Source organism: Phoenix dactylifera, chromosome 3 (genome assembly GCF_009389715.1).
Source record: "Phoenix dactylifera cultivar Barhee BC4 chromosome 3, palm_55x_up_171113_PBpolish2nd_filt_p, whole genome shotgun sequence".
Taxonomy (NCBI): domain Eukaryota; kingdom Viridiplantae; phylum Streptophyta; class Magnoliopsida; order Arecales; family Arecaceae; genus Phoenix; species Phoenix dactylifera.
The window spans coordinates 20536945-20657616 of record NC_052394.1 but is presented as its reverse complement, the minus strand read 5'-3'; the positions used below and the strand labels follow the sequence as shown (position 1 = coordinate 20657616).

Here is a 120672-nt window from a genome sequence, read left to right as displayed (position 1 = left end):
GAAAATCTAAGATAACTAGATCAAATGCGAAAATATCCGACCTGCTTCAACTGCATGTACCAGCATAGCTATGCATGTAGCTAATCACAGCCGCTGGTTTTCATCATGGCACGCCAAGATGCATGCCCGATGAATGAGGCCTCTGAAACCGGTTAGTTATTGGTTGTGTGCACGGCTACGTGGTGCCTTCAAATCCTCATGGTCTGTCCCTTGGCAGCTCCAATTTACTATTATTGCATGGGATCCACCACGCCCGCCCCATCAAAGGAGGCAAGTATCGTGCAAGCGCACATTAGAGCCACAAGGTCTTGTCCACGTACGATGATCCTTGCTCTCCAACAAAGAGTCAAAGATCCCCTCGGTGCATCAGTGTACTGCTTTATCTGGACATTGTGAGCCATCTTGGGTGAGGCGACCGTAGAAAGTGCAAGGACTGAGGAGTGCTTTCAAAGGAAATCTCTGGGATGTGCAAGTGAGTAGGCTTTGGATTTCGAATTCAGGGCCCTCCTCCCTCCCTTTGAGTTGGTTTAACGCCCATTCCCAAGCGCGGCCACTGAAAAGGGCTTCAAGAGCAGTTGGGACGAACCATCGAGGGGTCCAGGTCGCAACCGTCCGATGCTGATCGGAGATGCCTTTGTGGCCCCAGGCCCAGTGGTGGCCCGTGAGTCCATAATTTGGGTTGGGACATGGCATGACCGCAAAGGACAGCCCCACTTCCCTCTTCTCATTCAAGGGGGAAAAAGCCCAACTTGATCGATCTCCTTCTGCCGTCGGACCCCATCCTGCACAGCTCTCAAAGCACTTCCAACTTCTTCATTCATCCATCTGCATAGATCTTGAAGCGACCATGGCACGATCCAATGGTGGATCCGTGCGAAGAAAGAAGAATCTTTCTTTCTTTCGCATGAAAGATACAACCCTTGTCCATAGCTCAAGCTTTCGGCTAACGTCAAAATCATGGTGGGCTTCCGTTAGTACATTTAATTTCGACAAAACTTGAGTTCACTGTTCACACGGTTTTGGCGAGCGGCCGGGATTTCTTAAGACTTGTATTTTTATGCAAACAAGTCTTAATTTGATTCTTATTACTGAAGAAAAGTACGTCTTGTTTTGCTTATTGTAAGTGGGCCGAGATGCAGCTCACTTTATCTAAGTGACCTTTGTTCTCACCGGACCAAAGTCACTTCATGTGTTTGAAGCGAAAAAAAAAAAGATTTCATTTCCACCGTAAGATAATTATTCCAATTATATCTTAATTTCATAATTAAAATTTATTGTATTATTATGCAACTATATTAGTTTATGTATAATTTTAGATAGAAAATAACAATTTTTTTGATCGAAATGGAAGGGCGCTAAGGTTCCTTTGTTTCTTTTGTTTGACAGATCCTAATCTCCACTCGATTCCCTCCTAAGAAGGTGCTCAAGGTGACTTAAAATTCTAGAATTGACAAAAGAATAATATGATTCTGAATATGATATTTGTGATGTCCTATTGGATCACTTCCCGCTCTTCATTTATCTATCTATTTATTTATCTTTTATGAGCAAACTACAAAAATCATTTTTAAAATTAAAAATAAATTATATTAATATTTAATAATTTGAAAAAACTATATTTATCTCATAAAATTTATTTTTATTCAACACTGCAATCTATAACTTAATAAAATGTTTGTTAAATCATTAATTTTAAATAAAAACTAGATAGTATATTTAAGAAAATCAAAAGTAATTAAAATAATTTTAAATGATATAGTAATTATTAAAAATATAAAAAAATATGTGCATCTTGTATTCTTACTCAAAAATAATTTTAAACTTTATATGAGATAAATAATTTTACCGCGGCCGGCATGGGATGTAAATGGTTTTATAAGTTTCTGTAATTGAATGTAAGTATAAATTTTATAAGTTTTTGGATGTAAGTTTAATAAATATAAATTTCATCATGATTCCTATAATTTATTAAAAAAAAGTTGGCTCGATGACCAGCCAATGGAAACTCGCTGTCTGGCCAAACCTTTGATTGCTAGTTTGACACCTTGAATGATTGAAAACAAACGATTATGGTAGGGCCGGCTGCCTTTAAAATATAAAATATTAAAAGAAAGGAAAATAAGAAAAGTTTGGCTTAAAGCAATGGAGATTAATATTTCTCTTTCGAGTTTTATGAGGTCGGAAGGAATTATTTGGCAGCCGTAAGTGGGGTGCTTGCTTTGGGTTCGTTTGTCTCTTTCTGATAAAAAATAAAAAATAAAATATCATTGGGTACCCTAGCGAATGATACTATATAATAATAAATTATTTCATGCATCGTACGATGTCACCACCATTACCAATTCTTAGGGGGCTATCATTCTGATCTTAAAAGCATATTAAATTAGGATGGTGAAGGGTCTTGCCTATGCCATCAAAAAGATGCTTCAATCTTCTATTGTATTATTTAGGCTCCAAAAGAGCTTTGGGAGGACTAAAAAAATATTTTTTATCTCTCTAAAAATATTTTTTAATTTATTTATTAAAATATCATAATATGTTAAAAATGTAGTTACTAAACAACAAATAGCTTTCAGTTTTTTATAAAAACTCTCCTTCAGAAAACTCTACTTCCAAAAGCTCTACTGCCAATAGCTCCTCCAAACAAGATCTTAATCTCCCTCTCTCACACACACATGTACATACAAGTTTTCTGCGGCAAGCAATGCTAGAAGAAACACGGACGGGTTTTGTTGGCTAACAAATATATATATATATATATATAAAATTTGGTTAAAGTTAAGTCAAAACTAGTATACTTATAGAAATAAGTTTTTCATATTTTATAAAAACAAAAACTTAAAAAAAGCTACTTCTCATGAGAATTGAGATTTTTTTCAAAATTATTTTAAGCCATCAAATTTATGAATTATTTTTTTATTAAGAATATAATAAATATTTCACACAACTTTCTTAAAAAAGTAAATAGTCAACCAAACATAAGTAACTCTGCAATGTGCCACTTTTTTTATTGTCGACTAAATGTGCTAAAATCATTTTTCTTAGACATCATATTCTTAGGAATTAGCTTTCTAAAAAAAATTCTGATAAGAAAAAATTCTTTCCACGAGCCAAACGAGTCATATATGGTAAATCAAAATATCATATAAAAAAATATAGAAATAAAAAGATTTAGTTAAACTTGAAAACTTCCTTTACATCATGCGGGTAAATAATAAAAAATATTTTTATCAAAATTCTTAATTTTCTGAAACCTTTTTCAAGCAACTAAATATACCATAACTAACCCTTGTTAGTCCAAATAACAATCCTAAAAAAACAGGATCAGTTACCAAAATTTTTGCTTAGAGGGACCAAAACTCAAGCAACCTTAATCTTCATTTTTTTTTCAAGGTTATTCATCTGATTTCGTGTTGATTTTTAATGTTCTCATTCTTTTGGATGAAAATTTGGAATTAATTGTCTATCACTCATTAACAAATTAATTGGCATGCACTGGTTCAAAATAAAATGGTTTTGCGCTCTAAATGTTGAACCAGAGGTTTGAAAAATCTAACTTTGGTTTCGGTTTTGGCTAGTGCTGTAAAATTTCTATTCCGGTCGTTTCAGAAATTTCGAAGTCGTGCCTCAAGTTTCGGAGCTGTGAAAAAAATCTAAAAATTTGGAAAAAAAAGACAAAAAAAGCTAGAGAAGTTATTAAATAATATTTTTGGATTTTTGTTAATGTTGTATAGCCTCTTTTATTTATGTGGTTTCAACATATTAGACCCGTGCTAGTATTTCATGCAATACAAGTGAAAATATATTGCTACTTTTTATTGTGAACATATTATATATAAAATAACAATTTTTTCTTGAATTTAAGATGTTAACTAGAAAGTTCCTTTTATTTATCAATTTAAAAACTTCTTAGTACCACCAGCCCAGTGCATTCAAATATTTTCTTATTTTCTACTATAACACAAATACATTGATTTCTTATATTTTGAAGTTAAATGGCCATTTTTTGATTATTTATATGCAGATATTAAAAATATTAAATACCTTTAAATTGTCTTGTATTTTGTTTTTCAAATTAGTCTTTGAAATATGTTGTAATAGAATTTTCCCCTTTTTTTTTGGATTCCTCGTCCCATCAAGGTTACATCATTTTCTACCCCATCATTTAACTCAAAAAAGAGAAAATCATTAAAATCAATATTATGTAGACTATACATTTGGAAGAATAAAAATAACCTTTATATATTATAAATATCAAAATTATACTTAAAAAATATTTAAGTTGATTTGGGTAGTTTCGGCCGAAACCAGTAAAACTGGACTAAGATCAAATAGTTCGAGCTGAAACTAGCTGAAGTTGGCAGAAACCCTGTGACTGGGGTTTAGTTTTGGTTTGGCTAAAATATCCTCTATGGACCTTCAAGGCTTCAACAAACTAACAAATAGAGATACAAACAAAAGCAATAATCAATAATCTAATTAATGAAATATTAATCAAGCCATGTTTTAATTTCACATATTGGAGATAACGTTTTTGAGATTTCTTCATGCTAAAAGCCTATCAAGCAGGTTCTACTTTTGGATTGGATGTACATCTAGGGTCCACTTGTATTCTGAGGTTTTATATAAGGCTCGCACATCGTCGGTTATGTTCCATACCATGATTAATTTCAGTAAACTTAGAGCCGAGCCATTTCGCAGTCCACCATAACAGATAGGAAGGCAAACAAATATGGAAGATTAAAATAACCTTAGATGCTTGCTACTTCTAACAATAAAACCAAAATGCAAAGATTTTTTTTTTTTTAAATTTCTCAATCTTTTGTATGACACAAGAACATTGCATTAGAAATATTGATCATTTCTTTCTTTCATGCATTAAATGCAAAGTTTCAAATTTCACTTTAAGATACTAGTATTGGTCATTTTTACTGATTTTCTTTTGAAAATGGTGCTTTTGTTTTTTTTTTTTTAATTTAATGTTGATTAAGGGGGTTTTATATAAAAGTTTAGGATTTGGTCCAAGAGAATAACCATACTTGATATAAATTAGCTTGACTACTACAAATAGATCTAAACAGAATCCAAAAGCAAGATTTGTCGCATTAAAATTAAATTACATATAAAAACTCCAAAGACCATAACTTGTTTGTTCAAAATTTGAGCCATCTTATTTTTTTAATTGCTGGTAGCTTTTCAAGACCTACGATACTATATCAACTTTAAGTGGTTTGACCCGCATAGCGACCCAAGGCAAATTCCTTTAATTGGACCATAACATGGGTTAGTCAAAGTAAAAACTTTATTTTTCAAAAATAGCAGCTAGAGTTGAAGACAAAATTTGATATAGGGCTTGGGATATATCTCCTACAGGTTTTCTATTTTTTATCATTATTTTCATGATTTATATTTATTTTAGGAGAACTACAACTTTTGTTAAGCAGAAAAGAAGTTAAGTGCATGCCATGCATGTGGTCCATGAAGCAGACCAAATGATCCATGTCTCTATAATAAATTTGAATCTTCTGTACCAGTGAATGAATTATCTACAAACTTCACAGTGTACGCGTTCACATTGTAAAAAGAATTGCATGCAAACTTATACTTAGTAGATTTTTATGTACTGGCCGTTTCTTGGCTGTATATTAATTTGACTCCTTCCGGATTGATTTTTTGAGCCAATCGGTGCTCATTCGACCTTGGAGACTGCCAACGATTCGAATAGTTGAGATTGGAGAAAAAGTAGCAGCCTATATATTTCTTTCATGCAGCAAGTCAAAATACATGCGAGTGAAGGCCATTTTTTATGGCTTTGCACTCTTCATTTGGATGCCTAGATTAAGGTGAAAATGACGTCAAATATATTCCTACAAGGTTTTAGTAAAGAAATAAGAATTGCCATACCCTGACGAAATGAGTACTCTTTAATTGCTTTGAGCCCAATAAAAAATAGAAGAGCATTCGGTCGTAGTCAGGAAAATCAATCACGAAAAATTATAGCAGACAATTAAACATTGAAGAAATAGTTTTATATGGCACAAATATTCAATTGCTTAGGTATGGTTAGTTGGTTGCATCTCTTTTTATTTGAGAGTGATCCGGTTGATTCTAACCCCAGTGGGGGGCATTCACTCCTGTCAATTTTTTTGAAGAAGAGAAGCCAGCGCAAAAAGAACCTTATCAGAGAACAAGAATTTTTAAGTGGAGGTGAAGGAGTCTGATATGAGGACCGATGCTACTCAGAATCAAATCTCTAGCCTCTGATATGAGAGGATAATACTATCTAATATAAGTTAACGCTCCTTGGTGGTGGCACTTCTATTATATTTCTCAATAACTCCTCAAACATGCTACAAGTGAAAAGAAAAAAAAATAGAATAGTTTGACCAAAATGCATGGCTTGACATTGTTAATTAATTGATGGAATTAGCAAATTAGTTTTGGTTATTATTTACAAACTAGTATATAACCTGCGTGTGATATAGTTTTTTTCATCTTTTTTCTAATTGTTCCGAAATACATAATAATATAATAAATTATAATAAATAGAAGGTTTTTCAAATTTCTTTGGCATACTAAGCAATAAATTTTAATGTTGGTCAAATAAAAACTTCTATCATTAATTTTGGTGTAATTAATATTGGTATTGCAGATAGAGTACAACTTTTTTTTCTTTTTTTCCAACTATTCTTAAAATGCAATCTAATAATATAATAAATTATAATAAGTAGCATGTTTCAATAGCTAAATTTTTATTGCATGTTAAGTAAGAAACTTTAATGATGGCCGAATAGAAACTCTCATCAATAATACGAAGAACTTTGTACAAGGTCTTTCATGCAGAAATTTCCATCAATAATACCAATCTTGCGGATTGTATTTTTTCCCTTTTCCAATTATTTTTGGAATCCCATTTAACAATATAACAAATTATAATAAGTAGAATGCTTCAATTACTAAATTTCTATTGCATATTAGGTAATATGCTTTAATGATGCTCGAGCACATTAATGCCATTAATATTTGTTGCATATTAAGAAATAAATTTTAATGTTGATCAAGCATATTAATTCTAGTATTATTAATATAGGTACCTATATGGTGAATTAAGAGATTTGCACAAGTTGAGTCTCCATATATATAAAATAGATAATAGAGAAAAGAAAATAAATTAACTTCATCCATGCATGAATGCCATATTGTTGAATTTCATAATCCATGACGAACTCTGTTTCCATAATTCTATTTAAGGATTTATAGAAAAAAAAGGGGTTAAATTCAATAGAGTCATCTATGTCTTAACTAGAATATGCATCATTCACTAATTTTAAATATCAAAACCCAATTATATGACATTTAATTAAAAAACTGATATTCATATCAATGGTCCTTTGACATATTTCATAATCAAGAATTTTCTCTATATAAAATAAAAAAGCCTAACGCATAACGCACATTGAGGCATTCTATTTTTTTTTCAAATAAATGAATTCTATTTCTTTTCCATACTGTCTCTCTCTCTCTGTCTATTTAACTCTTACACATAAGGCACATGAAATCTTTGGATCGAAGCATGCGCTTGGTAGGAGTTCATGTTTGTGCAAGAGAGATATTTTAAGTTCAACTTAGGAAAAGGATAGCAGCACTCCTGCGGTCATACCATTGTTTTTTATATAGATAAGAAGGAAAAGCAACAAGGAAAGGCAATCTGAACTCTTTTGATGAGACCAGGCGTTTGAAACCTAGTGTGGGGATTTCGGACATGACCGAGAACCTGACGCTCGAGCTCTATGCCTCGTAGGTAGCGCATGAATGCAACTCCGGCCAGCCGACACCCATCCCAGATAAAGAAAAAGTTTTATCCGCCATTATCTTTTCGAGGTAGAACTTTATCCACTATTCATGTCAATAAGCGTCTACATTGCCATCAACCAAAAGAAAAATATTAATAAGAAAGAAGAGAGCAGTTTTTGAACTTATTCAAGTTGGAAAACATAGAGGGGGCTTCTACGAATTGCATGCATGCCCAAGATCTACATACCGTAGTTTCTCCGACGTATAATATTCCAGCAAATCTGTGCGAGTCCTGTTGCTCTCTCCTTGCACGTGCGAATGCTATTGTTTTCCTTGTCGATTTAGCTGCATGGAAAAGCGTTAAGGCGGCTAGAGAATACATATGCAGCCAGATTAATTAAAGCCGGTACTTGTCTTGTCTTTCTAATTCCAGCTTGATTAATTAAAAGTATCTTAAGCGGAAGTGCACATCTTTTCTTGACCAGCGATAATGAAAACAGCAAAAGAAAGGATAGTGCTTGGAGATTTGCTTTGACAAATGGGTGAAAGAAAGCGAACTACGGAAAGGAAAAGGCAAAGGTGATATCAGTAGATATCTCGTATTGACTGTGTAGAGGCAAATCGACAGCTTTGGATGCAGTGGTAGCTGCACATTCGCCCCATGCATGGGCGAAACACTGGCTAAAACTCGGGCGCGCGGTTCCCTAGATCATGAAAGAAAACTATTTACGCGAGCAGTTTAAAGTGCCATATTATTAACCAACATATTATCCGCTAACTTAAGTTGCATGTATTCACTGTTATATTACGTGCATGTGAATAATAATATTTTTGAAGATATCCAATTTAAATTAAAATCATTTGGCATGTGCATGCATGGCATATGTTAGGAACACAATGGAGGCACGTAGAAATTCATTGAAATGGATAGAGTTATAAAGCTTATTGATTGTTAAGTTGGTGAGATACAATATGATCTAAGTTTAAATTGGTAAAGATTTTCCCTATGCTATGATAACTAATATACTGCTTAAAAAGAAATCAACTACTTGACATTTCTGAGAATTTTATATTTCAATTTAAAATATAATTGTTATAATATTTGTGGAAATTTGTAATCTCAAGATGATTTGTTAGTATGTTTTTAACTTCCATAACTATGAATGATATTATATTGAACCATCCAACTTGAGGCACTTGTATTAGCTTGTCATTTAACTCGAAATACATGACTCCTCTGATAGACAAGGGTTTGTTTGAGTTTGAAGCAACGCAAACCTTGTTGACCAACACCATCATGGTTAAAACATTAATCAAATAAAGATGTGTCATATCGTGCAATTTATTGTTTTTTAGGTAGGCAAATTGCTTTCATTTCAATCTTTAAGAATATTTATTATAGACAGCATTTTTGAGTGTAATGATGCTATTGAAACAGAACCAACATGTAGCATTGGCTGTTGGCTTTTGTATTATAATTATACGCAACAAAAATTGTAATAGCAAAGGCATCTATCATATTGCAAAATAAAATACTTTGGTTACCAAACTTGGAGTATTGCATTGAATTTTGATTTTAGAGGAATCTTGATTTTCCTTGAGTGGTGCAGCAATGATGAATATGTAATGGACCAATTAGAGACATATTTACTAAACTTAAAATACTGGAGGCTTCAAATTTAATTTTGAAGACATATTTTTAAAAACTATTCTTTAGAATTGTTATAATGATATTTTAATTATGTGTATAAATATATATCATCTAACTTACATATTAGATTTAGATAGGGATATTGTAATGGCAAAGAGGAAAATAATTAATTGAAAAAAGCTTTTTATTAAATCAAAAGATATAGCTTAGCAATCGATCCATATAAATTATAGAGATGTTTAAGTTCAAGGTGATGCAGAGTTCATACAAGCAGTACATGAACAACAATTTTATGAATTTAGAAATAATTTATTGCTTAATAAAATATATTCTATCGATACAGCTGTAACCATGATATAGATCCTAGTACATAAGTTATATGCTAAAATGATAAAAAAAAAATCATAAATGTAGTCATTTTCATAATTGCCCTACCATATAATCCAAGGTATAGATTGGACCAAAATGAAAAGGACGTAAGGTTTATGATTTTGGATAAGCCAAAAATATAACTTATTTTAATTAGAAAAATGATTAAGACATTTGTGGCATCAGCATGGTTTATTTGGGATTCGGATCTTTGTGGTGTATATTTTGCACATCAAAAAATTGTACAATTTTAAATAGCCGCCACATTATTCGTCTTGAAGATGGACTGCTATCGTCCATACTTAGAACCAAATGCAGCATATTTATTGGCAAACATGGTGCACTGCATGTTGAATGATAGCCATCCATTCAAGATATATGCCATGATAGGGAAGTTGTTCAACTCTTGATAACAGTGCAAAACATATCAGGACCTCTCTAACTAATTCTATTTAGGCTCTTTCCAGCATTTATACCTCTTATTTAGGTTAGATACTCATGGATTTGAAGATTTGCTAAACCAACTTATCCGGGTTAATTAGGGTTCATTAAATCATCAGAGCATGAATATCAAATTCCAGCTGTATCACATTTAGACCCAGTGCATTTACTCTTGTTCCGCATCACAGTGCAGCACACCCGTAACCATCTATCCGAGTCACGTCGAAGACCGGGGGCCACCACGTGAACCCTCCTCCTCCCATTCACTCCCTCCGTCCCCCTCTACTCCGTCGCCCTCCTTGCTTACATTTCCCTTTTAACGTCCCATCCAAACCACCCTTCTTCCTTCTTCCATTCTCTCTTCAGCTCTCCTCTCTCTCTCTCTCTCTCTCTCTCTCTCTCTCCGCCCCCACACCCCTTCCTCCCTCCGCAGGGATCGAGGAAGAGAAGAAGTGCAAGCAAAGGAAACAAGCTCTGCGAAAAAAGGTAACAGAGAAGCCAAAGAAGAAGAAGAGTAGCTAGAAGAGGAGAAAGAAGTGCATGGAGTCGACCCCTGGCCACTCGGGTGCGGGGCAGGGCTCCTCCTCCTCCCCCCGGGGTGAGCCGACCCCGGGATCGGGTCACCCCCCTCCGGCCCCTGCCCCGGCCCCGGCCCCGGCGCCGCCGAGCAGGTACGAGTCACAGAAGCGACGGGACTGGAACACGTTCCTGCAGTACCTGCGCAACCACAAGCCGCCGCTGACGCTGGCGCGCTGCAGCGGCGCCCACGTGATCGAATTCCTGCGGTACCTGGACCAGTTCGGGAAGACCAAGGTCCACAACGCCGGGTGCACCTTCTTCGGCCAACCCAACCCGCCGGGCCCCTGCGCTTGCCCTTTAAAGCAGGCCTGGGGCTCCCTCGACGCTCTGATTGGCCGCCTGCGAGCGGCCTACGAGGAGAGCGGCGGCCGGCCCGAGGCGAACCCCTTCGCCGCCCGCGCCGTCCGCATCTACCTCCGCGAGGTCCGCGAAAGCCAGGCCAAGGCTCGCGGCGTCCCCTACGAGAAGAAGAAGCGGAAGCGCCAGCCCCCCGCCTCGGCCGCCGGGAGCGGACAGACTTCTGGAGCAGGAGAGTCTTCATCTTCTTCTTCCGCTGCTGCTGCTGCTGCCGCTGCCGCTGCCGCGGCGGGGAGTGGTTCGGTGGGCGGAGAGGGATCCGATGCTCCGCCGGGTGGCACTTCTTCTTCTTGAGTATAGATCCTCCTCACTCTCTTTTTCTTGCTCTTGTTTTTCGTTATTATTGAAGCAGGTTTAGTAAGATAGGAGTTTTATTGTTATTGCTATTGGCGATTCTCTCGATCGATACTTGCGAAGAGGCCGTGGGGAAGGATTTCCAGAAAAAGAAGAGAGTTAAAATCTCTCTCTTTTCTATCTCTCTATTTCTTTCTTTCAAGTGATGAATGGTGAGTTTAATTAATTGGCGATTTGTTTGATTGTCTTTTGCTTTGAGTTTTGATGTGTGGTTGATGTGGTTCAAGTAGAAGAGAACTTAACGATATGAATATATAATCGATAACGGCTTCTCCTTCCTGCTGATTTTGATGGGAAATTAATTGGATAGATGGTTTACCATGAGTTAAATTTTTGTAAGCTTTTCTTCACATACAGGATAAATATTTGTCATATAAATTTATCATTTGTGTACCATATAAGAGAAACCACCTTTGATCTCTCAGCTCAGCGTAACGGGATAAGTTGTGGTGCCTCTCTTTTATACAGTTTTATATTGCTCAAGTCATTTACTTCTTTCTAATATTCAAACATTGTTATTCCTCTCCTTCTTCTTTCCCTTCTTTTCAGCACACAGTTTAAGATGAACTGTTTTACGTTTCCAATTTTCTGCTTGTCACTATAGTCCCCATTAATATAATTGTGATCTCATCATCCTACTTTAATCAACATCTTATTCTTTTCCTTTGTTCCTTTTTTTTTATTTTCTTGAGAACACTTGAGACACCATCTTCAGGCTCCTCTTATCTGATCTCACGATGACACCTCAAGACATGCAATCACCTTCCCAGTAGTATACTTCCAAAGATTAGAGTGATATCAAATTTCCCCCTTCCAATGAAATGTAGCCCACGAGTTCCTCTTGTATTTGTTCCCACATTCCCTAAGAGCTAGGGGGTTCGAAGTGTGAGCTCAACTTTTTAAAACTTCTTCTAGAGCTCATATGGTCAAATCCTTCCCTCATTCCGGCTTTTCCTTTCCTTAACTACGCTGACGGCGGCGCACATTACAAACAAATCACTGGTCCCCTGACGGATCGGCTGCGAGCTTCCGGACCGCGAGGCCTTTCCCCACACGTGCGTCCCCCCACCCTTTGACTCACCCCTCGCCCACTCTTCTACTCTGAGCTCTCTCCCAGTCTGCCACCATGGCAGCATTAGTCCTTCTTGCTCTTTCCCTCCTCCTTTCACCTCTCTGCCCTTCTCTGCCGCTAGATCTCTCTCTCCCTCTCTCTCTCTCTCTAAAGCACTGGTCTTTTTTTTTTTTTTTTCCATACTTTAATTTATTTAGTAATATCTATGATTATGGCGACCCCAATGAAAGTGACTTGTAGCTGGTTTTTTTTTAAAAAAAACTTTATTACAAGGAAATAATTTTACGTCCTTTTCTCTCACCTATTTCCCCCCTTCTTTTATCCTGCTATTGTTGAACCGGACTTCTTTATTTCCGATCTCCAGCTCCTCTTTCCCACTTTCCCCACTGATTCCTGTGATGGCGAGCCCTGCAGGGTGTGGAATAGCCCGTATCACAAGAATAATAGTGAACACCCTCTCTCTCTCTCTCTCTCTCTCCCTCTTTCTGACGCAGTCAGGCCATGTAAGCTTCGGTCCACAGCGTCCCGCACTGAGGAGGGATGAATCAAGTTCTTTGTCTTGGCATGGCCCCTCCAAATCTCGTCAGCCAGGACTGTGCCGCGACTGGCAATTAAAAGGTGATAATTTTAATATTTAATATGATTTTCCATTCAAAGGGCTTCTGGTTTGTGGGGTAGGCGAAGTTTTGTGTTGGTATTCATAAATGTCGAGAGGAAGAAGAGGGGCACCACTGCACTGCACCGCACCGCACCGTCTAGTCATATCCAAACTCCCCTCCGGGAAAATTATTACGTGGATCTTCGTCTTGAAAGAAATATATACTTAAATATTACCGAGGAATTTGCGTCCACGTATGCGACGCCGCTGCCATTTAAAATACCCCAGCATCCTTCCTCGCCACCCTATCTCAAGCTCTTTCCACTGTTCCAGAACTTGAACCAACTCGCACATATTTACCCTAATCCAAAGATAAGTTATGCTGCATTGCTTAAGGTCTCCCTTGATGCCATATTTTTGTTAAAAGAGGCAATGACATTGAAGAATAACCCAGTACTTGATTAGTTTATTTTCAAGTCTTCACTTCTTATTATTAATGGTATGGTGATTCCTGTACAATTTGGTTCTGCCTTATTGCTTAGTTTAAGCAACGTAGAGAGCTAATATATATTAGTTTTTGGTGGACATTAATATATATTGATTAGTTAATGAGATTTAATAACGATAGGAATCCAACAGCACTTCATATTAATAATGAGCATTATTCTTTTCATTTGATTGGGTTGATAATATAGTGATTTTCTTTCTTATTCTATTAGTTTATTATAATCTAGGAAGGTACCCTGGCTCAAAAATATATGCTCAGAGGGTACTGCCTTGGTATTCTTCTTCAGTGGTTGCTATTAGTATTGGTTTGCTGACATTCCCTTCTTTATTCTAATCCATTCTTTAGCCAGGCCTGATTAGGGTGCAGTTCTTGTCTTGTGTAGCAGTGTAGGGCAAGACATCTTATTTTTGAGGCTAGATGACAAGATCTGCTGATCACCAAGGGACATTTTTGGAATATAAGCAGAAGGAGGATGTGCCATTGGCTTTGGTGGAACCATCTACAGGTAAGCTTAAATAGGGTAGCCATTTGGGAGTCTGATGATTGGGGTCAAACATCTTCACGGTAAGCTTTTGTGTTTGCCGTGGTCAACATCTTTAAGGTCCTCACGGCATATAGATATGGATTCTTTTGGATCTGAGATCTGAATCCAATTAATGGAAGAAGCCTCATTCTTGTTCCTTCTCAAAGTTCTAGAAAATTAATTTGACCCTGCTCCAATCATGATGCTTTTGTCTCAACTGATCAAATCTATCAACTTGATATGAAATATTAATTTTAGCTACCTGTTATGTTTAACATATTAAGTGGTTTGGATTTACTTGAAATTTTATTTAAATAGAGTTCTATGTCTTAAAGAATGGTAATTGTTGATGTTGTGTAGGGGATATCCAGCATTTCATTTCATTGTTAGCTTAGCTTATATAAAGAATTAGTTTGTCATGGCTTGACCTATGGCACATCTTCCAGAACTTATAAATGCATCAGCTACGGGCAGGTCTCCTTCACATGCTATATATATATATATATATATATATATATATATATATATATATCGGGTGATATATATTAATCAACAAGTACTCGTGCCATCAGTTAAAATCATTCAAAGCTAAATGAGGCTAAAACTTAATTGTAGTTGCTGAGTTTCTGGTCCTATAAAAAGATGGTCCCTGAACTCATTTACTTGCATGAGGAGATGAAGACTTCTAAAATGATCGGACGTTTAATAAGGATATTTTATTGGTGGTGTTTGTAGACTGTTCTTAATTATCTTTTTACAAGTGATACGTATGATGTGTGTACGTCCCCTTAAGAAATTAGTGCATGCATGAATATTGTTGAAAACTGGCCAGGGAGACATTCATGCAAATCCGTGGAGCTTTGAATTATTTTTGTTTGAAAGAACGTTGTTGAATTAGGTCTTTGATTAAGATTAATTGCAGATATACAAGACGGTGGGTGCATGGGTGAATTGTGGAACCGAAGGCATTAGTAGCTAGAGTGGCGTTAGTTCAATCCACTGACCACGTGTAATTCTCCAGCAAAACGAATACTCTTTGTGGGCAATTTGGTTCAGTATAATATTGTACTGAGCATGACTAAAGCTTAATTAAAAGGAAGTGAAGATGGATCGGTGCGCTTTTCTAGGTGTCCAGTGCACAAAAAATTAAGGAATAAATGGTGGGGTCATGCTATGAACTAGTTAACTTTCTTCAGGCGATGAGATGCCATGCTAAGGTATACGGATGCTTTGTCTGAACTCAAAGGAAGTCTATTAAAGTGTATGTTCTCTTCATTGTCGGAATTATAAATTTAACTTATCATGGAAGGTTACTGATCCCAAGCAGATGGCGGTTATATTAAACATGGAAGTCGAAGTCATTACATTACATTAGACAAGGTTGGAGCATCCGAAGTGAACACTAAATAATCTAATTTAAGATGCCCTTTTCTAGAATATTGTGTGCACAGAAACCTCTAGCTATTGCTAACGCAATTCGTGTTCCAAGGTCATGACTAGAGAAATTAGTTAATTGGAGGATCTATTAAGTGAACTAGATATTTGCTTAAAATGAGTATAACTGGCTTGGATCAGAAGAGAGATACAAACTAATAGATATTTGAGGTGATGATATGACGAAAGATATTATTGAAGTAGGTTCTAGCCAATTCAATGCTTAAAAAATAGCAACTACAATAGCTGAAGAGTAACATCTCCAATATCATCTCATCTCACTAGTTCATCATGTATATGTTGTTATAGGTCATGCTTTATTTCAGTTGCCTTGCAATCACTGCCGCAACCAACGCCTGTCTGGAGCTCATTATAGGTGCTAATTGGAGGTATAGATATGACTTTACTCAATAATAAAGCAAGAGAAAGGCAGACTTAAAGCTGAAATAATGATTGTGCATGATGTACGGATCGTTAATTTTAATGGAGTAGCTTCGTTTCTTTAAATTATTATTCAAAGAATTCACAACTTACTAGTGTGCACAATGTTACAAATGAATTAGTGGTGTTCCAGCCATTTTCCGGGTAAGTTTGGGTCAATTAATTAGCAGAAAATTAAATGTTTGAAGCCTAGCTAGGAAACCAGCACAGGACAGCTTCATCTTAATATTTTCTTGGTAAGAGCAGCTTTATCTTAATTAGCATGATCGTGTTTTCTCATGCATGGTGTATATTAGAATGGAGGCTTGGGAACAGAAAGACCCGGCAACGGGTTTACTTTCGGGGACTGATCACTTCTTAAGAATTAGCAAAGTCATAAGATAAGATGAAACATTCTTATCCAAAAAACAAGGAAGAATAATATTTTCATATCAAATTTAAAATTTTACTTTTTTCAAAAAATTACAATCTTGGATGTCTACTTTAACTTGCTCTCCCAGAAGAATGTCTCTATACCTAGGGACTTCAAATATGGGAGATGGACATTGTAGATGATACTAAGATCAAGGATTCAGCATGCACCACCAGAAAATTTTGACAGCAGATTAATTGCTATTGTATATATGGTCTAAATCATCAATTTGTTGCTTCTGATAAACTAATAACAGTAAAGAGTAGGACCATGCCTGAGTTATCTGAGTGGTGGAGAAAGAATGATAGCGTTATATCAGCATTAGGATTGTAAATAACAATAGAAGAGGTCATGCTTTTCAAATGGAGAATAGAAGGTGAGGAAAAACAAACACCAAGAGTATGATAGGAGAACAAGAAAGAGAGGTTTTAAAATATCTGCAGAAGAAGAAGAAAACAAAAGAAAAAGAGAAATAATTTATTTCTCTGTTCCATTATATTCAGTACATATTAGAGGTTATATATACTCTTGTATAGACTTCATATAAGAAAAAGAATATAGGTTGATATAGGATCACGCTAACAAAAAAAAAATATTATGGAGGGTACAGATTATTATGTGATTCCTAAAATGACTTTAATAAGATCATGCTAACAAAGAAAAATAATATATGTTGATATAGGATCACGTAAATAAAGAATAAATATTATGGATGATGTAGGTTGTTAGGTGATCCTTAAAATTATGCTAATACCTCCTCCCTCAAACTCGAGATGGTACTATAGGTGCTAATTTGAGTTTGAAAACTAGACCATGAAAATACCCATAAACTGATGTACTAGATCAAGAGCCGAAGTAGTAGTTCAAAAGCCGACATGATAGACTAAGAGCTGATATAGCAGTTTAGAAGCTGACATGGTGGTAGATCAAAAGCTGACGTGGTGCAAAGAGCATGATGTGGCAGAGCACGAGCTGTTATAGCAGCTTAGTAGCAGATTAGGAGTTAACATAACAACTCATAAGTCGATATGCCAAATCGATATGTTAAGCTGATGTGACAATACTGAATTTGATATGGTAGAACAAAAGCTGACATAGCATCTTAGAAACTAATGCAACATATTAGGAAGCTAACACAACAAACTGATGTGTTTTTGGCAATGTTGACGTAGCTAACTAACGTAGTGGACTAATGCGTCCACTGATATGACTGACTAATATAGCAAAGTGGTATATTTATCAATGTGTCTAATTGACATAATAGACTGATGTATCTGTCGATGTGGCTGATTGACTTATCTGATGATGTAACAATGAGAATACATATAAAAGACGATAGTTGCAGTAAAAATAGAACTTAGAGAAAAGGCAACCGAAGGTTGACGATCCTCGTAGACGGATGTACTATGAAAGAGGTGTAAGAGATCTTGAACTGGATAGTGAAGGAGCCCGAGGCAGCAAATAAAATAAGAGACGGATAGAAAGGAGCCGAGCGATGATGAGGAGAGACGACCGAAGATCTGAAACTATAAAGAAAAATAGTGGAGAAGAGCTGCGAATCCATTAGAAAATAAAGGATTTTCGGATATTAATTTATCGGAAATAGAAGATATGCAAATCTACTAGAAATGGGATCTTTGAATGTTGGTTTACTAGTAAATAGAGGATCTACAAGAAAACAGAAAATCTACGAATCCACCAAAAAACAAAAGATCTTCAGGGGTAGATTCACCAGAAAATAGAGATCGATAAATCGGCAATAGAAGTTTTCAAAGCTTCTAAACATGGTAACGATGACCATAGCAAAGATGGAAGAGATGGCAATAGCAAATTAAGTGATCGGTGACTTCTATACGATGTTGAAATACTTGCAAAATAAGAGAAAAACAAAAGAAAAAGAGAGAGAAAATTAATTTTATTTCTCTGCTCTATCACATTTGGTACATATCAGGGTTATATATACTTGTGTACAGACTTTATATAAGAAAAATAATATAGGCTGATATAAGATCATACTAACAAAAAAAAAATATTATGGGTGATATAGATTATTACTTGATTCCTAAAATCACTTTAATAAGATCATGCTAACAAAATAATAATAATATATGTCGATATAGGATCATTATAACAAAAAAAAATATTATGAGCAATGCAGGTTGTTACGTGATTGCTAAAATTATGCTCACAAAGATCAATCTGATGAACTTGATAATTAGTAAGAACCCAATGAACATGGCATTAGCATTGAAGAATTGGATAGAATGGCATGCTCAACTGAATATTAAGGCTGGTGAACATTTCTCACAGTTTTTGAAAGGACATTTCTCAAGACATTTTGAGAACCATGAACAACCAACTGCTGTAATGGAAACTTACAAGGAACTATCAAAAGCTTGGCATGCAAAAACTGCAAAAGTAATAAAGAAAACCTTTTTTTTTTTAATGAAGAAGAGGAAGAAGTCAAATGCAAAAGGATTTCACTGATAATATTCTATCAATGGAGTACAACATAACCTCCTTATGGAAGTATAGCATGTGTTGTGGCGTCAACCCCTCCCCTCAAAATTAGGAAGAGAGCAAGCATGAAATAGTAGTGCGGCAGTGCACTACAGCATGCTCTCCGCAAGCAAGGTTCTGAACTTTCACCCAAAAAAAAGAAAAAGTTTCTTAACGTACGCATTGTCGTGACACTTCTATGGGCGACAACACTTGGCCTAGTGGTTTTTTTTTACTTGCTACAAATGGACAGCTCACGAAACTGTTATGAATATGTTCAAAAAAAATCAAAATTCAACTCGAGGTACCCGAGGCAACTCCGCTTTACCGGTCAAAAAATACCACTCAAGTAATCTACCACGAAGAAAGCAACCATCTATTCTGCAGCTCCATATAAGACTGCAAATGGCTCGTATTGATCCGTGACCCAACCCGACCTACTTAATTAAATCCAACCTGACTTATTTTGAAGGACCCATAGGGCCAGATCGAATCTTAAAATTAGATCTTTTCTATTTTCTAGGTCAGGTCTGGATTTACTGAATTTAGATCCGATCCAACCCGACCCATTTGAAATTTGGGCAATTTTGGGTTAATTCGAAGTAGATCCAAATTTTTTGGATTGGGTCCGGGTTATACATGGACCTGACCCAACCTGAATGATCCGTTGGGTTCAAAATTGTCGTGGTGGATTCGACCTGATCTTCTATTGGGTTAGGTATGGGTCTAAAATTAGGATCCGAATAAGGAACCAGATTGGGTTGAGGTCACTCATAACCCGACCTGACCCATTTGCACCCCTACAACTCCATTCACCTTCCTATAGATATGCCTCGCCCCGAAGGTGATGGTATTGCCGGCCATACCTCCTATCTTTCTAGGGCACCTCGGGATCCAACCAACTATAGTGGCTGAGTCACTCTTTTGCATAATAACGTTGGCCCTTAACACATACCAAGTATGACTAACTTCAGTCCAGGCTGCACTCAACTCCACCAAGTGATCGAGATATCAAAAATTGCGCTTCCTAGCTGCCTCCACTCTTGAGTTCACCACTTTAGAGTACTTTGTTTTCTGAAAGAGTCTGACACATGTTAACTTGAACAATTATGTGATAGATATTGCAATATTTACACACATGCTATCAAAGTATTCTAATTATTTTCGTAAAACATTGTAAGACATTTGAAAGTTAACTCCCCTCGGCAATACATTAATTCCGAAAAAAGGAAAATCATGTGGTCCAACAGTTTTTTTTAAGGAATTATTCAAATTTCAGAGATATTTTAAAAATAGTACTTTCTCTTTCCTGGAACTTTCTTTTATCACCTTTTCTCTAAACAATAAAACAGAAAAGAAAAAAAAATCAAGGCGTAAGATAAAGTCTCAAGACTAAATGTGGCTAAGTATTGGTAGATTGGTGGAACTAAATTATATTGTATGTTGACAATTTTGGAGTTTCTAATTTTACCATATAAACATACAAATATAAGAGTGGAACTAAAAATATTTTGACAATTCAGTTGAATTAATTAGAAAATTTTGAGATTGGCCCGCTTAACATGAAAGAATAGTGGTACCAGCATAACTGATGATAAGCAAAACTGGTTAGGATTTTGAAGGAAGAAATTCTTAGCAAAAAAAAAAAGGAAAGAAAACACAAAATTAAGTTTATGGAAAAATGATAATTATAGGAGAAAATTCCTGCATACTTGGAAATGGATGAAGGTGATACGAAAATGATCCGGGAAAAAAAAAGGGGAGTTTTCACTTGAAAGTTTTGTAAATGAATTAGAAATCTTAATTTGTTACTGATAGAAGATGTTTAGTGTGGAATTGAAGATTGTCATTTTTAGAGGACAGCTTGATAGTAAATTGCGCCCGCGGAAGGGGCAAGACAGTTGTAAAGAAAAAGAATCATCTCATTTGTTTCGAAAGAGTTTGCAAGCGTAAAAGAAGGAACACAAGGGGGTAGCGATTGATGAACTAACCTTGTGAAGTGGTTGGAGAATTTTTTGTCTAAAGAACAAATTAAGTAATAGAATGAGAATTATGCAAGCAAGGTCACTAATTTGCTAGAGTCCTCACTAGAAATTCTACTTTGATAATAAAAAAATTTTATTGACCATTCTGAAACAAAATACTCATACAGGAGACTTATTTATTGGAAATGATCGTAGTATTGAGGATGGAGATTAACAAAACAACTATCAAGATGTATGTAGGTATGTGTTTAGTCCCACGTCTGCTATGCACTAGATAAATTTTGGATACTTATGCAAAACCAAAAAATTCAAATAACAATTTAGAGATGGGCACTGGGCCGGGCCGCTCACGGCCCGGCACGGCACGGCACGAAGCGGGCCGTGCCTGGCACGGCCCGCCAGCTACAGTGACGGGCCGTGCCTGGCACGGCCCCTTTGATAGGGCCGTGCTGGGCTAGCGAATCCTGGCCAGCGGGCCGTGCCAGGCACGGCCCGCTTCGGGCCTGGGCCGGCACGGCCCGGTCTAGGCACGCGGGCCAAGCACGGCACGGCCCGCGTGCCAGCACGGCACGGCCCATAAGGGCCTGGGCCGGGCTGGCACGCGGGCCTGGCACGGTCCGGGCCTGGGCCCGGCTCGGCCCGATAAAATTTTTTTAATACATTAATAAATTATGAACACTAAGAAATCTTGATTTATGAATATAAAGCCACCTTAATGGTGGGGAGTTTGGCATAGACCCCTACCAGTTTATTAATTTCAATCAAAATGGTACATGAAGGGAGGTTTGGACCTTGGTCTGACCTCTAGATTCTAGAATACAATAAGAAACTAAGAAAGGGCCGAGGTTTGGACCTTGGTCTGACCTCCAGAATACAATAAAAATGTACAATTATAAAAAATTAAGAAATCTTACTAATCATCAGTGATTCAGTGAATCAGTATTCACTCTTCAGTCTTCAGTCTTCAGTCTTCAGTCTTCAGTAGTGTTTGTATCATCATCATCAGAGGATGTTGTATTATGTCCACCTTTATCTTGAAGTCTTGCCTCAGCATCCAGCCAATCCTTGAAGCAGAGAAGCATCTCCACCGTTTCGCCCGTCATCCTACTTCTCTTTTCGTCAAGAACACGCCGACCTGCACTAAAAGCGGATTCCGATGCTACCGTGGACATCGGCACAGCTAAAATATCGCGTGCAATTGCAGACATAACAGGATATTGATTTCTAACACTCTTCCACCAAGATAATACATCTAGATTCTCTATTTGATTTTCATCATATGCAGACTGAAGATCATTTCGTAAATAAAATTCTAGTTCACTACTTAAAGATGAAGAAGATGAAGAGGAACTTGAAGCATGTGTGTGTCTTCTCTGTGCAATGAATGAAAAAATAGATGACGAACGAGAACTACTAGAAGGAGGAATAGAGGTTTGTATTTGTGTTCTAGATCCACGAATTTTTTCATCATATATAGCATAAATATCATAAAGAAGTTGTCTTACCTCATCTTTAGCAGATTCAGCATCTTGATTCATATTTTCAGCGTATGCATCAAGTAAAATTAGCACGCCATTTAATTTAACTCTAGGATCAAATACAGCAGTTAATGAATTAGCACGCCATTTAATTTTCTGACCAAATATCAGAAGTTAATGAAATTTTTACATTTAAAGTAGAAAGTGTTTCAATTAAATTTTGTTTCATTGCTAAAAAATTGGTCATAGCTACTCTTCTAAATGTACGTCTACTAGTTCTTTTGTAAGCAGGTTGTAGGTTTAATTGAACATATTCTTCAAAATTAAAAGATTCACATAAACTAAAAGGTAATTCATCCTTAACTATCCATTTTACAAGTGCTTTTCTTTGATTTTCATGATTATATGCAAAATTACCTACAAGTAATCCCCCTTGTATATTAAGGCTACTTTGAGTTTGAGCATGAGAATCATGCATCCTATGACTCTCTTGATGTCTTTTTAAATGCCCTGTTCCCCCACTACTACTACAACTATAAAGTTTGGCACATTTTTTACATTTAGCTTTCCAGACTCCCTCAACCATAACTCTATCAAATTCATTCCATACAGTACTAGTCCTCTTACGAGAAGAGGTTTGACCTTCACTCGGTTCACCAGTTCTAAAGGAACTAGGAACAGGGGGTTGGGGATTAGTTTCTTCCCCCTCAGAAACAGGAATGCCAAACTGACTTTCCTCAAAAGATGACATATCTATGATTAATTCAAAAAATAAAAACTAACCGCAAGGAGGAATTGAGTAGAGGGTCGGAGGGCAGAGGCAGCGCCGAGATTCCGAGCTTCCTCTTGTGCTCTCAACAGAAGCGACCTTCTCTTCTCAACAGGAACCTCCTCTTGTGTAGCACTTGAACAAACTAAAAATTAAATTGCTAGAAGAGCACTTTAGAAGAGAGAAATAATAGCAGTAGAGAAGGAGAGAATGAGAGGTTTGGTGTGGTGAGAATGAGGGAGGAATGGGCTATTTATAGAAGCCCAAAAAATTTTTTTTCCCAAAATACCCCTCAATTCAGCCGTTATAGGACTGTTGGGAGGGGCAAAACCGTCTTTTTCCCGAAAATAGCCGTTGGAAACGGCTATTTTCTTCCCCCCTCTCCAGACGGGCCGTGCCAGGCACGGCCCGTCTGGAGCCGTTACGGGCCGTGCCAGGCACGGCCCGTTTAGAGACGTTGCGGGCCGTGCCTGGCACGGCCCGTTACCGCCCGTGCCGTGCCGTGCCCGGCCCGGCCCACCAATAGAGGGGCCGGGGGCCGGGCCGGGCTTGCCTTCCGTGCCTCACGGGCCGTGCCAGGCACGGCCCGTTTAGAGTTTTGGCCCGGGGGGCCTGGGCCGGGCCGGCCCGGCACGGCCCGTTGCCCAACTCTATAACAATTTTTTGGTTAGTATTTTTAGACGAGGTTCTGGGTTGTTATAAATGGTATCAAAAACTAGGCTTATAGCCTATATAGACTAGAGGATATTGCTTCACGGGTCCATTAGGACTAACCATTGGTTGATTATGGTGTTTGTAATTAGTTTAATTAAATTTGAATCTTTAGCTTGGTAAGAATATCAAGGCTTAAATTACAAGAGTATGTGAAGGTCTGTGCACATGTAACTACAAAAAATCTAGTCTTTTCCTATGTTTTTTAGAGCCTCTATCGATGCTTATAAGCATCGTTAATTTTGGCGCTAACGCTTCTAAAAGCGTCGCAAAAGTGTTAAGTAGGTGGGGGTAAAAAAAATTTTTGCCAACGTTTTTGAAAAGCATCGGCAAAAAACGGAAGTCTGCCGAAGCTTACAGTGTGGATTAGAGATGAATATATTTTTTTTAACAAAATGGATAGGATTAGAGATGAATGCCACAAAAATACAAAAAATAGTAAAAAAATAAAAAAAACATATAAGTGGGCAAACGGCCTACTTCGGACAAGCTTCCGAGCTTCTTTCCGGCAAGGGGTTTGGCGATGGGGACTGCAACGATGCCCTCCGTTGTAGACAAGCTTACGGCGATGGGGAATGCAACGTCCCCCTAGTCCTCTTTGGGCTCGCCATCTCATCAGATTCTTCGATCGCTTTTCGAACCACGAGTGCCGATCTTTCGAATGTGGAACCGAAGAGAACAGAGATCTTGGAATTTCTTTGGGATCAGTTGGGAGGTAGAGCGTCGGCTGAAAAAATTACAGAGCTTTCTGAAAAGAATTCAGACATGCATGACATATAACATTAAAACCAGGACATATAACCCCAAAACCTCTGATACTAGAATCGATCAAACAAATAGAGAAAGATGACTCGAGAATCAAAAACCTAGGTTGGGAAAACATAGACACCAACACGGGAAGGGGATCCTGAGTGCAAGACAAATCTGGTAAAATTTTTGCCTGGACAAATCCAGAGCTTGGAGATGGCGGTATCTAGGGATTTTCTCTCCAAGATGGAAAGAAGAAGGGAGAGAGGGGTTGGGGAGCTTCCGGCTAGGGTTTCCAGGGTTCTAGGGTCGCGGCGTTTTATAAGAGGGGCGACTGGGATGGTGTCTGACGACACTTATAAGCGTTATCGGACACCACGGGCTTCACCCATCGTCTGGGCCTGGGTTGGCGTTCGACGACACTTTTAAGCATTATCTAGCCAGAGTTTTAAGAAAAAAATTAGTGTTAAGTGGGATGTTTAGCGAGTAGGATTCCGCCGATGTTTCTCTTTAGCGTTCGATTATGCTTAGAAGCATTGTCTTACAATTTACTTTTCACGATGCTATCTAAGGTCGTCTTAGTTTCATCTCCATCAACGCTACTAACAAGCGTCGACAAATTTTTACGCGCTCACAAAATTGCCGACGCTATTCTTGCGTCGGCAGAAAAGAGTCGGAAAAACTAATTTTTGCTGTAGCGGGCCTCTTTTGCAACTTCCCTCAGTACTTTAAACCCCCCTTGCCTCTCGGTCTTCCCCCCGACCCTCTCGGTATTGCTCGGATATGTGCATGCATCGTCCCTCGTTGCCTTCGGTTATCCTCCCCAGGGTGGGCTTTGCGCCGACGCCCCGACGGGGTGGTAGGGGGGTTGCAGCCGCGGCCGCCTCGTTTCGCCATTCGCGCGTGCGCCGCCGGATCCGAGTGGAGGGCCATCCAATATTACAGTGCAGAAAGTCAGAAAGGAAGGGCCATCCAATATTATAGTGCAGAGTAGTTTTTGGAGACGTAGTGCATGAACTCATGCTATATGCATTGAGTAGATTTTAGATATTTATACGCTGTCAAAGAAACCGAATAACACCTCCTTGGCTAGTTTTTCTAAGTGAAGTCCTTGATCATTATAGAAATGCATGATGAAAATTTTCTTTTCTTTATTAGATAAAATTATGTCATCCATCCAATCCTTTAAGCTAATTGGAATTATTTGGCTATTTAAGAAACATGGTGTTGTTTCTGCCAGGAAAAAAAACCTTTTAGTATGAAAAGAAATTTTAGTGATAAACGACTAAGAGGGCTGGATCGTTGGCTGCTTGGTGATCTCAATTGATGGCAACTAAGAGGTTGCTTTCTTTAGTGCAGGTGTCGGTGGAGACGGGAGAAAGCGGTATGCAACCAAAAAAAAAAAAAAAAAAAATCTGTTCAGACCTTTCTTTAAGTTCCTGAAGGATTGTGACCGAACATCTAAAGCAGGCTACTTTATTTGCAAAACAATGTTGCCTTAAAAGTTGAACATCTCCATTTGGCCGTCTTCCCTCGTAGCACATTTTGAAAAGAAGAGGCTGAAAGTACGAGTCATGTTGCTCTATATTTTCATGTAGGGCCAGGAGGAAACGAAATTTTAACAATACTTCAAATTCATCCAAAGAAATGTTTGAAAATTGGTAGCCTTGTTGTGGCTATATGAGAAGTAACTTTGACACCACATATTTTTTTTCAGGCATACTGAGATCCAATCAAACCATAACTAATTGTGCTAATTATTTGAAAATTTGATTGACTATTGATTTCGCAAGACATGTGCCGTCATCTAGTTGACAAGTTAAGCTGGGGATTTTAGAAGGCATTGATAAATTTCAAAACCGGTAATATATGGAAATCGGGCTAACATGGAAGCTCTCGGATTCATTTGTATTTTATTTTTTCTTATTTTTCTGAAATTTTCTCCAGGTAACTCTAACTCGACCAGAAATAGTAGGTGGTCGGTTGGAGAGGTCCCTGAAGGCCGGCCGGTCCGTACAGAAATAGGCGGCATCCTGCCTAACCGGCGGTTCACCGTGGCCCCTCGCACTTGGTTCGATGACAGCAACGTGCCGAGAGCCGACGTCCTTAGCGCGGCAGGAAGCGTAGATTTGGGAAAATCTGGGGGACCCTTTCAGCCATATGATCGTACGGCTGGCAGGGATCAACAGTGAAAAGGTTGGGGGAAATCGTAGGGCTGGGCGGGGAGTACGAGGGTGAGGTCAGGCGGGGCCCGATTCCCCTGACTCGGTGTCGACTCGGTCACCGACAAAGAGATCTATTTTGACATCTTCTCCCCCTTTGGAACGCGGACGCCCGCTTGTACTCGACAGCAACGCGGAGCACCAACTTCTCCCACCAACAAAAGTGCCCTCCCTGTGCCGTGGAGGGCTATGCCCTGAAGGTAATGCCTTGTTTCCCAAAAGGAAGTTTGGGACCCAACGGTTGCAAAAAAAAAACTTTTTTTTTGATAAATTAAATTTGTTAAATTAGTTTGAAATAAATATATTTATAAAAATCAGAAAATAAAATAATTAACAACTTAAAAAAATCATCTATACTGTAAGTCAACTATGATTGACTATATACGTCTCCAAGCTATAAAAAAAAAAAAGCCTATAAAGTTGTCCTCATTTTTGTAAAATTTTTAAAAATATAAAATAAATAATAAAAACCATCACGACATACTTAGTAGATATGAGTGCTCCACAATTAGAGCATCTAAATGTAATGATTTGTACCATTGTTGGATCTTATCAAAAAGAAATTGCAAAAAGAAAAAGAAATACTCGATTCCCCATTCAAATGTCGTCGGCATTTGGTGATTGGTTGATGCACACTTGCTCTCATCTACTATATCGAAATTTAGCTGCTGCGTGCCATCCAATAATTAGAAATGCGACTCATTTGCCTTTGTATATTGTAGCAATCCAAATTGTCATATAAAACATTAAATCGAGCAGAAATCTAACGTTACCTACTTATATCAGCACAAAAATTTCAGATAGCCATCTAAATGGCAAAATAGAATTGATACTTGTCTTACCCAAAAAAATTGATTCCCTTTATAATACAAACACAATTCTACCATAGCTCCTTGACATGCGGAGAAAAGAGAGCTGGTACTTTACCCCATATCATATATTGCAATTATAAGTCATAGTGCAACTTAAATTGCACCAACCCTTTTAGGGTTCCGATTGTATCTCTCGCACTAAAGCACTCACACTGATCTCAAAGCACTCCGAACTTCGTCTTCTATTAGATTGCATGGATCTTGAAGCGATAATTGTGTAATCCAAGAAAAGGAAGGTGAATCCTTCTTTCACATGAAAAGTACAAGCCCAGCCTACCTTTTTGGACTATGACAGTTGTGACGATGAAATACTTGACACCAACGTTGGCCCTCTAAAGTTATCCTACAACAAATATTCCATACTTGAGATGACACACACATATAGAGAAAGAGTGATAAGTTCTTTTTTTAAATGTGTTTGATACGATCGGAAGGATTTTGCAAAAAGGATATATTTACTTTGTTAATTATTGATTCAACATCGTTTCTCTATTTTTACATGTTCGGTACAACTTTTTGAGTCTGGGCAAAATCGTGCCTGCCAAATTTCATGCTAATTCACCAACCCACAAAGTCAGTCTAGGATATACGGTTCTAAATGAAATAAGCACAAAAGTAGGAATAATTAATTAAAAAAAGTCAGTATAATAGGACACTCGCATCGATTATGTGCCTGTCTGTTATCTTTATACTCTCCTCGTTTATTGTGCTCGAACAAATAGTACGCATAAAAATAAAAAGAAAGGGTGCATTTTGCTACTAGATTAAGAGTTTTGCATTACTGATAATCCTCTTTTTTTGGAGCAACTCTCTCAGTGGCACCAAGATGAGGAAAAAATAAAAATAAAAAAATCTAAATCTAGCGCAAAAGAAAATTGCTTAAATATTTTTGACAATAAAAAACTTAAAAAAAAAAATCCTACATTTCACTTGGAATGCAAACACCAGGACGATTTGTTAATTATAGGTATTCCCCACTTGATTTATTGGTAGCAGTTCCACACTTAAGAGCCTGTACTTCTAGATAAATGGATGATTCAAAGAGGACCATAAATGCAACGCATTCTACGCTAACATGTACAAATGTTGAAACTCTAGAGTCGTTGTACAAGCCTACCTTGATAGCGTAGGTACAAGCCCACCACCCACCCATAAAAAGCCACGGCATCAACTGCTCTTCTTGCCAGAATTGCCAAACATAGGATTAGTCCTTACGCCTTGTCATCTGCACGTGATTGGTACGTTACGCTGATTTCTTGCGTCGCCATAATCATAATTAATGATCCTCGGCACCAGGAATCCGATGCCGTTGTCTTTTGGATCACCCGTACATAGAGCTATGATGTCGAACTCAGGACTCCAAGACACACGGGATCCTTGATGGCCTTTTTTTTGTAAATTTCGTTTTAAAATTAACAAAACGATTTAAAAGAAGACATGGTATCCAAGATACACAGAAGCCATGACGGCTTTTTTATTATTATTATTATTATTAAATTTCATCAACCAAATAGTGGCTGGCTAGCCAACTCAACAGCATTAGGCCTCCCTTTATTTATTAATTTTTATTTTTAAAATAAAATAAAAATATACTTAATGATATTATTATTATTATTATAAAAACTATTATCTGTAATTTAGATAATAATAATAATAATACTACATTATTTTATTTTAATATTTTAAAAATAACTTTTTTTATTCACCACCAGCAACTATCTTTTCCACCATCGCCAAAATTATTGCCAGTAGCATTGCTAGACTACCTCACACTATTGGTGCTCTACCATCACCACCATCGTCATGCCACTGTCTCCCATACTCTTATTACTGTTGTCGCCATCTCTACCATACCACCGCCAATACTATTATTGCCTCTACTGCTTTTGCTGCTACTATCATTTTCTCCATCGCAATCGATACGTCTATTTTCAAAAATAATAAATCATACCAAAAATATTTATTCTTGAAGTCCAAAAAATAGAAACATTTTTTTTTCTTTCTAAAAAATAGAAAAAAATGAAGGTAATACCACACAGCACCTTAGTTAATCAAATCAGATCAGCTGGCAAACACATTGGTAACATAGCTCATCCAATATAGGGTAGACTTTTAATAGCATATAATATAGACAACCACCATACGTCAACTCAAATGGCAAACACATGGTAACATAGCTCATCCAATATAGGGTAGCCTTTTAATAGCATATAGTATAGACAACCACCACAGGTCAACTCAAATGATTTAGATGGATAAGCTAAATTCTTAATTTCAAATATAACCTTCCCTTGGCAGAACAATCTTAGAACTAAAATTCAAAGCACAAAGAAAAATACCATCCAAAAAAAATAAATGCACCAAGACAATAAGAGAATAAAATACTGAAACTCGTGTCTAACCTTGAAATTTGCAGATACAAGAGCCAACTATCAGTGGCATTGCATCCGAGCAAATACTTCACATTCAAAAAATAAGAAAAAAAAAATTAAGAACTCACTAGCCTATCTTTACAAAAAAAAATGGCTGATCAATCTTTGATAAATTGTTGTTGGCACACAAGAACAGCCATGGAGAATAAGAGTGACCAGAACTTCTGTTCCCATAAGACTCTGAAATTAACCATTCCGTAACCGACAAGCTTTCACATTTATTTCGAACCAGCGGACTTCATAGATGCAGCCTACTCGCAATGATATATGGCATCGGAGCCACTGCCTTTTCTATGATGAATTTCAACACCTCCTCCTCAGGAATGGTGGGTAAACTAGCGATAGAACAATAATCTTGTGAAATATGTCTTGCTTTGACCAAAACTTGATTAAGTGTAAGGCAACGCCTAAGATCATAACGTGGATTCTTTATTATCAGGACGCCAAAAATCCTTTTTACCAACAAGAAACTGCTGCTTGTAGAGGGTGGTCTCATAATGGAGTGATTGTAAAATGGGATGCATCTTCCTTATCATTTCTGTGGTGTCTTGGATCACAACCCATTTACCTGGTCTCAGTATTCGGTCCATTTCTGCCACCACTTCTATGATGTTACACCTGGAGGGAAGGGGGAGAAACATCTCACAGTGCAGAACTTCTAAGAATGAGCACAAAGTAGAAGATTCAGAATAAAAGCAATTTTACCTTTGTGTAAGATTCCCGAAAAGAAAACTGGAATGGAGTAGATCATACGTTCGAGGATATGTATTAAAAGCTTCACACCAGTCATGATATATGCCAATGAGCCCTCTATTAAAGATAATGGGTAAAGTATCAGGTCCATGGACAGGTACTACATTCATAACCCAGAGAGGCTGATTGATAAGTGCTGCTGCAAACCTGGTTAGATGATTAAAACCAATATCAAAATTCCAACAGTAATGAAGTGGTTGGTTGATGAGAATCAAACTCAAATACAGCTCAATCTGCATATCATGTTCTGTAACCAAAGTGACTGATCACACACACGAGTGTTCATAATCCTAAATTTTTAAGTTAATAAACAAACTTAATGAAATAATATCAACTTAAACATCAAAAATCACAATAAAAAATTTGGAGCTAGTAATGGGGGGAACATGTGCTTAAAAAGTGAACACGATACAAGTTATTCTAGGCAACTGACGTGAAAGCAATAGTATTATAAGCAGACTATATTTATTAGAATATGTATTCTCCCGCGTTTTCTTCCAAGGTAGTATCTCAATAAAATCGGATTCCCAACAATCAGAAAATATGCAAAAAGGTTTGACATAGATGCATAATGCATGTACTTGAAAATGATTGGTGATGTTTTCTCATTGCATTGTGTTTCCTTTGGTTAAATAATGCAAAGTTTCACATCATTCCCATTCCCATATTATGAAAATTAGTTGAGACCAATGCATTCTTAGGTTTCACAGATCAATTCCTCCAGTCATTTGAGCAACTGGCAACATGCAATCTAGACAACCTTTATGCTTGGTTAACACAGATACGAGTACATTAAGTTATCAGGAATTTGGTCTCTGCCATTTCCATTTAAACTCGAGGTTGATCTTCTACCTAGAGTTTCAAACAGGCGCTAAAATCATGAAACAGGTAAGACTTCATAAAACAAATACACAAGCTGCTTAACAAAAAAAATGTTGGGAAGTGATGAGAGATTCAAAAGGGTAATGATGGCTGATAAAGAGCTATTAATTTAATGGGTTCCGTAACTTCTTTCATTGAATAATTAGAGTTCTCTCCAAGTCAGTAAATGTAATGGTGGCAGATGAAATGGCACCAGTCTCCATAAGTTTCATTCACTAACAAAATGAATAATGACATGATCATGACATGTATTAGGCAAGATACAATTGTTTAGACAACTTGTCTATGAACTACCAGTACTAAATGAAATCCTAGAGTGCAAAATCATCATCACAATGTTCTTCATAAAGTTCTGTTGGATTCTCAAATGAACTAGAATTGAAGGCAGGAGTAATTAATTGAAGGTGAATTTCAGTACAATAACTATACTAGAGAGAAGGCAAACCCTTGAATTAAAAAAAATAGAACTGGTGCTTTAAAAAGTACAGGATCCATGGTCAAAAAGTCTCCATGGAGTTGGTGTTAAAAGCTGCAGAATAGAAGATCCTGAACCAGGTATAAGGACCCAGTTTGATTTTGTAGAGGGCATGATAACGATCGAAAGGATGTTGAAGACCTGTGTAGGCTTGCATACTGATCTCCTGAAAGGTCCTGTTGAACAACACTCTGTAATCATCAATTGGGGGCAGTCATAAACAATTAATTGTTTCACCATAGTCAAGGCCATGATCTAAAGTGCACAGCAACTATGCAAACCTTGTAACATTCAATGAAGCCATAAGGCTCACCTAGACTTTAACTATGGACAAGTGCATCTTTTCCATATTATTAGAGGGAAAAAAAGTAGGGGAAAGAAAATTTTAACAAGGAATTTGACATCAGTAGTGCTAAAGATCTATTATCATGAAAATATACTCTTGGAAAAAATTTATAAGATATATTATTACACTCAAACAATAAAAGTGACCCTGAATTTAGACACAAGTCTTTCTATTATAGAAGTCCACAACATGAACTTAAAATAGATATATTGTCTAAACAAAAGTGCCTTACCCTCCAAAACCAGCATTCATATCCATTACGTTACGAATACTAGACCAGCTGATCCCAAGATCATGCGAGTATGCTTCTGATACAAGTGTTTCCCAGTGCTTCATGTCATCATCATATTTTTCTTCAGCATATATCCTATTCAGTTCCTGAGGCACACTTGATATTCCAGTTCTAAGTCTCTCAGGCCAGGCAATAGGCCACTTGTATTCTTTGCCAGACCTATTTGGGAGTGGCGGAAGACAACTGTCAAGGGGAGCATACCTGCAACAGAAACAATTTGAATAATATGCCTATGAGAAATAACTAATTTTGGAATATTTGTAATGATATGAAATTAGAACTGATGGTTAATACCATGAAATGTTAGGTCCATCCTTCTGAACACACAAAGGTGGATTGTTTACTTTTCTCTGCTCATAGCAGAAATTTGAAACAGGCTTCTGATATATTACAACTCCAATTCCAGTAGCATCTATAGATTTCACCACCATCTTCCAGCAAATGGAGTCTGTCAAAAGTACCATAGCTGCAGAAAGAATCAAAATACAAAAAATCCAGTGAGATGGAAATGACTGTCAAGATACCGCTTTTAGTCAAATTCCTACTATTCATTCAAAGTGAATGCAGCACAAGAGAAGATATTTCAGTTCATAAGTAATAAAAATGTCATACACCTAAACTTATGCTGATAAATATATAAAATATATAGAAGGAAGCATGAAAAATGGAAAATATTTAGTGCTTTCTGTTTTTTGTTTTTGTACACGAAAAATGACATACATAAATCAATAGGAAATACATTTTATCTAAAATCCAAATAATTAGTACAACTATTTATGAAGATTAAAGGGAGATAATGAAATGAAAAGTATATTACCATGCAGAATTTTTTAAAGAAAAAGAAAAAAAAAACTATTCCCTTTGATGGAAAGGCCAAGCTAGCAATGTTTGACACAAGATCATCACCACAGAAGTGCAAAGTCTGCAGATAAATGTCTAAAGTACCACTTCATTAAACAACCAGAAGAAAGGATAACATGTTCAGATATGCCAAAGAATACACATATATGCATGCTTCACGGACACAAAACTCGCATGCACATGGGCGCATGCACGCATAGAGAGAGAGAGAGAGAGAGAGAGATGCTATGTTCACCCCAAAATGCACCCCAAAAGGGCACAAAGCCAGCTTTTGGTACAAATATACACGGGGTTAGGGTGTTAGTTCGAAGCCAAAGCACCAATGTTGCCATGGTGGTTCCCTGAAAAAAAAGCCATTTTGAAAGCCTTTGCCAACAAAATGAGCCATCCATGGACTTCTAATTTAATAGGCAGACCATAAGTAAAGGCAAGTTAACTATTTTGCCCTAAACATGGTAAGATTTATGGCCCGATATTAGCTGCCAATGACGACCACCTTTTCCACCATTCCTATCAGATTTCTACTCTAAAAACATCTAGCAGCTTCAGACATAACAAGATAGTTAGGCTGAAATTATCAACGAGATGTTCATATTATGAATTTCGACAAACTTAACCTCACCATTCCAGACGGTTTGATCTCTTGTATTATCCCGATAAACTGGTGTTGCAGACCATACAAAAAACCCTCCAGGTCTGAGAATCCTATTAAGCTCCAACAAAGGCTTTCCACCTACAATTGATGAAGGGAACATAAAGAACAATAATTGTGCTACAGTTGGCTAGATAAAGAGGAATGCATGAAAAGTAACCAAAAAAATCACAATTTGGCAATCTAACATACCATTTGCATCCCAGTGGACCCTGCACCTTGCACAGTGAATTAAATCAAATACATTATCAGGAAAAGTAAGCCTTTGGGTTCCAATTACAGAAAGGAAAGCTGGAATTCCACGCTCCAAGGCAAACTGTATTTGAGCTTCATGCTCATCCTTCGGGGCAAACGACATGGTAATGACATTTTTGTCCAGCAAGTATCCACCAAAGCTAGCAACACCACAACCAACATCCAGGATAACTCTTGTGCGCCTCCCCCATTCAATAATTGGCAGAATCTGGTTCCAAAACAGAAACAGGCCTAGTTGAGATAGACACTAATGCTGAATATGAAACTGACAGTATTGAATGATCCAGTTATTTAAACCACCAAAGACATACCAAAAGTTCCAGAAAGTTCCATATCCTTCTAAAGAATCCTCGTATACTTGCTATTAATAAACATTAATTGACACTCTCTTGGCAGGTACTTTGACGCAATAACAACAAGAAGGAAAGAAAAATACGATGAGAAGGATTTACTTTTTTTCATTAGGGCCTGTTTGGATGCTGGTAGATCTTATCAGACTGATGAGATCCTCCCAGCAGGGTATTTAGTATTAAAACTACAGCGTTAGGATGGATGTGGCAGTGGGTCAAAGAGACTGTGGAAGGCGTGGCAATAACTAATCCTTAATCTACATTGATAAGATAAAATCACCTCAATTAAGAGATTAATTATCTCTAAAAATTTAGCTTAGCAGTCCCTGATGCTATTAGATCTCTTTGAAACACCCCACTGTCACCGTACTTCTAAACTAAAGTCTCGGGCCAAAAGATCTTATCAGAGAGAGACAATCTTCAAGGTGTCCAAACAGGCCCTAAGAAACTTCTATCTAGCAATATAATTGATTTAAACCTATCTTACATTGGCTTGAGTGTAGGTATCAAATATCATGGTGTATCTAGGAGATTACAGTCGTCTGGTTCTCAAATCTTGAAATAAAAGGATTTGGCTAGAAAGTTATTAATGTTAGAGTATATATGTATGCATGTGCTGTTTGATATCCTTCTGGTGGTTTTCTCACCATGGTGGGGACAACATCCTCTTTTGCGTATGAGAGCTCTTCTCTTCTATGAAATCTATCATCGTATTAAAGCAAAGTTGCAAGAGTCATAGGTTTATAACCCTCTTCAAGTCAATTATTCATCTAGCTGACACATTTGTCATCTTAAAGTTGTTTCTTGTCTTGATCCATTCCCAGTTGTCACCTAGAGCCATTTTGTCTTGACATATTCCAGATTATCATCTTAGGTTGTTCCTTTCTTAGCTCCTTTATTCCTTCATGTGGTTAGCTCAGGTGAGACAAGACACAGGATGATAAGGATTAATAAGCATTATTGGCCCATTTCCTACTCATTTCTTAATTTGACTTATTTTCTGTAACATATTGTGAAACTAAATAAACAGATAAGGCTTGTCCATTGGTAATTAACATGGATACAAATTCACATAACTTCATGAATCAAGAAAAAACTAGGTGAAGATTAAATAAAGTAAAACAGCAGAAGCTAGCTAGGCACTGTCCATATATAGGTACCGTCGATATGCAAACAAAAGCAGTAGCTAAACCAGGAGACATGTATGCCAGAGTTTTCTTAAGTTAAGGATGTTCGTATCAAGAAAAAAAAAATAGATTACATGTCAACTAACAAGCCTAAGGATTTAATCAGGCAACCAAGCAGTAAGTGGTAAGAGACTGAGGATATCCAGAGATTATGTGCTTGATATGGAATGCTTTCCCTTTGATATTAAAAATATAACATTGATAATATAGAGTTTAGACATACCTGCTCGATGAAGTGAATGTAGCTTGTTACTCCCTGTTTAAATTGAGTTCCGCCTCCAGGGAAAACAAGATAGTCACCAGATCTTTGCACCCAATGTTGGTCCTTCTTATACTCAACCAATTTAGGGTGAGGGACATTGTTATACCAGATCTGTAAATGAAACAAGAAATCAGCTCAACCTAATTTTCTTGATCCATGTTGATCATCTATTTTTAAATTCATAAATCCAACTATGATTGGAAAAGTTTCGAACTAATACTTTTGACCATATAAATAAAGAACGAACATGTTTTACAAGGAATAAAAATTCTACCATCTGATTCAAAGCTAACAGGCATGGACTTTAGTTACCGGTATCAAAGATAGCTCTCTTAAAATTGAGCATTTTCAGAAACTTGAGAAACAAGAAAATATGCACTTCAATTGAGCATAATCAGCTACCAAGTTTTGCTTACAGCTCACTGACACCCTTTGATAAAATTTTTGGACTATATGATGTTGCTAGATGGAATTAGAAAAGAGTGCATATTAGCATGCAATGGAAGTCTAGATGATGAAGATTTACAAAGTTATCAAACCAAAACCAAGAACATCTAGTGCGATTTTTATGGGATTGAAACATGAATGTAGCAATAAGAATTTTTTTATAGAAAAAAGAAAACATTGTCCAAATTGGAATGTTACATGTGAATCTTTTGGATGTCTGGCTCGGCAAACTTGGATGAGATTCCAAGAGTAGTATATACTTGCACCCACCTAATTTCAGTCTCTTTTGAGTTCCGACCAAAACATATAAGAATTTTCACTAAAATGTACTTGTATAAATGTTTTGATTGCGAGTGGATAGCCCCACTTAGATTCTTTCCAAAATATCATATCATTTAGTATTATGCAGATTTTCTTGTTCGAAGAATAGGTATGCCTTTTTTTACATCATTATTACTCAAGGAAACACTGACCACCTTAAATTACAGTATTAATGTAACTATACCATCAAACACATGGCACACTTTATACTAAAATTGACAAAAAAATAATAATATTGTTTTATTAACTTTTCATATATGTCATGTTACTAATGGTTAGAATTATTTTTCTCTCATCTTATTCACTGAAAATGCTCATTAATTTGAAGATGGTAAAGAAATTTTGGGGGGGGGGGGGGGGGGGGGGGGAATCAGCACATGGCTGGGAGCACGAGAAATCTGAAACAAAAATCATAGGCCATTTTTCGAAATTGCAGATAATACAGTCCTAGTTCCTTTGTGGTATATTACCCTCTAATTGAAGTATAACGAGAGTAGTAACTACCACTGGACAGAATGATTCTAAGCCCGTCCCTGTAGTCCAAATTTTTAGCAGTGAAGACAAATCATGGGTATAAGATCATAATAGCAGAGATTGGTATATGAAGGTAGGTACAATGCAAATTAACCTACAGTTTCAACATCATCACAGAGTCAGAGTTAAAAGTGGAAAAAATTAGAAACAAATCAGAATCAAAATTCAAAAATTATTTACAGAGCATAGATCACATTTATTGAAAAAAGTATAGTAAATTCAAGAACTTCTTAACGGACCAAAATACATTTTGACAGAGGAAAGAAAGCAAATCACAAGAAAAAAAAAAAGGAGAATAAAGAAACCTAATCAGACAAGGAAATCGCAAAACAAAACAAGATCTTTAGCAAGAGACCATCATTGGCATCATGTTTCAATAATTCTTAAACTTCTAACTCAGGTCATATCAAACACATCAAGAATAAAGAATCCAGAAGACAAAGAATCTCAGGGACGAAACAAAAAAGGCAGGCTTACCAAAGTAACAATCTCACCATATCTCTGCTCTTGGGCCACGGCAACGGCACCTTGTAACCCGGGGGCAGGGGGACGAGGCATCTTGGGCTCGGCTTGGGGCAATGCCGCTCCCGGTGCTCCATGTGCCGCCTTGACTTGAGCTCCTTGATCGCCCTGATGTTATCAAGGCAAGGCATGAAATCCACCACATTGAACCCCTTCCCTCCTCGACAGATCTCCCATCGGAACTCAAACACCTCGTCGCTTCCATTGTCCTCGACGGATTCGATAGGATTAGGATTTGGATCGGGGAGGGGATCGGGGCTTGGGATGGGAGAGAAGTGGGGAGGAGGAGGTGGGAGGGGGCGAGAGGAGGCTTGGAGATCTTTAAGGGAGGGGAAGTAGGAGGAGAAGAGGCGGCTGGTGGGGTTGGAGAAGAGGAAGAGGAGAAGGATGGAGAGGAGAAAGACGGCGAGGGTCAGGAGGAAAGGGTATTTCCTCTCGGTCAGTAGGTTTCGCATCGACGGCATTTTCTGTTCTTTCTGTTGGAGAAGATGGCGATGGAGGTGGCTTGAGGGCAACTTAAGTGATACACGTGTCGAGAGTTTTTTTTTTTTTTTTTTGCTAGAAAAAGGGAGCGGGGGGAGGAAGGGACAAGCCCAACCCCGCGTAGCAGCCCCCACTGGGCCCCCTACCCCGCCAGGAGAATGTTCAATGCGGCAAACCGGGTCGTGTGTTGGGCACGCCGACCTATTTTATTTATACCCTCCCCACCAGTGAGCCGGCACGGTTACCCGATCCGACCCTCCGTGTGAGTACGTCACACCTGGCACCACCCAGGCTATCAGCCGACCAGTAGCACTTCCAGACCCCGTATCCAGGCGTGGAGCATTCGGTCCCCAAATTTAATCGACGCCCGCGCGTTTCGAACCTGGAACCACTTAGTTAGAAGTAAACGCCCCGTTCCAACTGAGCTACCACCTTGGTGGTTCGTGTCGAGAGTTTAACGGTTAAAAAGATGAGGGGATCGGGGATACGATGGAGGAAATACTATCGTAGGGGGGCTTGCACGAATCGCGAGGCGTGCACACGGTTGGCGTGGGGGAGCGCACGGTATGCTAGAAATCTATCCAAGTCCAACACGATCTCAAGGTGCGCTGATGCGGTGCTTTTGTGATTGATCCCCTCTCTTTTTTATTTTTATTTTTTTTACATAAATACCTTTATAAAAATTTAAATTTACATACATTCCTTTTTTAAATTTCATATTTATTTATGTATCCTCATAAAATACTATTTTTTTTACAAATGCTCCTAATATAAGGCTCTTCTAACACCATTAATAAAAACTATATATATTTTAATTAAAAATAAATAACTTTTTAAAATAACTTTTTTTTTTGTTCTCCATCGTCATCGTCTAATAAATGTTTCTTTTTAGACGTCCACCCATTAAGAATATTTTAGTCATTTTAATTTGAAACAATTAATTTTTTTAAGGCGTTAGATGGCGTGGGTATATATATAAAAACAAGAATTAAAAAAATAAAATAGCAAAATAAGTATTTTACGAGGGTATACATGCAAATATCAATTTTAAAAAGATATTCATGCAAAATTTGATATTTAGGAGGATATTTATGGAAAAAAATTCTTTTGTTATTGTTGTTGGTGCGCATGCCACATGGTCTTTCAAGAATTAGACCAATCCTTTCTCGCCACGTTAGATGATTAATTGATTGTTATTGGAGTATAATCCTATTGGCTGCAGTTGGTTCAGGTATAAAGCGGGCAAGAGACCTGAAATAATTTTTCTATCAAAAAGCACTTCAAAAGACGGCGTAACTAAGAACTATAGTCAAAATTGCCTACGATAGTCATAACTATTCCAAAAAAGTTGTCCTAAACTATTTCTTAGCATTAAAGCATCTTTTATACTTACTTTCTACTTTGATGGTAAAACTTATTAATCAAGAATTATTCAAAGAATAAGATTGAACAAAAAATTTCAAACTCATGATATAATGATTCACATAAGCATCATCATTATTATTTTCATTTATCTTAATCTTGAACCAAGCGTAAGTCTTTGAGCACTACCATACAAGTGCGTGGTCATTTAAATGTAGGGTTTAAAGTGCTGATGTGGTTATATACAACCACAAGAGAAGAGAACCAAATTTTTTGCTTGAATGCAGTGCAAAAAGGTAATGCCTCATAACTACAGGCACATACACCAAATGTAGAGTTTCTTGATCTTTATGGGAACTATTAATACAAGATTAACCTTACAAAACCAACTATGTCAAGCAGATTAATTTCCAGCAGTCGGTAGCCTTATATCATTGTCCTCTAGAAATTTGTCCTAGAAGGTCTTGCATATGAAAAGAGTATTTGCTCTCTTAGAAACATGAAACAAGCTCAGGCAGCAAACTTTAATCATTGAAGAGATCGAAATATAGACAAATCGAACTAAGGAAAAATTAAGAATATGAAAATATGCGCAGAGAATGCATCCAACACCCCCCCCCCCCCCCCCCCCCTCCTAAATCAACACACACACACACACACAAAGAAAAACAAAGAATGCATATAATGATGTAAGAGTAAAAACAAAATGGTTAAAAATGTAAAATGATAACCCTAGAAGGCAAACACATAACAGCATTTTTAAGAAGTAAACAAGGTTTTCAAACCAATAGCATAATCTAACAAAAGAAAAAGAAACCAATGCACATGCTCTTTGGAATTCTGCTGCATGAAGGTGGAAAGCCCTTTGTTTTATTTTTGAATGAACATGACACCAAGGTGCCCTAATAGCATTCGCTAGAAGGACACAAAGGTGGAAAGTAGTCGTTACATTTTTTTTCTCCCTCCTTTTAAATAAACATTTTGTAGTTGGTGGTTTAACCATACAGAACTGATACTTCCTATACAGAGAACATCTTTTATAAGAAAGAAGGAAAAAATAGTAATGATGTTTTTACCAATGACATGATTGTCGTGTCTGCAAGATGCTTGACTAGATACCTTGGCATGGCTTGCCAGTCCCTAGAAGACAAATAGCTCTTATTTATTAGATTCGTTTCTGCCACCAGAAGAAGACATGGTAGTGGAAGAACATGTCAATCAAATTCTAGATTAACAATTTTTTTTTCTTCATTTCATGCTTCTTTCTAGTTGCAGATGAGCCGGTCATATCATCAACATGGCACACCTGATCACCGTGGTTGGAGTTTGTCTCCTGGGAAATTGTAAGGGCTTGTCCTTCGCAAGCCTTTGGAGGCTGACCATCATAAGCTTGGCAGATGTATTTTTCAAAGTTCCCATAATTCTGAAATGCAAAGAGTGGAAATTCTTTGTTAGTCCGATAGAATGACTGACAATTCATGGCATACATAATCATCCTAAGCAACAGGAGAATCATTTCAAATAAAACTGACACCAGATACCTAATCCTCTTCACAAAAAAGGTATGCTTTCTCTCAGAATCAAATAGATATTTGAGAGTTTCTTTTAAAAAAATTATATATATATATATATATATATATATATATATATATATATACACTTAAAAATACTATGCTATATAGGAGTCAGTTGACTGACATACGCTGAGCAATAAGAAGGTTCTTATGGTATTGCAGCCAACCTAAAATTTAATTATTTCTTTAAAAAATACTCTGCTATTTAATTAAGCCCATCATTATTGGAGTGAGAAAATAAGAATCATTTTCTCAAGCAAAAGAGGAAAAGAAAAAAGAGATCAGAATCATTAAGAGTTCATCTTCCTGGATTTCGATCAAAGTAATGTAAGTTATGATGAAACTATATTAGTCATGTGCGTAGATTTATTCTGATAGGTTTGGTATAGATATACCAAAACCAGAAATGCTCTAGAAGATAATGAGAAACTGAGTGGGAGGAACGAGAATAAATCACAACTTGGGGATTGGAACACAAGGGTTTCAAATTACGAGGGTTCTGCTGCATATGTTATGGGAAAATCATTCAATATCAAGACCTTTAAGTTAAAACTACAATAGCATTAGCTGATTTCCATCTAAGAAACTCGTATGCAATCGAAGAATCTGTCATGCTTAAAGCAATGAACCAGTATGCCCAGCATTCTGAATTAGACTTGGAAAGAAAATATTTACTTGTAAATTATAATTGAAGCAGTGCTTTTGTACAAACTTCTAGTGGAAGACAAACTACTTTCGCTCTCCAGAGAGTTGAGGCATGGAAAGTTCTATGTGAACGTTCAACCAATCGAACGACAAGTACTGAAATCTCTAGAGGGAAATGACAACATAAACACAGCTCAAAGGCACTGAAAGGGGGGAAAACATATAGGTATTAAAATGTTAAGAGTATCAAGTTCTTCCAGAGAACTGACATCATAAAGTGGCTTCCCATCAACTACCACCCAAGGGACATATGTATGAGGGGGCTGAAGAGAATCTGTTTGTGCTGCATACTGTAGTTCAAGCTGCAAAAACATTCCACACAAACAATTAAGCATATAATTCATCATCTTCTAAAACAATTAAGAAGCATACCATTCATCATTTTCTAAAACAATTTAAGATAACAAAAATGTGAACTTCAGATATATTAGGTGTGCTGTAGAAACAAGTCGTCATGTTGGTCAATGTGTATATTTGTGAGACATACATTTGACTCAATCCACTTCATGTTTTAGAATGTAAAATAGAGATATAAGCACAGCATGTTGGGCAGTTAATGGAATTAAAGTGAAAATTTACAATTGTTATGATAGCCACAATTTTGTCAAAATATGGAGAAGTGAGATGAAACAGAAGAATAATATGGATGTAGCCAATAAAATGAAACGTAGATATGAGGAAATAGAGGAACTTGATATGCCAATCTAAATCCACATCACCTTAGATGGGTAGATTTAATCTATGAGGAGCCTTATTCCAGCCTTTTGCAGTCAGTACATTATAAGAACCAAAATGGATAAAATACAAGAAAATTGCAGGTTAGCTGCAAATAAGATAAGTTCATCACCTGGTAGAAACAGGCTTTTGGCATATTTTGGATACAAGAGCCCCTCATTCTCCCTCCCTTTTTCCTTTTTCTCCCTTCTCTTTTTTAAAGTTAAAAAGAACATAATGGGAGTGCCTATCAATCTTCATTCATTGAGAAATTGAAGAAGGGGAAGACAAGGGTTGTTAGACCATTTTTTATTCTATTTTGTTTAAGCCGAAACTCATATATTCTGTCAATTGAACTATATGGTCCAACAGAGGAATTCTGATAAGAGTTTCTTACGTGATTATCACCTCATGTTCAAAAGAGCTCCGGGAATGGCCGTTATATTGAAAAATCCTTCCCACAATTTAATAAATAAGAAAATGTCATGTTTCTTTATCAATTTTTATAGTTGTTTAACACTAAGTATGTAAATCAAAGTCATTTTTGATAGTTTGTTGACTGATATAAGATATACCTAGTCCGTATTGAATGATAAACTATCACAATTTTTACAACTCGTTAGTATGGAAAAATAAATGATCTAGTTAACTGTATGAAGTATGTAACCAACCTCTTCCCCATATCCACTATTGTAGCAGTCCAAGACAGATGTTGAATCCAAACCAGTTTGTTGGAAACAAGATTTCCACTCGTCGTATCTATGCTCCATGACAAGGTGCTCAATACAGTGAATGAAATCGAAATGTTCTTGCTGCATTATATACAGGAGAAATTCATACAAAATATTGATGTAACTAAAAGACAAATTTTCATTTTTTGCTAGCCAAATAACAAGCTTATAGATATATGAACCATATGTTAATAATATTCATGTTTGTCATAATTCACCACTGCAAAAGAAGATATTTTCGCAGCAGATCAAGATATATTACATGTTCAACAATTAGCACTCTAGAAAACATAGTTTCTGTAAAGTTATAATTAGAATATGACTAACAGATAAACTGCTACTCTGTTAGTTAAGTGACTAATGACACCTGAATAGTTGATGAAAGCACAGATTTGCAGCATGAATTGTTTAAATTCAATGGCTGCTCCATTGAAATGATTATGTTTGCTCAACATAGAAATGACTCTCTTCATGCATTGCCATCTTGGAAATATCCACAAATAATCATTCCTTTTCAAATATTGTGGATTATAGACAGAATGAATGAAAAAATAGCATCTGTGATAAAAAATAAAAGTAATCTGAAGTCAACATAGCAGATATAACATTTAGAGTTTACGTGGTCACATTCTGCACAATTTATATGCTTCTACTTTTATACAACACAAGAACACAATTAAATTTTTGGGATATATTCACAAATCCAAATCTAGAAGGCATCAAAGTGAAGACAGGTATATTTGCCTACCACATCAGGCCATGCACTGATAGCACATGCTTCAACAGTATTCAGTTGGCATTCGCTCGGGCCATGCTGCAAAGTTAAACAAGAAGGGCTAAGTATATACGAAAAGAACAAAAAATGCACGAAACAACATCATTCTCTTGATCAGTGGCAATCATTTAGATTTTCAGCCATCATCAACTAAAGGTAGGCTATATACAAATTGTTGGCAAGCAATCCTGTTTGAAGACATCCAAGCATTGGGTAGTCATTTCGGTTGCAACCATTTTCACACTGGATGGAGATATAAATGCCCTTATGACAATAATTATCTACACACTGTTAAATTTGTATATACTCCCCTATCTTTTGATAGTAGTCAGTGTTCATATGGGAGATGGACAGCATTCACAAGAAGACTTGTCAGGTAATTTAACAACAACGATCTGTAGTCCATTATATCAATAACATCTCAAAACGCATTATATTTTAAGGATTTATATATCTTAAGCCAATGAGCGAAAAAGAAGAGGAAAATGGAGGCAACCTGGCACGTAATGGAGTTGTTGGATCCAACCCCGGCATTGCCGTAGGGGACGAGATCGAGATCGACGATGGATATCAGCCCGTTGTCGAAGATCTTCGAGAGGTTGTTGGTGATGAAATCGGAGCAGTAAGGGCACATTGTCTCGTAATAGAGTGCCAGCGAGACCTTTCGAGACGAAACAGGGGAGAAAAAGAAGCAGAGAAAGGAGAGAAGGAAGAAGAAGACAACCACAACACGACCTGAAGCCATGGAAACAAGAGAGAGAGAGAGAGAGAGAGAGTACCTTTGATATTTTTAGGGGTTTCTGGTTCCAATATTGCCTCCTCTTCACGCCATTGGTGCTCTCGCCACAGTTGGAGTGCAAGATGGGGAGAGAAGGCGGAGTCCTGCTCCTCGAGACTGGGAAAAGTATCTTTCTTTGGTACGTTAAGCCACGGAACAGAATATCAAACGGCCGCGTTTCACAAATCGGATCTAGACCGTTGAAAGAAAATATGGAAGAGGTTGAAGGACGGGCCAGATTCATTTTATGCTACCTTGGTGGGCGGCTACTGTCAGATTAAAAAGTAGCTGCGGAGAAGCGTATGGCTTTGTGTTGCTTTTTTTTTTTCTCTTTCTTACCCCTTCCCTTCCCCGCTTCTTTCCACTTTTTCTAGGCATTTCACTTTGGGTTCAAAGGGCAGCAGCGGCTTTGCCGTTGTCTCTTAGGGCTCGTTTGGTTCGCGGAAAGTATTTTTTCTCATAGGAATATAATTCCTGGAAATCAGATTCCTAAGAAGAGGATACCTAGGAAAGTATTTTTGGTATGTTTGGTTAACCATGGAAAAGTGACAAATTTCCAAAGTGCTTATGTTTGGTTGACCATCCACTTTCCTAGGAAAATTATGTATAATTCCTATTATGCCCTTAATAAAAATTAGTTCTTTAATGCATCTTTAATGCTTTTTTAATGTTGAAGGGTCTTTTTGGGAAAAAATAAAAAAGGAGTGATTCCCACCTCATTAACTTTCCCATGTTTCTCATGGGAAAGACTTTTCCATGAAATGTGGGAATCATATTCCCATGGGAATACAACTTTTCCATCTCTCTCCTTTGAAAACTCCAACCAAACAAGAGGCATTTTATTACTTTCCCGTTGACCACACTTTCCCCCCTCCTTTTCCTGCGAACCAAACGAGCCCTTAAGGTGAAAACGGTGGTGGGGCTGGACCTCCTTTTCTGGCCTAAAAAGACTTACGTGTGATTTTACTTTTTTTAAAATAACCATCTAGAATCATGTCTTCAGCTATACATCTGCATGGATTCTTTATGACCTTCAGTATAGCTAATGATCAAATCATTGATCAGACCGTAATTAAGATCGTCCTTACCTATTGCACAATGTCAACCAATGATATGGCATGGTCAAGATGAATTAGTTAGTTAATCTTAGCATATTAATTTAGTTCACTTTGTTGATGATTGAGATCGTTTGGTCTATGGCTTACCCTCGCCGGACACTTAGGGAGCGAGCTCACGGAGATAATGGATGGTGATGAGTTCTTGCTAAAACATATTTACGTTAGGTTTTTATGCAACAAGAAAGAATATAAGAAATTTAACATTGTAGATAAAATTTAGTTTGCAAATGCTACATGGGACAAGCATTTGATGTGAATGTCAAAATGTATTATATTGGCAACATTATATTGGTAATGCTAACTCACAAATTATCCAATTGAAATCTAATGTCTTCTTGCATCTTGTATGCTAAAACTAATGTTGTCTTTTTTATGCTTGTCTAAATGCATGACCTTAATGGCATATGACATATTTGAAATCATCTTATGATTATGGAGTTGCTTGTTCATTGTGTGGTTTATTGTTCCCAAAAAGAATTCATGGTTGCCATGCTCCTGACATGACCATCATTATAGAAGCACATAGTTTCTAAATAAAGGTATTGGTTGGTAACTATGTTAGAGTTTGTGGTCGGTCGAGGTAAAAACCCTTAACACAATTATCTACATGGTTATAAGTGATTTTGTACATGCATATATTATATACTAATAATTAAGATAAATAATTTGATCTCTGTGTAATATCATCTATATGACCATGGATATTTTATATATATTGACATATGTATCATGTGCCGATAATTTGATGTTGCTTGAATTGTGATGTTACTTATTCTAGTTGGAATATATCAATTTATTCTTAATTTTAGTAATCATAGAAAGTTAATTCAAAGATAATGAACTATACTTAATCATAGTTGTGGCATAATTACATTGGATTTTGTATAACTATAAGAGTGGAAAAAATGAGGGCATCTGGATTGGTCGGCCATGTATGAAATGTGGTATATGTGGTGTGTCAACCATAGACTGAGATATGATATTGTTGGTATTGTTTTTATTTTTTTTTTGCTATATATATACACACATACATTAGATCCATTTAATAGTTATTCAATCAATTACCAAATTGTTGATATACAAGCTTATTATTTTTCCAGCATTATAATGTGTGTGCATGGAGAATTTTTACTAGGTTGCAAAGCTTACACCGCTCCTTCACTTTTTTTTTCTCAAAGTTATAGGATGCTTAGTGCTTGGCTACAGTTTGGGATCCTGGTTAGAGGATGAATAGAAGAAGTCAAATAACTGAAATATATAACTAGAGAACTCTTATTACTTATAAATGATGGATTATTTTATCTTCTTATGAAATGAGGTTGATGTTGTCTACTAATAGCAAGGTTATGATAAATTTATAGACCTTGCATATTCTTTTGGATCTCGCTTTAGAAGACGTGTGGCTATATTATATGGCCGATCCAAATGCTGGGTTCAGAGCGTAACATGCTATTTGTTACACAAACATGTAGCTTTCGTTCCTAATTAGGATTATCTAGGTATTAAGATAGTTCCATGTGACTCATCAAATTTTATATGGTTACATCATCAAAACTCTAAGTTAATTGTCAAGATTTGTCCAGAACACTCACTTTGGGAACATGCAAAGTCACTGTTATTTTTGTCAACCTTTCAAATTCTTTTATATATTTTTTCAATGAAAATATATAGAGATTAGATTGGTGTATCCTTGATGAAGAAAAGGGCAACTATATATAATATCTTTATTTAGTTATTTATTTATTTTGGATCCTCTGATTTTATGGTGCCTCACACTCGACAATTATTATAATTTACAATAATTGTAAATTAAACAACCCAACATATGAATATCAAATTATAAGAAAGAATGACATTAAAATGTTCTAGCATGAATTCTAATAGAAGGAATTTTAATTGAAAAGGCACCGGAAATTCATGCAATGACAGAAAGTGGTATCCTTTATGCATGTTCTTAAAAGTTTTTTAACATGAATTTGATGTTTTAACCTATCATATTTAAAGAATAAAATCAAACAAATATTGTTATATGAAAATCTAATGCATGCAAGAGCAGGTGTTTAGGAATTAGGAAGTATAAAAGAGCCAAAAATAAATAAAAATTCAAAAGAAATGGAATTAAATGGCACTTCAAATTTAAAGATAGTATCAAAATAGGTGACATGTATATATTTTTATTTCTTATTTTTTGGTGGAGGGTGGGCTTGTTATTTATTGTGAGCATATATGCAAAAGATGTAACTATTCGAGAAAAATGCTCAACACCATTGAACCATCATCGACAAGATTATAAAAACATCCTCATTTATTTGTGTACATTTCAGGATGTGTAACAAATATTATGCTACTAAAATTATAGTGAGTTATGCGATCAATATCCCTCCAGAGCAAGTGTACATGTCATTGATATTGTGATATTATCTTAAAATATGCATGATACATCACACACACTCAAATGGATCTCTATTCAGATCCAATCAGTTCTATATTGAACAATGAAATTTTCATATTGACAATCTGAATCATTAGATGTAATCTACTATATCCAAATATATCAAAAATTATATAATTTGGATATCCTAGACTATGCATTAAGTAGTCAAAAAATAGACAATCTAAATAAAATTAATCCAAACATATTTTTTTATCACTTAATCCATAGGAAAGGAATCTCCAAAACAAAATTTTTTAGTAAGTAGTTAAAAAATAATAGATCACATAAAAAAGTTAGGACCATTGGACCTTTTATATCTAATGTAGAATTGACTGTATTTAATTGGAGATCCATACAAATATATCCTAGTCCAGCTCTCTCTATCTCCCCATATATACATATAGTTAATAATGCTTTTTTTTTTTGACAATAATTAGTAAGTGCAGTATATTTTTCTTTTCATATTCTCCCTTAAGAGAAGGATGAAATCTATTCATATTATCATTATTTAGATCCAAATACTTGCAGTTGCAACAATCAAACTCCCAACTCAAGATTTTTTTTAATTTGGCTAGACATATGTATGGTTACTTGGACAAGCCCTATTTCTTTTTTTTCTTTTTTTTTGGTACAGACAAGCCCTATTTCATAATATGATTTCTATTATTACATCGATTTAAAGGAAAACAATTCCATTGCTATCTGCCGACCAAGGAGAGGGCCATCGATCCAACGGCTGAGATGCCGAAACGGCGTACCGTGTCCATGAGGTGGAAATAAGGAGCACCAAATAACGGACTCGACGCCGATACTCTTTTTTCGGTACGATACGCCGATACTCTTTAAACCTTTCCTCATCTTTCTCCTGCTTCGCTCCGTTGTCCCGTCCTATCCATTGTATGCCCATCTCCTTCGAATGCCCTCCTCCCTCCCCGGTCTCCGTTGCCCCGCGCCTCCAAAGAAACCCTAGCCTCTTCCATCCATGGCGTCCATCAACCTCGGCTGGCTTGGCGACTGGTTCCCCCAACCCCCAAAACCCTCGAAACCCTCCAACTTCGCCTTCATCGGCGGCCGAAACCTCTTCTTGCGGAAGCCCAAGAACCCCCAAAACTCTAGCTCCTCAGTCTCCTCCTCCGATGCCTCCGAGGAGCCTCCGGGAAAGTACACCCGGATGCTGGCGCAGTTCTTCTGGGAGTGCGAGCACCGCCCCGACTACCGCCACACGCCCGAGGTCGAGCGGATTCTCGCCGATGACCCCTTCTTCGAGAAGAAGGAAAACCCAACGCCCGAGGAGATCGAGGAGAACGAGAGATGGTGGGACGAGTTCAACAAGAATCCCGTGGTCCAGTTCCTGAGGCGCGCCGAGCTCGTCGCCGACAAGATTAATGAGATGGAGCTCAAGGAGAACGAGCACCCCTACCGGCGGGAGGACCGCGAGCTCTGGAAAAAGCTCCCCCATGTGCCGGGGCTTGATGGCCGGCCAATGCCGAGGAAGTCGATCAAGACGAGGAGGGAGTCTGACAACAAGTTCTGGGACTTTGCGAGGCAGTTCTTTTTTGGGCTTTGGGGGTTCAGGCAGCGGCCTTACCCTCCCGGCCGGCCGATTGATGTGGCCCAGGCAATTGGGTATAAGAGGCTGGAGAAGCGTTATTATGACTGTAAGTCAAAATTTACTGCTTTGAATACCATAGCAATCACAATGGTGTTTTTTTTTTTTTTATTACAGTTTGAATTTTAATTCCTTTCTTTGATTAATGAGTACAGATGTAGTTTAAAAACTCTTGCACTTGACGATTAACTAAAAGAAGTGAAAGTTATTATATTAGTTACTGCAGTCTGCTAGCAGTGCTCTGAGTAGTAGTTATTTTTGGGAATGTCGAATTCAGTGGGGTGTGTCTGGAGGGAGTGAGAGTATAAATGACTGCTGAAAGTTGTTTGTTTCAGAGTTTGATACTGTTGGTTTAAAAGTTAGACAATATTTGGTTGGCTTTGAACTCTATTTGAATTAAATTGTCCTATCTGGAAATGGGAAATGTTAGACATCTGTTCCCTGCTATTTTTCCTTGTGTTCATTTGATGTAATTGTGGTGAAAGTGGATCAGAAGATCCCATCAGGATGGCTGGCTTCATGTGTGCTAAGTGTGTAATGCAAGTTTTAACATAAATTCTTTATCTTCATTATATTAATGATTGTTTGATTAACCTTTTCCTAGATTTCTGCAGTGCTGGATTTTGGTTGCAGTGGAGATTGTTATCAACTTGAGTATAAGAGTGGCACATATCATTATAGTTTTTATTATGTTTTTTGAGGATAGTATGTTTTTTTTTACATTTATTTTATTCTCAATTCAGTTTTGAAATTTCTTTAGCAAAGTATATTTGAAAATAGCTAACTTAAACTGGTTTTGGGAGTTGGATTTTGCAAGTTATTGGCAATGCTGCGCAGGCACAGACGTGAGAATTAAGTCAAACACATCTCTAACTGTCTGACTTGTCAAGAGGGGGAAAAAAAGGAGACATATGGCATAGAAAAAATAATTTTAACTAAAATTATGTATGTAAATATTGCATAAAAGAAAATATTTGAAATATATTATTTGTTAAGGCCTTTCAATATGCATGTTTCTCACCCCAAACTTTCTAGTATGCACAAAGTTTAGAAAAACAATATTTTATAAATTTTTTTAGAATATCTACATTTTTGACCAATCTACAAAGCTAATAGAAGCTCACTTTTGATACTGTCGTAGTGGATGAACTTGGAGGAGTTCAAATCTCAGCTAACTTTATATGCTGCAATTACAAAAATGATAAGTATCCAAGTGTCCAATGCGTATCCAACTTAGACACATATTTGACACAAATTCTAGAAGCTGGACATGAATGTCTAGATACCACAAGTTATCAATCACCAGTGGTTTTAAAATACAATGGAAATTGGGAAGCAATGCTTGTTCTAGGCCATAGTTATTAATTCGAAAAGCTTGCACTATGTGCAAACGTCATTTTGTTATGCAAAATATTTATTACTTTCCATTAGTTAATGACTCAAAGCTAGAAGTTGTTCATGTAGATAACTACCCCATTGATCTCAATCTTTGACTATGATTTGGTGGACAAGCTTTTCCATGCTATGGTGTTCAAGACATTTGTGATGTATGCATTGTGATGAATATTTTGGACTTTTTATGATGGGTAGGTAATTTTATCTGAAAGGAAACATGCTATCATTAAAATGCAGCAGTTTAATAGTCATGCTTGTGGTTTGAAGTGATATTAGCAAATAAGCTGGTACAAATTTTCTTTTAGGATGATCATGCTGACAGTTTTTGTTAAACAATTAATTATACAGTTATAAACTTCCATTTTGCTTGATCATTATTCCCAAGCATGATATGAAGAAATGGTTCGAACTTCATAATTACTTCATATTTCAACTACAACTAGAACAACATCCATGATAATAGATAAATATACTAGATGTGCATGTATATTGATATGTATACTGATGTAGGATACCCTAATGGGTTGACTATATGCTGTCCTAGTGTGAAGCTAGCGCAAACAAGAATAAAAACAAGTTTCAAATTTGAAATCCTGCACTAATTACTGTAAAGGAAGTGAGATCATGGGAATTGGTTGATTGTAATGTGAGATGCATTCTAAAATAATGAACAAGAAAGGGATGGTGCATGAGGTTCCATTTTGTCTCTTAAACCAACCCTGACATGCAACAAGTGTGCCATAAGCTGGAACTAGTTAGAAGGTTAAACTAACGACTTCATCTGTAAGCTGTGCAGGTTCTAAGTAAATGCACAGTAGTTCCAAGAAGTTTACCTATCAGGGAGATACCCACTTCTTTTGAGGCTCTTCCAGGCTCTTTGAACATTCATGTCATTCCTCTAGTGTTGCGTAATTTCATGCAAAAAGCTTAGCAACAAGCTCTATGCTGATGTTCCTCTTGCAGTGGAAATGCAAGTCACACGGAAGGGTCTGGGTGGGTGTTATATGTGTTTGCAGCACAACAATGTACAGCAATATAAACTGCAATAAGGTGTCTATTTGATTTTTGCTGTGGGAGTAATAACAAAGCAAAAGAGTAATAACAAAGCAAGATCTGCTTTTAGCAGTGACTGGGCTTTGCAATTTGAGAGATAGAAGGATTAACAAGTTTAGCTATACTCTATGATTGCTTGTTGCTGCTGTTAGGGACAGAGAAGAGGAGTAAAATCAAAAAGTGGTTAACTTGGCTCAGGGAAAGGTTAGTGGGACCTGATGTGACAGCAGGCTGGACTGGCTGGCTATATATGGTAAACACACAGGAGGCAAAATATCAGAGCCTTTATGTCAGGGAAGTTGTAGCTGGCTAAAAGGTTGGGGGGTCTTAATCATTTAAAATAGTAAAAGAAAAATGAATGGTCACTGAATTGTAAACTATTGAAGTTTGCGGGATTTGGTAGCTGATGTTTTTCTTGTTGTAGTAGTTGCATCTACTGCTTAACAGAACCTATGATTAAAAGCATACACTTGGAAATTACTTCGCCTTTTTTAAAATTCGTATGTTAACAGTTCATCTATGGAATTAGTTTGTGCATGTTCTTTTATCGTAAACCTCTTTTCCCTTGTTCATTTCTGAATTTTACTATTTGAATCGGTGGACTATCCTGTTGGCTAAGAACTGATGGCTGTTTGTTTTTCCATTGTTATCCAATATCACATTTGCTAGTGTGGGCTATATATTTTTTGATTCTCTATAATGGGTAGACAGACTCCTAACAAGAGTCCCCGTATTAAGTTTCTTAATTATGCCTTAATTACTATTCTATGAGCATGGCCTATTATAGTTGTTTCTCTTTTAAAAAATGCTGCATAATTAGGACATATATGCTTCTCTTTGAATTCCGTTACATTCATTTTTCTTCTAACAATCACACCTGAAATGAATTGTTTAGTTATCATGAGAAGTGGACCAAGTGGTGGCTGGTACTACAAGGATCGTCTAGGACGTACAAGAGGACCATGTCAGCTAATAACTCTTAAAACTGCCTGGGCTGGTGGGATAATTGATACACATACATTCATTTGGGGTGATGACATGGATGAGTGGGCACCCATTGGAATGATTTATGGCATGGAGAAAGCAATTGCCACTTGGGAAGGTTTGTTATGATTAAGAATTGTATTATTTGCCTTATATTTTACAGTAAGCATTAAGTGCTCACAAACAGGCTCTGCATCTGTTTAACAGTCAATATATTTTGCTGTAACAAGATGTTATGAGCACATATATAGCCTCACATGAAGAGATTGTTTTAAAATGTATTCAAACTTTAAATTCCTATAACAATAAACAGAGATGTTGACCTGGAGATAATATTCTCCCTTGTTATTTATTTATTTATGTGCTTTAATTTGTTGTTCAGTCAGACTAGGAGCTGCTGCAACAGCTTTTCTACACAAACTTCAGAAAGGCATTCCTCCGTGGACTCCTCTCAAGGGATTTGAGAAGAAGACCTATAAGCAATTACAAGAAGAAGCTATTGAGAGCAAGAGACGCGACATGGCTGTACTTGAAGCCAATGGTGGCATATGGCCTGGTGCGAGAATTCCTAGTCATGCTCTATTTCTTTGGGCAAGTGGCTCTGAACTCACTACAATTTTAGAAAGAGATCACATGCCAAACAAATACATCCCCAAAGAGCTAAGGTCTCACCTGCCACTTTTTTTTCTTTGTTTTGTTCCAGTTACTTAAGATGCCAAACTAGTTCTTGGTATATTAATGTACTAAGGAAATGGAGTCTTGTTGATCAAATAGGTATTGCATATAGCCGTGCATCATGCTCTTTTATATATTTTTCTTATTTTTTTCTTTTATGTGTTGTGCTAGGTTTGAGAAACAAGTTTTGCGGTTTCTCTTAACATGTTATAAAAATTGATGCTTATAGACTGGTACTTTTTTTCTTTTATAAACATGACAGTCCCAAAAGAAACATTATCTTTGTTTCCATCCTCTTACTTATACAGGTAAGGTCTTTTACCTGCCACTGCGTTGTTCTTTTGTTTCAGTTTCTTCACATGCCACATTAATTATTTGTCATTATACTACTGTATCATGGGAATGAAGTCTTGTTAATCAAATAGGTACTACACTTCAGCTAATCATCATGCTTTTCAAAGTTATGTTTTTGAACTTTTCTTTTTACATATGTTGTGTTATATTTAAGCCTATCCAGGGATAAGTATCTCTCTCTCTCTCTCTCAGTGTGCTTTTACTGGGAAATTGATGCTTGGAGGCTGTTTGGTGTTTGTGGACATATTTTATTGAAATTGATGGATAAGTCACAAAGAAAAAAATTGAGAGCTTAAACAAAAGACACTAATTCCATCCTTATTTTATTTTCATTTTTTTCAGTTCAAATTTTGTAAGAGTATTTTGACCTATCAATTTAGTTTGCAGGGTGGTAGGTTCATAGTGCTTATTTGGAATCATGGATAACAAATTGATACTATTACCAGAAACATTGAAGAAACAGTTTGGGAAAAGTAAAGGGATTTATATGGGCTCTGCTGTGTGGTTCCCCAGAAGCCATTTGGCTCCATATTAACATATTAATAGGATAAAGAAATGGAAAGAAGGTTTATCCATATAGAGGAGAGTAATAAGAGACAAACTAGTCAACCCTCTTTCTTATATGGTAGATTGGGGAAGAGCTGAGAAATGAAGAAGAGAGAAGGGAAGCAGAGAGAAGAGAAGAGAGGGATAATCAATATTTTACCAAACAATAAATTCTCCAACCACCAAAGTTTAGAGCTCTACAGAAATCTATATTCAAGTAAAAAACTCTTAACATCTATAAAAGAGTAAGATCTGTGACATAAATATTTATTTAGACTGGAATTAGTGACTAGGTTTAAACTACTCGTGGATGATCATTGACAGCATCAATTGATTTGGCTGGCTAGTTATTGTTCACTTTTGCTACCTTACTGAGATGATCATGGATCAAGGATCTCTATTTTGTGATCCAGCAGGCTAGTTGTTGTTCACTCTCTATCTCAATGAGGATCCTATGAATTCAGCTTTTCTGCTGTATTCTTGTGCTTAATGATTTTGGTGCCTTCTCTAGGAATTTTTGGTTGCACTGTATCATGGCCTTGACCATGATGAGTACCATTTATAGCTGGTTTCGCCTGTACTTGTTTGCCTCTAGGTAAGTTTTGGTTGCATTGTGAACCTCCTGCTCTCTTAAACTATTGGAAAAAGTGGAAGCTCTAAGCTCTATGCGAACTACTTTAGTAAGATTCAGGATGCTTCCTGCTTAAATCTTAAAATTCGGTTATTTCTTTTTTCACTGTATGCATTCTTCATTACCTCTAAGAGTAACTTCAGTGGTTGGTCTTGCATGATTTTGAACTATATCAATATATTTCCTATATGGCATTGACTTCATATCTTTTCCTTTGATACAGATTAATGCTTTTGCTGAAATTAACATAAAAAGTTTTTCATGTGATGTGAATTTACAGCCTGCCATGCTGAACTAATGTCTTGATGGAAATTGGTATTGCTTTTGTTAAGCATACATTTTGTTGTTTACTAAAATCTTCTGTTTGGGAAGAAGGATGAACTGTGAATATGGATGACTTAGATGTAATTGTAGGACGTGTATTCTTTGGGTTCCATGTGTATAATTAATGTTCAACAATTTGCATAATTTTGAGACAGTGTCATATTTCATGAGATTATGATGACACAAGATTGCATTTATGTCATTTAAGATAACTGCAAAATCCGTTCTGTTGGCAGGTACCGTCTTGCAGAAATTATCCCTGGTTTAAGGCCATGGGAGGTTCTAAGCATAGAACAAGCCATGGATCAAATAACATATGATGGGGAATGGTACCGTGAACCTCTTGGTTCTTATACAACAGGTCCTCCATATATCAGGCATTGGAACAATGATGTCAAGGTACCTTCATGATTTCTAGAAGTTATCTGGATACTTTGCCTTTTGTATGCTAGTCAACTAACTTTCTTGTTGACTCTGTTCTGTTCTGTAATTCGCACCTAGTCCTTTTAATCTCTCCTACCATGAAGCACAAGCCTAGATCAGATCAGTATAATTTTATTTTCACAAAACTAGAGTAGCATGTGATTTTAGAACCGAGACAACGAGAATCATGAGAAGGTAATCCGATAAGGGAAATATGCAGGAAATCAAGATCCTCAGGGCCTTCATTTCAAAAGAACACTACATTTTTGTCATATCTTATGAACAGATAGTATTTGTACAAACTTGGCAGCTTGGCAAAGTAATATAGGCTATGAGCCCTGAAGATGTTAGAACTGAGATATGAGAATCATATAGGTAAATTTTAAGGGCAGCGTGCAGGAAATCCAGTTCCATAAGGCTCTGACTTCAAAAGAACGGTTTGTTGTATCATATTTATACTACAAGCAGTAATTTATATGAACTTTAAAAAGTTATGGCTTCTTGACTCAAATGATCCATTCCACAAGCCTTGGATTTACAAACTGCAAACCTTTCCTTGCTTGCTGGCATTTCTTAAATTGCTGTCTGCCAGCAGGCGTGAATCTTCCTGGAAAGAATTTGTCTTCATGCTTTTTAATGGTGAAATCTGTTATGATTATATATTTCTTTCGTATGCAGAGGATGTTTAGAATCTTTTACAAGCTGAGCTACAGAGTGTACAACAAGTTACAGCAGACCATTCCTGGATTTGATAAAGTGATGGAGAAAGTGCATGCTGATTCAGATGCAAGGGATGCACGGCGCAGGGAAAACCGGGCTGCACAGCTAAGGGCTGAGGCTGAGGCTGCCATCTATGGCCAGCGTGCGTCATCTGATCCACAGTAAAGTGGTACATGTGCTGTATTACTCTCTCCTATCAATTCCTCCGTACAGTCCTGGGTAATTGGTTATAACTGAAGACTTGTCTGAAGTTTTAGTGATTACATTCTAATCCTAGCATCAACATTATACAGGAATTCACAGGCAAATTTTGTGCATCAGATATGGATTTATTTATCTTGTTCATATTGAAAAATAATATATTTTCTGTGAACTTTTGAAATTTCGTTAGGCATGCTGTAGTGGGATATGTATTTAGCTGAACAACATTTTCTATACTCCAAAACTTGTTCTATTAGCGGCAATCTCTTGTGGTTGTTTTCTTAGGGGGGCTATTGTTATACATTGTCTTTAAATCCCTCCTAGTCAATTTGAGGCTTTTTTAATCATCTTTTCTGATGCTTCTGAGTCCAAGATTTCATTGTTTGGGCATTTTGGTTGCATAATGTGGCAGATGAGTAGATCTGATTCACAGTGCCTAGATTCTTGGCTCCCCTGAATCTTCATTACCCCCAGACTTATGCTGGTGATTGCAGAGGGTGTCTTCATATTAATAAATATGGTCCATGGAAGCTGAGAAGAGAGAGGAGAGAAATGAAAAGCATTCAAGCACTAGCTTGCTGTGACTTCACTAAATGAAATTGATAATAGATTAAGTTTGAAGTGTGCACATGGCAAAGAAACAAATGTTGTTTCTTCCCAAAAAGATCATTTTGCCACTTGGAGTGTAAATCAATTCATCACTGTGTGCTTGGTAGCTAACTTTAGGCAGCTACCTTCGTGAGGATTTGAAATGTCAAATTCATATTTAACATTGGTGCAGTATGCTGGGAGAGATACAGACTACAGGTACAAGTAATTAGATTTGAATTGAGATCATCAAGATTTTGACTCTGTTCTTATATGGATGTAATCATAGTTGGGAACACCATTTGGCAAAGGTATTAATAAAAACCCTTGCTTGGTGGAATAAGATTGTCCGCATGCATGCTATGATGGGGGAGCCCCCATCAACTGGTGCTATGCTGCTTTTCCTGTTGCGTTTATTTTAGATTCTGTTATGTTTCAAGGAACGATATGTTAGAATGTAGTAGTCCATGTGTTGTAGTATTTCAGTTTCTCACCATAGCAGTGACCACATTCCTTATATGTTTATATTTTATCTTGAGCCACATGGTGATGAATATTGCACATTCCCCATACTTTCTCTTGTTCCTCTTAACTTGAATCAATCATGCTATAACAGAGCCATATTTCTTGGGTGCGCAATCATCTTCAACATTGGCATTGCCGTCCTTGTACTTCACTCCCAATTAAGTAGTGCCTTTGGGATTTGTTGTTGCTCTCCTTTGGTTGCCATTACCAAGGTTCATCTTCATCTTGTCTTGCCTATGTTGGTGCTTATTCACTGTTTTGAGGCCTGGTCTACTTGATCAGACTTCATCCTCTATATGCTACAAATCACCGTCAGTATTGATCACTTTGTAAAAACTCATAGGTACTTTGCTGTTTAAAACTGTCCCTGTAAGAAAATACAACTACTACCCTTCTAGAAAAGAATTGTATCATTTGCTCCACAAATATGGATGGTCCAAGAACAAAGTAGATACTGAAGCCAAACTCAGATTGATGAATTAATGAAAAATAATTATAGTAGTGAATTTGGTGCCTGAGGATCTCGGATGGGGCTTATGATGGTGGGCAAAGCACGGAGCAAGGCACCAGTGGTGCCTTGGACTGCAGCAAGGATGGAGGTGTAGCCGTGGCAATCCGTCTGGAAGAGGTGGAGCCACAGCGAGGCTTCATGGAGGCCTTGCAAGTGCTTGGTCTCACCCTTATCATCTCAACGTCAGAAGAAATGTGGTGTATGAGAGATAAGAGAGGGAGTACAGTAATGAGATCGCTGACAGTAGCACGAATGGGGTGTAGCCTCGTTCAAGGAGGAAGTGGATCGCCCATGATCCAGTAAACCCACTGCCATCTGCGACACGAAAGCTCCCTTCGTTCAACAACTCCAGTTTCTCTTGTTCTTCCTCCCTGCTTCATCTTTCCTTGCTTGTGGATCGGAACCAAAGTTATTAGTGTCAAATCACTCAACTCCCTGGAGTTCAGCAGTCACAGGATCGGAGAATTGTGAGCAGCATGTGACGCTCCCTGTGATATTCTGCTCATGGAGGGAGACTGATTCGTTTCGTCTCGAGAATTCAAATGCTGCACGGGATTACTTTATATCCCATTTATAGGCCTGGAGTATCGGAATTGGGAAGTAGAGTAACACTGGAGCCATAAATAAGACCCATACACACAAGCAATATTGAACAAAGAAACCAGTATCCCAAGGAAAGAACAGGATAAAATTTAAACACATCAAAGTTGGTACGAGCATTAGCGTTGCTCGTTCAGCTAAAGCTAGCAACATATTCTGCATGAACTGGTGCACACAGCATATCCTCTTCACTAAGAAAATGTACAGCGGTAGAGATTACAGTCATGTGCCATGAGTCCCATAATTCTGCCACAAGGGACGGTGTTCAAGTCTTGTGTACTCATGGTATCAGACATCCTGCATGGTTTACACGAGATATAGAGGTACAAATGCAGCAATAGTTCAGGAGATGAAATCCTTGCTCTCAAGACTCTCCACTGCGTCCTTGATAATTTGCTCCATGGAGTGGAATTCCATACCCAATTCAATCAGCTTTTTCGATGGATATTGGGCTCTCAGTAGCCCTGGTTGGGTATCCTTTGGAAATCTAGAAGACAGAAACAAAAAAAGAAGTGCATCAGAAAAGTTAATATGCCATAATTCTCGATGCTTAAAAGTTGAACAAAGAATCGTTTAGCTCTGGCCAAGTTACCTAGTTTTGCCTATTAAAGCTTTTCCTTTCTAAGAGAATCAGGCTCATACCTGGGCACTTTGTATTCTGGGTAAAGTTCTGCAACTTTGGATGCAAAGTCGCTCCAATGTGCGATGGACTCAACACATAAGTGCCTTCCAGATGCTGATGTATTTTCATAAACCAGGATATGAGCCAGTGCAACATCTTTGACATGGACCGATCCCATGTAAAAATTTGCATACTCTTCAGAGCAGCCTGCTACCACACCAGCAATCAGTGTCAAGTCTCATCGTATTAATGTTCTTAAAAGGATTGATAGGGTAATTATTGTTTCATAATCTTCAGGTGTTTAAAGATACTATAGCATAACCAGTTGGCCAACATTTTACCTGAACTAGACTAGCCCTACAAGTTTAGAATTCAGGAAATGTAAAGAATAGCTAGGAGCAGGACTTGAAGTTAAAACAGAAAGCAATAAACTTTGAACATTATTCACGTATCTAAAACAATGGGATTGAGTCAAAACGCATCTGATTTCACATATTTTTCATGCTAATAGAAAATTATCATATCTTTTGGTATGAGTAGTCAGCATGCCAACTACACTTGTGTGGAACCATCGCAATTATCCATACAAGTATATGATCAAGCAACCTAACTGAATGCAGAGTTCTGCAGAAATCATACATTTGAAATAGCTAATCTCCTCAATATTCATATTTTGAGGACTTGCACTAAGGATAAATTGATGTTGCTATATGCCAAACCATCCCTAATAAGACAAGTGGAGCTATCTTTAAGAACTCGGATGAAGTTCGAGCCAAATATATGACCAACAAAAAGGGCCCAAATATCTGCACAGCACTATGGTGGGCGGTGTTCACCAACAAAAAGGGCCCAAATATCTGCTCAGCAATATGGTGGGAAGTGGGCACAGAGGAGTTTAAACTTTCTATGAATCTAAAAGAGGTGGGGATGCAACACTGTAGGGCAGATCTATGACATGAAAGCATGTAGTCTCAGTGAACAGAGAACTTCAAACAAAGTCAAGTGAAGATTGGAGAAAGTTTAACTTGTACTGATGCAATGAGGGTTAATTGCACTAACCTCTTTCATATTACCATATGCCTTTGCATTTGATGTCTTGAACAAAAATTGATCCAGTCCAGGCTAGAATCTATAGAATCCTAATGCACATTATTCAAAGCAAGAATATAGGAAGAACAATGAGTGAATCGAACAGTTACAGCCAAAACAAAGGTGTTTTTTATTTTAGTGTTACAATCTCTAAACAGTACTCTGATGAAAATTATTAGTTAGATAATGGCTAAGATCCTCAGAGCAATTAATGAGAACTTTGATGGAAAAAGGAGCTGCTAAAAATGTTGAAAAGGATTGTGAACATATTAGACAATGTAAAGATCGATAGGGAAAGAAAACAAGAAAGGTGTGGTTAGAAAAACCTCTAAACGATTATTGAAAAGCAGGTGGTACATAATGGAAAGTGATGGAAGAGCGTTACTCTTCCCTCTGCTAAACAAGTCTGAGACAACAACGGCCGATGCAGTAATAGATTACTGTTCGGGTGCTTACAAAATCTATGAAAATGTTGATTGTGATGACTCTCATAAAGGAACACAAGCTTTCTTCGCCACTCATTCATCAACAGTGGCTTCAGTATAATTGAATGAAACAACAAGGTATACCACAAACGAGAAGTTGTGGGTTTTGAATTTGAGTGGCATTGCCCTCAGTATTTTCAGCCCCTTATTTACTCCAGATAAAAACTCCTGGTTTTGCAAGCACAGACTCAATCTGCCTGGGTTGCCCATGTTTCGAATGGAAAGGCCGCTTTTTGTCACTTTATTTTTACCGATTAGCGAAAATGGGTTCTTTTCCCGCCCCCCGACCAAAAACACTTTTTGATCATTCTGCTCAACCAAAGTCTTTGGAATAGACAGGATCGAGGCTCTATAGATTACCATGGCCGAAAGTTTGGATTTCATGAGGGCTATGCCAGCCAAGGTCAGCCATTGATTTGCCCATCCATTCTTCCGGATCCAAAGTAATTTAGGTGGGGTGGGCGTGGGCGAGGTGACAGGGGCCTCCCCTATCTCTGCCCCCTCATTCCCCACCAAAATAAATAAATAAACAAATAATAAAGAAAAGAAAAGTATACCACAAACAATAAAACATAGAACTGAATGAGGAGAGGAAGGTAGATCTTTAAAGGTAGATCTAAGTAGACTGACGGCTGCTAAGGTTGATAATGATAGTTATAACAAGCTGATGTGGAGGTCAAACATAGTCAATCATAATAGTTCATTTTAGGACTGAGATGCACTTGAAAATAAGCTGATTTATCTGAGCTCTTTGAACAATCTTTTTTTTTTGGGAGATCGGGAGGGTTCTACCGTATACCCACCCCACCTTTGGAGGCTGGCACCAACTAGAATCGAACTCTTGCACATTTGCTCACGTAGCAAGGGGTGACACTATTTGAGAAAGTGCTTAGTAGCTCAAACAATCAAGATTTGAAATCAATGCTTAATTAGTAGAAAGGCGGGATAAAAGAATCATGGTATGGTATCACACTTGACAAGTTTATACCCCTAGGACCACATAACAAAGGCAACTACTTTGTTCAAAGTATCTTTTTTAAATCTTTGGTTATTAATTGGATCTTACCATTTAGAAACTATCAAACATGAAAATTTACTTAAATGCTTTACAATGTTATAAATTGTGAGAATTTTCAAGTACCAGAGTAGATTTTGGGTTCTCTCTCCAGGTCTATATGAGCTCAAATGAGCAAATTTACCCAATGTAGCATACTAGGGTTGTTTCAAAGCACCATTTGAAGCATATATATATATATATATATATATATATATGAGCTAATAACTGTCTGAGATAATGTTAACACTAATTTGAGTTGAGTATGAGTGCTTCTATGTCGTCAATATCTCTCAAACCAAATGGCAAATGAATCAAGTGTACAACCTATTCTACCTGATGGCACAACTTATGTCAGTAAAAAGAGTCAGCTTGGATGTTGCTGACGATGTATGAAATCTCCTTTCGAACTCTTAAAACTTTACCCTTGAACAGAACATGGAAGTTACGCATGATCTGGTAAATCCAAGAATTGAATGCAGATATTCTGAAACATGAAGGCTTTGTTTACTCATGCAAGAAAAAAGGGCAAGGAATAAATACTTGATGTTAAGAAATGAATGGAGAAAAGATAATAGAAACAAGAATTTTCACTTGGTTGATATTTGAGATAGTGTATGAGGTATCCAGATCAACATATTATTTACCCTCACAATCACAACCTAAATTGGTCGCTTGTTTTTCTGCCTCTAGATTTTCCTTTTCATTGCCAAACATTGGGAAAAGTAGATTCTCCATAAACAATTTTTTTCTCTCTCACTTTCTCTGCGGCCAAACAGAACCTTAAACTTTCAGAAATCCACTAGGATCTTTTGCTAAAAATCACCTCAGACAAAACAAAACAGTCTATATACGCAGTTCGGCAGCACATAAGTAATGATAGAACAACAAGTCAGTAATTCGATAACATTATATACCATCATCATCAGTTTAGCAAGAAATAATTGCAAGTACCTTCAAGAAGTCGGAACAGCATGGCCATACTGGCATTGATGCTCGGTGGAATGACTGGACCCATCACCGTGCCGGGATTGACCACCACTACATCCAATCCATTCTCCTTGGCGAATTCCCATGCCGCCTTCTCTGCCAAAGTCTTCGAAGCAGGATACCAAATCTGAAACACCAAATCGTCAGAAAAAAAAAAAAATCTAATGATCCCAATTAATGGGATTCTTTTAATCGAGGACTCACCTCGTTCTGCTTGCAATAGTCGACATCGGTCCAGCAATTCTCGTCCTTGACCACGTCAGCGGGCCAGCTAGGGCTGGGGACGATGGCCGAGATCGATGACGTCACCACCACCCGCTTCACTCCGCTCTCCTTTGCCGCGCGGAGCACGTTCAGAGTCCCTTTCACCGCCGGGTCCAGTAACTCTCTCTGCTCCACCCCGCCAAAATTAAAGAAGGAAAAGAAAAATCGTCAGGCGAGTTTGAAATCGGCGACCGGCAACGGCCGACCGTGGGATCTGGCGAGGAGGTCGACCTCGGGATCGTGAACGCGGTCAACGATGCAGGGAGAGGCGAGGTGGAAGACGCCGACGGCGCCTCGGATCGCGGCGTGGATGGAGGCCGGGTCGAGGAGGTCGATCTGGAAGAGACGGAGCCGCGACGCCTCCGCGCCCTCCATCGCTCGCAGGTGCTTCGTCTCGCCTTCATCCTCTGCCCACAGAACAGCTCGATCACCAAACTCCCTCTCAAGCTCCAGCAAAATAAGTATCCAATTACTCGCTTATATATATATATATATTCTCGAGGACATTATGAACAAGTTAGATCTTGGTCGGACAACTAAGAATGGGGTTTTAAATCGGAACAAGAGAAAGGAGGAGTACCGAGATTTTTGACGGTGGCGTGGACTGTGTAGCCGCGGCCGAGGAGGAGGCGTACGAGCCAGGATCCGATGAACCCGCTGCCGCCGGTGACACAGACGCTCTCTTTCTCCGACATCTCTCCGGCCGCCGTCTCCGCCCCTCTATCCTCCTCCGGCTGCACGACCACTCACGTTTTTATGTTCCGGGGATGCGTCCGGGACGGCGGAAACGAGACGGGGACCTGAACCGTGGTTGGACACTGAAAAAGGTATGTCGCGTGGAAGTGCCGGAAAACCAGCACATCTACGGAGAGCCACTTTTGCCTTATCCATTTACGGTTTTCTTTTATAAAACCCTATATTTAAAAAAAAAATATACCCACAAGTTAGGAATGACTTATAGTGTTGCTTTATGGGCCTGCTTGGGCTTAAGATATTTTAATTTTTTTTTGTAATAAAAGAGCTAACATGCTTAGATAATTGCTTTCTAAGCTTTATAATAGGGGGCTTAAGCTTAACCATTTTTACATTCTAAGATAAAGAGTTAAATGAGCATAAGCACTTTATGGGCCGATAATAATGGGTTGAACTTACCTCTAACTAGATAGGGGCATCATAGAACTATTAAGCTTTTCTCTTCTTACCTTCCTTTCTTTTTTGCCCTTTTTCTTTTGTTTTTCTGGGAGAGGGGGACATGGGGGTTAAAAAGAAGAGAGAGCTCCCAATTGTTTACAATTTTTCTTTCCCTTTCATATCTAGAAAGCACAGGCTAGCTCCAGAACTAGGATAATTAATGGAGGCTTAACTCGAGCTAGAATTTGGTATTTGTATTTTGCATGTGGGAGAGGAAATATTAAACAACATGATCTAGTTAAAGATAATACCGGTGGTTCAACATCGGCCCATCATTCTTTAGCATGAAAGAACTTTTATAAACTACAACATTTTTCACATAGGAAGCTTGAGACGTGTTTTATTTTTGTGGCTGAAAATTTAAAATTTCTAGAAAACAATAGACCTTGGCCAAATTAAATTATATAACTGGCATTTCTTTTCTCCTCTTTTTTTTAATATTAATCTGGCCTAACTAATTTCTTTTTTGCAATAGAGATTCTTCCTCATTTCCAACTAACCTTTTGTTTTCCTCGGCGCATATATGTAGGAATAGGATAGATCCTAGTAATGATTATTTATTCCAAGAATTATGATTTTGTTGGGACCAGAGAAATGATGTAGCACACAAGTAGGGCTGGAAATAGGCTCGGGCTAGGCCAATTTTGGGTCGGGCTATGGGCAAGGCCTGCAAATATTTAGAGCGGATTTAGGCTTAAATATAGAGCCTATTGATTTTTTACATCAGGCTAGGATATATCATTAGCCTGCCTGGCCTGGGCCTGGGCCGAACCCAAGGCTGAACAAAGTCCGAAACAAAGCTCGAATTTAGGCCCAGACTCGGGCCGGTTTAATTCCAAAATGGGTTCATCCTCCTTAGCGGCTCAGTCTGACCTATTAGGCCATTTGGTTGAAATCATGGCCAACCCAATTCCCAAGTCAAAATCATCGGTCATTTGCTAGGGTTCTCAACTTCTTGTCTCTTCGCCTCCACCACCACTCCAGTCCCTCATTGTCGGTCGCCAGTCGTATGTTCAAGCAAAGCGAAGGTGAGCCCCCTATCATCGGTCGACCATGGTTTCATTGAGGTACCATGATCTCATCTCTCTTTCCACTCTCTTTCCACTCTCTTTCATCTTCATTCTACGTAGGTCCTCTCGCCATTTTTCTATTGCTCCATCACCATGATGTCTAATGGCCGACTACAGTTCCATCACTGTGATTGGCCCAGCCTGGCTATCTTCCCATTAAGCCATCAGCTGATGGGGCTAAACCCCACCTCCATTGCCAGCCCTGCTGCTGCCACCGTCTTTTTGAGCAACATTGGTGGCTATAAACTTCAACATCGTCTTGCTCGTACCATCATCGGACTTCCTAGTTGCCACTGCTCCGTCTTCATTCCAGTGCCGCTCTGATGTTCGAGCCGGAGCCAGGCCAGCCAATTCTCAAAAGTGGGACTGATGGTGGCGGATGTCAGAGGTTTGGCCGGGGCAAAGAAGGAGAAGTGCTCGGGCTTGGAGTCAAACTTAAGCATGACCATTCAAAGTTTCCTTCGTTCAGCATGCTTATTGATTATTCGTACACAAAAGCCAAATTTGTTTTAGAATATCACATGGAAGCCCTCCATAGTCCGTATGAACAATTTTGATCAAATTCTTCTGTTATTTGGTTGTTTTCCTAAGTTACTGCATTTTGTTTCCAGGTGCGTTGCTCCACTGTATTTACATCCTATTATTAACTTGACGCACTATTTTCTATGTCTATAGTAAAATTCGAACAACTATTCATTGATTTGCAATGCCATGAGAGAGCAGGAACAAAGACTCCAACCTTCTGCGTGATCCTTTCAATTCTGCAGTACAAAATATGTTTCGCGATATGACTTGCATCTCAGCTCCAGATGGTGAAGTTCAGATTCACCAAGATGACACATATAATTCTTATTGTAAATGTCTACTGCATGTGAAGGCAGGCTTGACCATCCATATGTTGTGAAATTGGAGGGATTGATTACTTCTCAGACGGATGGCTCCATAGTAAGGATTGGCAAGCTTATTTTAATTGAGGACAACCGAAATGTCTAAGTTTAAAGCACCTTGGGTGACAATTATCTATAACCCTTTCTTGAAGAATAATAAAGTAACATCATTTATAGAGAAAATTATGAGTAATGCTAACGAACTCTTGTTATATGCATATAAACAATTCGCTCACTATGTGATGGAAGGGGATTGATGCAACTTATAACTCATTGGATTTATTTTCGAGCACGAGATTGATTGATTATAGAATTGTCAAATCAGAAATGGTGGATCCAATGATTTTTTTTGTGTATGCATAGCGGGTACCTTGAAGCATTTTCTAAAAGTTATAAATCCAATTATTACAAGATAAAGAGTAATTAAGACAATATTACCAATTTACTATTTCACACTTCAAGAAAATGAAGTTCATGTGGCCTTCTTTATATTATCCATTTGTATACCAGAAGCAAATAATAGCCTGGCGAAGTTGCCGTGAGGCAAGAAACATACTATAAGCTTTGCCTTCTCCAATGACACACCCTTTTTTAAATTCAGTTTCTTCTTACCAAATCTTTCTGCAGGTTCTGATCCTTGCAATTATATGCATTGCGCACGGTGAGAAAAACTTTATTTCTTGATGTAATTTAAGCCATCCTTCAAAAAATTCTTCTATTTACATATCACATTTGATAGCCAATATCAGATATTTGTTCTATTTCAATCAATCAATACATGACAAATAATTTGCTTAAATCCAATGGCAAAAATTACCTAAACCGTCAGTCGCATTTTTTTTTTCTTTGGAGCGTTTTACGTGCTATAGATATGCTTAATGCAAGTTTAAATAGTATGCTTTAACAATTATTCAGAAATATAAAATAAAAAAGAAATTATTCTCAATTTGTTTGTGCCAAGAGTCCTTGGGATTAGGGTTTTTTTTACTCCTAATTATATATTCTGATCATCCAAAATCCTACTGCTGTCCTGGGAAAAGCTGTGGCCATAATTTGGAGATGGAAAACTATTTTCAAGATGTTCTTAGAGTATTTGATTTAGTTTTTTCTGCTGGTTCTCAAGATTTGCAATATCATAGCAAGTCTTTCCGTGGTTTCAAGCTGTTTACCATTTTGACATTAGATGACAATCCTCGTTGCATTCTATGATTCATCCTTTAAAATTGTAACATGCAAAATAACTGTGGTAAAACCTAGGAATGATAAATATTTCAGCATATGGCTTTCAATCCTTGCAGATCTTAGAACTTTCAGCCAATTCTCATTGCCCTACACAGGAAGAAAAAAAAGAGAGGGAGAGAGAAAAGGAAATTATGTTGGAGAGCATAAACATCCAGTGCCAGCCCACAGATTAACAGATCACATCATCATTTTAGCTAGGGGCATGTTTCAACTCAGTTTTATTAAATTTAGAACTTCCCACAAACGTTCCAGTCCAGCATAACATTTAAACATAAGTCCACAGCTTGTGGATTTAACACCCGAAAAGAAATTCCTTGCTGAAAAGTATGATTGATTGCGAATAATATTGTTGGGAAGACTACATAAAGATCTTATTAGACAGCAAACATAGCATCTATGCATCGACAGCAAACATAGAGCCTATAACCTCAAATGTTAATGCAGGGAAAGCCCCCCACCATTACATCAGGCTAGACCTAATAAATAAAACACACTTCATTTCTTGCACCTCATGCAGCAGCATCTTCTTCATGGAGAAGCATCTGATCAAAATGCCAAACGCCTGGCACAAAAGAAAAAAAGAAAGAAGAAAACATACATGTAAGAACCACAAGAAGAATTATAAATCTAGATCTGAAAGCGGAGCAAAGAAATTCATTAATTTTGTGTTACCATGTCCTTTGCCAACCCTTCTCAACTGAGCGACATATTCAGAGATCTTCTTGATGGCTTCTACCTGGATAAAGATGTGAACAAGGAAATTTTGATCATTTACGAGCTCAATGCAATGTAATCAACAAAAACAGATGCAATAAGCAGTTTGTTCTTAATTAGTAAAATCACAAAAAGTTGGATAAGGCACCATCGACATAGATTTCATACATAGAGGACCATGCAATGAGTCCATGAGCTGAGTCAATACCATCCAGAAGTGGATATATGTAGTCTGCTACCAACAACCTATAAGCCATCTACTTTTTAAATGGTCAGGACCATTCAACTAGAGAAGGGCTGTACTGCAGCTATGATAGATTGGCCTTTAAGAATTTCTTCCCCCTTCTTTTGAGAGGAGATTGGCAATAGAGATGGGTAAGAGTGATGGCAGTATTAGAGGAAACTAATTCCACATTGCACTAAACTACCGCATGATTCCAGAATGAGTCGCATTAAGCTAAAAGATAAACAGAAATTAGGGAAGGTAGGCTCCACCTGCTCTCCAAGAAATTCACTCTCAATGTATTCCATCATCTGAGGATCGTTGCATCTTTCTGCCACCTGTTCATCCAATATCATATTTAATTAAAACAAACCAGAATCCATGCTTGTCTTAAATTTTAACTGATGTGATAAAATTGGCAGGAAGAATTAGGGTCACTTACACTATGCACGTTGAGAAGCTTCTCGTTCGTCAGCTTCTCAAGAGACAAAGCCAACTCCATTGCTAAAACAACCCATTAGTGCATTAGAACAGCGTAAAGGACAAAGGTTGATGCAACATGAAAAAGAAAGAAAGCACAAAAGCAAAAATACATAAGCACAATTTGTTGAGTAGTTTTATCCAGAGAAAGGATCAACTACCTAAACCTAATATAACTCTGAGAGATGTCCAATAGCTTGGTTTAGCACTTCCACAAGACTCAAAGATGAAGGAATTAAACGTCATCAACGAGATGTTTAGATCCACCTTACAAGTACAGATATGTGTTTACAAAAAATTACACTTCAATGATAGTTTCAAAAGACATAATCGAACAAAAGCTTTAAAAGCATATCTAATTTATTTAACCATTAAAAAAAAGCCCTGTCCCCCACTATGTGATCTGAGTGGGTTTTAAATATCTTTCTCCGTCATTGATTTCTATCAAAAGCTACATCTTCTAACACTGCCAACTAATTAGGAAAAGAAAACTTTCCCAAACCATCACAACTTTCACACAGGTAATCCTAGGCCTTCCTCTCCTTTATCTCACCACACAAAAATGCTATTGGTACTATTATAATAATGATGATTAAATCCTAACAAATTTTTAGCATCCCTAAATGCTCAGCACACGCAATGATAAATTATTTTATCAGGGACATCAAAAAATGACAACTTTTATTATTGATTCACGCCGTAGATTGATGTCATTTGGAGGTAATAAACACATAAACTGATAAAACCAACAGAGGAAAACTTACCATACAAAGCATCCCCTTTCTCAGGGTGATCAAACTCAGTTAAGGGCATGATAATGGATTGAAGCTTCACTCTTCCTCCACGTTTGTTCTAATTACACCACCATCAGTATTAGCCATCAGAAACACAAAACAAAGCACAGGAACACGCTAGCAATTGTTTAAAAAAGAAGAAAACATCCATAAGACAAACAAATACTTGGTAAATCATCAGTTTCTCTGCATGCTCCCGTTCCTCTTCACTTGATTCTTTGAAAAACCTAATACAAGAAGCACTATTATATATCTTAACATAAAGTAAAGAACAAGATGGGATGTTTGTTGAATTTATCTAGGACTTACTTAGTGAAGCCTTTTAGCGCGACATTATCCCGATCAAAGTAAGCGAATAAGGCATGATAGACATAGGAAACATTGTACTCCACACTGAAATTAAAACGGAAAAATGATTAGAGATAATTTTATAGGTCTTGGACGCTTGCGATCAGAATTACTCATGCTAAACAGCAAAGGTAGATGAGTAAGAGATGTAAAACCATTACTGAACTGAAAATTAATAAAATCACAGAGACAGTTTGCAAGGGAATGTAGCACCGCAAAATAATAAACAAGGCGAGGAATTTTTTAACAAAAACCTCTGTTTCTTCTGAAAAGATCGGAGTAATCCGAGTAAATAACTAGATATGCAGAAGAAAACAGGGGAAAACAAAGCATTCCAACAGACCTTACACCCAAAAGCTCTATACTTTGAAAAGAATCACGGTTACCCAAAAGAAGGGGGTAAAACCCTGAAAACCAAAATAAAAAAGAGTAGTTGGGTACATAATGATAACACCTCAAAACCACAAGGCGTGGATATGTTCAAAAAAAAGAAATCTTGTAAACAAGACTTAAATAATTTCTATTAATCCTAGAAATCTAAAGAAAAAGCCGAGCATCTGCAAAACAACCATAGATGACATCCAAAATCCACATCTTTTCGTAAAGAACCGCCACAAACAAAAGATATTGGAAAAGAAACTGCAAAACAATAAAGATCTCACACTACTTGAAAAAAAGAAAGCAAAAAACGGTGTTTTGAACCCAGATTAATCGAGAACAAGAGGGTAAAAATAGACGAACTGACATAAAAACGTGAGAAAAAAAAAAAGTGAACCCACTTGATCTGCTCGTTGATGGCAGCCTCACACTCATCAGAATACTTCTGGCGACCAATGGACTGGTCAGGAAGGAGAGGCACGAGGAAATGCTCGTGCTTCAGCTCCTCAAAGGGCTCGAATATGACGCCGGTGACGGCCTGGCTGTCGGCCACGGCCACGACGGACCCATCCCTCGCCATCCTCCGAGGAAACCTCAAAACGGAGCTCGGAGGGGCAAAGGATCCGCTGAAGCCGGCCGGAAAAGCATTAGAGACCCCCAAGGAGGGCAAGAGAAGAGAGAGAGCAGAAGAAGAGGCCTTTACAAGCATGGCTTCGGCTTCGGTAAGAGAATAAGAAGAAGAAAACAGAGCAGAGATGGAGATGAGCAAGGGGTGCGGGGAGGAAGAGGGGAGGGGGAGGGTAGATATAGAGAGAAGGAAAGGCCGAAAGAGGCGGCCGAGGGATTGTTGGAGGTCTGGATGGGTGACACGTGGACGGCGTGGATTGATGGGGTTGGATATGCGTGTGGAAGGCTCGTGGTCTCCGCACGGCAGTATCTTTCAGTTGATTAGGTCTTGGCTGAAACGTGGACGGTGTGGATTGATGGGGTTGGATAAGCGTGTGGAGGGCTCGTGGTCTCCTCACGAGTCACGGCTGTATCTTTCAGTTGATTCGGGGGTCTTGGAAAATATGCGCCCTGCCAGCTCCGGTCATCTTTTGAGTTTCCAAAGGCCTTTTCTTAATTCAGCTGATATCGTAGCTGTTTACTTGCACATCGGGCAAGTATTTTGCATTTAGTTTTTTCTGTTGCTATACATAGCTAATATCTGTTTTACATATAATTATTGGTAGATGTGTATAGAAATTGGTATTGAATATAAAATTAAAAAATAATCATGCCAAAAAGTCCTAACTATTTGGAGATTTTTATTTTTTTTCTTAACTTTAATTTAGTGCAATTAGGTCATCGAGCTTTTAAACTCGTTCAATTCAGACCTGTTCATGAATTTCGTCTGGCTATCATGACGGAATTGTCACATGATGTCGTATGAGACATTATCTTCTTTTGCTGTATAAGCTGGTCATGTGACACCATATGATAATTCTGTCTGGGTAGTCGGAAGGAATTGAACGAATTTAAAAATTCGATGATCTGATTGTAGTAAATTAAAGTTCAGAAATAAATTGAAAACGCCAAATAGTTCCGAATCTTTTGCGTGATTTTTTCGAGAGTAATCATAAAATGAATTGAGGAGGAAAAATTGATGCCAAAATAGTGAAAAGGATAAGTTGAATGGTATGGATAAGAAGGGATTACCATGTCGACGGATGAATCTGGTTTGGGTTGTACATGTTTTGTCTCTCAGTGAAAATATTAGACGTAAATGGTTTAGATTGTGAATAGTTGCTCGCACCAATGATCTGATGATTCTCACTAATAGGGATTCTTTTGGTTGTCGTATGCAGCTAGAGGCCTTGATTTGCGCAAAACACATTTGATGTTGTTCATATGACACGTTGCAAGTTTTGTGTGTTGTTGAAACCATAGCTAATTTGTAATGTCTAAGTGATTAAGAGTAATTTATCATCTAGTCTCAATCATGCTAACTACTTGATGACAGGGCGAGAAAATCTTGTGTGAAAATATGTTAAAACTAGTCAACCAGATCATCATTCAATGTGCTTTTTTCTTTTCTCTTAAATAAAATGAATATTATCTTCATATTGAACTATTATATGCAAGAGACCATTGGGCACATTATACTTATCTCTTTGGAATATCCAACTTGACGTGACCAAAACGAAATTCTGTGATGGTTAAGACTTTGAGACCTACCAAACTCTAAAAGATAGGAGAGGAGAGAATTAGCCAAGTGATACGGGGAAAAAGCATGCATATACTCACAGAATCTACCATTAAAGGAAGAAGCTAATATATATCCACCCTATTATATAATATAAAATTTTGTTAAATGTTTATCAAACACTTAATTTGGATACTCAACTATAATATCATGGAATGCATGATACTTTTGATTTCTTTCAGTCCCTTAAAATTACACTTTCTTTTTTTTTAAAAATAATGCAGCCTCTGTCTACGCACTTTCCTTTTTTTTTTTTTTTTTTTTGATAAAACAGGTGGGTATATCTCCCTTGTATAAATATGTACATTCCTAGGCGTCCGAATATAAAATTTTCCCAAGCTAGAATGGAGTCAAAAACCAATTCGCTTACTGCACATGATTCACCGAAGGCACTATTTTTCTCTCTGAATACATGAGCCATTTCGAAACCTGCAAGATTTGAGCCATTCTCTATACATCCATCCAAAGTGGATGGATGCCTGTAGAGCAATTATGATTTCTCATCTAATTCACAACCCTACTAGAATGCCCCTTTAGAATAATGTAATTGGCCCAAAGGATTATAGTAGCATATTTAATTCCTCACCATGCCCTTCTCAATTCAGTAACAGGGACTGTGATATCGTATAGATGACACCCCCTCCCCGGCCACTATGAAGGATGAGATCGGGCCTTTTATCATGAATTCAACTCCACCAATTCCATCAATGATAACTAAAGAAATACATATATTAAAATATATAGTATATTACTCAATTTAATCGTAATCTATCTTGTTTGATGGAACCATATCCCTCAAGAAAATGCTCCTTACTAAATAAATCATATGCACAAATATGCGAGCATCTACATGCAAAAGTTAAAGTTTCTGGGAGAGTGAGGATTTTGGTATTTGGAATCAAAATACGAGCTCCAAAAATAGACTCGCTTGAGTTGTGGGTTAGATTCTATTAGATAAGCTGCGGTGTATCACTTCTCTTGCATGTAAGAGGCTGTGCAAGACCACTGAACCTTGACATGCACAATGCATACGATAGCAAGCATGGATAGTGGTGAATCAATTTATGGTTATGCCTTGTTGGAAATTTTGAAGTCACAGGAGATGAAGAACAAGCACATAATTAGACTTTAATCAGATCTAAATTATTGCTTTGGTGCAAGTATTTTCACATCTACATTAACCCAGTTTCTCTTTCAGAGAAGAGAGTGCTGAAGGGATAGCCAAGTTTGCCTTACACAACGATAATATAAATATAGATAACCAAGAGACTTCTGTGACCATCATATAAGAGAAATACGAAACATAATAATATAACTATCCGTTTAAACAATTTGCGCTTATTTCAATACTCGTTTCCTCTCCTGGAAAAAGTTCACAGCGAGCTCTGGAAGGTACAATATTAGTTTCATTAGTGTAAACTACCCTACAACTTAAAAAAGTTGATCACTTCCTTGGATGAGATAATCTTGGCCAAACGGAGGGATCCAGAAAATTTTATTATGACAGCTGTACTACACGGCAAAGTCCGAGTATTTTCCGGCCGGTCCTCCATCGTCATGGGATTCCTCATGGAAACAAAGAAAGAGACGAGAGGTTGGAAGTCCACCTGGGCGGCCGGGATAGCCCCTCGCAGGATGCGCGTGGAGGGCTCGCGCACGCTGTGGACGAGATTTCTCCCGGCCGAAAAGATGGATATCCCGTCGCCGTCAGCCCGCCAAGCACGTCTCCTACCTTCGCCCGCCACCAGTATTCACTCGTTCCACCTACTCTTTCTGGAATCTTATCTTTTTCGTTTTGGCTTATTGTGCGGGAAAGCTGGGTGGACGAATACAAAGTGAAGGCAAAACGGGGAGGCATCGAGAAAAGAAACAAAGTGAGGTGACTTACGGAAAGTGATGTTGCTGGTCAGGCACTTCATTGGACTTACTGTTTCCTTCCAGGAAAGTATCTACTTCATGTTCACACGAAGCCACCAAGGAACCGGAACGGTGGTGTTTTATCGTCCACAGAAGGAGCTGGTGGGGATAAAGCCATTATAAGATTGACGAGAATTGATAACTAGGTATTTTTATTGAGTGATGGCATGGAGCATTTTAAAAAACACCTTCCTCATCTTGTGAGGAGATTGATGGAGGTCGTGGATGCCATGGATTTGATATAATGAACAAGATCAACTGGTCTTCGGCACCATGGGACTCTGACATGTGTCGTGCAGAGACTGGTTTGCATGCTGCATCGATGTTTCCTCATAAACCAATAAGGCAACAGCCTGATCTAGGTAGTAAAACCATATGAAATAATAATGTACGGACATGCTCAAATTCATCTCCCGAAGCTATTAGAAATTGAATCAATTGATCCGATTCCGATAAGTATGAAATTTTTGTGCATCAACGGCAGTATTCTATTATGGTTCAGAAAGAGCTAATTGATTCTAAAGAGAGCGTATCACAGAAGATCCCGACTCTATGCGACGCACACTATGTTGGCACGGAGGGTAATTGAGTATGAAATTGCCAGCCAAGAATTAATGCATCCAAGAATTAATATATACTATTGTGTATTATTAAAAAATATATCATATTATTATATAACAATATTATATTATATTACGATACATTATGATAAAATAAAATCAAACATTATTTATTATTATAAATATTATAACTATTATAATAATATTATAATAATCTGATAACAATAATATTATATTCCCATAAAGCCGTGACCATGGAGATGGAAAGAAAATAAATAAAAAGAAAACAAAAAAAATGGTGGAGAATTTTAAAATTATTCCGAGTCGCTTTCTCAACGCAAACTTCGGATTTCTAATATTTTTCTATCACTATCATATAAATTTTAGCAGATCCATTAATTTTTAATGCATTTTCCCTTCTTATAGCCAGCAACATGCAAAAGAAAACCTCTTTCACTGTACAATTTTTCCTTAAAGAAACATGAGGGATTGCTTGTTGGTCTCATGTGATTTTTCTCAAAAAAATATATAAGGAAATAGATAAAAGGAAAAATTAATGAAGTCAAGGGAACAGAATGATTATAAGGTCATTGATTTCTTCATTTTCCTTCTTTATTTCGTAGATATTTTTATTACATCAAGCGTGGAAATAAGATATTAAGAAATTGATTATGTCTTTTTTATAACTAAAATTTTGGAACTTAATATAAAATAATTTTTCATGCATGTCTTACTTCTTGGCGCACATAATTATATCTTCATTTTATAATTTTTTTATCATGCATTATTGATAAATATTTAACTAATATATCTAAAATAATATTCTAAAATAGAATGGAAAATAATATTTTACCCCTTTAAGTTCGTCTCCAACATAATCAATACAAAATTAGATATCAAAAATTTCATCTTCAAACTAGGGGTGCTAACAGATCGGGTGGGATCCAGACTAAACCCAGACATACTCATTGAGATCTTGGGTCTAATTTTTGTTCCACACCATGAAAGATCAGGTTGGCTATGGGCATCCATCGAGAAACAAATATTACATCCGAAGAGTTAATCAACCTAAACAACCAAATACCAATGCTTTGATAGATTTACAGCATCCGATACATGCTACAAAAAATAAATCATGAATAATAAACACTTGACAGTTAACTATATAATAACAATAGATTTAACATTGAAAATGTATACTTTATTTAAGTCAAGCATAAATTTCCAAACAAGTTCTAACAGGTTATTATTTTTTATTTTCAATGGAAAGAATAAATTCAATCCAGCAACAATCTTTTTTAGAGATAAAACGAACATTTTCTGAGCCCCTCAAAGCAAAATCTACTAAGCCAATTTGAGCAAATCTAAACACCCATATTTGGATGCAAAAATTAAATAATAAAATAAAAGGCTTGAAGAAAGAAGGTCATATAACATAAGTCACTAAATTCATCCATCGTCAATGCAGCTAAAAAGGTCTACCTGACCCCATAGGATCATCCAGAAACCATGCGACTTCAAGTCTGAGATTTCTCTGTTCATCAATTACTTGAGGCCATGGATCAAGACAAAAGACACCTGGGACGAGTAATGAGAACTCATTTTCATAGTGTGATTAAAATCCTCCGTCATACAAGTGAGGAAACCTGCAACAGAACTCTACTTGCCATATGTTGGAAAAATTAGTCCAGAATCAGGTAAGGAAATGCAGCCAACACGACCCTTCAGCAATAACCAAGACATAGCAAACTTATGAATTCAGGAACATAACCATACAGCAGATCTCATATTTCCATGGTGCAGATTTCTCAGTTCGCCAATTACTCAAAACACTGAGGCCATGTATCAAGAGAAAAGATATCTGGGACTAGAGAATGAGAACTCACTTTCATTAGTGTCATAAAAATCTTTTTGTCATACAAGCGAGGAAACCTACAGCAAACTTTCTACTTTGTGGGAAAAACTACTCAAGAACTAGGCAAGAAAATGGTACACCACCATTTTTAAATTCAGGTACACCACCATCCAACAGATATCATATTTCCATGGTGTCCTACCGTACATTTGGACTGGATCAGCCGGATCAACAAAAAAAATGCAGTAACACCAACAGCTCCATGGAAGCCAAATGCCAGAAATCACACTCAAGCAACCAATAAATGAGTCAGATGTTCAAAATTTAAAAGATTCATTGCTAATGTATTTTGCAACCAGTAACTGTATCTAGAAGCGGTCCAAATTCAACATATCCCATTTTTCTCCAAGCCCGAGGGAAGACCTTGATCCACCTCTAAGATAGCAAGGGCAATCTAGAAGTGACCCAAGAGCTGGTTCAGATTGGGGTCTTCTATCAACCACCGGACAGGAAGTAAAGCAGCATGATGAGGCTGTTCCAGTATCTGAAGAAAATGATGCCAAGCTTAATAAAGTTATGCTTACAAAAATTATGCAATATTTATAGCTTTCAGAAAAAGAACAGAAGTTTTATAGCCAAATTGACGACCTTCTATCTCATCTTGTCAAAATGTTTTTCGATGCTTCAGAGATTTATCATCCTCCAACATTTTTTTAGAAAATTTGTCTCCATACAATGTAATCTTCCAGCAGCCAGCTTGAAATATGAATACAGAACCCACTTTCGGAACAACTGTAAATCCAATAGATATCAACCATCATATACGAATGTCTGCAATTGGTCCAAGAGAGATGATGCAATAATGCCTAATTGCTCAATGATATCAAACATATACATATGAAAAGAACAATTCATCAGAGACCTCTTCATCTGACCTAAAGTATTTAAGATATAGTTTTTGGATATGCACAAATATATTCTGTAACTACTATGTCAAAAGCCAGCAGGCAACATCGAGATATCAATATATAGTAACATAGCAAGTATGGCATAGAGTAACAACATGACATGTCAACAGAAAAGGATAAGGTAAAATAATCAACATATATGCTTTAGTATGAAATATTATCCCAAAATTCTAGACAAACTAGATAAGGACCCTGCCATGCCCCACGTGATGTTAGAAAAATAATGTTGTTCGCGTTACTTGCACCTGTAGAAGGAATTATCAATTATTCCTGCTCTGTTTCATAGACTTGAATATATAAATCATAGAGGGACCTGTTATGGTATTTCATTTCCCATATAGAAGGAATGGTATTTCACTATATAGAAACACGAAATTTGGCTTTATTATAATGAAAGAACTACATAGGCACCTGATATCAAATTTCAACTTCCATTTTTGATGTAGTGACCACAAAATAGTTAAGTGATCACCATATGGAAACACAAATTTGGGACTTAATATAATCAATGAATAATAGAGAAACCTACATGAAATTTCATTTCCCATGTTCTGTACCATGACCACATAATAGATCTCTTGTAGGTTCCTCTGTTATTCATTGAACATAAAATGAAATTTTGTGTTTATAAAACCCTATTATAATCAAGGAACTATAGAGGTACAAGTCATCAAAATTCGTTTTTCATGTTTCATATAGTAATCAACGAGGCATTCTGGGGTCACTATATGGAAATACAGAATTTGGATCTTAATACAATTAATGAATCACAAAGGAACCTACTATCTATTTGTTGATACTATGAAAAGAAGAAATTTGAATTTATAATTGGTGAATCGTAGGGAAGCCTATCATTAAATTTCATTCCTATGTCTCATATCGTGACTTTAGAATGGTTTTGAGTTATTATATGGAAATATAAAATTTGGGTCTTACTTAATGGATTACATAGCCACTTCTAGATGTGTGCGCATACACTTCTACTCATAAAATGAAAAAAATACTGAACATACAATAGTAAATTCATTTAGTACAATGCTTAAAACCACATAAACCTAACACTCTAGGTTTTACCCATCTCTAACTGAAAGAAATAGGCAGTAGAATAGTAAGGAACTGTACTGCACACAGCTATTGAAAAAATTATTTTCACTTCCAATATATAACATGTATCCATTTTGGTTGCAAAAGCTAAAGAAATATCTTCAATCATGATTGCCAAATAAAGGGGTAGATCACCATTTCAAGATCATTTGTTTATTTAGTCAGATGCTGTTAGAAGAGAATAGTAGTAGGGTAATGGGCAAAAGGTATTTGAATACTAACAAAATCTGCTCAACCATGGAAAGATCAAAGTCGAGTCAGCTTTAAACGACAAGACTTGTTGAATAAATAAGTTCAGCAAAACATGGTGAGGTTTCAACATGCTCCAGAGCATCATGATATTAGCTTTACTGCATGAATAAATCACTGAACCAGAAGTTTCATGTATCTGACCCAACAATATTGTTAATAGCATTCACCACCCAAGAGGACATCCCGTCAGCCCTAGTACACAACTCTGATTCCTGTTTTGAGACTGGAGAGGGGTATATTCATAGGACGAATTCAAATCATATATAAGTTTCTTAACCAGAAAGAAATGACCTGGTCCACCGTTATTGAAATATCATCTGACAGATGCCATACTTCACATTCTCATAATTATGACAGTCACTTCATCATCAGGATGTGGAATGAACCTGGCTATCATAGTCACTTCAAAAATTTTGAGTCAAGAGGCACTAGGGAAGCCTGCGCAGAAGCCAGGCTCCAAAAACTTTCAGAAGCAAGTGTTTTACCCTGCATAGAAACTTTTAGCTGCTAAAGAGATGATCCCCACAACTACACAAATAGCTAGATGTAGAAGTAACATTTGATATGTAGAGTACTCTCATTTGATATGTAGAGTATTCTGAAATCCATATTTACTGATTAGAAGTTGGAAAGAAATAGGATAAACTTCTGCAACACAAACAATTCAGAACTTGACTAAGGCAATGACAGGCATGAAAATTTTCCGTATGAACAAATGGAACATGTAAATCATCTGAACTTAAATATGAGATCTTATGATGGTTTAAGTTCAGTGGCTTGTCTAATTTCATGAACAGGTACCCAATATTGAATATGGAAAATGGATCCATGCTTTCCTTATTGACACATACAGCAATAAAATTTGTTTTTACTCAAGGTAAAAATTTGTAGTACTTGACATACTAGAGTTGATCAGTCATTTATTCAGCCACGAAGTAACCCTTAACATTCTTACTACACTTGTCTTTTCCTTCACAATATTGACCAAGTTTTCCCGCCAACAACAGGAAAGACGAAGACAGATAAGCCAATGATACTACAGAAGACCATCAACAGTATATCCAAAAGTTGCTATTAGAGAGCAATTGCAAGGCTAACCTCTGAAAGGAATACCTGCTTACATGAGTACGCATTACATATGCAAAAAGAACATAATAATAAATACTTTCTGACACTCAATATTGTTAAGGAAATACCTCGAAATTTATTATCTTGTGTAATTATCCCAAAGGTCTCTGCAGTCTCACGAATCATGATACCATGTACACCCTTGAAGGCAGTTGTTTTACATTCAACAACTACAAAAACATAGCGACAATATTCTCATGCATGAATAAACTAGAATGAAAAATGTACAGCTAATGGAACACTCAAGCACATGAGAGCAATAGAAAGTTCGAAAAATGAAATTGTAGCATAGAATATACGATGAATTACCTAGAAAAAATGCACCATGTAAGTCTGCCATGAGAAAGCACTCAGCTAACTGCTTTTTCCTAGAATCGATCCAGAATAGCCAAAAAAAATCAGCATCACCCTAGTAATATAGTATTTGACATCCACAAGATAGTATCAAAAATTCAAAATGCTAACAAGACCAATAAACATGAAGGAATCAAAAGTAAAATAAACTTATGAACCACAAAATCCGCAGAAAATGTAAAAGAAACCACACCCTGTTTCTTTTAGAAGCTCGATGATATAGTATTTCCACATTTCATGCATTGGTTTGAAGAGATCGAAGCTGCAATGAATATCCAATGCGTTAAAAGAAAACAAGAAGAGAATTAAAAGACAATTTAAGCCACAAGACTGACAGGAGTAAAGAATATATATTTACAGTATAAATTAATGACAGTAGTTCAATGCCAGGATAACTCATGAATCATATCTCAAAATATGTTTAACATATAATTCTCAAGACTGCCCACAATTATCCAGTGGAGGAATCCAAATCTACTAATTCAGGGTGGAGCGGAGGAAGGGTGTGGGGTGTTGGTTCACTTTCTTCACACGTACAAACAAAAAATAATTTGAGGCAGCTCTGCAGAAAATGTTGCATTGATTTTCTCACAAAGAGATTGTTATGGTCATGATCAGGTCAAACCATGATCGTAAGATCCAACCACTCTTCATAGCTCAGATCAAAGCAAGGATAAGAAACTTTGTTAAAAGCAAACAATTAAGAGTCTTAATGTACTAAAGTCACTGCTTACAAAACATATGACAAGAAAAGGAGGGGGCAAAAAGTTCAGATATCTTGTAAAAGTAATCAGCATGCTTCCTTTTACCCGTGATCATTTTTATGTCTGTACTTCATATCATTCATAAGAGGGTGAACCTCGAAGCAGTGAAAAGGTTACTCCACTATGACAAGAGCCTCATGCTTCATAGACCCTGCAGCGGCAGGAGACTCATGCACCGGGCCGCCTTTTTTTCCCACCACACTATTCATGACCAAATATCAAGCCATTTAGAAACTTAGAATGTGTGCAATATATCTTCACCGGAGAGAACCCGAGGGTTTTGCTTTGGTTCTTGAATTTATCTTTTTAGAATAGTAATTGATGCAACATCTACAAAGTAACATCCCCGCTCAAATCAATTACAATTTATTAATTTTGCCTTGATATTACAGCTAATGTGCATGTACGTATTATGTGGACGGTTATAAAACCAATTAGCATACAAACAAACAACCGAGGACCTCACCCAAAAAGGCTAGCCGGAAGGTATTTTTTGGATTCCTTAGTCATATATAAGTATCCAAGATCTTCTCGGCAAATAACCAATAAGGGACTAAATACACACCCGCATGGATCCTCACATAAACAAATATGCAGCAATCCTAAACTCTTTATGCACTATCATATTTGCAAATTACATAAAGCAAATCTAGCATATCATAATATACAAAAAAGACCCCATGACAATCTCTTGACTAAAAGGGCACCTAATATGGCAAGACACTATTTTAGAAGGATACTGCCCAGAGATAATATCTTTAAACCTCCATCTGTATTAAATATGGACATAGATTAAATGGCACTATAACTCTCACTTATTGAAAGTGATACTGATAGGCCTCATGTTTGCAAGACATTTAAATTGAAAATTAGCTGCTAGACAAGTGGATTTTTTTAAAGGATGTATACAATTTATACACAGGACATTTTCAAATAAATATAATGCAACAAGATGCTGGTAAACTAAAGGTGAAGGAGATAAATAAAATGCTCTCATTATGTTCAGATTACATCATATCGAGGAACATTGTTATAGGATTCCAACAGGGGGTAAAATGAAAATATAAGAAAAGGCTTATCATATCAATTTGGAATTGCCTGCATAAACCACCTCATTATTGTTTCTTATTCAACATCTACTCTGATATAGTAAAGAGTTTCATCAAATCATTACTTACCACCTTTTGTTTTCTGCTCTTGTTCCCAGTTTATTTTGGCATTCCCATGTCACTAGACCTTGTATGATTCATCATTTACATTTTCCAATTTTGACTCCTCAAATCTTTTTTATTAATTTTAATTCAGCTATAACTCCTCTCATATTCTCCATAAAACATGCACTTGATTTACCTCGTTGGTGATTAGACTTATGCTTAAATTTATCCTTCATGACCTAAAAGGCTTTGATTTTGCACTAAGCTTTTTCATATAGAAAAGTTCATCATTTACAAAATCATATGCCAAGTAGTATCTTGGATAGCAACAGCTTGTATGCTCCTACAGTGTGAATGACAAGGACTTGCCCTTGAGGAAAGACATGCTACAATTAAAAACTCCATGATTAGTCAAAAACTTGTCCTTAGATGTCTATAACATTATCAAAATACCAATTTCATATCCTTTTTTCTTGTTGGGTACCAAAGGAATTCTCTTTTAACCACACCTAGCTCTTTCCCAATTAACAAAGCACATATACATCCTTCTCTTCCCCTAATACTTTTCATTTTAATCGGGCAAAGATTCATACCAAGACCCATAAAACCAATTTATTAATCATCCATGCAATGTTATAGGTATTGTCTATTCTTACAACAAAATACTATGTTTTTCCACCATTCTCATGGCATTCTCCTGTTTTTCAGGAAGTCAATCCATGCAACATATTCAATCCATTATTCTTTATTCTTCAATTGTCCTCTTTTTCATCCTTGAAACTCACTTTTGACTTTGTCAACACGATTGGTCAAATCTCCACTACTTTTATCGCCCATACATATAAACACTGTAACTTATGCTCACAAAGCTCTCCTTTTTCAAAATATTTATCATCAAAGTAAGCTTTGCATTTTATCGTAACCCCACTGTTCTTCACATGTAAACTAGCATGGATAACCTTTAATATGATCTAAATTCCTATATGTTCTCCAATTTTTGTTAGTCTATAATTATCTTTCTTACCATCTTTTAAGGTCAAGTTGCTCAGGAAATAATGAGGCATCAGAGACTATTAGATGCTTCTCAGCCTTTGCTTGCATTTTGATATTAATTCTCAGGATGCAGCTTTTTCTCAACGGCCTGACTTCCTTGGCCCTTTTTAACACTATTTTCATATTGCATGAATTTCAGATCATCTTGGCCACATTTCAAATTTTAAAACCAAGATTTTTTTTTATACAATTTCTGTGTTTTGCTTGCAATGTCAATACAAGTATGTAAAATTAAACATGGTATTGTGATCCTTTAAATATGCAAGATGTGATGCACCAAAAAAAGTGAGTAGTATTTGATAGAACAGGTTACATCCATATGTATATGCAAAACTCGTATTTCTCGGCAGCCAAAACAAAACTAGGGCAAAAGAGTGCCTCAGAAATATCCTTACAACCAGGACTTACTTATGGAACTCCTTGGGCAGATCGAATGTTCCACACTTTCTATGTTGCCTCATGGACATGTGCTTCCTTGACCGTTTCGAGTGGCTCTGTAAAGCTTTTGCCCGCGCTTCCACTCTTTCATTACTCTTTGACACAAGGTTATCAAGAAGAATCCAATTGTCAAATTTTAGGCTTCTGATTCCTTTTGCATACTTACTGCCCTCGTCACCTTTCCGAATAATATCATTGACAACTTTATTGAAAGTGTCCCCTCCACTCGTAGTCTTCAATAAGAGAGAAAAATGAACTAAATATCAAAATCTGAATAAAAAAAGACTATGACAATGATAAACTTTAGTAAATAACAAAAAAATCCAATCTTTATACACCAAAACAACTGCAAGCACCTTGGAAACACCTTGTAGCAAACTCTCGTGAACCATCTCAGAAAGCTCCGAGTACACAGGGTGTACTTCTTCATCTATACAGCATTAAAAAGTTTTACCTTTTGTTCCGTAGATTGCAGAGAAAATTCATGAAGGAAAAAGGATTCCAGACTTATCTACCAGTCTCCCGCCGAGGAGTTCGACCAGTGACGAGATTCCCTGAGAATAACTCAAAACTAATACCTTAAGGTATATATCCAAACATGCGAAGGGATAATCTAGAACTCAAAATCGAAATCACTGATTAGAATATCGAAAAAAGAAACCTAATCGGACCTTGCTTGGAGGATGAGGGATCTGGGGCCGCGGCGGAGGCGAGGGAGGCATTGTCTTTTCCTTTCCGCTGCTCGGATTCCCTTTCTCCCTCGGGGGCTCGCTTCCTCTTCTTACTCTCGTACCGCTGTTCTCGTTCTTGGACAAGCTCGGCTTCGATGCCAAACCTTCGATCCAGTGCCGCAAGCGCGCGCTTCTTCCCCTCCGACATGGGAGCCGGGGACGTCGTCGTTCGGGAGGCCATCGGAGCCGTGGGAGAGGTCTCCGGTGTTCCGCGGGAGATATACACTGATACAGAGATTAACCTATGGCACGGACGCGTAGGGAGAAATTCTTCGCTAGATCCGTCAGCTCAGCTGTACACCGAGCCTACAGCATCCCGCCACGTGGACAAGGCCTTCCACCTTAGCTTTAAAACTAATTAACCGGAGACCCGGCCTGCGCGGGTACGGAAGGGCCGGCGGCCTCCTGGAGGCAGTCGAACGTGTAGCCGGGGACGACGTCGGAAGCGAGGAAGAGGGAGCACCGGGCGAGTCCGGCGAGGAAGGAGGAGGAGCCGTAGGTGAGGTTGAAGCCGCAGGTGGCAGTTCCGGCAGGGTAGGTGGGGTCGGGACCTGCGAGCACGGCGGAGCGGCGCCCGGGACGGAGCGGTAGGTAGTGGAGCGAGAGGTATCAAAAGGCGGGGCGGAGGAGGAGGAGGGGCAGCCAGAGCAACCGGCGCAGGTGAGCCACGCGATGGGGATGAAGGAGCGGCGGGCGGTGGCGAGGGAGGCCAGGTAGAGGAGGCGGGAGTCGTCGCGGGAGAGGCCCGGATGGACGGGGACAGCGGAGGCCTTGAGGTGGAAGATGACGGCCTCGACGAGCAGGGAGAAGGAGAGGAAGCGGTTGCGGACGGCCGAGGTAGAGGGGGTGGTAGCGGCGAGGGTGGAGAGGCGGCAGAGGTGGAGGAAGTGGTGGCGGCACGGGTGGAGAGGCGGCGGAGGCCGGCGGCGTTGGCGGGGTTGAGGGGCGGGGAGAAGGAGCGGAGGCTGCGCTCGGGATGCTTAGAAGAGGACGCGGTCTAGGGTTTCTTTGTTTTTTTTTTTGGTTTTTTTTTATTTAGTAACCGTATCTGGGGAATAACCGGAATAATTATCCCTCGTATGGGTGTAAACGAGCCGATGTCAAGCGTAGCCTGTTCTAGCTCGACTTGCCTTATAATTGAATCGAGTTCGAGCTAGCTTATTTAAATTATATACTGAACTAGGGTTAATTTACGTATTAAAAAACTTGAAATTTTTATAGAAAACATTTATTTGAATTTATAATTATATTTTAATTTGAGGCCAGGTTTGGCGTGAGAAAGAGGCTAATATGCCCCCCATCTTACTCTTAAAATAGTTTTTGATTATTGCATGATCATCATGTGGCAGAATTTCTTACCAACAGCTTGATAGAAAGAATCGTCACATTGCAGAGAAATGTAACTTTTGGAATGTAGTTAAAATGGAACACAAGCAAAGTCAAGATAGCTACAAGATAATTTTCACTAATTTATAATGAATAACTATAAAAATATTTTATCTTAATAATAATTATATACAATATAATATAAATTTTATGGTCACATTTCATGCTAAAATTAACCAAACTTAAGCGGCCTAGCTCCATTTTCTTAGTAAATGAGAAAGTTAAACTTAACCAATTTTTGAGTTGGATGTGACATGACTACAAAACGGCTTGCTCATTTGCCGACTTTAGTCCATTGAGATTGGCTGCAAATCGGTCGCTAACAACTTGATCTAGCACCAAAACCATATAGAGTGTCTTGCTCGCTAGATAAAATTGGTCCGACAAGACTAAAAGATCCAACTAGCTAGAAGTGGTTCCTTTTGGCAGCTAATTGCAACTACATTGCACTCAATTGTTTTTTTTTCTTTTTTTTTTTCTCGAGGGAGTGCATAGGGTGAGAGGAAGAAAGGAGACTAGTCTGGTTTGTACAGTCTGAAGCTGGGCTGTGCCAAGATTACAAGCTCCATTAGCGAATAGGTCAACAACTTGTTTACGCTTCCTAAAACATTAGTAGTCTTGTTGAAGGAAACAACAGTTGAAGCAAACAATAATTGAAGCAGCTCTATCGTTGCAAAGAAGATAAGGATGCCAAATCCTTGATTCACTCGCAATACAAAAGAGAAAAATATATGAGTCACCCTGCAGCCAAATGGAACTACCTTCCAAACTGTGGATAGCATACATAATACCAGCCCATACCCCAACTAGCTCAACAAATAAAATATAATTCGTGGAAGGAATAATGATGATAGTTGTGAGTAATTCGTCCTAAATGATCACAAAATGTAAATCTAGCCTTGGAGGAGGAAGCTTGGATAGGCCCATCAAAATTCATTTTCAATTGCTCTGGACAAGGAGATCCACATTAAAAAAATAAAATAAAATAAAATAACTAGGGGAAGAAGAGGTATCTTGGGTTACTTGCAAGAGATCCCACATACTGCAACAAATCATACACAAATTTGGTGGTTAGAAAATGGTTTCATGGAACTTCTTTGTCTCTGCCATGGTTTGTAATAGAGGATAGAGACTTGAGCATCTCGCTATTTCGATACTTCTGAACTAGCCTAAAATACAGCGCATCTCAATTTTGGTTCTAATAATAGTTTTGATGGTTCATGTAGCCGAAAGAATTTTCATAGCTCTCTGCCAACTAAAATTTTGATTTGGCCAACCTTGGTGTTTGCATATGGTCCAAATGCCTATGGGCATCCTTGAGTGCTTCTTTAGCAAGCTATTAGAATTGATTCTCACCAAAACTATTATTATCCATTATAGTTACAATCATAATTATACAGTAGTAAATCTTTGGTGCGTCCCGTGCGACTTAATATTATTCAATAATTATATTCATAATTACCTAGCCTTTTCCTAACAAGTACTATTTAATAATATCAAAATAATAACTACACTACCAAATATCAAGATGCTATGATAGCATTATAATAAAAAAACATATATGATAACAATGAAAAAACGACAATGCTATTTTGCAATATGATGTATCTGAATAAAAATTGAGATTGTACAAATTTTTATTGAAGATAAAACTTTAAAATTTATATTTTAAAAATTTAAGAAAATAATTTGATATTAAAACACCTAAAGGCAAAGATAGCAAAACATCACTTCTCACAGAGGAAGAGTGAATCTGACTCAATCCATCGATAAACCTAGGAACATTTTCTTTTGTCAAACAAGTAACTTAAGCAAATTATTTAAAATTTACCTTAGATCATCCAAGCAAAAACTGAAAAATTGATTGTATGAAAAAGGAAATGAAGAATAATGATCTTTACTTAACTTGAAGGATGATGGATAGGATACGATACTAAAAATTCAAAGATTGCAGTTAATTTTTCTCTTGAATAGCTATTCATTATTAGATTTTACTAAGTGTTGCCTCCTAATTTATTCATTTCTCAGCTCGCATAACCAATCTCTTGCGATAATCCAAGGCATGTAGGTATACGAGGGTCATGTGGGTGATAGCCAGGCTTTGTGTACCAATTCATTAATATTATAGTTTGAGGGAGGATGTTAGCTGTGTATAAGCTATATTGTTAGCTATATATGAGTTATATATATATATATATATATATGAGCTGTATATAGTCAGAAAAGATGAGCTATGACATTTTTGACTTCTGATATTGAGGTGTATATATATATATATATTGCTGAAAAAAAGAAAAGAGGGGATAAGGAGAACCTCACCCGCGTAGCAACCTTCACTGAGCTCCTTTTTCATTGGAGAATGTTCGATACGAGCAGACAAATTTTACTCATACCCTCTCCATCCGTGGAAATCCTATGTGTGAGTACGTCACACTAGCACCACCTAAGCAACTGGCAGACCAGATAGCGACTCCATCGGATAAATTAGACGGGAGGCATCCGGTCTCCACATTTAATCAACGCGCGCGTTTCAAATCTGGATCACTATGGTGAAATCAAAGTCTCGTTCCTACAGTGCTACCACCTCAGTGGTTGGGGTATATTTTTATCTCCATGCAAAATAACTGATTATAACAACTGCCACGCTTTTACATGTTGCTGTCCTCACAAAAATGAATGCAATTATGTCTGGTACTTTGAATGATGGTCAGCAGCGATCGCTAATATCCGCAATGTCTCGCGGAATCGCGCTCCCTTATGGTAACATGACGCCAGGGTGCTGACGTAGACACGGCCGAGCGCAGGAGCAATATATATTCTCCACCGAGGCGAGGGCATTCGCACCCAACTCTCTCGGGCCGAAGGAGCGTGCCCTAAAAGCCGAGACACCTCGTCTCGTCGTCCTTCTCTCGAGCTCTCTCTCTCCCCCTTCCCTTCCTTGATCTCGCTTCTCAAGAAAAGGGCGGCCAAACCATGTCGGGATCGTACGGCTCCGGTGGAGTGAACGACTCTGGCCCGCCGGCCCGCGGCGGCGGATACAGCAGAGGAGGCGGTGGGGGATACGGTGGAAATCCGTCGAATCGAGGTTCGTGGCTCCTCTTTTCTGCCCTTTCCTTGTTAATCTTGTTTCTTGGAGCGTTAATTTCGGTTTGGGTGAATCTAGGGTTAATTTGGCTTTACCGGGTTTTTTTTTTTAATAATTTAGGCGGAGGCGGTGGTGGCGGCGGATATCAAGGCGGCGACCGCGGCAACCGGGGAGGCGGCGGGTACCGTGGTGGGGGTCGTGGCGGCGGCAGTGGCCGAGAAGGGGATTGGCTTTGCCCGGCCCCTAGGTATGCCTGTTCCCCTTTCTATTCTTGCTTTCCCTCTCCAGGATTTCCTTTTTGGGAATTGTTCCTTACTAACGCTGAGATCTTGATCCAGTTGTGGGAATCTGAACTTTGCGCGAAGATCCGAGTGCAATAAATGTGGTGCTACAAGACCTGGCGGCGGCGGCACTGGTGGCGGCAGTAGAGCTGGTGGTTATAACAGGGGAGGAGGGGGAGGAGGTGGTCGTGGCGGTTATAATCGAAGTGGTGCAGATTACAGCAGAGGAGGTGGTGGTGGCGGTGGTCGTGGTGGTTATAGCGGAGGTGGCGGAGGTTATGATGGGAGCCGTGGTGGTAGGAGTGATAATTATGGTGGAAGAGGTGGTTCTTACAGTAGTAGTCAAAGTAGAGATGGAGATGATTCTGCTTATGCTCATGTTTCCCAACCAGCTCCGGCTTCGTATGGTGGTGGCCCTATGGGAAGTTACCCACTTCCTACAAACTCCTACGGAGGGAATGATGCTTATGATGCGGAGCCTGTTCCACCACCCATGAGCTATGGTGGGCCCCCTTCTTACCCCCCTTCATATGGTGCACCACCTCCCAATCCCTATGGAGGTGATGCTCCCTTTGCTCGCGGGGTTCCACCAGTTGATTATGATGGCGGGCATGCTGATCGTCCAATCCCTGGTCGTGATGGTGGCGCTCCTCCACGCTATGGGGATGGTGGTTATGGTGCTGCTGCTGTTGAGCCCCCTCTTCCGCTCAAGCAGTGTGATGAAAATTGTGGCGAATTTTGTGACAATTCAAGGATTTACATCTCAAATTTACCTCCTGATGTGACTACAGAGGAGCTTAGGGAGCTTTTTGGAGGAATTGGGCAGGTACGTATATGTTTGCTTTTCTTTTAATACTGATCTTCTTGTTCACTTATGCAATCCTTTTACACCATAATTGGTAGCATCTAAGCTAAAGCATGTGTGAGGATGAAATGTATGCGATAAATTAATATGAATTATGATAAGTTAAAGCTGAAAAGATGTAACAAGGGCTTCCTTGAGATGGGTGGTCGTTATTGTTGATAATGTCTACAGAGCTTGGTTGAGGCAGATGCTTTTTCCTCATGGCATCTTATAGTAAACAACAAACAGTAGTTACCAGGCCTTGCTTTTTTATGCAAGAACATGCACGGACCATTTTGGTCAGGTATCTGCTTTGCTGTCAATAGGTCCAACTTTTGCACTTTTCTAATGGTTCTGCTGTACTCATTAATTGTATGATCAGCATCTTTATTACTGTATTATGTGATTTGCCCTTTGTATCACCAAGAATTATGAGCCTTGAAACATTTTCAGCTTTATCGTTGAGTCACTGCCCTCTTATTGTAGGGATTGCGTAACAACCTAGAAGTACCAGCTCACTTAATAAAGAAGGCAATTGAAAGTAAAGAATCTCAAATCATCTCCTGTTAAATATACTCAAGATATGCAAGTATCAAAGAGTTGAATCTTATAGCCTTTCATATATGGTCTTCATATTTTGCCCCTTTTTGGATATTATAAGTCTTGCTAGATGCGTCCAAAGTGAGGATAACAAGATACTGGTAAAAGATGATGAATTAAAGAAAGATGGAGATTTTTTTTTTTTTGAAATTTGTTAGATGAACATTTTATTAGAGAAACTTTAATGGAAGAGATAGAAGTAGGGAGTTGTGAAGGTTCTCTTTTCTACAACTTATAGAATCGAGGTGGAAGTAGCTTTGAGAAGGACATGAAAGGGTAAGGCATTGGAAAGTCATGAAGGATATCGGGCTGATTTCGTGTACTAATTTATTTAATGGTATTTTGAAGATCAAACAAATCACACTATTGAAGGAGAAGTATTATGGTACCTATTTATAAGAATAAAGGTGATGTACAACAATTTCATATAATCAATTTAGATTTATGCTTGCGATCTTCTTAGTTGGCAATTGATAGGACATTATAAAGAGAGGGTAAAAATTCTAGATTTTTTTAATTTAATCCATCAGAAATTTATATAACGCTAAGAACGGTAATTTGGTGAACTTTAAGAAGAAAAATGCTAATGTATGTTAGACAAAAGTATTAAAAAATATATGTTAGAGCAAGTTTTACTGTCTTGATATCGAACTCCATACCGGTGCCATACTAGCACTGTGTCGGTATGGTACGATATGAAATTTTTTTGATGCACCGAGTGTCGGTACGCCACCCATACTGGATGCCGGTACTGAATCGGTGCGGTACGGTACGTCCCGTACCGTCCAGTTTAGGCTGGTACGGCGAATCATGTGCTAGAGCTTTGCAAGCGTATCAAGGATTTGCACCAAATCTATGTCTTTTTACACTAATTGTAGATTAATTTACAACTAATATTGAGGAAGATAGAGTGTGGTGCATGCTATTTGCAAACGATATAGTGTTGCTTGATAAGAATAGAAGAAGATTAGCTACTAAATATAATTTATGGAAAAAAGCTTTAGGGGGTAAAGGCTTAAAGATCAACAAAATAAAGATTGTATATTGAAGATCTTTTTTGTGAAAATAGAATGAATACGAAGTCCCAAATGAGATTTGACCGACAAGAGATACCACCAAGTGATGGGTTTCGTTATTTGGGATCTATTATACAAAATAATGGAAAGGTAGATGAATATATGTGTAATATGATTATAGTTAGTTGGATGAATTGAAGAGGTGCTTAGTAGTATTATTTGATGAATTCATACCTTTGTGATTTAAAGGAAAATTTTACATAATAGTAGTAAGGCTTGTAGTATTGTATGACTTAGAATGTTGGGCAATTAAAAGTAGTTAGGAGACAAATTGAGTGTGGCAGAAATGAGAATAAATCTAATAAAGCTGAAAAGGATATGTTGAAAAATGAGTAAATTAGAGGAGTTGCTGGAGTTACACAGGGATAAAGTGATGGGTAATTGATTTAGATGATATGGGCATATACAATGAATATTTGAGAAGGCTCTGGTAAGATGAGGTACTTTGATTTGTCTTACATTTGTAGGATGGAAAGACATAAAGCACCATGGATGAAAGCTGCGAAGAAAAAGATATGGAAAAGCTTGAAATAACACCAAGCTTGAAATAACACCATAGGTGGCCCTAAGTAGAAATTTTTGCTGAATTAGGATCCACGAAGCCAACCTTAGATGGCTATGATAGGCTTGATGGTTGTTATGTATATGTATATATGTATATATGTACTATTTATATATAACATAAACTCAATTCTTGTTACTATCTTGTAGGTCCTTTTGGAGCACCACCAATTTTTATGAAAACACGATCAAATGTTTACTCCTTTTATCTCATTCTTATTCTAATGTTTTTCATCATTAAACATTTTAATGATTGTTGAAGGAGAATACATGGGTACTTCTGATTGTTGTTTTGGACTTGGTACTTCACTAGCTGTTTATGAATGATGATGATCATCACTAAGTTAGCCCTTGACATAGTTCTGCTGCTAGGAAATTTATTTAAACAAGCCCAGTCATGCCTAGACCATCCATTAGTAATTGTAGATCTGTCTTCCTTTCAGGGAGTCTTCTTTTGAGCATAAGATTGAGTGCTACAAATCTAACCTTAGTTTTATATTTTAAGTAACATTGCCACTATCTGGTCCTTACAAGAGACTAGCTAGCGTGGGGTGAACTAGCTTTAATTTGAAGTATAGTTGGTACTGCATGTTCACTTCATCTATATCTATTTAAGGTTAGGAGTATAAATTTCTTGAGGACCGCTTGCTCGGTGAAATATAAATTTTCTGAAGAAGCTGAGACATAGAATCTAATTTTTGATGGTTGAAGCAGAGCTTTCATCCATGAGCAAGGAATTGTAGGACCTTAGAAAAAATTGCATTGTTATAATTTTACATCTAAACTCGTGTCATTCATTTCAAGACATACAAAAAAAAAAAAGCTAGTCATCACACAAAAGTTAGCTTCCCACTTCAAAAGTTCAAATGTCCACCTATCAAAGCAAGAATCTCATGATTAGGCATCGAATAAACTGATAAAGGGTCTTGGGGGACTACTAAGGTACTAGATCTGTGTAAAGGCTTAGCAACATCTAAGATGTTAGGAACTATCCATTTATGAACTTTAGAACTTGTTTCCACACTTTTGCTTCCACATCCACTTGCTTAAGGTCACATTCATCTTCCACCTCATAACTACTTTCTCTCCTAGATCCGCACTCTCCCCGTGAATATTCTCTTATTCTCGACTTTCTCCCCTTTCCACAAAATTCTCCTCTTATTACGACATTTAAATGGAATTCTTAATGTAATTTTTGATTATGTAAAGCCAAAGTAGAAATGTTTGGGGATTACGAGAATTTGATGCATTTAGAGTTACATAGATGCCTTTTTTTGTTGTTTTTAATTTAGTCGGCGCAATAATATAACTTGGAAATTGCGTTGGAATAGAATTTACATTTACATTAGCAAAGTTTTCATCTTCGAACATTCCCTGCGTATAGACTTTACATAATAGATGATCTATGGATGTCTTTATGAAATTTTTGAGTACATAAAGCCAAAGTAGAAATGTTTGTGGATTACAAGATTCTTATACATTTAGAGTTACGGATGTGTCTGTTTACCTTTTTTTTTCTAAAATTGGTCATCCCAATAATATAAGTTGAAATTACAATTGGATAATATTTTGCATTTACATTAGCAAAGTTCCCATCTTCGAACATTCCCTGCATATATATATATATATATATATATATATATATATATGTTCATTATTTACTTACTAGATGATTTATCGATGAGGATTTATTAGCTTTTGCTTCTGTAAACATAATACACAATGTATCAATGCAAAATATATATTTATCTAGTATTATTATCCATTTCATCTTTTTTTGGAATTTCATTGAACTATTTTATGTATCAAGCTGGATCTTGAATGTTCAGATGCTTTCATTTTTTAGGTTGGAAGGATCAAACAAAAGCGAGGCTACAAGGACCAGTGGCCATGGAATATTAAAATATATACTGATGAATCTGGGAACAACAAAGGAGATGCTGTGCTATCTTATGAAGATCCTTCTGCTGCACATTCTGCAGGAGGATTCTATAACAGTAAGTTTTAGCAAGTAATGTGTTTCTACTGAATTTCGATTTCTTTTAATTTAATTTTTGACTCTATAAAAAAACTGTCAGACTATGATATGAGAGGCTACAAGATTAATGTCACAATGGCTCAGAAGACTGCACCTAAAGCTCCTCCTGCATACGGGCATGGGTATCCAGTTCCCCTCTCTTCCTGCTCTCTCTACCAATTAGTGTTTTTAGCTAGATGATATGTCTTGCATAGTCATTTAAATGGTAGGAGCATGCATAAGTAGTAATTTTTCTTGCAATAGATTTCATGATCTCTTTTTTTTGTTCTGAAAATGTATAGATGTTATATGTTCATTTGCTTTTAATATCGTATATACTTATGGCTATAAAGGCAAATTTTAATTTATCGGTATGTTGCAATGTTTACAGTGTTTTGCTGGTTATACAATGCAATCTCTCTCTCTCTCTCTCTCTCTCTCTCTCTCTCTCTCTCTCTCTCTCTCTCTCGTGCGTGCGCCTGCTCATGCCATTTAACTAGGCCTCCATAATGTTGTTGCATAAGCATGAATGTGGGTTTCGGGCTCATGCATGATTAGTTTCCTGGGCCACTAAGAGCATAAAAGGGATTTGGGGCAAACTAGGTAGTGTATTTTGCTAATGTATTGTTATAATGGCTTGTCAGAGTTTAAGATATGATGATGTATGGCAAGATTTTGCCCAAGTAGGAACTATAAATCTTGTGTATGCCTTGGAAGTGAGAACATGAGGATTTGGTCAAGTAATTGTATGCAAATAATCTACTCAAGAAATTAGAGATGGATTTTTATATTGAAAAAAAGAAAACATGTTAGTCTGAAGTTGTCATGATTTGAAACATATAGTAGCTCGTGTACTTCAAGCTAACTTTTGTAGAGGGGCATGAAGTTCTGTTTCCATTTCCTAATCCTATCCCAACACCATATAAAAGTGCTTTTGTTTCCCAGCTGTTTTCAATCCCAGATGACCCCTATACTTTGAATAAGCTCCTACAACTGATCGGATTTTTCTAAAACCTACTCATATTCTAAGCCCATAAAATCTTCAATCTTTTGAAAGCTACAAAAGTAGTTGTTTTGGAGTTCAGACTGATCTCTATCACAAAACCAACTCACTAAGGGGTTGTTTGGTTGCCTGCAGTTGTGAGCATGCAGTTGCAGTTGGCAGCAATTGAGTTGCAGGAGCCCAAAACAAGTGTTTGGCTGCCTGCAATTCCAACTGCAGGCTGCAATTCAACTACAAAAAAAGCCCTAACTTGTAATTGGAACTGTAGCCAACATCGCAGTTCCAACCACAAAAACCCTGTAATTGAGAAAACTCTTTGGAAGGGGTCTCCTCACTACTCCAACCGTGCCCCTACTTCTCCACAATGTCCTTGTAATTGAAATATAATTATATCATTATAATATCATTATTAAATTAATATTATACTTTATAATAATATTGTTGTAAATATAATATTGCATAATATTATCATATATTACGTATTAGTATTATATTATTAGAATAATAATAGTAATATCATATTATTTTATTATAATATCATTTATTCTAATTATTATATTATATTATTACACTTTTATATTATTATAATATTAAAATGTATTATATTAATGTTATTACAAGATTATAATAATTTTATACTGTTGTAATATTGTAATATATATGGTACTATAATTATGATTATAATTGCATGTAGCAAATAATATGTAATAATCATTAGTTATTATAAATGCATATGATAATTAATATGTCTATTTATTATAATATCAAATTATTTTATACTCATATAATTACTACTCTTATGCTAATCCAATGATAATTTAATAGCAATATTATTTTCTTTTATAATTCAAAAATAATATATAAATATTATACAATGCAGAAAATGTGAGGAGTTCACTACTTCGTGGGGCCTACCTTTACCACCTCAATTACAAGGTAATCATATCTCTTTCGACATCAAACAACCAAACAACTATATCTATATTTTCAGTTCTCAATTTTAAACATTGAAAAAAGACCCTTCTCTACAACTTCACTTCCAATTGCTAGCAATTAAATTGCAGCTTCTAATTGAATTGCATCCAATAGAATTGCAGGCAACCAAACAGCCTCTAAAGGCCTAAATCCCACGGTCTTCAAGCTGGGCTGATGCTTTCTTCCAGCCTCCATGCACAGAGGAATTTTGCTTCACTTAGGCCTAGTTTATTGGCATGTTTTGTCCATATTTCCATCTCTCACTATTTATTCTTCTCCAAGAGTGGCGAGTGTTAGGGTGTTGATTGTCCACATCCAATCATCTTCCATCTGTGGTACCAACAAGAGCACCAAGGCCGCAACCCTTTGATCCAAGTCTGATTCTCTCTTATTTCCTTTGTTGGAGTTACTTGGTTCTTTGTCCCACCAATTCCCCTTCATTTTCTCTCTGTCATACGTATGTTCTTGAAGCAAGTCATCAAATTAATTAGCTCTAGAACTGCTAAATATATCAAATCCTCCATTTGAAGTTTGACAGAATGTTTTGTTGTAGAAAGTAGTCATACTCCATTCATATTGTATTGCTTTTTCATACAAAGCCAATATCTGTCTTTTAAGCTAAGGCTAGATTTGTAAATCTAGAGCATTGCAGATATAGAGCCTGGGAGAAATTTCATTTTGTAATTTCATAATACAGCATTCACTTTGCCAATTCGCGTATTCAACTGGAAGTAAGTGATTTAATGTTAAGGGTAATTTGATGATTCAATTATCTCAATTTGGCTTTTCTTGAAACTAACCACATACCCAAGCTAAGTTATAAACAATCTGTTGCCTCACTTTATCAGCACTTTTCACATCATTGCTCAAGCTTATGTTATATAAAGAAGAAAAATGTATAAATTAAGGCTTTTGTTATGTTTTAGAAAATCAGTTTTAGTTTGTTTTCTCAGTTGAGATTCTAGGGATGCATGTGTGTATATATGTAGGTGGTTTGTATAAATGTTTGCATGCAATTGTATTGTCCCTTTCCAATGTAGTAGTTGTAAACCAAGTAACCAACTATATAGTGGGATATTACGGGATGAAAAGTTATCAATAGATAAGCAGATGGTCTTTACATGTATTAGGGAAAATGGACTGAGCACTTACACAAAAATATTTATGCATGCTTCATATATCTGGTCTAATAGCCAAAAATTCTGAGACTTGTGGTTTTAGTTTGGGTCCCAAGCCATGGTCTTATTTGGTGATTAGGTTAAGGTGGCATTGGTGGGGCAGACCTAAACAGATCCAAACAAATATAATTTAGAATGTCGTAGTTGAACAATTCAAAAAATGACTCCTTAGTGTGGTGCCAAGATACTTGAACAGTATCACTGCTTGTTTATTACACTTAATTGATAGCAATATTAAAACAATGCCATTTATTTGCTTATGATAACTATCATTGATTGGATCTAGTGGTTTAACATGCTTGTGCATGTGCGTCATAACTAGTTCATTAAAGGTATCAATCTCACTTTTTTTGAGAAGTATTAATAAAAAAATTGTTCATTATTTTTAGGCAAGCCCGATCCCAACTATCTGATGTGAACATTATTACTTTCTTTAGGTCCTGTTTGGATGTTGGAGGATCTTATAGGTCTGACGTGATCTTCTGGTAGTGGGTTATTGTTTCATTGATACACTTGAACTCAAGTGCCAAGAGATCTTCTGACAAGATCTTCTGGTAGTGGGTTATCGTTTCATTGATCGGATCTAGTGGTTTAACATGCATGTGCATGTGCACCATAACTGGTTCATTAAAGGTATCATTCTCACTCTTTCTGAGAAGTATTAATAAAAAAATTCTTTGCTTGTTTTCAGGCAAGCCTGATCCCAACTATCTGATTTGAACATTATTACTTTCTTTAGGTTTTGTTTAGATGTTGGAAGATCTAATAGGTCTGACGAGATCTTCTGTAGTGGGTTATTTATTGTTTCATTGATACACTTGAACTCGAGTGGTCTAGAGAGATTGGAGAAACTAGAACATAACTAATCCCTGATTTCTTGGAGATAAGTCGAATCAGCTTCAAAAAGGGATTAACTGTCTCTAAGAATCAGGATGTGCCTGTTGCTGGCGGTCCTGAACTCCATGGACCACCTCTATTTTTATGTGGTTTTAACACCGAAGGCCCCTGCGGATAAGATCTGTCAGCATTCAAACGGCCTTTAGTGTCCTTTTATCCTTGCGAAGGCCTACATCTGCTGCTAGTACTAGCTTTCTCAAATCATTTCTCAAAACTTGCCTCCATGTTATTTGTTCTTCCTTATCTTTATCCATCTTTCTTTATCAGCCCAAGCTCGCAGTCTTAGATGGTTTTCACCACATTGTTGTCATTGGGCAAATCTCATGTGCTTCATCTAGTGCCCTAAATTTTCACCTTATTTTTCTTGGGTTTATAAGACAGGACATTCTCATCTTTGTCAAATTTGTTATATTTGCTTGAACCCTTATTTTCCACATAGAGTCTGTCTCTCTTTCTCGTGTAAGTTCTTTCTCAACTATTAAGACATATCTTTAGTTATATTCTTATTTCTGACCTATACTTTCAAAATATGTTAGGCAAATGAAATAATTTTTTAAAAATTGCAGTAGTTATGATCATATGACAGTCTTCCTATTACGCTCTGACCCATAGGCACAAATCAGAGCGACAAACGACCACACATCTGATAGGGTTTGGTCCTATAAGAATTTCTTATTTTCAAGACTAGTTTTTTCCCCAAGTAACAATGAATAGGCATAGGTAAATTTTGGAGCTTTAATGAAATTCTAATATAGAATTCCAAAGTTAAATATTCCAAAATCGAAAAATCAGACATAGACTCTAATGCTCAGCCATAACTCCATCTGGGCTACTTAGCAGATGAAAAAAATGACAAGGGAGAATAGTGAGCTAATAGGCCAGTAAGTTACCTTTACATCTCTTGTTAGATCAAGCATATAATATAAAAAAATGTTTATGTAATACAGGTACCGTTGTCAATTGTAATGAAAGTAAATTTTGCAAAGTCAGGAAGGAGCTTCAGAAATGGCATTAAGAAGTTTACCAACATAATTGATTCACCTTTTAGAATGACACAATGAAAAAAATGCATCTTGTGGAGAAAACCCTTTTTATAAAATTTTCAATAATTGCAATTACGATTCTACCCTCTCTTAGTCTTCATGATTACGGTCACAATTAGCCCCGTGAGAAAGCTCGAAAGAGACTAGCTCCCAAGTCCATCCGATCAACCCTATTGGCTAGGCTCAAAAGGAACTAACTCTGAACATATTTTTGTTAGTGATTAGCCTCATTGGCCAGGCCCAAAAGAAACTAGTTTCTGAACATGTATTACCAACGATCAGCCCTGCTGGCTGGGCCTGAATCATAGTTAGATTAAAGAATGAACATTAAATTCATTCTAAAACCATTTGATTATAGATCTTTCTAATACCAATGAACTTTCAACAATATTTAATAACTCATTTCATATGTTTCCATCATGCAAAATCAACCAACATTCTTTTGATACATGAAAGTTCAGCAACATGCTTATGCTTGATCCATATTTCAGAATCATTTTTTGTACAGGGCAAACATAATATTTAATTTTAATCATGGAATATCTATAAATGAATTTTATAAATTCAATTTCAAGTGCTTTAGCTATTTTTCCAAACACATCTAAAAACCAAGTAAAATAAATTTCTAATCCGATCATATGACATGCACAGTAAAAATGTTTTGGGGGTAGACTTACATATCTAGATTGGCAAGATGCCAAAATTCTTCCTAACAAGGCTATGCACGGCCTGGAAAAAAAGGAGAGAGAGGGATGGGGGAGAAATAAGTTGACCCAAAATAAATGAAAATTGTTACTCTTTTATTGTCTAACATTCTTGTCGATACATTATCTTCATTCTATTTTAGATTGTAATATCTAATGAAAAGTATAGCTTCATGAGCAAAGGCTCCTATCATGATGAACCCTGCAATGTATTGTAATGAGTATATAACTCAACTTGAGTAGTAAAGTCTTATGCATGAATGCATAACCAGGTAAATAGTATGTATTGAGGTAATATGGAAGTTTTAACCTCTGTAGAGGCTAGAGCAGGACCTAATTGAGAATGGATCGAATTATCAATTGTGTTGTAAAGATGCTTATGCCCATGTCCTAATTGACCCCGGGGTGGGGGTTGATGAGGACCAAAAAGTGGCTATTTCATAGTGGAGAGTTAGTGATTACCTCGGATGTTGGCCTTGGCCCCTATGCTGGATGCTCCTTAGAGGTGTAAGGGTCCTAATTAGAGAGAGATTGCTAGCCTTAAATCTAGAGGTGTCATGGAGATAGAGAGAGAAGAAGACTTGGGCGAGGGGGTTTTCAAGTGAGAGAGTGAGAGAGAAGACTCGGAGGATGGTTCAGCTAGAGAGAAGAATCAGGGAAACGGGCTCAACTGAGAGATAGATGGAATCCATGATTTTTTTTTTTGGGAGGGGCTGGTGGTGGGGTGAATTATTGGTCAACATGGCAGCATCAATCAACGAGGCGATGAGCGTCTGCGGCCTCGGCAAAACAAGGCAGCAGCTATAGCGAAATGGGGAACTATGGAGAGAAGATGGAGAAGGGCGGTCAGCTTCGATGTTGGCAAACGACGGTGATCGGAGACAAATCTAGCATAGGCGCAAAGTAGGGTAGGCTGGCGCCAAAGAGCAAGAGTGAGAGAGATTAACAATTAGGGGAGGTGGAGCGGAAAAAGAGAGGAGGCTCTAGTGCCGGTGGTAGGCAAGTGAGGATTGACTGTGATCAGTGGAGGAAATGGAGGATAGGCGAGAGCAGGGCCAGCTCAACCCTTAGGCAACTAAGGTGGTCGCCTAAGGCTTCGGCCTAAAGAAGGCTCCATTGTGCCCTTGAGAGTATTCTCGACTTCGTAAAGCAGCAAGGCTAGTTTAGAAAAAAGATCAGAAACACAAAGAAGTAGATAAAAAAAGCGAGGGTTAGGGATGGAAGAGTGAATGTTGTAGCAAAGGAGATGAACTCGAGGCGGGAGAAGCCTAGGAAGATGCCGGAGAAGCGATTGTATGACGGCGATATGGTTGAGGTCGACAACGGCAGAGCAACGACCGTTGCCGCCGCGCTTGGCTATCTCCATCATCGGCCATTTCTTGAACCCATGCTTCTTCTTGGACTCTAAGAGAGAGAGAGAGAGAGAGCCAACTGAGAAAAAATTTCGGTGGGTCCGCCTTTTTGTAAGGTGTAGACGGCCTCTGTGCGTAGAATATATGTGTGAGGATCTGCTGTCCGAGTTATTTTCGTGGACCCATTGTATCCGTTGCTGCATGGCGTCATACGAAACCAAGGTGATGCCAATACTTGATGCTACAGTGGACGACTTAGACCTGTCATGGCTTCGCGTGTCCAGGTGATTTGACTTCATCCATTTCAAAATGGATAGCTCGAGGCAAATGGGACAAATGAATATGATAAGGAAGGCCCATTGGCCGAAAAACTCTGGCTGACCAATCTTTGGATTCCAGAAAAATCCATCTTTCCTTTGAGTCCTCCTGTGTTAATATATAACTAGCTAGATCCAGAATTTTGAGCTAAAATTCATCATCTCTAACTGGGTGAATTTGGGTTTCATAAAAACTAGTGTTACAGGATATTTATGGTCAAGGTCGTGGTCTTAGTTGAGATGCACGCTCGACCGATAAGTCTAAACTTTAGACATAAATCAAGCTCGGGTTGAGCCTTTGAATCTTAGTCCATTTGTCAATGGCAACCAGTCAAGCTATCATTTAATAGCTCGGTTCAAAGTGTATTTTGATTTGATGAAATCAAGTTTTATAAGATAAATGATCGAAGTTAGGATTTTAGTTGAGATGCACACTCAGACTGATAGGTCTGTAAACTTTGTAGACACATCAAGGCCAGGTCGACTCTTTACATGTAAATTTCATATACGCATCCAAGAGATCTTCGGATCTAGTATCAAAGAAATTTGTTAAATGGCACCCCCCACCCCTTGGAGTCCTTAATTTTGATGGGACTGTTAGAGGAGAAAAGGCAGCAAAAGGCTTTATAATCTGAGATCATAATGCCCAGCTATTGTGGGCAGCTGGTAGGCCTCTTTCTTGTTGTTCTGTTTTTCAAGCTGAGTTAGTGATAGCATAGGAAACAATTAAATGTGCTGTCAGGACCGGCTCAACCCTTAGGCGACTGAGGCGGTCGCCTAAGGCCCCGGCCTAAAGAAGCCCCCCTTAGTGAATTCGCCTTAGGACCCCAAATGCATTGAGTCGCCCCTGAGCGAGAGTGCTGTGACAGTGTCCAACAGTGGGGAACTAGTATTGGTCTCTTCGCTGGAAGAGGGAGAATGACTCGTTGAAATAGGGGAGAGGATTGGAGAAAGGCAAGGAGGTGGCAATTCCACTCTTGCCTTTGCCCATGCCAGCTTGCTTAAGTGGTGTATCCACCGATGGACTTGCATGCGGCAAGCAGGGAAAGCTACCTGTCTCAGGTAGAAAAGAGGGAAAGTCAGCCTCTCCTGGCTGGTTGGCTTGAAATGGAAGGTCTCTGGTGATCATTGGGGTGACTGTGGGCTAGTCTGAAGCAGGAGGTGATGATCATGGCGATGCTAGCCTCTTTGAGGCTAGGTTGGCCCAAGATGGAAGGAGGTGGCGATCATGGTGATGCCAGTCCCTCAGGATGGTCGATCATGCATTGTGTACATAAAATCCATCTAAATGCCACTTAGCTATACTTCCTTCCAATTTCTATGTGGGTGCATAAGGATATGGATGCAGGTAGGTAGCATTTACAAGTTTTTCGCTATGCATGACTTTATATTGTGCACTCATATGTTTTTTTTGTATATTGGTTCCTAAGTGAAATCTTTTATTTGCAATCCCTTTTATCTTTATATTTGCACATTAATCCCAACAATCCTGTAACTCTTTGCATACAAGCCTCTTGAGTTTACTTAACAAGACCTAAATGGAGTATTTCTGGTTTATTCGTCTAATACTGTCAGTTTTACTAGTCGTTCCATTTTATTGACTATTTTGTGCTGAAAAAGATGGCAGAGAGAGGGAAAGGTGGGTGGGGGGAGAGCAAGGATGAGAGATGGTAGGACAGACTGAGGTGAGAGTAGGAACAGAGGAGACTTAGATAACCGATCTTTTTCCAAGGTTATTTAGTCTCATTCCAACTCTAGTAATTCTTAACCACGATTTGGTTAAAGTAACACTAGCAGGAGGACTAATAGACGTAACAGAGCAGATTGCAGATTGGAGGGATTAACATGCAAATATGAAAGATTATAGATGTAAAAACCAGCAAAAAAAGCCAATGTAGTTTCTGTCTCTTCATGCTAAAGAGTAGGTTATGGCATTGTGGGTTTTGAGCTAAGAGGGACTTCTGTTTTCCTAACGTGATAAGGATTAGCACATATTGAAATCAAGTATAGAAACTTTTTGTAAGAACAATATCGCGGCATAATATCACGTACAAAAGAGAGAAGCAAGAGAGAGGAAAGATAGCAAACAGGATTATTTTTGGCAGAGTTGCATTTTTTTGTATTACCCCTCAAAATGGGGGTTTGTGTTTGCGCATTAGGTGTGTAAAAATATTCACCCCAAAATTGTGCCCACTCTTGTGATAATTATCCTTATTGAATTTTTTTTCTTTTGCGTACGTGCGCGCGTGTGCATGTGGCGTGTGGTGGAGGTCCCCGGCCCCCCCCCCCCCCCCCCCCCCCCCCCCCCCCCCCCCCCCTCCTCTTTTCTGCTGGCGATCCTTATTATTTTAAGCTGCATATTTTCTGAAATTGCCTATTATGATGAGCTAAGAACAACGTTTTACTTTCTTGGAGCAGAGGTCGGAGAGGTGGATATGCTGGTGGTGGAGATAGGCGTCGAGACAATTACCGTGATGGTGGGGGTCCTGGACCTGATAGGTACCATCATGGAGGCCAGCGCACCCGTCCATACTGAATTGACATTTTATGTACTGAAAATGTCATCTCAAAGCTGTTTCTATTCATATTCACATGAGTTGTACTCAAAAGGAGGAGCTGAAGGTAGGTAGTTCAAATTATCATAGCAAACCTAGTTTTTCTATTGTCAAAGATGTTGGATGGGACTTTGAACTGATGGATTTTGACATGGAACTTGAACTGTGTTGTGTGGATCTTTTAGAGGCCAGTGGAAATAATCTCCAAATTGCTGTTATGTTTGAAAATTACAGGTGAGTTCTGCTCTTCTCGCTTGCTCGTCATCATTTGTCTGCCTCATATGGTCATATACTGATGCGTTGTATGTTTGTGTGAACTGAAATGCACCCGTCTGGCGATACTGTACGAGCCAAGTAGCCGGGCATGTGAAACATAAGGCTTCTGCTTTTATTCATGCCAAGGGCGCTTGTCCGTGCACCAAGTCTGAAAGGCAATGTTTGTTGGCTGAATGCTGAGCTATCCTCATTGCATCAGGATTTTTTTCCCCTCTAATTTTCTATGGTTGTATTCTTGTTTTCTTTTTTTTTTCTTTTATTTTTTAGCCTATCACCAGACATCATCAGAAATCGTGCTTATGGCGAGAGTGGTTTTCATGGCCATGCAGTTATCATCTATCAGCTTTGGTTGAGCTTGGCCAAAATTGCTTTTGGTTTATGTGCTTATTGGCCTGTCCAACCATGGAATTGCTCTGCCCGTTTACGGGAACAACTGGTTTTCCATCGGTTAACGTAGTTGCAATTGCTACTTGTTTGGAGACACCTTGTACTTGCTGAATTGACACATTTCGGTGGTGATTTTTGATTCTTCATCATCGATCCAGTACCATTAATGGCTTGACAGGTTAAACACGAGTGTTGTGCAACTTCTTTTCTTTTTCTTTGTGGCGATTGAAATATTGTAATGATATTGCTCCAGCTTTGGCCTTGGCCGTCTGATTTGTGTCGTCGCTCTTCATTTCTTTTTGGTAAAATTTTACGGTCCCACGTATCTTAATAATTTCTCCCTAATTTGCCCCCGTGGGTCTCTGATCTGTTAGATGTGGAACGCTAAAAATGAGTTATGGATGACCTATGATGGATTGGATATCATATTTTGAGCATCATACCAGTCGTTAGATTGAAAGTTAAAAAACTCATACATGAACCATGGCACTTTTACCAACCTACTGATTTTCAGGAGAATGTTGAAGGTACCAAATCCCCCTCCCACCACCATTAGATCGGTATCTTATTATTACAGCCGACTCTTTTGCTTAACCTCAGAAATCATAAAGTTCTCAGGTCAGACACTCTATTAGAACTTTGTTGAACACCGTGCAAGTTCTCAGGTCAGACACTCCATTAGAACTTTGTTGAACACCGTGCACCATACGCCCTCCGAGCTTCCACCATTTCCATATGCCCCTGAACCTGCTTATGAAGACTTGGTCATATAAATTTTCTGATATCCTTCCCTAACAAGGCCAAGAAGAAACAATTGGATCCTTGGGCATCTGCATGGTCCTGTAGATAACATGTTACTATATGGAAGCGGCAATTTGCAAGTGAATGTCGATGTGTTACAGAAACAGATAAGAGGCAAAGGCTGGTGGGTAAATTGACATTAGTCCATCAAAATAAGTGATTACAAGGCTATTATTGACAGAAAGGTTAACATACATTTTGTAATGCAATCTAGCAATCTAGAATGTTTGCCTTCTGCTAATAATAGAATCTACATTAACAAAGCGATATTCTATAGTAGTTGAACTTAGAATTCACTTCAGAGTCTTAACAGCTGGATACAGTAGAGCATATTTCAGTGAGAAAGGTTAAGATACAAACTGTTAGGCACCATAATGACATAACGACATCCATATAATACTCGGAAAAAGGCGAGAAAAACCATATATTTGAGAGATGGACAAGAAGTCGCATTGATGCAAGCAAATTGAGCTGTAGGAAAGCAGTATTTGTAGGATGTAATCTAAGATGCATTATTCATCTGATAGAATTGATTAACTTGAATTAATCCCTAACTGTTGTTTGTAGGATCATGCAATTCATGTCTCCGGAGCTGCAATAATCTACCATAGTCTATGACATCAAAGCTAACATAACATTCAAGGTTGGTCCAAATAGGCATGCTTCGACCACTGCTGGTCTGCTGGTTTGACAAATTTGGCTTAACAGCAGTTTGTCTGTTTCGAAAAACCTTGAAACAGATTTTCGAATTAAAGATTATCCCTATTAATTATAAATAAATAAATACCTTTTAAAAACTATGGCATAGACTTAGAGAAAAGAAACAATTTACATGGCAGGTCTGCTTTTTGCTTAACCATGATGCCATGCCAATCTAGCACTTAAGGGCCCTTTCAGTTCAGAAATTTTAAGGGTGCATTTGGGTGCACAAGCAAATTGCAATTTTCATGATTCTCGACTTCCGAATTTACAAGGTTCCATTACCTAATAATAGGTGTTTAGGTGTACAATGCCATAGCCTTAGAGTCCTAAAATTACATTATCAAAAACTCCGAGCATTCTCAAGTTTCATTTTGTTTTCTCTTTATCATTATCAAAACCTCTACTTTGAGCAGAATTTTCTAGTTTCATTGTTTCCCTCTTTATCATCTAACACTTTTCCCCATTTTTAGACCCCTTTTAACTAACCAAAACATTCTAAAAAAACTTAAGCTTCAAAATCCACAAATTTTAAATTCCAGAAGAGCATGAAATCATGATTTTGAAATTGAGAACCTCAAAACAAATCTGAAGATCAGTCATCATTAAAATTTCCAAAAAAGAAATTATCCGGTCAATTTGTTAAACGAAAAATGATTTGTTTTTAAAATGTTTATTAGAAATTTACTTGGCCAAATGAATTTCCTTCAGAATTACATTAAAAATTATGAACCAAATCACATTTACTTCTGATCAATCTTAGTGCTTCCATTCAAAAATAGTCAAAAATAGTCCCTTCACCAACATGCAATTGCAAAAACGTTTTCAGTAATGGTACCAAACACCGTCCCTTATCAATACGAATCAATACAACATGTTTTTGTACTCAGGGGAAGCAATTTATGACCCAACCCACGAACTTGACCCGCAACTAACCCGATTTAAGCAGGTTTAGGTTTGGCGTAAATGGGCTTAGGTCACAAATGGATCAACCCAACCTAATCCGTTCATTAAAGAGGTTCAATTCAAGTTCAAGTCCTGAACGTTTAACCCGTTTAATATAAGGATTAGGTCATGACCCATATAACCTATTTAACCAGCTTAAAACTTGTGTAATCTATATAACCTGATTCGACCTATTTTTTATGCGAGTCGGGTTAAGTTACCTATTTAATAAAATGGTTGGACTTGGTTTTGGATTTTTGATTCTTTTAGTAAACAAGTTAGGTTTGAATTGACAAATATATGACTAGACCTGCATCCGACCCGACTCATATCTGGCCTGACTCAACTCAATTGCCACCTCCACTTGTACCGGCACATGGTACATTGTTGGGTTAACACAGAACCCTTACCGTGCATCCTCAAGAGTGTAGTATTGGTAATACTGTGTACCAAGTTGGAAAGATATTATGCCTTAGACTAAGAACGAGTTGATACTTAAAACCTAGCTGTAAATAGTGTTATGAAGCCATCGAACTGTCTCAAACCGCTCTCCAAGCAAGACCACAAGTCAGTGGTTCAATCATGGGCTATCATCTTTGGAAAGGGAAAAACAAGTAATCAAATATCTCTCCTTAATCCATAGTACCCCATTCTCTTCAGAACCCTACCCACATTATCCATTTCATTGTCTTGCAATCCATGGGCAATGGCTGGTAATGATGTCCAATCTTTCTGATGAAGATCACTGTCAAGAGATGAAAGAGAACCACACTAACCAATCATAAGACTTGCTTGTTAGTAATAGAGAAAGGGGAGTGGCCCTACAAAGTCCTGCTAACATCAATGCAGGATGCTAGCTCTCTTTACCACCAAATCCAAGTGTGACCACTCTATCACTCTAATGAGCCTCTAGATCATTGTTGCTCTAATTAGCCTCTTGCCTCAATATCACAAGCCCTTTTTTCTCTATCTGGCAGATCCAGGTATGTCACCTATCTAATATGGTCAATTTGGATTGTTGAATCACTCTGACCAATTATTCATTTGGCTTAATTTCCCTCCATCGCCCAAAAAAAAGCCTTTTTTTTGTTAAAGATAAACCCCCACTAGCCCCAATATCCAATATAGCTTTGGTTATTTTATGGCTGGCATCCTTCTTTTTCCCAAATCCAGTGCGTTTTTTTCATAATGGCTACATCTTTTTTTATTACTCATAACCCACAGCTTTTAGAATGTGCTATTTCTTTCAAAAAATCAAAACCGCCAATCGTTCTTCCTGTTATTACCCACCTGTTTTTTTTTTTGCATTTTCTTTGCGACAAAATCAGACACAACTTATATTCATTATTTTTTATATGCATCCACTTAGTTTATGGCACTTGAAAAGAGTTATGCAGTAATTCTAGCAGCCTAAAAAAAGCTACATTTTAATTACAATAAAGGAAATATTCTTCACTTTCGTTTCAATCACATCCTTGTTACCAGGCCTTGACAAACAACTAATCTTTAAGTGAAGTGTCTCATCCAATTTTTCAAAATTATTGTGAAATATTTAATAACAAGTGGTCAGCATCAAGCACCATCACCAAATCATGAAGGGATCCCAAACAACCAAATATATGATTCTTTTACATGGTTCATTAGAAAAAACACCAGAGCCAATTGCTTTTAGACCTACATTCCCATTAGCGAATCAATGAAAAGGATCTTCCCCAAGATGTCAAGCAGACATATGAGATGCTCCTCATCCACCATACTATGAAAAGTTGCACAAATCCTTCAAACTGGCCTAAGAATCCTTTTGTCAATATGCAGCAAGAATAGAAGCAACAACAGAGGACCCTATCACAGATTTGCATCATGATTAACCTTATTTTAGGATCTAATTTGCACATGTCAAAAAGATTCATTTGAGATTTAAACCTGCAACTTCTATTTTTTAGGTTTATAAACTTAGCCAGCCAAATTTATCACTGCAATGGTACTTTTAGAGTATGTGTTTCAGTAATCTCCACAGCCATATAACTATTTTTTTTGTTAAAACCTAAATAGAACGTCTACAAGGTAGGTAGAGGTTTGATTTATGAATAAAGGCGAGACCATCCCTTGTCAAGAGTACTAGAAAAGCCACGGACTAGAATTCCTTATGAAAAGATCTCCTATAGTCATATTGTTTATTAAAGTAGTTTTTGAAGCAAATATGATAATAACATACCTCATCTATGAATTTTCAGACCAGGTTGCTTTGAACAAAAATTAACAACACATAATTGAAGATGTGAATTATGCTAATAAAAGGCCAAACTTGCAGAAGCAGAATAGTTTGATGATTGAGGAGATCTAAGCACTTCAAATTGACAAATATATTCAAGTATCGCTGTCACACGGTATTTAAATTGGACTATTTGTCTTATAATTAGTTATCCTAAATGAACATAGTTTCTTAAATGAAAATTTGCCATCTTCTCTTTTCATGGCCCCTCTTTAGTAAGGAATTTTAGACAAGTTGCTCACTAGTTATATGAGCTTAAATTGCAACTGCTATAGTAGGTCTCCCCATTAACTACTCTTCTATAATTCTTAGCTGGACCCTCTCTTATCTATGGTCACCTTGCTCAGTTGAACCAACTCTTAGAGAATTGACATCAGCCTGACATCTTACTGTAGTAATCTGTTCAATCCTTCCATAGAGCATTTTGGACTTGGAGCTGTGTGCTCATAAATCAGAATGCGATTCTAAAGGCAATGAGATGCCTTTATATCAAGATACCATTGGCCATAAGGAGACTGAACTTGAAGATAAAAAAATTGCTAACAAGATCAATGTCATTTAGGAGACAAGTGTGTACCCAGAGGTCAAGACTGTCCATGTGATATCATTTTGGCATTGATCTAAATGAAACAAATTAAAGGAGAGAAAGGAGTATGATACAAAGATTACCTTCAAGAGATGGAAAGAAAAGAATGTTTTAAAAGAACATATGATTTCTAATACAGAAGGTAAAAGTTTTAAGAAATAAATAAGGATGTTTGTTTTAAGCTAAAAACTAATAGATAGTGTTTTGAAATTTATGAAGAACAATGACAAATTTCTATATGTAGAACTCTGAAGAACAGCGAAACTAATAGATAGTTTTAAGCACATAAACACTAAAAGATAATGTTTTGAAACTGGAGAAGGAGCCACAGTGAGAGGCAAGATACAGCCAGCAGTCACAAAGAAAACCATGAAGGATGTTGGTGTATTAAACTAATAAACTAAATTATTACTTTCTTCTAAATGGAAGAGGATGATATAAATATTCCTCCAAAGCATAGCTTTGCATTCGTAGACATGTTTTAGATGTATATGGAACTCCTACATAAGATCAACATAACATCCAATTTTTTCAATTATTAATGCTGATTTAACTATCAGGTCTTTAAGTCTATATATCAGATCATCTCTTTCTGTTTATTATCATCCATATTGCACTAGTCCACAAAAGAAGTATTGCAAATGAAGACTTCGACAAAGTTTACTACTGCATCTAGTATTAGTGACTTCTAGATCTAAAAGAGATGCTATAGATTACTAAGAGTTAGAGCGTTTAAGAATTATAATAGAAACACAAGGCACATCTAGGTCATGACAAATAAAATTTTCTTTGACAGTTCATGAAATCAATCTCAAGTCCTATGCTAGACTCTGTAAAAATTAATGACAAGTTTGACCACGAACATGAGAGTATGGCAGCAATAAAAATATAGAACTTGAAAAAAAAAACAAATTCAAAAATTATTGCTGGAAAGACAACTAATAAAATTTAATTGTTAAGCAAATGAGTGTTGCAACTGGAATGTAAGTAGCCATTATATTCTTCTTGCCAATTTTATCTATTAATACAAGTTTGATCATACCAAATCTGAAATACACCATTTATATATGGACACATAGTAAATGCTCACAAAATAAATATATCCCCCACATAATGTGGCAAATTTAAATTCTACCATGCAGTAAAATTGGAAAAGGAGGCAACTTACATGAAGGATACACTCAGATGCGGTGAAGTACAAGCTGGGAGTTGTGACAAATTGTATAATCATACTCAGACTGCACAATAGATTGTCGCATAACAAGAAAGTGATGTATTTTAAAAATGTAGTGAGGATAAAAAACAATATGAGAAGAAAGTTTCTCCAGATTATATGCATCCTCTGAATTAAGAAGCAGCTTATAGTATGGCATGATGAAAATTGAAGATCTTTTTATGAGTGGGAAGAATATTTAAGCCTGTGCAGAGGGGTTTTTTTATTTTTTAATAGTGGCTAGGATAATTTTTATCTGAATATTCATAAATCAGTATAGTCTCATCATTATTCACCACATATGATTTGGAGAGATATAAATACCACAAGGTATGTCCAACTGTAATTTAATAAGGTTATGGGGCTGCACTCTCTATGATGTTTGTACAACAAAAGCATTGAAATCACTTTTCATGTTCTATGTAATATATCTATGGAACTGGTGCACAGTACACTTAAGGTGGTATCTGAGTTTCTTAGTAGCATTCCTAAAAGGTGATATTCTTATAGTAACAATCAATTTCAATTTAATTTAGCTGAGTCAGTTTAATAAATACTTTGTTGCCATTAATACTACTAAACCTTAATATAACTGTAATTAAATTCTTCCTTGAACTTTCATGTATTATTAAGACGTCCCCCCCCAAGCCCAAATTCTCACCATTTCAAAAATCAACCACCTCTGATTGCTTGTATTATTGTTCCATAGGCCTACATCATCAAAACTTGTTTTCATCACATTATAATCTATTACTTTGTGAAACTCTCAAGCTTCGGCAAAGGCCCCACTCCTCTCCATAAGGTACTTCTTACATCTCTTCCTCAACACTGTCATCATTCCTTTTTCATAAATTATGCTGGCAGCCTCTTTATTTGCTTACATGCCAATCCATGACTTATTGTTGCCAAGTATAATTTAATCTTTCACCAGCTTGCAATAACTCTGACTTGGGCAACTGAAACTCCACAAGCCCCATGGCGTCCATGCCCCAGGCTATCTCAAATAGGTCCACAGATCAGACCTTAAAGAAAACCCAATCATGATGATACATTCTCGACAGAAACAGAGGGAAAAGAAAGGACCACTGACACACTCCATGGGTCTTGTCCCCACTGTGACGCAACACAAATAAGCGTGCCCCTTGTATCCTTCACATTGGACCTATAAGCCCTCCTATCGTGCTGCTTCAGGTAACCCGCAGATTCCGAACCACCTGCTCATGTGATACAGATGGCTGTGATTAAAGCAGGCCTCGCCCTCTCTCTCACTCCTTTATTTTGTTTGAACAAACCACACCTTGCCTTAGGAGATGAGAATGAGAGTACATGAGAACTGTGATTGAGAGAGAAATGGAGAGAGAGGGAGCAGCGATGAGAATGAGAGTACATATCCTCTTAGGGAGGTGGCGGTGCAGAAGCAGTAGCTTTCTTAGCGAGGAGCCCATTACCTATCTGCAAAATAAAATATCCCCAAGACAGACACACAGACATACACCCACAGACACACACACACACACATTCACTCCCATATCCCATGTCCAGGTAACACTGCTCAGTTTGAGTAATCACAGATGTACCATATACCATATAATCCTTCCCTAGTTCTTACATTAAAATAATAAAATGTCTCAGAACCAATGAAATCAACCAAATCTACTTCAACAAACTTGAAATCAATTTAACACTAACTTTTCGGGTTTTTTGCATGGATACGCTTCTAAATATCGGATTTTGTATGAATATCCTTCCAAAATTGATATTTGCATGTATACCCTCATAAAACTCTGTTATTGTACAAATGCCCATAATATAACGGTTGTTCTAACGGTGTGAAAAAAATCATATTTATATTAATTAAAAATAAAATAAAATTTTAAAATTACGCTATTGTCCCTATCTTCTTTTCTGTTATCGGGAACACGATCTATTTGCATGTCTACCCATTAAGGGTATTTTTGTCATTTTAATTTGAAACCGTTAATTTTTTAACGTCGTTAGATAGCATGGGTACATATGCAAAAATAAAAATAAAAAAAGTACAGAATGGCAAAACAAGTGTTTAACGAGGGTATACATGCAAATATCAATTTTGAAAGGGTATTTATGCAAAATCCGATATTTAGGAGGGTTTTCATGCAAAAAAACCCCTAACTTTTCCATAGGAGATGTCTTGTCAAAGGACAGGTTGCTAGAAAAGCTATCTTATAATCTAGTATGGCTGAGTTCACAATCTATGATAATCTATATATACATTGTTGAGCTCAACAAGTAGGTGCCAAATAAAATGTACTTAAGTGCATAACATGCATTCATACGTATGTCTGTTTGTTTTAAATATTACATTGTAATAGGTAAGAGATAGGCTAAAGGAATTGTAATAAAGATGCCTGTATACTATTGCTGCAGATAAATGTAGTAGGCACAACTTGATAAATGCAAATGTTGAGGGCCCGAGGCATAAATACAAGATGTCAAAACAGCAAAGGTATGAAAAATCATCCAAAAAATGATTGTATATTGGTTTTGACTTAGTGAAAATAACTATTGGAAAAATACCCATAACAATAAGAGATGGCCTGTTGCACTAAGTATCATGAAATACACACAAACAACACTGAAGTTATTTAAGAGGAATATCGAATAACTATGAGAAACAGAAGCAGTCTTTAACAACCAATAACATTATATCAGGATCTGTGGCAAATGTCTTTGACAGCTAATGGAGAGATTTCGAAAGGAATATAAGCACCTATCAATTTACTTAGAGAAAGCAATAACCTACATTAACAGGTAGTTGATGTAAGCAAAGGGAATGTTAATATTATATATCAGTTAAAGGAGATGTAAGTAGTAAGAAGCATTAAAAGTTACAGTAAGTGGCTTTTCAACATGTATTGCTTCTGCAAAAACTTTGTCTTTATGTCATTCTCTCTTTAGACTTTCCAATAGATGGATTTGTTGCTGATGCTTAGGACCATGGTGTATGTTGCTCATAGATAATAGGAGTCAGTTGATGAAATGAGATTATTGTTTAATTTTGAACTGAAGATATAAGGATAAATCTCTAAAAGATGGAGGACTATAAATCAACAACAACTGATAGAAACTAACATTATCTGGTTATATCATTTGAAAAGAGTAGGTGGGACACAATTTCAAAGAGAACAAAACTCAATTTGTGGATATTTGATGTCGATGGCCAAGAGATACCCCTGTATTATTTTGCCTGTCATCTTGTTCAATTGTATAAAAGTATGAGGGAATGCATGATCACATGAACAGTTGATGGAATCGCCAAATATCTTTAGGGTGTCATGATTTTGAAAACAATCATAAGTTCATAACACTCAAGACCAAGGGAGAGAATTTGTTGACAACAATAGTAAGACATGCCATGTCATATGCATAAATAAAATGATCTGTAAAATTAACCCAAAGAAAAAGTTGGCTGTGGAGACGAATAAAGAAGAGGATGCAATCAGAAATAAATAAATCAAAGGAATAAAGGATTTCACCAAACTAAGATATATGATCAGGCTAACTATAATTTAAGGGGAGCATATAAATGAATGAGAAAGCGCTCAAATTTGTATCGAATAATTTGGAAAGAGCACGGAAGACCTATGTGATTCTAGATGGAAATCACAAAAGACTTAGAAGGTAGCATACCAACAGGACTTGGGTCCATTGTTTGGCACTCCTCTCCTCGGTTATGTGCTGGGTAGAGGTTATATGTTTGAACACCAGAAAGGTGGCATTCCCACCATATTTTTAATACACACACATGCATGTATTTATATGCATAAATACCTAAATACATGCATGCGCAAATACATATATATATAGATATATTGGTGATGAAAGGTTGACTAGTTTGGGATTGGGGAAGGGAAGTCCCCACAATGCAAGGCTGGTGGTATCAATTGAGTGAATCGGTCAAGCTAAGACTAGAAAATAAAGGTTCCTCAACCAAAAACAGATACTGGAGATACAAGATTAAACCATGTTAGTCATAAAGAAATCCAATCTAGCCAAGACCAGATGCCATCGACCTTAGATTAGGCATGCGATTCTAGCACTAGCCTTAGATTTATGTGCACGCCTTATATCACATAAAAAGCAAACCACCTTGTCTTGCGAGTGTCCTTTCACGGATGCCTTTTGTTTCATTGCCTTCCTACTGCTCTCTTAACACACTTCTCGCTTCTATATTTGCTGCACTCTTTCACTTGAAATAGAGGTTCTGAACCCAAATCCATGAGAGCTTTCATTACCTACTTTTATAGATGATTTGAGTGTGATGATCAACGCCACTTTACCCTACCACAGGCTCTCATTGTTCACACTTGAATTCGGACTTGGTCTCGCTAGATGCATCATTTTCTTTTTCTTTATCTTCATATTAAGAGTTTTAGAAGAGTTCTTGAGATTTCAAAACTCAAACCCCAACCTAGGAAAGGATGCTACAATGCTCGAAATTCTCAACTTAACACGGCCCCTTCAAGCTGGTCCTACTTTCAGAATTGGAAGAAGCAGTGGGAGGTTCACCATCTGAGTGGCATGGGACAACCTACTCTCTTAAAGCATTCTTCGAAGAAGTTTTTCGCTTCACTTGGCTCAACGGCTTTAGTTTTGTAAATGCTTTCACATGAAGCTTGAGTCAAGTCTAGTCTCATGCAGTGAAGATCGTCAAGCGATCATTGCTCGTTGGATGAGAAAGGGGTGAGTCTCAAGCCCAAAGAGTTCTCTTTGAACGCTACTCTGCATCCTTATGAATACAAGAGTGGTTTTTTTTTGGGTATAGCATGAGTTGAACTTGCGACCATTAGGTTAAAAGCCCAATGCTCTACAAACCGAGCTATACACCCGATTTTACAATCAGGGTTGGTGTGGAAAAGAAAAGAGGGTGCAACCTCTTGGACATCTTGACCATAAGCAAGGGAACACTAGCCCATGATTGCTACTAATTAGAGATGTCAACAGGGATGGATACCCAAATATTTTACTCGTCCACAAACCGAGTGGGGCGGTTTAAACCAAAATTAAATAAGGATGGTTTCGGTGATGGTTTTAAAAACTAAAAACTGTTTGGTTTCGGTTTTGGTGAATGCCCCAATTTGAACTGGTATCAAACCCGAAAGTGAACATACCCGATAGTTAATACCCTTTGTATTTAGCGTAAATTCAAAGTAGGCACTCCATAAGATAATCTGGACTATCCCCTATCCCACTCATTTACTCAATTTGGATCACACATTCCCCAAACCTAGAACGAAGAGGGGTAGACTTTTTTCCTCTCTTTGGTTCTTCTTTGCATTAAGTCCACCAAAATTCACTTGTATTAGAAAATTTATCATTATGTTTTCTTTGATGTAGTTGGACTTGTTTTTAACTTGGATTATTGTGTTTGTTGGATGGTTGTATTTTTATTTTTGAAGTATTGAGTCTGTTGGATGGTTGTTTTATTAATATTGGATATATTTATTAGATGAGTTGGTATAAATTATATTATGGAAATTAAGGATGATATCTTTAATTTGGTCATTTATATGTGAAAATCGCTCAAACATGATTGCAGGGATCCTAGCAACGCCATACGTTCAATACAAAATAGCCTGCGGGAAGCTACAGGGATGACAAAAAGAGGGTGCTTCCTATGTTGCACTGAAAAAAGGACCTAAGAGTCTCGATTTCGCAATTTTTTCTAGCAGCGGTAATGGTTTTTTATTTCAAAAACTGTTTGATTTCGGTTTCAGTTTCAATTTTAGGGAGCAATCATGGATTTCAGGTTCGATTTCTGTTTTTTAACTAACTGCATCGAATTCGCCCTATTGACATCTTTATTACCAACTTAGTTGTCTAACCAAGAACTAGTTCAAATTGTGGTGATCCAAGGTATGCTTGGATGAATTTATAGAGGCTTATATACATACAAAATGATAGCTGGCTCGATGGATAGGTAAGAGAGCTCCAAATCAAATAATTTTTGTTTGAAAGTATTTTATACATCTTAGATTATGATCAATGGTATTGATTTTCATTTGGAATGCACAACGCACTTTCTTGATTTCCATTGGGAAGCATTTGGAGCCAAATTCACTCAGAAGCATTCTAACCTAACTTTGAAGAATTTTAGCCAACTTGTATATCGGTATGCATATACATATATATATATGTGTGTGTGTGTGTATGTATGCATATGTACTTATTTATGTGTGTATATGTCTATAATGTATGTATGTTCATTTGTGTATGCACGTACATATGTATGTATATATATGTCTGTGCATGTGTATATGTTGTGTGTATGTATGTATGTTTGTATGTGTTTTTAAGAGTTACCCTTTATAGGAATGAAATGAGGCAAAGGGGGCTCGCATAAAGAGATTGGTGCAATGAGCTTGGATCATCATAAGTGATCAACAATAGAGAAGACATGACCGCTAACATTGATTAGAAACATTGGAAGCATGTTTCATCTACTTTGCTCTGATTCCGTAGAAAATGATGACATTTAGTTACTCATCTTTATTTACTAGATCCCAGATATTGAATTTATTGCTGTACTTTATCTTTTATCATTTTGATTGAAGCATTATTCAAAATACATTTAAAGAAAATAGCATCAGATATTTTCAATACAACTCTTGGGTTTCCTTATTATTTCATTTTGGTGATAGATGTTTTACTGGTGGCGTGTTTTCCAGCTAGGTTTCATTTTGTGGATACTGGTGGGTTTCCTTTCCTTGTATTTAGGTGTTTTCTAAAAGTTATAGTCTGTACCTTACAGATTCTCTCTCAGAGAAAAAATGGGGTCCTGGATAGATGATTGCAAGTTCCTATATCAACTCTTGTCCTCTTCATTTGGACTCTTTCCACATGTAGGGAGTTTTAGAAGGTTGATACATGATTGGACGAGTTTAAATGTGACAAATAAGACAAACTTACCTGCTTAAAAATTGGCCTTCTAGGTTTCACGAAATATACATCTCCACAAAATTTGCCTTAGCTTGGAATTTCACACCAAGTCTTAGAGTGTTGACAGCTAGTTGATAATTAATCACC

General features: G+C 37.3%; 8 protein-coding genes and 1 long non-coding RNA gene across 26 annotated transcripts; 4 read left to right on the top strand and 5 right to left on the bottom strand.

Annotated features, from left to right (window-relative positions):
- The first annotated feature begins 10552 nt into the window (after positions 1 to 10552).
- LOC103718039 (protein G1-like7) lies at positions 10553 to 14498 on the top strand. Of its 2 annotated transcripts, none has more exons than XM_039124952.1 (2): positions 10553 to 11485; positions 14106 to 14498. In XM_039124952.1, the coding sequence occupies exon 1, from the start codon at positions 10796 to 10798 to the stop codon at positions 11483 to 11485; it is 690 nt and encodes a 229-aa protein (XP_038980880.1). In that variant the 5' UTR covers positions 10553 to 10795; the 3' UTR covers positions 14106 to 14498. The 2 variants fall into 2 exon arrangements, with proteins under 2 accessions (XP_038980880.1, XP_038980879.1); XM_039124951.1 differs by having other exon boundaries at positions 14090 to 14498.
- Positions 14499 to 30172: 15674 nt separating this feature from the next.
- Positions 30173 to 38883, bottom strand: LOC103697589 (probable methyltransferase PMT23). Of its 2 annotated transcripts, none has more exons than XM_039124950.1 (8): positions 38360 to 38883; positions 36525 to 36674; positions 34702 to 34972; positions 34480 to 34590; positions 33291 to 33462; positions 32937 to 33197; positions 30954 to 31148; positions 30173 to 30866 (listed from the first exon to the last, which is right to left on the bottom strand). In XM_039124950.1, exons 1-8 carry the CDS (start codon positions 38849 to 38851, stop codon positions 30662 to 30664), a joined length of 1857 nt encoding a protein of 618 aa, XP_038980878.1. In that variant the 5' UTR covers positions 38852 to 38883; the 3' UTR covers positions 30173 to 30661. The 2 variants fall into 2 exon arrangements, with proteins under 2 accessions (XP_038980878.1, XP_008777700.1); XM_008779478.4 differs by having other exon boundaries at positions 38343 to 38556.
- A 2190-nt stretch (positions 38884 to 41073) lies between these two features.
- Positions 41074 to 45753, bottom strand: LOC103697591 (gamma-interferon-responsive lysosomal thiol protein). The gene is made up of 6 exons (XM_008779480.2): positions 45511 to 45753; positions 45228 to 45392; positions 44705 to 44770; positions 43897 to 44037; positions 42721 to 42813; positions 41074 to 41655 (listed from the first exon to the last, which is right to left on the bottom strand). The coding sequence occupies exons 1-6, from the start codon at positions 45751 to 45753 to the stop codon at positions 41458 to 41460; spliced, it is 906 nt and encodes a 301-aa protein (XP_008777702.2). The 3' UTR covers positions 41074 to 41457.
- A 4167-nt stretch (positions 45754 to 49920) lies between these two features.
- On the top strand, positions 49921 to 58260 carry LOC103697588 (protein TIC 56, chloroplastic). Its single transcript, XM_008779476.4, has 5 exons — positions 49921 to 50719; positions 54014 to 54220; positions 54485 to 54767; positions 56869 to 57031; positions 57734 to 58260. The coding sequence occupies exons 1-5, from the start codon at positions 50044 to 50046 to the stop codon at positions 57938 to 57940; spliced, it is 1536 nt and encodes a 511-aa protein (XP_008777698.2). The 5' UTR covers positions 49921 to 50043; the 3' UTR covers positions 57941 to 58260.
- A 1988-nt stretch (positions 58261 to 60248) lies between these two features.
- Positions 60249 to 65590, bottom strand: LOC103722393 (phenylacetaldehyde reductase). Of its 2 annotated transcripts, none has more exons than XM_039124949.1 (6): positions 65285 to 65590; positions 64936 to 65111; positions 64645 to 64830; positions 64405 to 64567; positions 60843 to 61029; positions 60249 to 60687 (listed from the first exon to the last, which is right to left on the bottom strand). In XM_039124949.1, the coding sequence occupies exons 1-6, from the start codon at positions 65397 to 65399 to the stop codon at positions 60543 to 60545; spliced, it is 972 nt and encodes a 323-aa protein (XP_038980877.1). In that variant the 5' UTR covers positions 65400 to 65590; the 3' UTR covers positions 60249 to 60542. The 2 variants fall into 2 exon arrangements, with proteins under 2 accessions (XP_038980877.1, XP_038980875.1); XM_039124947.1 differs by having other exon boundaries at positions 64936 to 65180; positions 65285 to 65577.
- A 1209-nt stretch (positions 65591 to 66799) lies between these two features.
- LOC103722394 lies at positions 66800 to 69506 on the top strand. Its single transcript, XR_005511212.1, has 3 exons — positions 66800 to 66923; positions 67026 to 67576; positions 67689 to 69506. It is a non-coding gene; the product is annotated as an uncharacterized LOC103722394 (long non-coding RNA).
- Positions 69298 to 72827, bottom strand: LOC103722395 (ferritin-3, chloroplastic-like). The gene is made up of 8 exons (XM_008812937.4): positions 72433 to 72827; positions 71615 to 71698; positions 71472 to 71532; positions 71276 to 71363; positions 70474 to 70535; positions 70304 to 70369; positions 69767 to 69830; positions 69298 to 69656 (listed from the first exon to the last, which is right to left on the bottom strand). Exons 1-8 carry the CDS (start codon positions 72738 to 72740, stop codon positions 69604 to 69606), a joined length of 786 nt encoding a protein of 261 aa, XP_008811159.1. The 5' UTR covers positions 72741 to 72827; the 3' UTR covers positions 69298 to 69603.
- Positions 72828 to 78615: 5788 nt separating this feature from the next.
- On the bottom strand, positions 78616 to 87567 carry LOC103722396. 3 transcript variants are annotated; one of them, XM_008812938.4, is made up of 9 exons: positions 86495 to 87564; positions 86339 to 86377; positions 86180 to 86253; positions 85794 to 86056; positions 82608 to 82676; positions 82370 to 82428; positions 82129 to 82230; positions 79257 to 79400; positions 78616 to 79152 (listed from the first exon to the last, which is right to left on the bottom strand). In XM_008812938.4, exons 1-8 carry the CDS (start codon positions 86733 to 86735, stop codon positions 79273 to 79275), a joined length of 975 nt encoding a protein of 324 aa, XP_008811160.2. In that variant the 5' UTR covers positions 86736 to 87564; the 3' UTR covers positions 78616 to 79152; positions 79257 to 79272. The 3 variants fall into 3 exon arrangements, with proteins under 3 accessions (XP_008811160.2, XP_026666320.2, XP_038980874.1); XM_026810519.2 differs by lacking the exons at positions 78616 to 79152; positions 79257 to 79400 and adding an exon at positions 79411 to 79439 and having other exon boundaries at positions 86495 to 87567; XM_039124946.1 differs by lacking the exons at positions 78616 to 79152; positions 79257 to 79400 and adding an exon at positions 79446 to 81418 and having other exon boundaries at positions 86495 to 87566.
- Positions 87568 to 90723: 3156 nt separating this feature from the next.
- LOC103722407 (transcription initiation factor TFIID subunit 15b-like) lies at positions 90724 to 107361 on the top strand. 13 transcript variants are annotated; one of them, XR_005511211.1, is made up of 9 exons: positions 90724 to 91025; positions 91146 to 91272; positions 91364 to 92132; positions 96234 to 96384; positions 96466 to 96547; positions 106292 to 106495; positions 106614 to 106662; positions 106787 to 106930; positions 107034 to 107361. XR_005511211.1 is itself a non-coding variant. In XM_039124945.1 (6 exons), exons 1-6 carry the CDS (start codon positions 90914 to 90916, stop codon positions 106407 to 106409), a joined length of 1359 nt encoding a protein of 452 aa, XP_038980873.1. In that variant the 5' UTR covers positions 90724 to 90913; the 3' UTR covers positions 106410 to 107360. The 13 variants fall into 13 exon arrangements, 2 of the variants coding, with proteins under 2 accessions (XP_038980873.1, XP_038980872.1); XR_005511210.1 differs by lacking the exon at positions 106787 to 106930 and having other exon boundaries at positions 106972 to 107361; XR_005511209.1 differs by having other exon boundaries at positions 106787 to 107361.
- Positions 107362 to 120672: the final 13311 nt, after the last annotated feature.

What these genes read in the sequence shown, in the direction of transcription:
- LOC103722407 (XM_039124944.1), top strand. Translation starts at nt 90,914, where the DNA reads ATGTCGGGATCGTACGGCTCCGGTGGAGTGAACGACTCTGGCCCGCCG. An exon ending in TGGAAATCCGTCGAATCGAG is followed by an intron (nt 91,026 to 91,145) that starts GTTCGTGGCTCC and finishes TTAATAATTTAG; the next exon opens with GCGGAGGCGGTGGTGGCGGC. An exon ending in TTTTTGGAGGAATTGGGCAG is followed by an intron (nt 92,133 to 96,233) that starts GTACGTATATGT and finishes TTCATTTTTTAG; the next exon opens with GTTGGAAGGATCAAACAAAA.
- LOC103722393 (XM_039124947.1), bottom strand. Translation starts at nt 65,399, where the DNA reads ATGTCGGAGAAAGAGAGCGTCTGTGTCACCGGCGGCAGCGGGTTCATC. An exon ending in GCTGTTCCGACTTCTTGAAG is followed by an intron (nt 61,030 to 64,404) that starts GTACTTGCAATT and finishes GTGTGGTAGCAG; the next exon opens with GCTGCTCTGAAGAGTATGCA. An exon ending in CCAGAATACAAAGTGCCCAG is followed by an intron (nt 60,688 to 60,842) that starts GTATGAGCCTGA and finishes TCTGTCTTCTAG; the next exon opens with ATTTCCAAAGGATACCCAAC.
- LOC103722395 (XM_008812937.4), bottom strand. Translation starts at nt 72,740, where the DNA reads ATGCTTGTAAAGGCCTCTTCTTCTGCTCTCTCTCTTCTCTTGCCCTCC. An exon ending in GTGAATTTCTTGGAGAGCAG is followed by an intron (nt 69,831 to 70,303) that starts GTGGAGCCTACC and finishes ATCTTTATCCAG; the next exon opens with GTAGAAGCCATCAAGAAGAT. An exon ending in AAGGGTTGGCAAAGGACATG is followed by an intron (nt 69,657 to 69,766) that starts GTAACACAAAAT and finishes CTTTTGTGCCAG; the next exon opens with GCGTTTGGCATTTTGATCAG.
- LOC103697589 (XM_039124950.1), bottom strand. Translation starts at nt 38,851, where the DNA reads ATGCCGTCGATGCGAAACCTACTGACCGAGAGGAAATACCCTTTCCTC. An exon ending in AGATCAAACCGTCTGGAATG is followed by an intron (nt 33,463 to 34,479) that starts GTGAGGTTAAGT and finishes TTCTTTCTGCAG; the next exon opens with CTATGGTACTTTTGACAGAC. An exon ending in ATGAATGCTGGTTTTGGAGG is followed by an intron (nt 31,149 to 32,936) that starts GTAAGGCACTTT and finishes TCATCTAACCAG; the next exon opens with GTTTGCAGCAGCACTTATCA.
- LOC103697588 (XM_008779476.4), top strand. Translation starts at nt 50,044, where the DNA reads ATGGCGTCCATCAACCTCGGCTGGCTTGGCGACTGGTTCCCCCAACCC. An exon ending in GGAGAAGCGTTATTATGACT is followed by an intron (nt 50,720 to 54,013) that starts GTAAGTCAAAAT and finishes TGAATTGTTTAG; the next exon opens with TTATCATGAGAAGTGGACCA. An exon ending in AGCAATTGCCACTTGGGAAG is followed by an intron (nt 54,221 to 54,484) that starts GTTTGTTATGAT and finishes TTTGTTGTTCAG; the next exon opens with TCAGACTAGGAGCTGCTGCA.
- LOC103718039 (XM_039124952.1), top strand. Translation starts at nt 10,796, where the DNA reads ATGGAGTCGACCCCTGGCCACTCGGGTGCGGGGCAGGGCTCCTCCTCC.
- LOC103697591 (XM_008779480.2), bottom strand. Translation starts at nt 45,753, where the DNA reads ATGAATCTGGCCCGTCCTTCAACCTCTTCCATATTTTCTTTCAACGGT. An exon ending in AACCCCTAAAAATATCAAAG is followed by an intron (nt 45,393 to 45,510) that starts GTACTCTCTCTC and finishes TCGTCTCGAAAG; the next exon opens with GTCTCGCTGGCACTCTATTA. An exon ending in ACAACTCCATTACGTGCCAG is followed by an intron (nt 44,771 to 45,227) that starts GTTGCCTCCATT and finishes TTAACTTTGCAG; the next exon opens with CATGGCCCGAGCGAATGCCA.
- LOC103722396 (XM_008812938.4), bottom strand. Translation starts at nt 86,735, where the DNA reads ATGGCCTCCCGAACGACGACGTCCCCGGCTCCCATGTCGGAGGGGAAG. An exon ending in TCCCTCATCCTCCAAGCAAG is followed by an intron (nt 86,378 to 86,494) that starts GTCCGATTAGGT and finishes AGTTATTCTCAG; the next exon opens with GGAATCTCGTCACTGGTCGA. An exon ending in ACAAGATAATAAATTTCGAG is followed by an intron (nt 79,401 to 82,128) that starts GTATTTCCTTAA and finishes TTGGATTTACAG; the next exon opens with TTGTTCCGAAAGTGGGTTCT.